Source organism: Neoarthrinium moseri (genome assembly GCF_022829205.1).
Source record: "Neoarthrinium moseri strain CBS 164.80 chromosome Unknown scaffold52_Wmoseri_CBS_16480, whole genome shotgun sequence".
In the NCBI taxonomy this organism is placed as follows: domain Eukaryota; kingdom Fungi; phylum Ascomycota; class Sordariomycetes; order Amphisphaeriales; family Apiosporaceae; genus Neoarthrinium; species Neoarthrinium moseri.
Genome location: NW_026055166.1, coordinates 1 through 136,120, shown reverse-complemented (window position 1 = coordinate 136,120; position 136,120 = coordinate 1). Strand labels below are relative to the sequence as shown.

General features: G+C 54.0%; 33 protein-coding genes across 33 annotated transcripts; 10 read left to right on the top strand and 23 right to left on the bottom strand.

The window, feature by feature from the left end:
• Nucleotides 1-427: 427 nt before the first annotated feature.
• On the top strand, nt 428-894 carry JN550_010294 (uncharacterized protein; the record flags this gene model as incomplete). The annotated part of the gene is made up of 2 exons (XM_049308532.1): nt 428-653; nt 782-894. 2 exons carry the CDS (start codon nt 428-430, stop codon nt 892-894), a joined length of 339 nt encoding a protein of 112 aa, XP_049167723.1.
• A 477-nt stretch (nt 895-1,371) lies between these two features.
• Nucleotides 1,372-2,179, top strand: JN550_010293 (uncharacterized protein; the record flags this gene model as incomplete). The annotated part of the gene is made up of 2 exons (XM_049308531.1): nt 1,372-1,780; nt 1,923-2,179. The coding sequence occupies 2 exons, from the start codon at nt 1,372-1,374 to the stop codon at nt 2,177-2,179; spliced, it is 666 nt and encodes a 221-aa protein (XP_049167722.1).
• Nucleotides 2,180-2,969: 790 nt separating this feature from the next.
• JN550_010292 (uncharacterized protein) lies at nt 2,970-4,574 on the bottom strand (the record flags this gene model as incomplete). Its single annotated transcript, XM_049308530.1, has 1 exon — nt 2,970-4,574. The coding sequence occupies one exon, from the start codon at nt 4,572-4,574 to the stop codon at nt 2,970-2,972; it is 1,605 nt and encodes a 534-aa protein (XP_049167721.1).
• A 1,111-nt stretch (nt 4,575-5,685) lies between these two features.
• Nucleotides 5,686-6,454, top strand: JN550_010291 (uncharacterized protein; the record flags this gene model as incomplete). Its single annotated transcript, XM_049308529.1, has 2 exons — nt 5,686-6,142; nt 6,213-6,454. The coding sequence occupies 2 exons, from the start codon at nt 5,686-5,688 to the stop codon at nt 6,452-6,454; spliced, it is 699 nt and encodes a 232-aa protein (XP_049167720.1).
• A 1,130-nt stretch (nt 6,455-7,584) lies between these two features.
• JN550_010290 (uncharacterized protein) lies at nt 7,585-11,217 on the bottom strand (the record flags this gene model as incomplete). Its single annotated transcript, XM_049308528.1, has 2 exons — nt 7,585-11,098; nt 11,156-11,217. 2 exons carry the CDS (start codon nt 11,215-11,217, stop codon nt 7,585-7,587), a joined length of 3,576 nt encoding a protein of 1,191 aa, XP_049167719.1.
• Nucleotides 11,218-14,439: 3,222 nt separating this feature from the next.
• On the top strand, nt 14,440-16,355 carry JN550_010289 (uncharacterized protein; the record flags this gene model as incomplete). The annotated part of the gene is made up of 6 exons (XM_049308527.1): nt 14,440-14,446; nt 14,549-15,062; nt 15,120-15,487; nt 15,539-15,562; nt 15,619-16,014; nt 16,087-16,355. The coding sequence occupies 6 exons, from the start codon at nt 14,440-14,442 to the stop codon at nt 16,353-16,355; spliced, it is 1,578 nt and encodes a 525-aa protein (XP_049167718.1).
• A 318-nt stretch (nt 16,356-16,673) lies between these two features.
• On the bottom strand, nt 16,674-17,930 carry JN550_010288 (uncharacterized protein; the record flags this gene model as incomplete). The annotated part of the gene is made up of 1 exon (XM_049308526.1): nt 16,674-17,930. The coding sequence occupies one exon, from the start codon at nt 17,928-17,930 to the stop codon at nt 16,674-16,676; it is 1,257 nt and encodes a 418-aa protein (XP_049167717.1).
• Nucleotides 17,931-19,441: 1,511 nt separating this feature from the next.
• Nucleotides 19,442-21,158, bottom strand: JN550_010287 (uncharacterized protein; the record flags this gene model as incomplete). The annotated part of the gene is made up of 3 exons (XM_049308525.1): nt 19,442-20,734; nt 20,786-21,024; nt 21,080-21,158. The coding sequence occupies 3 exons, from the start codon at nt 21,156-21,158 to the stop codon at nt 19,442-19,444; spliced, it is 1,611 nt and encodes a 536-aa protein (XP_049167716.1).
• Nucleotides 21,159-30,659: 9,501 nt separating this feature from the next.
• On the bottom strand, nt 30,660-34,250 carry JN550_010286 (uncharacterized protein; the record flags this gene model as incomplete). The annotated part of the gene is made up of 4 exons (XM_049308523.1): nt 30,660-31,066; nt 31,119-33,809; nt 33,876-34,043; nt 34,220-34,250. 4 exons carry the CDS (start codon nt 34,248-34,250, stop codon nt 30,660-30,662), a joined length of 3,297 nt encoding a protein of 1,098 aa, XP_049167715.1.
• Nucleotides 34,251-35,183: 933 nt separating this feature from the next.
• JN550_010285 (uncharacterized protein) lies at nt 35,184-36,290 on the bottom strand (the record flags this gene model as incomplete). The annotated part of the gene is made up of 1 exon (XM_049308522.1): nt 35,184-36,290. The coding sequence occupies one exon, from the start codon at nt 36,288-36,290 to the stop codon at nt 35,184-35,186; it is 1,107 nt and encodes a 368-aa protein (XP_049167714.1).
• Nucleotides 36,291-36,896: 606 nt separating this feature from the next.
• JN550_010284 (uncharacterized protein) lies at nt 36,897-38,533 on the bottom strand (the record flags this gene model as incomplete). Its single annotated transcript, XM_049308521.1, has 2 exons — nt 36,897-38,033; nt 38,090-38,533. The coding sequence occupies 2 exons, from the start codon at nt 38,531-38,533 to the stop codon at nt 36,897-36,899; spliced, it is 1,581 nt and encodes a 526-aa protein (XP_049167713.1).
• A 3,658-nt stretch (nt 38,534-42,191) lies between these two features.
• Nucleotides 42,192-43,991, bottom strand: JN550_010283 (uncharacterized protein; the record flags this gene model as incomplete). The annotated part of the gene is made up of 1 exon (XM_049308520.1): nt 42,192-43,991. One exon carries the CDS (start codon nt 43,989-43,991, stop codon nt 42,192-42,194), a length of 1,800 nt encoding a protein of 599 aa, XP_049167712.1.
• A 3,776-nt stretch (nt 43,992-47,767) lies between these two features.
• On the bottom strand, nt 47,768-50,748 carry JN550_010282 (uncharacterized protein; the record flags this gene model as incomplete). Its single annotated transcript, XM_049308519.1, has 2 exons — nt 47,768-49,929; nt 49,980-50,748. The coding sequence occupies 2 exons, from the start codon at nt 50,746-50,748 to the stop codon at nt 47,768-47,770; spliced, it is 2,931 nt and encodes a 976-aa protein (XP_049167711.1).
• Nucleotides 50,749-54,846: 4,098 nt separating this feature from the next.
• JN550_010281 (uncharacterized protein) lies at nt 54,847-56,025 on the bottom strand (the record flags this gene model as incomplete). Its single annotated transcript, XM_049308518.1, has 1 exon — nt 54,847-56,025. One exon carries the CDS (start codon nt 56,023-56,025, stop codon nt 54,847-54,849), a length of 1,179 nt encoding a protein of 392 aa, XP_049167710.1.
• A 3,701-nt stretch (nt 56,026-59,726) lies between these two features.
• JN550_010280 (uncharacterized protein) lies at nt 59,727-62,020 on the top strand (the record flags this gene model as incomplete). The annotated part of the gene is made up of 2 exons (XM_049308517.1): nt 59,727-59,940; nt 60,018-62,020. The coding sequence occupies 2 exons, from the start codon at nt 59,727-59,729 to the stop codon at nt 62,018-62,020; spliced, it is 2,217 nt and encodes a 738-aa protein (XP_049167709.1).
• Nucleotides 62,021-62,522: 502 nt separating this feature from the next.
• Nucleotides 62,523-64,516, bottom strand: JN550_010279 (uncharacterized protein; the record flags this gene model as incomplete). Its single annotated transcript, XM_049308516.1, has 2 exons — nt 62,523-64,393; nt 64,453-64,516. The coding sequence occupies 2 exons, from the start codon at nt 64,514-64,516 to the stop codon at nt 62,523-62,525; spliced, it is 1,935 nt and encodes a 644-aa protein (XP_049167708.1).
• Nucleotides 64,517-65,844: 1,328 nt separating this feature from the next.
• JN550_010278 (uncharacterized protein) lies at nt 65,845-67,402 on the bottom strand (the record flags this gene model as incomplete). The annotated part of the gene is made up of 4 exons (XM_049308515.1): nt 65,845-65,903; nt 65,980-66,888; nt 67,090-67,223; nt 67,290-67,402. The coding sequence occupies 4 exons, from the start codon at nt 67,400-67,402 to the stop codon at nt 65,845-65,847; spliced, it is 1,215 nt and encodes a 404-aa protein (XP_049167707.1).
• Nucleotides 67,403-68,098: 696 nt separating this feature from the next.
• Nucleotides 68,099-69,128, bottom strand: JN550_010277 (uncharacterized protein; the record flags this gene model as incomplete). The annotated part of the gene is made up of 4 exons (XM_049308514.1): nt 68,099-68,365; nt 68,449-68,694; nt 68,770-68,896; nt 69,013-69,128. The coding sequence occupies 4 exons, from the start codon at nt 69,126-69,128 to the stop codon at nt 68,099-68,101; spliced, it is 756 nt and encodes a 251-aa protein (XP_049167706.1).
• A 681-nt stretch (nt 69,129-69,809) lies between these two features.
• JN550_010276 (uncharacterized protein) lies at nt 69,810-71,733 on the bottom strand (the record flags this gene model as incomplete). The annotated part of the gene is made up of 3 exons (XM_049308512.1): nt 69,810-70,095; nt 70,166-71,396; nt 71,532-71,733. 3 exons carry the CDS (start codon nt 71,731-71,733, stop codon nt 69,810-69,812), a joined length of 1,719 nt encoding a protein of 572 aa, XP_049167705.1.
• Nucleotides 71,734-72,250: 517 nt separating this feature from the next.
• Nucleotides 72,251-73,748, bottom strand: JN550_010275 (uncharacterized protein; the record flags this gene model as incomplete). The annotated part of the gene is made up of 4 exons (XM_049308511.1): nt 72,251-72,338; nt 72,392-72,760; nt 72,869-73,366; nt 73,429-73,748. 4 exons carry the CDS (start codon nt 73,746-73,748, stop codon nt 72,251-72,253), a joined length of 1,275 nt encoding a protein of 424 aa, XP_049167704.1.
• Nucleotides 73,749-75,680: 1,932 nt separating this feature from the next.
• JN550_010274 (uncharacterized protein) lies at nt 75,681-76,639 on the top strand (the record flags this gene model as incomplete). The annotated part of the gene is made up of 2 exons (XM_049308510.1): nt 75,681-76,167; nt 76,224-76,639. 2 exons carry the CDS (start codon nt 75,681-75,683, stop codon nt 76,637-76,639), a joined length of 903 nt encoding a protein of 300 aa, XP_049167703.1.
• Nucleotides 76,640-80,325: 3,686 nt separating this feature from the next.
• JN550_010273 (uncharacterized protein) lies at nt 80,326-86,114 on the top strand (the record flags this gene model as incomplete). Its single annotated transcript, XM_049308509.1, has 2 exons — nt 80,326-80,811; nt 80,868-86,114. The coding sequence occupies 2 exons, from the start codon at nt 80,326-80,328 to the stop codon at nt 86,112-86,114; spliced, it is 5,733 nt and encodes a 1,910-aa protein (XP_049167702.1).
• Nucleotides 86,115-87,373: 1,259 nt separating this feature from the next.
• Nucleotides 87,374-88,303, top strand: JN550_010272 (uncharacterized protein; the record flags this gene model as incomplete). The annotated part of the gene is made up of 1 exon (XM_049308508.1): nt 87,374-88,303. One exon carries the CDS (start codon nt 87,374-87,376, stop codon nt 88,301-88,303), a length of 930 nt encoding a protein of 309 aa, XP_049167701.1.
• A 3,797-nt stretch (nt 88,304-92,100) lies between these two features.
• Nucleotides 92,101-92,565, bottom strand: JN550_010271 (uncharacterized protein; the record flags this gene model as incomplete). Its single annotated transcript, XM_049308507.1, has 1 exon — nt 92,101-92,565. One exon carries the CDS (start codon nt 92,563-92,565, stop codon nt 92,101-92,103), a length of 465 nt encoding a protein of 154 aa, XP_049167700.1.
• Nucleotides 92,566-95,211: 2,646 nt separating this feature from the next.
• On the bottom strand, nt 95,212-96,105 carry JN550_010270 (uncharacterized protein; the record flags this gene model as incomplete). The annotated part of the gene is made up of 1 exon (XM_049308506.1): nt 95,212-96,105. The coding sequence occupies one exon, from the start codon at nt 96,103-96,105 to the stop codon at nt 95,212-95,214; it is 894 nt and encodes a 297-aa protein (XP_049167699.1).
• Nucleotides 96,106-98,593: 2,488 nt separating this feature from the next.
• On the bottom strand, nt 98,594-100,183 carry JN550_010269 (uncharacterized protein; the record flags this gene model as incomplete). The annotated part of the gene is made up of 2 exons (XM_049308505.1): nt 98,594-99,619; nt 99,683-100,183. The coding sequence occupies 2 exons, from the start codon at nt 100,181-100,183 to the stop codon at nt 98,594-98,596; spliced, it is 1,527 nt and encodes a 508-aa protein (XP_049167698.1).
• Nucleotides 100,184-101,424: 1,241 nt separating this feature from the next.
• JN550_010268 (uncharacterized protein) lies at nt 101,425-101,996 on the bottom strand (the record flags this gene model as incomplete). Its single annotated transcript, XM_049308504.1, has 2 exons — nt 101,425-101,772; nt 101,826-101,996. 2 exons carry the CDS (start codon nt 101,994-101,996, stop codon nt 101,425-101,427), a joined length of 519 nt encoding a protein of 172 aa, XP_049167697.1.
• A 5,282-nt stretch (nt 101,997-107,278) lies between these two features.
• JN550_010267 (uncharacterized protein) lies at nt 107,279-108,649 on the bottom strand (the record flags this gene model as incomplete). Its single annotated transcript, XM_049308503.1, has 5 exons — nt 107,279-107,723; nt 107,779-107,948; nt 108,004-108,071; nt 108,159-108,356; nt 108,409-108,649. 5 exons carry the CDS (start codon nt 108,647-108,649, stop codon nt 107,279-107,281), a joined length of 1,122 nt encoding a protein of 373 aa, XP_049167696.1.
• Nucleotides 108,650-111,061: 2,412 nt separating this feature from the next.
• On the bottom strand, nt 111,062-113,910 carry JN550_010266 (uncharacterized protein; the record flags this gene model as incomplete). The annotated part of the gene is made up of 7 exons (XM_049308501.1): nt 111,062-111,168; nt 111,286-111,399; nt 111,592-111,634; nt 111,755-112,624; nt 112,760-113,325; nt 113,387-113,813; nt 113,908-113,910. The coding sequence occupies 7 exons, from the start codon at nt 113,908-113,910 to the stop codon at nt 111,062-111,064; spliced, it is 2,130 nt and encodes a 709-aa protein (XP_049167695.1).
• Nucleotides 113,911-119,473: 5,563 nt separating this feature from the next.
• JN550_010265 (uncharacterized protein) lies at nt 119,474-121,201 on the top strand (the record flags this gene model as incomplete). The annotated part of the gene is made up of 1 exon (XM_049308500.1): nt 119,474-121,201. One exon carries the CDS (start codon nt 119,474-119,476, stop codon nt 121,199-121,201), a length of 1,728 nt encoding a protein of 575 aa, XP_049167694.1.
• Nucleotides 121,202-121,885: 684 nt separating this feature from the next.
• On the bottom strand, nt 121,886-127,096 carry JN550_010264 (uncharacterized protein; the record flags this gene model as incomplete). Its single annotated transcript, XM_049308499.1, has 3 exons — nt 121,886-126,662; nt 126,717-126,782; nt 126,951-127,096. 3 exons carry the CDS (start codon nt 127,094-127,096, stop codon nt 121,886-121,888), a joined length of 4,989 nt encoding a protein of 1,662 aa, XP_049167693.1.
• Nucleotides 127,097-130,394: 3,298 nt separating this feature from the next.
• Nucleotides 130,395-131,927, bottom strand: JN550_010263 (uncharacterized protein; the record flags this gene model as incomplete). Its single annotated transcript, XM_049308498.1, has 1 exon — nt 130,395-131,927. One exon carries the CDS (start codon nt 131,925-131,927, stop codon nt 130,395-130,397), a length of 1,533 nt encoding a protein of 510 aa, XP_049167692.1.
• Nucleotides 131,928-133,085: 1,158 nt separating this feature from the next.
• JN550_010262 (uncharacterized protein) lies at nt 133,086-135,876 on the top strand (the record flags this gene model as incomplete). Its single annotated transcript, XM_049308497.1, has 5 exons — nt 133,086-133,128; nt 133,204-133,783; nt 133,854-134,468; nt 134,548-134,757; nt 134,814-135,876. 5 exons carry the CDS (start codon nt 133,086-133,088, stop codon nt 135,874-135,876), a joined length of 2,511 nt encoding a protein of 836 aa, XP_049167691.1.
• Between the last annotated feature and the right edge of the window lie 244 nt (nt 135,877-136,120).

Here is a 136,120-nt window from a genome sequence, read left to right as displayed (position 1 = left end):
AGAGAGCTGTGTATTTAAGCGAACCCGCCAGTGGGAGAGGAAAAAAAAAGCTGCTGGCTGGGAAGGCTGCAGAAAAACTCGAATCTGCCACTCGAAGCAACCGAAAGTGGGGTCCTGAAACTTTTAGGCGGTGAAGCGCTAGCGCCACCCGCCGATAAACGATAAGAGACACTCCACGGGTGGCCCGACCTGGCCCAACCTGGGCGACTGATTGCCTGAGATTCGAGGCCGCCGCCATTGGTCAGGCTGTCGAGCTGTGGCACCCCGTAGCTTGCAGCTGGTGGTCCGAGGACGAACCGCCGCCGCAGCAGCAGCAGCTCACCACCACGAACCCGGCCGCATTCCCACCACGACGACGTCGACAAGGCCCAATTGATCGGACCAGCCTCCTCTTCAGGTCTCCCCTCAGCCCGCCAACCCGCCCAACATGCCCACCCCCGAGTCCGAGGCTTTCCTGGCCAAGAAGCCCAAGGTCGCGCCCACCTTTGACGGCGTCGACTACGACGACAACAAGGCCCTCAAGGCCGCGCAGGACGCCGTCGTCCGCGAGCAGTGGGTGCAGGTCATGATGGGCCGCCTGGTGCGCGAGGAGCTCAGCAAATGCTACTACAAGGAGGGCGTCAACCACCTGGAGAAGTGCGGCCACTTAAGAGGTCAGTCAAGCCCCATGACGTCTGCCCCCCCGTGGGCGCTCTGAGGACGGCCGATGAGGGTCGAGTCTCTGGGTCCCCTATGGCGGCCTCTAAGATCAACTCCGAACATTTTCTAACTTTCTCTGCAGAAAAGTACCTTCAGCTGCTGGAGAAGAACCGCGTCCGGGGATACCTCTTTGAGCAACAGAACTACCTCGACTCGACGCAACTGGCAGCACCAAAGGCTGCGGAGAAGAAATAAACCCATCGCTACGGATCCGAAGTGTTCAATTGCTGGGAGAAGGGATCCCAGACGGCCGGATGCATCTTTAAAGATTGATGCAATGGCCTACGCCAGGTCTGGAGAGGGTTTATGGCATGCCGAGTGTTGCATGTGTAGAACTACGTGAGAGCCGGGATATCAAGATGCATAGCCCTTGTACATAGAGAATCAAGAGGGATCATTGACCGTGTCTTTTTATAAACCCAATTCAGTCCACATCCGCAATTGTGCTCGTCAAACACCGTTCTTGTCGGTGGCTTGCGTCGTGGTCATGTTCCATGACCCGTCCCGGCCGGCCGCTTTCTGCGCCAGGGGGTCGCTCCGGCCCGCCGTATAAAATTTCCAGGGAGCTAGCAGCAACACCAGACTTCCGCATCACAGCCCCCGGCCCAAAGCTCTCTCCCAGCTCTCCCCCCAGGCCGAAACAGCGCCAACCACCCGGAACACAGACGCACCATGATCTGCCGAAGCTGCCTGTCGCGCGCCTCGGTGCTGGCCCGGCCACTCGCCCAGTCCCTGGCCCAAAGGACACCCGCCGCGGTGTCGACGCCCTTCCTCCGTCCGCTGTCCACGACCCTCCGAGTGCGCAACGCTGCGGCAGCACCAGCAGCCACGCCAGCCGAGCCGTCAGACGCAGCACCCGCGCTCAGCACGCCGCTCGGGGACAGCGCCGCGGCCGAGGCCAAGCCCGTGCTGTCGTCGTGTCCCGAGGGCACCATCCTGACGGGACTCAACTACTTCAAGAACAAGACGGACCCCGTGGCGCTGGCCGACGACGCATACCCGACGTGGCTGTGGAGCTGTCTGGACGTGACGGTGAAGAAGACCGACGAGGGCGCCAACGACGACGCCGAGGCCGAGTTCTGTACGTCTCTTCCCCATCCCTCATACCCTTCCACCACATTCACCCTCGCCACGTGCCCCCCTTCCAACGCACCCTTCTGAACCTCGTCTGCTTTCCCTCCCTCTACCCGGGAGCCCCCATGCTAACATGCCCTTTCCTACAGCGAAATCCAAGAAGCAGCGCCGGCTGGCGGCCAAGCGGCAGCGCGCGCTCGAGGCGCGGCTGCTGGCCGAGGGCAACCTCGAGGCGCTGGCGCCCAAGATCCCGCTGCAGCAGCAGTCGATCAACCTGCCGGGCAACGACGAGGGCACGCCCGAGGGCGCGCGCGCGGCCGCCGAGGCCCGCGAGGAGCTGCGCCGGGCCATGCGCAAGGAGCGCCGGGCCAAGATCAAGGAGAGCAACTACCTCAAGAGCATGTAAAGAGAGCGAGGGGAGCAAGATCACATCGGAGCAGGGCGGGACAGGACAGATGGGGTTGTTGCTGTTGTTGTCGCATGTGCCGTGCGTGCATACCTGTGGACGGTTTCTTTTTATCTACCTTTCCTACGGGATGGAAGATGGAAGTTTTCCTCGTCGGAGGGAGGCACCCCTTCAGGTGCGAGAACCCGTGGGAAGGCAGGCGAACGCGGAGTTCACTATCAGCAGCTGGCATTCTGCCTCTGCCATGACATGGCCAGGCCGTCCGTGGTAAAGGGCTTGTGGCGTGTATTATATCATAGAGCCTGTAAACAATTTGTACACATAGACAACAGAACACGACCAGTGCCGTATCAAGCAGGACATTGCACATGCAAAGGAGGGTCCAGCGCAAGAGAGCCGCTCAGAACCGAATGGCTCGGGAACATTGATTCTCGGTATATACTGGTTGAGAGATACCACCGCTCTCCTATCACCTGGTCCTGGGCATGTGCTGGGTCAGTGGATAGTGGACTTTTATTTATGAGCTCCCTTGCTATGTCTATGAGAGCCACCGGGTATCATGCAAATGTGTTGGTGCTCGAATATCATTCCTGCTTCAGAGTTCTGCTAGCACAGATTGCCGTCCATATCGAATCACTACCAGCGCCAGAAAATCCCAAACGCCTCGATGCCGCGGATTCTTCCCTTCGCTGATCTGTCAAAGAGAACCGAGCGACGAGCTACCAAGTCCGTCAAGTCTCGTCTTGAGCGTCATCCTTTATTTTGCATGGCTCCAGCGAAAGAGCGGCTACTACTCGTCGTCCGTGATATTAAGCTGAGCCTTGCGTAATTCAATCTCCTTCTTGAGGTTTTGAATGTTGAGCTGCAGGCGATTGCGCATGATAGCATTGGTGGCAGACGCATGCTGCTGTTCCAGGTCGGCCACCTTCTTCCGAATGCCAAATAGCTCCTTCTTCATCTCTCTCGCCTGGGCTTGCCTGGCTGCCTCATCTTCGTCGAGTTCGTCGTCATCATCGTCATCCTCATCCTCGTCTGAGATCTCTTCTTCCTCTTCTTCGTCTTCTTCGCTGATGTCGCCCCCGGCAGCAGCCGGCGTGGCAGCCTCAAGTGTCATGGGCGTCTGAGCTTCCAGCTGTGTACCGGGCGTCTCGCCCTCCATCATCTCGGTTTCGAAGTCGCCGCCTGCAAACTCGGCCTCCAGCTCGGCTTCGAGGTCAATGTCCATGTCGTCCACTTCTTCATCGACAGGCTGACCCGCTGCTTGGTTGCCGAAGTAGTCATCTAGTTCTTCCTCTCCCTCCGCGTCTTCCTCGCCGGATTCGTAGAAGCCATCTTCCTCATCCTGGATGAATTCGTAGGTAGGAGGCTCAATGGCAAGCGCGTCTTCAGCGAGCAGTCTCTTGACCTGGGCAGCTGCGCTGACCAGTTGCTTTTCCGACGGCTGCTTCCTGAATCGTCGGTTGACGGCGTCGTGCATGGGAGGGGTCAAGCCGTGGGGCCATTTGTACTCCGAGTTTTGCACCATGGGAGGGAGCGCAATATACCGGGCATCCTGCTCGTTCTTGACCTCGGCGAAGCAGAGCAACATCTGGGTGATGTCCATGTTCTTCAAAAAGTTCTTGCGATCCCACGTCTTCATGGCCTCGATGATGGTAGGCAGATCGACAAGCACGGCGGCGTAATGCCGTCCGTCGACGGTCACCATGGCTCGGCGGTCTTTGGCATCGAGCCACTCGACTGAAAGGTCGGCACCGTTGCCGTTCGGGGGTTTGGGCTGGCCGATCCTGCCCTCCTCCAAAGCCTTGTTCAAGTATTCGGTGGCAGGACCGGGCAGGGTCCTCAGGATGACAGCGCTTTCGCGCACCAGGTCCGTCTCCCTATCGCTGGCCTCGGAGTCGTAGGCCTCACCCGGCACGTGCGGGATCTTCTCTCCCTTGGGCTTGAGGAAGACCTTGCCGGTTGGTGTGGGCAAGAGGAAGGGCTTGCGGCTGCCGGCGGCCGGGGGGTTCTTCATCTTGATGGTGTGGACCTTGCGATTGATCATGGGGGCGTTCTCGTCGTCGTCGTCGCTCTCGTAGGAGCGCTTCTTGGCCTCGATGATCTTCTCGGTGGGCTTGGAAGCTCGGCCGGCCTTGGTCTTGGTGATGGTAGGCACGGAAGGTGCGGGCGTGTTGGGCTGGCTGGAGTTGACCTTGATCTTGATCTTCTTCTCGGCCGAGGGTGTGCCAGTGTCGGCGCTGAAGGAGGACTGGCGCGAGGTGCTGAGCTTGAGAATCGGGCGCGGCTTCTCGGTGGAGGGCGTTGCCGTCGTCGTCGTGGGAGGCGGAGGCATCTCTTGACTGCTGAACTGGCCGGTCTCCAGCTTCAGAGCCGGTTTCGAGTCCGACGGCGCCATTTTGACGATGGGGAGCGCCGGCAGGAGCGCCGGAGAGGCCGAAGAGGATGGGGAAGAGTAGTGCAAGATGCAATACTGTGCGACGATGTCGTCGAGATGGGCGGTGTCGTGATGGCAAGAGGCCGACGAGAAGGGAGCAGGACCGGATGACGTCCAGTGAAAGTCGGCGAAGCTCTAGCAGTCCCATTCAATGGCGACCCGCTGTAACCCGCTAGCCGTGGAAACCCTCGCGCAGGCTGGCAGGCGCCAGACGCGTTCGGATCGCGGGGTATTACAGGGGGCCCTGCGCGGGTACCAGCGCACCAGCGCACCACTAGACGCAGGTTCTAGCGCGGGGCTGGACGGCCAAGCTCAGGGCCACAGGCGGCAAGCAAGGGACCGCTTCAGGGGCCTGTGCACCCACTATTAGCTGCTAGCTCCGGATTGGGGGAGCTGCAGGACTTCAGCGCTGGTGAGCTGCCGCCCGAATCATCTGTGATTTCGAGCTTCACCCTCCGTCCCCGTCCGCCCACCATCCTTCACCTACTCGCCCGCAGTCCCAACGCAGTCGAGCCGCCATCACTCACACCACCTCCCAGAATCGGCGCCGTCTCTCCTGCGACCATCAGACACCAGATCTCAACCTTCGCGACCTCGCCATCGTCACCACGGCTTCGACCTGTCCCGAGAGCTCCGCATCCGTCACCCCTTCGTGCGCACCGCGAGACACCAAGTCCAGCCTGCTATCCCCAGTCGTGAAGTGGGAGCCCTTCACCTACTCCACCAGGCATCCTCAAGCCGCCCTCGATACTCGTAGACGAGGGTCCACAGTCTCTGCCCGCTGGCCTAGGACAGACTGTCCCCCGGGATCTCCCAGACCGCGGCGTCGCTGAAACACGAGACTCTTGCGCCTCTGTCCGTGGAAGAACCTGTGTCACGTAAATAACCCCCGCTGTGTGCCCCTCTGTATCGCGCGCCCGCGTGCTAATCCTGGAGAGTTCAGTACGGCGCCTCTGCTGAAGACGACCCGTCCTGCCTCCATCTTCGTAGACGGCCTCGCCAAGCCAACGTACTTGCATAGCAAGCCACCCGCTGATACCTTCGACCCTCTCTCTCACATCAGATCGTTACGATGGAGCAGTCGAGCACCCCTTTGACAATGTCAAAATACTACCATGCCGTCTTTCGGCCCGTCATCATGCAAGTCTTGCGCGCTCAAGGCTTCTACAGCAGCCAACCCGGCGTCGTCGATTTCTTGACCGAGCTTGCTGCCCAGTACATGGTCAAGATGGGAGAGCAGACGCGGCTGAATGCTGAACACAACCACCCATGGACTCCAGACCCTTCTGTCACCGATGTGCGCCAGGCCATGGAGTTCGTTGGTGCGTTCGAGCGCATAGACTCCCTCGAGAAGGACGAGGGCGAGCTTGACTCAGAACTCAAGGGCATCGAGGCCTTCAGGCAATGGTTCGATGGACCCAAGGCCGAGAAGATCAACCGTGTGGCCGAGGCTTTCCAGCAGCTTGCCCAGACTCTAGAGCCCACGGACGGCATGAAGGTCGAGAAGCCTCCCCGGGATTACCTGAGCTGTAAGTTGACACTAGGCAACCATTCCCTTCGCGCTTCCGCGGTAGAATGCTGACACGCCGCCCCACGCAGTGCTCAAACTGAAGCATAGCAAGAATGACCAGGACTCGAAGTACGCTGGCACGGTTCTGGGCAAAAGTACCGATCACGGCGAGGTGGTAGTGGAGGGTGGACCATACGCAAGCGCTGCCGAATGGGCCAAGATGATGCATGAGCGGAATCAGCGTCCACCTTCACCTGACCTGGACTCGCGACCTCCCAGCTCCGGTCTGAGTTCGCTTGACGATGGCGACGTTGAGATGATGGAGCTCTGAGCGGGGCTCCATCACCAACAGCGTCAACGAGTAACCACTTGGCTACGAAGTGTCATCAGACAAACTTGTGTGGCGGAGAACACGGGCTCAGCGGTGTCCATCGACGAGGACATCCTTGCATAGCATGGTAATGCATGGCAACGGCGTATGGTGCAGGAGGAAAATATCGGTTAGGAAGGGACATAGGCATGTACGCGAAGCTCAGCGGCTCCAGGAATATAGGTAAACCGACGCGTCACCAAAGCGTTGGCTGCTCTGTGAGCTGGGCGTGTGAGCGTGGGGGCCTGGAATACTTTGATTTTGCTCTTTTTTTTTCGGCATGGCATAGCGTCGCGCGGCAACGGACTTTCAGGCACGATACCCCCTTTGTACAGGAGCCTTGGGATTCTCCATTTTCTCTCCATAGATCAATCATGTGTCTTGTGTAGAGGATCTTTGCCGGAATATCACACCAGAATTCGGACGACACAGGCTCGAGGCATGGGCCCTTGGCCTTGCCGTAAGTCGTCCCAGTGTCTATATCGTGTGAACCAAACTGCTCTGCATCTGTCAAGCTTGCCCAGTGAGTGACAAACGTGCACCGAGAAAGGAGCAGCCCAAGGAGTCATCATCAATCTAGTAACCTTGTATTCATCATCAGACAGATATGGTATCACTAATTTCCGTTTCTCGACTCGGCTCCCTCTACGTCTCTCACTGACCCAGGCCCAAATCCAACCAACAGTAACAAAAGAACAAACCAGACTCGGGTCTGCCCCGGCTCACCTCCACCTATGCCGAACGATGCGGACCGATGCTATTCGAGCGAGTGTATGCATGCAGATATTTTTCTGGAGATATGAGAATGACAAAAGAAAAACCCACCCGTCTCCTTCGTTTCCAGAGAAGAGGGGAACGCCAGCCCGGTTCATGCAGACAAATTATCTCGTGCTGTGGTCCAAGATATGGGACCGGTAAGAGGCCCCTCCATCCGACATTTCAGGGGCCGCATCCCACCCCGTGCATATCTGTACTTTATCGTATAGTGATGTTTCGTCTTTCGTGCTGTCTTGCCGATATATTCGCGTGTAAGTCGGTCTGGAGATGAAAGACACAAGTGGAGATGCGAGCTAGCTCGCGCGAACCAACGATTACATGACAACACACTTTCTCTCTTTGGAGGAACCGTCTTTCGGTGCTCTGGAGGCCCAGGTAACGTCGGTCCATGTGCTGCTCATGGCATCGGCGTTCTTGGCCTTCTTCTTGCGCCTGCCTGTCCACCCGCGGCTCTTGGCGTCTTGGACATTCTTGGCCGCGCTTCGCCTGGCACGGCTTTGGCGCCTCGTCAGACTCGTGTGGTGCCGGAGCGACGATACGGTCAACGGGGCGGAGGGCGGTGGAGGTGGGATGTGTACGGGATGTCCTTGGGCGTTGTGGAAATAGTTCTGGTGCTCATTGAGGCTCCCGTCGCCGGGACTGGTAACGCTGTAGATGGTCTCGAGGCGCTCCACTGTCGGCCTTGTATGGCCTGAGCTGCTCTGTGGTTGAGGATGGCGGGGGACAGGCGCATGCAGGATCGGCTCCGAGGGATTCCTCTGCGAGGTGGCGTGATCCGGAGGGTCAAATGCCCCAGAAACTCCTGTCGGAGTGCTGATGATCAGTGGTTGCTCCGGCCCGGAGGACGTGGACGCGAAGTCAATGACTTGACTGTTCCTCACCGACGGAGGCCGGCCCCGATCCTGCGAGTCGCGGCCAACAGGTACGCGGGAAATTTGAAACATCCCAGAGGCTCGCCTGGGTGCACCTGAATCCCGACGCTTGTGCAAGCTTGCCAGCTGATCTGGGGTCGGTGCTGGAGGTAATGCTGCGGCCACCGCTTCGGCATTACTTTCATCAATCACCGGTGCCGAATAGGGGTAGCCCATTGGAATGGCCGCTGATGATGAACCGGACTGAGTCCGTGGCCACGTTTGAGCATTTGGCAGCCGTCCAACTTGTGGGCTTGCACCAGGTTGCCGTTCACTCCACATTACATTGTTACGACCTGACGAGGGGACAGCAGCGGAATGTGTCGATGAGGCGGGCGTGAATTCGGAACCGGACGAAAGCGTTCCTGAGGATGGCGCATGGGGGCTGGTGTGCACACGACGCTCGCCATTGAGATTAGAATTATGTACGTGCAATGGCAATTGTGCCCCTTCAGATGGAGGCTCGATGGGGGACACATCATAGAGATCCTCCTCATCGTGAAGGCGACCGCTCGCTGGCTGTGCGGGCTGATGGGGGGTTGGACTTGACGATGGCCGCTGCAATTCACCGGGATGCGAACCGACAGAAACGGTTGAGCCACTCCCATTCTTCTTGTGTATTACGGGTTGCCACGATGCACGGGACTGTCTGTCTCGAACGGGCGATGTTTGAATCCGGGGCAACTCTGGACGGGTCTGAACACTGGTCGGCGGCTGTGGTGCCATACGAGTGGGCGGATGGAGTGACATCTGAGGAGGCGCCGAGGGTGGTGGGTGAATTGCTTGCGCAGACGCCAACGGCCTTCCACCTTGGTTTGTCGAGTCCGCACCCGCAATAGAAACGTGGCGGAGAAAAGCAGGCATGTCGCCAGGATCTTCTTTGGCATATGGTGGAGGCGGAGGAACCCAGTTATCGGCGTCACTTTCGTGAGGATGCTCGGCTCTACCGTCTGCCCGCCTGTACTCAATTCGCCCACCAGAAGCGGCTGATGGATGAAGGCGTCGGTTGACAGCAGCCGCGGTTGCGGCACGACGTAAAGTTGGGCCTGAACGCGGGCTGGCATGCGCATACGGTGCATCCAGCGCCTCCTGCACATCTTCCAAGGAAGCCTCTTCTGGTTCGTCTTGAGCTGCAGACCTCCGCTCTTGTGTCCGTGGTCCTGTCATACGACGAGGAAGTAGGGGATCCTCATCATTGTCCAGGGGAACACTGGGGACTGGTGGTCTGTTCAGTAATGACTCTGCTTGCCGCGAAGACAATGTCACAGCTCGCATAACACCTCCTTGTCGTCCGCCACGTTGTGCCACGGTTCGCCGCCTCACGATGGCGACCTCGGTAGCCATATCTCGGTGTTCCTCCTCCAGCGCCTCGGGTTCCTTGGTCCCCACCTCTATCGTGATTTCTGTAGTCTTTCCGTTCGTGAAACCGAAGTCAAAGTCCAACATAGTAACTCTACCACCGTCGACGAAATCAATTCCATCTTGCTCAGTAATTGGTTTCGGCGGTTGGACACCTCGGGCAGCAACGATGAGACGTTCTTGATAAGAGTGGCCCCCATGTCCAGCGACCCATTTGACAGTATTCACACCAGGCAATTCCGTTATCCTGTGGCCCCTGACAAAGGTATTCCGGTTCCTGTCGCAAAGTATCTGCCACTGCGGGACTCTGCCGCCGGAACTCTCCTGCGTTCGAGAAGATTGCGCCCGCAGTGACTGCGCTGCACTGTTCCGCCGGCTCAAATCAGGAGAGGCCAAGTCAGGTGCAGCTGGAGTTTCCGAAACAGCCTCCAGATCCTCGGGCACCCCATATAGCCATATGTCTTTTCCTTCGAACCCAGCAGAAACGAGCTCGCCACAGTAGGTTGCGGCAGGTAGCGTACAGGGGAGCAAGGTCGTTTGAGATGCTGAATGGGGTAGGGGCCCAGTGAAATATGTTGTACCATTGCGAAGGTCATCAATACGAACAGCACGGAAAGTCTCAAAGCTTCGATCGTATGTGAATGTCCAGCTAGCTTCCTGGGAGCTAGATTCTTGGATGAGGACGGCGTGGCTACAGTCGCGGCTGGTATTTGGGAACAGGATAGACGTAGTCCAAAGCGCGCTGATGCTGTCATCCCCCATTTGGGCCCCAGGGTCGTAGTAGGGTGCGGTGAGGATAACGGTGTTTGGCTGGTGGGCAACAGTCGTAGTTCCCAGTAGCTGCGTTCCATCAAACGAGAAGGCGAGGTGGTCAACTCCATCGCACTTGACAGCCCTCCTGTCCGTGGGCAGAGCCCCGTTACTGAGCGAGGAAACTTCGATGCCGCCCTCATATGCTGCGGCCAGGACGCTTCCACATGGTGAGAGAGCGATAGTCCGAGGTGTGTGGTCTAGGATCAAGGACTGGGTTCGCTTCGGTGGATGCTCCCGGAGGTCGTATAGATCGACCTGCATGTCAGTCGACAAAACAGCTAGTAGAGTACCATCGTCTACAATGCAGGTCGAGACCGGACGACGCAGTATCTTCAGCTCTCGCTTCACCTCCAACTCCGAGCCCCGAACATCTAGAACATAGATGCGGGATGAGTTGTACGCGAGTATATGATGGCCCCTGGGCGAGGGACTGAACTGCATTCCTTCGCCACCAGGCGCACAGGAGGAGCTGATCGAGTTGGACACCAGTTTGATAGTCGTCGCATGCGGCCGCAGGTAGACCTCAAAGAGGTTTCGCTTGATCTCCCGTGAGAAAAGACGACGGAGCCTCGGCAGGTCTTCATCTTTGACGGAGGCCGGCGACAGGCCACTGTGTGTTGCGGAATACGAGGGGCATCGCGAGAGGTGATGCGCGTAGAGATGGGCCTGCTGGGAGACGCGCCTCCACTTCGGGTTCAGCAGGATCAGAGAGGCAAATGAGTTCGGATCGGTCAGTTGAAGTATCCTGCGGTGGTGATATTATTAGCTCCGGCGCCCAGAGTCGGTGCAGGATATTACGTACTGCTGTATAATCTCTTCGGGCAGTCTTTCAAAGGCCGGCGAGGCCTGCGATCCGATTGCCATCTCCTAAGAATTGGTGTCTACCACCGGTATCGATAGCAGTCCCAAGGGCGCTATTGTCAAGATGACCGGGCCACGCAGAGACGAGAAGCGACACCGGTACGCAGGATGCGAGGAGGCCCAGGAACTACGGTCAGGACGTCGTGGGAGGCAGAAGCGCCATGGTGTTCGCGTTCTCGGATATTTCGTATACTGCGCGGACGGGACTGTCCGCAGCCGCTCGATGTTGCCAAGGGACAAATTGTCTGAGGCGAGACCGCACGGAAGGCTTTTGTTCTTTTTAGTCGAGGCTCAGTCTCGGTTGGTTGGGGGGGATCAATAGGGAGGAGGCGACAAAGCGAATGGTTGGACGTGTGACGCGGCAGATTCAGCAGGGTAAGACTATCGCATTCAGCGACAGGGAGTGTATTGAGGCGGAGCACTTGGTCGAAAGTCCGGTCAGCTCTCTTGTTGGAACCATGGCGACGACTACGATGTACATCCAGCCAGCCCAGCGGCCCGCGGAAACGGAGGGTTGCGCATCAACGTGATTGGCAAAGCCTAGCTGCGTCTACCTTGTTGAAACTTGTTGGGCTACCTAGGTGTCTTTTGGCATTGCTGCCCGCTACGTGCTCGCGATAAGTTACTTCCAAGGTTATGCTTATGCTGTAAGTATCCATGGCCCCCCGTGGTCTCCTACTGTGTCTCCAGGCCGGCGCCTATCAGCGTGCTTGTACGTATCATCGTACTATGTCACAGCTTAGTGCTTTTCATCGTGAACTCTGTCAGAGACTGGCTTGATATTTCCTCAGCGCAGCTTGCTCGTCCCCGCAGTGGCTCGACGCTACCTTAGCGATCGGCAACGGGTACTGCAGCCTGCGAGTAATCCATCCAACCTGGAATCCTCGCGATTTTGGAAATTCCTCCGATCACTAAAGATATCCATCGACCTTACCCTTGGCGCTCTCTGGTGATACTCCTTACAATGCCGAAATGGAGTTCTTGAGCAAGTGACAAGTACCGTATCCTGAACTCTGAATGGCGTATGAAAGGCAGGCTCCGCTGCAGCCATCTTTGCCAATTGGAATGATCGCCACAAGGGTCCAAAGATGGGGGTCCAGGTCGTTCCCAATAGGCCGCGTACCGCTAGACGAATCCTCGACATTTCTGTGTTGTACCTACGCAACCAGTCGACTTCAGGAGCTCGATGTGGCACGCGTGCATACCTGGGCTACGCAGCCTGGTCGTGCTGTCTACGTCTGTCTACATTTTACTGGATTGCTTCCATTCCTGAGGTGGTGAGAAACAAGCTATCATCATCATAATGTGACTGCTTGAGTTCCATCAAGTGCTGGGTTGGTCTGAACGGAAACCTATTGGCCCCCGCGTATTCCTGCAGAAGGGTCCTGTCGCACCCGCAAAGCTCAAACTTTCAGCCACTAATACGCCAACAATCCGTAGAACTCCATGTATGCTATTTTTGGTTCGGGCGACTCGCCGCAGCATCAGACCAGCCAGTGCCCATCATAACGGCAGCGTGCGTGAGATCTTGGATGAGCCTCGCCGCAGACCCGCCTGTTACCACCCGGCATACCTTACCTAGGTAGGCTCTGAAGTGATCTCATGCCAGCCCGAACCTCCCGCAGGAAGGATGCCGGCTTAAGCATGTCATCACGTCGTGTTACCCAGCATTCACGCACCCGACCCCATAAATCTGGCTGAGAGTAGCGGTGTACATATAGGAAAGGTGCTCATGTGAGGCTATGAACAGCATTCATAGGATAGCCTTGGGCACCCTGCTTCGTGGTTGTAAGTTACGTGATCAATTGAGGCTGTTGGATTTCGAGTATGAGCTCTCCGCCAGCCCTGGAAAGCTCGCCATTATTTAGTCAATTGTGGGGGTTTAGCGTAACAAGTTCACACGTATTTTACCTTGGCTCCTCGACGTCTCTATGATGTCAAATCATGATCCACGGTCAGCCCAGTGCAAGTCCCAGAAGTCCACTACGCAGCTATTGAGTTGTCTTCCAAAGGACCAAATTACCACAGCTCAACCTACCTAGGTTAACTTCCGTTGGACGTCAAAATACACTTTTGTCCCTTCCATATCTTCATAGGGTAATGAGTTTGTTATTGGTACCCGTAGTTCACAACTTATTCACTCAAGTGACCTTTGCTTACTCAGTACACCCAAGGACTGGGCATCGTGAAGTTAAAAGTCTAATGCTTTAGTTGGGAATCAGTCTAGCGAGCCTCCTCAAGCCACATCGTGTCAGACGACCTCCAACCTCCAAATTCTTGAAGGACTTACCAATACCACGCACATGTTCGTCAACGATAAACGTTGATTCATTCAGGCAACAATGTCGGGCTCTACCTGCGATACGTTGAACGTCTCGAAACGAGATGTCTCGGGGTACTTGCCCATCGAGAATTACGGGATGATCGGGAACATGCGCACGTGCGCTCTCGTCAGTATGGACGGTAGCGTTGGTGAGAATCCTATAAAATGTCCCTTCTGCTGTGGTTTCACTTGCTGATGGACATTGGGTAGACTTCATGTGCTGGTATGTCTTGATTCTGTTCGGAAGACAAGAGCCCCGAACCATGTGTCAGCACACCCTCAGACAAGGTCAAAGTTGGCCCAAAGTCTCCTGAGCCTTCATATTTGATGATGAGCTTCCAATGTCATCTCATGGAAGCCTTCATATTTGATGATGAGCTTCCAATGTCATCTCATGGAAGCCTTCAGCCCAATTTTCTGAACTGAAACCCATCTTATTCTATACACATATCCAACTGGACTTTGACGGTCACTCTTGGCCATGGTGTTTGCCCGGATTGATCTGGTTGGTCCTGCTGTGGCCTCCAAACCCGTTTCAAATGAGATCTCGTATCACCTGCTCAGAATGCCACTCGCCCCATCTCAGATGACTATCAGGTGAAAAATTTGGTGCTAATTAGAGACAATAGGCCTGACTTTGATTCGCCTTCCGTATTCTGTCGCTTGCTAGATAAGGACAAGGGAGGGTATTTCAGCATTGCCCCCACAAATGTGTCTTCATGCACGACAAAGCAGCAGTATCTACCGTCATCTGCCATACTTCAGACACGGTACATCCACGAAGACGGAGTAGTGGATCTAGTTGATTTCTTTCCACGACCCAAGACCACAAGCATACTCTCTCCAGGGTACAAACACAATGCGTACAGAGAGACCAGGGTCGTGCAAGGGGAGCTAAAGCAATGGCTGGTGAGGCGGATGGAGTGTATTCGTGGTCAACTGGAGCTGAGTACGAAATGAACCATCACCTGGGACAAGCCCGTGGAAGGTCAACAAGCTAACAAAAGACAGATGTTGATGTTTTCCCGGCTTTTGGATACGCAAAGGAGCCTCACAAAACCACACTGCTCCAGTCGGTTGTTGAGTCACAGAGTACCACAAGTAAGACAGTAACTTTCCACAGCAAAAATGAAAAATTGCAGCTCGATGTCGCAATCGACGGGGGCCAAGACGAGTCGGAGGACGGTCCCTCGGTCGTCTTCAGGAAGGAGAAGAGAGATGGTATGCTAGGGGACGGTGTGACGGCAAAAATCGTCCTGTCTGGGGGTCAGGCCGTGTCTTTCGTCCTTCGCGCTGATATCGAACGCCACGTCTCGAAGAACGTGACCACCCCTATGCTTGACCTCCATCAGAATGATACACAGATGTTTTGGTTTAATTGGCTTGCGAAGAGTCAGTACCGAGGGGCTTGGCGGGAGGTAGTGGCTCGAAGTCTCATGATTTTGAAAATGCTCACCTTCGAGCCGACGGGAGCAATCGTAGCGGCTCCAACTTTCTCCATACCCGAAGATGTGGGTGGTGTCAGGTATGTTCGTCACGGTGATGAGAGCTTCCAAGGACCATGCTGATCTTAGCCATCTAGAAATTGGGACTACCGCTTCAGCTGGGTTCGGGATAGTAGCTTTACCATCTACATCCTGCTCCGAATGGGGTTCACCGAGGAGGCGGATGCTTACATGGCGTTCATTAGCGACCGGTTCCAGAAATCCACCACCAAGGAAGGTGGACTTCCTATCATGTTCACCATCCGGGGAGAGACCGACATACCAGAGATAGAACTCGACCACCTGGACGGCTACAAGGGCAGCAAGCCTGTTCGAATCGGCAATGGTGCCGCATTCCATCAGCAGTTCGATATCTACGGAGAGTTGATGGACGCCATATACCTCTACAATAAGTACGGGAAGCCAATCTGTTGGGAAACTTGGGTTTCCGTGCGGAAGATGCTTGGTATGTCTGCCCTGAGTCTCATCTATCAGACGCATTACTGACACTATCTAGATTATGTTCTGACCCTTCTTGACAGTGAGTGACGTAACTCCCAGTTTGTCACTCAAACAGTCACTAAACTTTGTGTACAGAGCCCGATATGTCAATCTGGGAGGTTCGCAACAACAAGCAGCACTTCGTATACTCGAAGGTCATGCTGTGGGTAGCATTCGACCGCGGCCTTCGGCTTGCAGACAAACGATGCTTACCCTGCCCTAACCGAGCCAAGTGGATGGAAGCCCGAGACTCCCTCTACGAGGAGGTGATGGAAAAAGGGTACAACACGGAGATAGGCTGCTTCATACAAAGCTACGAGAACAACACCATGCTCGACTCGTCTATACTCATCGCCCCGCTCGTCTTCTTTATAGCGCCCAACGACCCGAGGTTCCTCAGGACGATGGACCGCATCCTGCTATCCCCTGAGAAGGGGGGTCTGACCAGCACTGGTCTAGTCTATCGTTACGACACCACGCTCTCCGAAGACGGTAAGTAATCCTTTGCACAATCCCTCACATTCACGGTCGACCGAGCGACATTCATTTAACTCCCGAGAACAGGTGTCGGCGGGCGCGAAGGCGCTTTCAGCATGTGCACCTTCTGGCTGGTCGAGGCCCTCACGCGTGCCAGCATTTACGAGCCCAAGTACCTTGTGCGGGCCATCAATCTCTTCGAGAACATGTTGAGCTTCTCGAACCACCTGAACATGTTCTCCGAGGAGATCGCCCGCTCGGGCGAGCAGCTTGGCAACACGCCGCAGGCATTCAGCCACCTCGCCCTCATCAGTGCCGCGTTCAACCTGAACCGAGCAAAAGATAGAAGCCGGTGAAGAGAAAACAGCTCTCGATCCGTGTACTGAGTCTCCGTTTCACAAAGAGTCTATGATAGGCAGGGGGCAAATGCATCATTTGGAACTAATTGCTATATGTCGTTTGAAGATTGACGCTCTCACTGCCACAGGCAACTCGTATTTGCTTCTTCATGTTTGTTCCAAAACCAGAACGCCGATGACCAGGTATCAGTGATGGTAATGCGTCTAAACCATGCTCCTCCGAGCCAGTGTATACAAGAATGCCCAATCATGTCCAATGATCTCTCCAACAGACTAGTAGCCATTCGCGTCTTTTAGTGTATACCCAAAATGCCGTTATAGATCTCCTATGTCTTCCCTCCCGTCTCCGGCGATGAGCTCCGTCATATCCCTCATCCTGTAATCCAAGATGGGGGTGATCCAGTTGTCCTCGACCAACGAGTACGACTCGGGGGCGTTGTCCTTGGGCTTCCGCGGGTTGATGGCCCAGTACCCAAAGTCGGCATCGATAGCCTTAAGGAAGCGTAGCAGGTTGCCCCAGTAGTTGGCGTCCCCGTTGCTCGGGTGATGCGGCGCGCCGAACTCGCCCACCCACACGGGGGCCACGTTGCCCTCGACCAGGTAGGCCCAGTTGCTGCGCATGGCGCGGATGAAGGAGGCGTAGCTGCGCTTCGAGTAGCGGCCCTCGGAGCTGCCCCAGCCGGACCAGGCGTAGACGTGCGCCGAGTAGACGAGGCGGTTGTCCACGTCGAGCTTGACGGGCCGCTGGGCCGCGCCTGTCAGGTCGTTGCCCGACTCGGTCCCGCCGACGATGATGAGCCAATCTCTCTTCATCTTGAGGAGCCGGTTCCCAGCCTTCTCCGCCGCCGTCGCCCAGCGATCCCACGGCATGGTGCCCCAGACGCCGCGCACCTCGTTCCTCAGGTCGGCGCCGATGACCCGCGGGTTGTCCACAAACCGCTCCATGATGGTCTCCCAATGCTGGATCCAGTCTTCCTCGCTCTGCGAGACCCTGCACAAGGGGCCCAGGTGGTCGTTCGCCCAGCCGGCGTCGCACGGGTCCGCGCCGCAGCACCACGTCGCCGTCGTGATGTGGTTGTTAACGATGACGGCGATGCCGGCGTCGGTCAATGCCGTGACGCAGGCCTCGAAGATGTCGAGGGCGCGCATGCCGACGAGGTCCGGGTTGGCCGTCAGCAGGTGGGGCAGTATATGGGGGTTGAGCATGACCATCTCGTCGGCGTAGGGCAGGCGCACGCTGTTGAAGCCGAGCATGCGGATGGACTGGGCGATGACGGACCGATGCTGGACATCGAGCCCGCCGGGGATGAAGAGCTCATCGCTAGCGCCGTACCAGTTGACGGAGGACAGCTTGAAGCGGCGGCCATGGGTGTCGACGATGTCGCGGCCCTTGGTCGACAGCGGCAGCGCATAACTCGCAATGCTGGCCTCCTCGGCCGGGGGTGGCAGCGAGCGCTGCGCAAAGAGCTGCGCGCCCGGGTCCGGGACCCAGGGCGTCCCGAGGGCGGCCTCGGCCTTCCACAGGTAGTGGAAGTAGCCGCCCATCAGTAGCACGCTGAGGAAGATCAACATGGCGGCCGGTCAACGGCGATGCCACGAGCTATGAAAGTAGCGGGTTGTAAAGGATGCGTTAATGCGATATGCGAATTGCAGCTGGCAGACAAACGCAACCCATCGTCGCCTCCGAAGTCTGCCTTGGGGGGAACGATACGGAGTTGATGATGATGACGAGGTTTGCGACGCCGATCCGTGTCGCCGGAACCAGCTGAAGGGCCCATTGGTGACGTTGAGCTTACCATAGCTTCTTCCCCCCATAGGATTGGAGCATGTGGGGTGTGGGGGCCGAGCGCCGCGGTGTTCTGACAGGGTTTACTATAGGTCCGAGGCATGCTCGCCCTAGTTCCCCCTAAGAGCTTAACTTGCTCTGTAAAGGGCACTTCAAGTCCTGGCCTGGTTAACCCCTCCCAAACCTGATGGACGGAATCTTTGTGATCCATGTAATGTTCTAGTAAAACCAGAAAATGACACCTACAAGAGCCGCACATGGTAGTGGTTGGTTACATGTATCAGGCGCGGGAGCATCCGAGGTGGCGTCAGCTCACTGGTTGCAAGACCACAACCTCAGTTGTTCTTCCCAGCCGGCAGCCAGCCCGATAGCAGTCAAAAGAGGCCCCTACAAGTGGGCTCAATTAAAAGTAGGAGCAGCTCGACCAGTTTGATAGTAACCACGGGGTTATATATTAGTCTAGCTTGTGGCGTTTCAAAAGCAGGCTTGAGCTCGTTCACCTAGGGAGAAGAGATGCCATACCAGCCTTCTACCCAGTGGCCAATGGACTTAGGAAAGAGCATAGAGCCACGCATAGTACCACGCATAGTCCCAATAATTTTGCTTATAACTATACTGCTAGCTTACACTAACACCAAGTCTAGTGCACCGCTCCTAAAAGCCACCGTGCCTATAAGCCGGAGCCCGGTCATACGCTCACTTCGCATCTCTTGTCTCACGGTACCCAAGTAGCCATAATCGTTGGAACCAATCTAATCGTCATATTTCTGAGAGAGAGGAGCCCGGATGGGGGCCAATGAGCTGTAAGAGTCGGCAGAGATCTGCCCTGGGTCATCATTCATCTTGACCTACACGGACGGACGCAGCTCTCAATTACCAAGAAAGTGACAGCCTCTCCATAGCGAGTATGTGGTATCTTATTTAGCCATGTCTCATAATATACTGCAATATATACTGGGGTAGTGATATTTTCAGGCCATGGCTTCATCCCAATGGCCGACGTCTTTCGTACAAGCTGGGTAGCGACAGCATGCCTTCATTCGACTGTGTTTAAAAAAAAAAGTGTATCCTCCAAGGTGCTCATTTTATCCAATACGCCGCGCTGACCCCTAGAAAGAAATCCTTTAATAGAAAGGAGTGACCATGCTGATCGCGATCCTGTACAAAAGTGCACGCTGACTAGCCCGGTGAACCAGTGCAGGAATGACACACGGAATACTGTTGCACGTGGGTGCATAAGTCTTGATATTAATTGTAGTGCATTCATCGGGCTTTCCCCGTCCCATTGCCTTTTTCTTCATATCCTGTTCATGCCCAACGGGTTCATGTCTTCATAGTCTGAGCCATCTGCCATACGGCGAGATTGCGGCTGAGGGGTGAAGGTCTGCGGCGGTGGCGTAAATGCTGGCTGTGTCTCCCACGTTACTTGTTGAGACTGAGGCGGCCGAGGTGAAGAAAAGGATCGCGAATGCGGCTGGTAGCGCGTGGCGGCTGGTCCGAAGTAATCGGGAGTCTGACGACCACTGCGTGGGCTGACGGGGGATTTGGTTGCGCTAATCGGCGTTAGTATGGATTCCGCTTTTCCGGAGTCGCGAGACAACATTTCATAAGATCTGGGGTCCTTCTTCAAGTCCAAACGTGCGTCTACCGACACGAATTCCTTCTTGGTGCGGTTGCCGCCGAATCCGAGCAAGTACTCCTTCCAGCCGTCGACCATGGACCAACGTCCAAGGAGGATAAGGAGCCAGATGCCATTCATCTTCAGCTGAGTTAGTACGCCCTCACCTCGCCCCTCTTCGAGAATAGGACTTACTGCAAGTAAAATAAGCATCGCAATTACTGTTGGTAAACTGACAGTGATGGCGCTGGCCTCTTTCAGGCACTTGTTCTTGTCGCCACGTGCGCCATAAAGGCAAATAATCCAAGCCTGGGCTTTCGCGTTGTTGGGGTCATTCTTGACGGTCTCGAGCGTGTTGTCCAAGAAGACGAAAGTAACGGCGAAGAAGATGACATCGCAGATAATAATCAGCACAATGACGATTCCACGCCACTGGAGCTGTATCACACGGCGAACTCTCCGGTAAGCTTGACGAGGCGTCATTGTTCGTATGCTGCTGGAGTACGCAGGCAGGCCCGAGTTCTCGGTTGAGGCAGTGCTGTCGGCCAAGGATGCGAGGTAGACTTTAATGCAGTAGCCGAACGTTGCAAACTGGATAATGACCGTCAGGCCAGCAAACACCAAGAGCGGAATCCAGAAGTCGGCCAAGCTGTTCTGGTGATTGATGTGACATGTCTGCCCAAATCGGAACGACACACCACTGAAGATGAGGAGGACGGTTAGCCCAATGACAGGAATACCCCATCCAAGCGCTTGCGACAGCCACATGAAACTGCGGCCAACAACCATTTGCCAGCAGATCTGGAGATGCAAAGACAGTGCTCTCAAAAAGATCCACATGACACCTCCCCATCCACCAAGAAGAAGGAATGATCCAGAGGCGGCGCATATAGGACTGGAAGCCATTCCATTGGGGGTGATCTCATCGTAACATTGGTCAGGTTTCCCAGCCAACGGGATGATGAAACCGAGCTGAGAGCCATCAGAAAGTGATTCTCCATCTTTGCCAGCGATATAACTTACATTCATTAGAACAACCGCAACCGTCAAGCAGATACTCAAATAGTGTCGATGGGTCTTTTCCACGGGCAGGACGATCCACGATATTAGTAGGAAAAGACAGCAAATCATGCCCACAACGTTGATCCAGCTGGCTATGGAGGTGAGTTGGCTGAAATTGTCTGGGTATGCCCAATCGGTCATGGGGCATGGCAGGCAACATCGCATTTGCCCAAGCGACTTGCATAGTCGACCAGTGGTATCTGCCTTACGGTTAGTCTCTGGCGCCATGCGGCCCAGGCTCGTCGTGTTACTTACATCCACCATCGCCAAAGCGGTCTTCTTGGTAGAAAGGCAGAGGGCAATTGCCCCGTAGCGTCGTGCTTGTGTTCGCCATGTTGAGTGTGCTATATGAGAACTGCTTGGGAGGTCTGACTAGACTGGGCGGTTGCGGGGCGCCACGAGCAGGTCGATATATACTGGGCGCGGCTGGATGGAATGAACGGATAGGATGGTCGCCTCCTTGGGCTGCCGAAACGTTTCGTGGGCGTTGATACGGCTTGAAAAATGTCCAGCAGATCGTATTTTTCCTCCCGGGTTTACGATATTCTCTTTCAAAGAGTTTCACCAATAAGCGAGATCCAGGAAAGTCGGGATGGTATCGGGCACGGGTGGTAGACCGAGAAAGCTATGACACTGCCGTGGGGGTGACCGTTGCAAGGAGTGTCAGCTAGCAGCTATTCATGGCTTCTGGACCCTATGCTGATGAGGCACTTCTCATACACGAGGCACCAGAGCATGAATGAAAGAACGGAGCCAAATCACCAAAAAGAAAGTGTACGACTGATCTCTTGCGAGATGGAGGGTGGGTGGGCACGTAATAAAGGGCTCCCAATATCTGGGGATGGACCGGCCGATTGTGGTGGCCACTCGACAAGACGCAGGCCGACAAGGATGGCAGCAGACATTTTCCCTCTTGCTCTTGTTGATCTAGTGGACCGCTAGCCCGCGCAGGGACCTAATGAGGGACTGCTCATGGGCCGTCCAGGTAAGATGAGCGGGCCTCTGGACCCCCCTGGAGCGTGTCTGCTGGGGTGCATACAGGGGGGAGCGGAGGAGGCACATCGCTCGCGTCCTGGCCGGGGACTGTGAATGGTGGGGAGCCAGGCCAGGGCAGGTCCCAACGCCGGCCAGTCCTCAGTGCATGACCTGCGAGAGGGTTCGTGTGGCCAAGCCTGCCGTGGAGGGTATCGCAACCGGGATTCGCGCATTATTTCTTGGGTCCTCGGCTTGGCCTTGGTCTGGCTCCATGGAGGGCCGCCATTCGTCAATGCGAGCGGCGCATGCATGCGACCTGGGGAACGGAGCGAAGGACGGGCAGCGCCCATGGCAGCACAGCACGGCACCGCGAGCGCGCGGGCAAGTTCCAAGTGTACGTACGAGAAACGGGGCACGGCTGGGTTTGGTGTGGAGCGAACTAAAGGCAGCAACTAAGTTACCTAGAGAGAGAGTGAGACCGTCAGGTTCTCCGACGGGTTGCGCAAGATGCGGACAGAGTGCTCTGACCCCTCCAGCTGGGCATGATGACAGCTCTGGCAGGAGATGGGCAACATGGGGCACCTGGGGCCCGGTGGCTTCCGCGAGAATAGCACACGCAGCAGGCAGTCTGGAAGGGGTGTGGTCTTGCATTCATTTGGGGCAAGGGTCAGACAACTGGGTCGGCCGCTAGGGATGCCCCTGCCAGGCCGAGCAGTCCCCTGAGCGAGGAGTGCACACAGGCAGCCAGGGCGCCCGACCGAATGGGGGCTAGAAGACTGCGCGAAGTCGTTCCAGGCGTGCCAAGCCTGCCCCTCTGGTGCCGGGCTGGAGGGCGACGCTGGTCTGCTTTGGGGAATAGAACGACATGGGCGGCTCCACGTTCAGCATCCGACTTGCGACCAGACACTTGCCGATGCAACGGTGCGATGGGATGCACACCTCACAGGTATTGGCACCCGTCTACTTCGGGCGATTGATCATCGCGACGGGCAGAAGTGGAGGACTGGATGGAGCGCCAGGGTTATATTCCCGCGATAAGCTTTGGCGACTCGAATCGATATTGTTGACCGATGCCGTATGGAGTAAATCCAGATCCACGTATGATTCGATGAGGCTACGGGTGTGCCTGTTGGGCCTGCGGATTCAGAGATCGACACCTGCAAGTAATCTGGGGACATTGATGAGCCGGATCGCGGTGGCTGACGCTTCCGCCGATGTCAGATCATAGATGTCAGCGTATACGGCGTGGACACTGGGTACCGCTGTCTCCCCGTTTCGAGTCCTTCGAATCAATCGAAGGATTAATTGACTTGGTTCGCTACTTGGGGGTGGGAGATGGCGTATAACCAACATCTATAGAGAAACCCCCTGACCATCGCAGGTGTAACTTTTGGGCTATATTTGCAAGTGAAAGTGTCTAACTAGGCCGCGCTTGCAATAACCATACAGAACAGGAATCTGAGTCGCTGATGCAACACGAAGTCCTAGGCGGCACAATGCCCGTACCAAGGTACCTACCTACATACACACTTCTCTTCGGGCCCTGTCCGCCACAAGGTCACATTTGTGCTACCGACGGCTGATCGTATCGCGTACCTGAAATCGGCCGCCTTCACATTTCGGCAGTACTCGAAGTCCCAAGTCTGTACGATAGCGAACAGCAGGCTCGAGCTGAAGGGATGGGTTTCAGCTAGTCTACACGGTGGACGGACTCCAGACCTAAGGTTGTGCCTGTGCGGGCTCTCCGTCGTGCTTGAGCTGTGACAACGGTGCCACGCTGCTAAGTCCACTCCACCTGACAAGCGGCTCCTCTGCCATCACTTGACTGGACCTGTGTTTGTCAGTCGTGATCTGGTGTTCTTCGAGTTACAGGCGGCCCTGCGCCCCAGACAATTATTGATGATCCAGGCACTTACTTGATTCACCGTACTCGGGAGTTCCGATACCTGTCGCAGTTCAGCAATACCAACAATGAGAGAAAAGCAGCCCATCAGGCTTTCCCGGAAACTTGGTGCGGCTAAAACTGTGACCAGAAGACCTCGAAGTCTGGTAGGAAAGGAAGACTTAAAAAGAACAACAGATGTCGGCCGGCTATTTTGACCAATGGCAGACAAAAGTTTACGCTGTGTGTCTCAGCCCTGCCAGGCCCATGCTGTATATACTAGAGGAACAATATAGGCTACGGTCTAGTCAAGGCCCGCCTCTTTGCAGTACCAGAGTGTAGAGGTGGCTGAATGAAGACTAGTTGCGCGAGAGGTGCGCATCCCAGTGCAAAGTGTAATTAAGAAGGCTCGCAAACAGGTTACTTATTGGTATTCAGCCCGGCGGGACTACACAATCGCTGCTTGGCTGCGCCTGTTCATGTCATCTTCAGTCAGCACGTTCTGCACCGCTACAGTGCAGCAACGGCTTCTCACTAACACAGATCCGATCTAAGACACTCGGGAGGCGTCCAGTAAGCTGCAAAGAAGACGAAGTTTCCCCGGCCAATTAGAAGGGTTCAATGGACATGTTGGTAGTGGAGGCGTGGAGCGGCAGCAGATTTCGGTAGCCTGTCAGCTTTCGAAGCACAGCCCTCGAATTCTCACTGGTCCGTCTGTCACGAGTTCTTCACCACTCAGAGCTTAAGGATGCTCCCGCAATGGCCGCGGAACCAGAATCCTACGACCGTTTAAAAGTGGTCTTTTCTTTTACAGCATCTTGGATCATGGATCATGGATCATAGGTCTTGAGCCACCAACAGGTGATATATAATATGGAGCTTACGCCGGACCATCGTCGTAAACCACGGCTGGATTTCTTTACGGTTTCCATCATATAGGCGATTGGCTACTCCAGCCCTTGCAGTATTCTATGGCCCCGTATTTCATGCGTCGGCGCGCTTGGGCCACGATCACGCCAAGCCGCATTCCCTAAATGACCATGTCATGTACATAAGCTGACATTCGGGAAGGCTTATGGTTCGGGATTGCGTCAGATCCAATTCGCTGTCGTTGCGGCACGAAATCGCTGCATATGAAGCTATGCGGAGTATTGGCGATGCTCATTTCCGCCGCGGTCGTTTAACGCGTAGAAACCGCGCTGTGTTAGTTGCCAACATCCCACTTTCTGCCCCTCATAGACCTGCTACAACACCAAGCCGTTGGCGCCAAAGTTCGTCGTCATCTCACTAGTCATAATAATCTAATCTCAGGCTCGGCACTGTCGTCAGATTTTGGCGCCTTGGTACCTGACTACAGAACCACCTGCCTGCCGCAAGGGCCGGCTAGTGTGAGATGAAGTGGACCACGCGCGACCGCCCCGAAGGAAAGCGGCGATGGCTTGGGGCAATGGGCACTTTGACACAGTAGACTGCCAACCGGCGAGATTCTGATTGACAGAGACATCGGTAGTTATCAGACATCGTACAACAGCGCCTCAGGTCGCTAAAGAAAATAGCTTCCCTGCGTTACGTTCAAGACTAGCTACCCTCCATTCCCCACATAAGCGAATCCCGCACGACTGTGGGTGCGTCTGTCGTTTCTGCTTGTAAGCTACTTGCTACTTGGTTGATAGTTAGGTGATACCGGAAATGCCGTGCACTCGGTTTAGCTCTGCAACTTCAGTGTCGGTACCAGAATTTGAAGCCATGTACCACGCAGCGGGTGCCCGCGACGGTTTCAGTTGTGGCAGCACAACCACTTGTGGCTTGCTGAGACCTATCAACAGGAGGGTGCTCTAAGATGGGCCGGCAGGTATGGAGCAGGCGTCGTAAGATCTGCAGCTATTGGCGGTTGGAGCGACGCTCGACTTGAGTTCTCGTGACTCTTTGACTCTCAACACTAAGCTCGGTGACTGACGTGGTATCTCTAACGGCCCAAGCCCCCGGTAGCGCGGCACTACCCATGCCCACCACGTTCGGTTCTCTGCTCGGGGTGCTACGTAGCTAGGGAATTTGCTGCTTCCATCGATGAAGATCCGTAACAAGCCCATCGTGGTTTCGGATCCATCCGATGCCTCGCAGGCCTCGTAACCTCAGGATACGTCACTTTGAATACCCTATCGCTAGAGTGATTACCAGCTGAAACTCCAGAGCTGGAACAAACACACAGCAAAGGCCCCCCTGATGGAGCGGAGCTCAGTTTTCCGTTCAGTCCTACGTACGACTGGTCGCTCTGGGCCGAGAAGTTTGTAAGTGCCGATTCTAGTGCGAAGTCGCATTGCTCATCGTTGCCAGATGCGAAGTCTATTTCGAGGGTTTAGCGCACGCGGTGGTGCTTAGTTTGGATCTCCAACCTAGTCCCCGAACTATCACGTAGTGAAACGACTATACCTGATACAAAAGTGAAAAAAATGATGGCCTGCGCGCCAAGACGCCAGGCTACGAAGCTGACTAGTTTCAAACACAGACAAGATCAGTGACGATCTGGGGCACTATGTTAGTCGTGGAACAAACATACTTCTCAGTGAAGGGAAACATTCTAGAAACGCATAACCAGTCGGTCGTCCTGAACACAGCATGCCTCTTCCGGAACTAAGCGTGGGTGTTGGTCTACCATAGCGCAGTAGCGGTCCGACTAAGTCGGGGACGGCATTATAGTGACATAATGGCCTTTCTATTAATGACCAAGCCCCAAGCCCCAAGCCCAATGTAACGACTTCGAGTCGACCTCGGGAAAATCCACCTAGGCATTAATTCATGTGAGGGGATGATAAGTGGACAACACGGGTCTTGATATTTTGTTGGGTCACAGGCGATGCTCGCCTGCTGACGGACTCCGACCATCCTGATGGAACGCATTTTCCATCGAGAGAATCTGAGACTCGAGTGGCTTTGTGTCGATGTAGTTCCGAAGTTCAGCCAAAGTTTACTTTTCTTCTAGAAGCGCCATAGATGTATGGTATCAGCACCCTATCGACCCGCAAGGGCGGTACCGACAAAATGCAGTTATTTCCGTCAACGCCGCCTAGTACCTGCAATGAATTTCAGGAAAAGATAAAGAAAATGCATGCAAGAGTCTCCTGATGCTCAACGTGTCCAGTGAACGAAGCCAAGAACGACAAAACCGGGGTATTGAACATGTAGCTTGCAGTTTGACCGCATGACGCAGTTTGGGAATAGTATGCAAGTCGCTGGATTCGACAGCTTCTGTAAGGGGCCAGCTCCCAGTAGCTCGGGACCAGCGAATCGTGGGCGTTAGTACACCTCCCTTTCGGCATTGTGATCAATGGTTGGGACGAATCTCTAACATGTGGCCGCAACGCCGAACTTTGACCTGTCAGAATGACTTTCTCATCTGTCTGGCTGCGGCGCAAGAGCCGCAACGTGCGTGAATCCGTTGATGCAAGCATCGTGGTTGATCTCGGCAGTTTTTCCTCGACCACAGACCCGTTCGATTCGACAAACCCAACACCCATGGTCCCTGAGAACCCACGACTCGTCGGTTCTCAGCGGGTTCAAACCATGCACTCGACGCGGCCGTTCAGGCACGCTGAGGGAAAAGCAATTGCAGCCGTAGGCCATTTCGGGCATCCCTGCAACACGACACGGCCCCGGGAGTGGCTAACGTCTTTCGGAACCCATCCCCGATCATGCAAGCCAATGCGCCGAGTGGGCCGCAACCCCGGTCGGAGCTGACAGGTCGCGGAGCAGAAAGGTACCCAGGGGGTTTTGTCTGCCTCTTTTCGCCCAGCTGCGGATGCAACGATGCAGGTCGGAGGTAGTGTACGGGTGCAGCCTCGACACGGGCTGTCACCCATCAGTTCTTGTCTGCATGTCGCATGGGACGATTCAGCCTGCGTCGAGCGGCTCTATTGGGTAATGGCCCACGCGTGCTGGTACGGAGCAGCAGTCTCGAACTTCCAAGATTAGATCCACGATCTGGAAGTGGACTTGTTTCCCAGACCACCGAAGCGGGGGCTTGCGACGTTGCCAATCTTTGCTTTTCAAAGGACGCGACTACAGCAAGGGTTCATGTGAGGCCCGAGTTCCCCAGGCTCGTCTACCACAGTGCAGTAAAGTTTAAGACACTTCGGCATCGCCCATCTGCAGGCGCGGATGGCGTAAACGGCCAACGTGGTCTGTAACGGTCAACGCAGTCATCGACGCTGTCAGCAGGGCTGTATTCAATGCGTAGCCTAGTCTTGCCGACCCCTTCTCTGCAGAATCAGTCACACATGGAAACCCCTTGAGGCTTCGGGCCCCGAGAACGCACGACATCGCTACCAGAGTAGATGGGCGTGGTGATGCTACCATTGGTTGTTGACCGAGCTTACAAGACCTCGATTACCACCTCGCTGGGCGCCTTTGGTGGTATTGTCAGTGGGAGATCATACAGTGGTGGATAACCTCAATGCCACCTCACGGCCTCGGGGAACCCTGGTCGTAGACGGACCTCCTTGGCAGTCACTGGGCAAGCCGATGCTTTGGACGAAGCCAAGTGCCATAAGGCTGCGCAGTTTGCCAGTTTGACGCTAGAAAATGGCTACTTTTAGCAGGGCTTCGGATGATTTGTTGCTCTCGATACATGATACAGGAGTATCTAATGTTTGATAACCATGCCATCGCTGCGAGCCACCTGTCAGCCTTGCACGATCGTAACCAAGCACCCGGGTGCTCACGCCGCTCGGTTAAGTTGACTCTCTCTTTCGTCACCGCATGAACCGCCTTCGTACGTCGTGAGCCATGGGCGTTGAAACTCTTCGTCAGGTTTGAACCACAATCTACGCAGACGTGGGACAATCCACTTCGGCATCGGCACCCTGTGCCAAGAGCCCACTTCGAAGACGTCGTACGAGCGAGAGATAGTCTGTCACTTAACGTTAAATCACCACCGTACAGGTCCAGATCAAAGACTCCTTGTCCCCTTGTTACCAACTCGAGATGTCAAATCTCCAAAGATCGACAATAGTTTGCTCCTTCCAGATCTCCACCTTCCCTAGCATGCATGGTTGCCAATGCCAGAAAGGCACAAGGCTGGCGGGCTCTCGCACCTTTTCGGGACCCTGGCGGCTTTTGCGAGCCAGCACGTTTTCTTCTGGTCTGCATTCCATGTTCCCGAATGTGACAGTCTTTATTTCCAAGGCGCTAGCCCAAGTTCATCACCTATTTTGGGGTTAGAAAACCCTCCTCGAGAGAGGCTCCATCGTGGGGCCCGTTCTAACTCACTATGAATCCGTGACCGAGGGGGACTATATAGCTCAAACAGTGAGGGACCCAGGATCGTCATATGAAGACATTTTCCTGGGATCAACATCCTTCTGACGTTTTCGTCTCCTTTGCGAGAGGCGAACCGACATCCAGCTGAACAGCGGTCCGAATAACCCCTGAGCATGCGCTCTTGGGAGACAGGGAGCCCGGTCACCCGGGTCAATCTGGGCCGCTCTGCTGCCCCTGGTGTTTGGAAACTGCGTGCAGTCCTGGAAGAATAGACGGCAGAAAAGGCAGCCTTGCTACCTTGCTGTGCCGCCAGCGAGATCGCCCAATGTCCCAAGGATTGGGCTCGAGTGCGGACGAAAAATTTCCGTGACACATCTCGCGGCCTGCCCAAGCGAGCACTTCGGCTTCTTGCCACAGGCAGCCGAGTGCTCGGGTACGGTTCCGTGAGAGGAAGCCGCGCAAAGGGTGGGCATGTCCGTCAAAGGGACCGCCAGGGCGTTGCAGCATGCGCCCCAGCGGCCCAGTTGCTGGCCCCATTTACCATTGCGTCGGGAGGCTCAAGTAAGGGCAAACACTGCAGTCCGCCGTTGCCCGACGGCCTGTGCCCTCCATCCACAGTATGTATGTAATAGTGGCAATGATATGATGTGCAGATGTGCAGAAGGCGAGAGAGTGGCAGTAGGTGAGCCCACATATGCACACGTGCAAATATACCCGTGGCCCTGTACATTGACTCAACTGTTAACTTCTTACCACAACCTTGTTGATACGGAGACTCCTGTTGTAATGGTTAGAAATAGCTCCAAAATTATGTGTTAGTCGTAAGAACACTCGCATTTACTTATGAGTTTACGGCCGTTGGCTATGAGAGCAATGGCGGTGGTAGTGAAGAACTTTCCTAATCTGGCTGTCGTGCAGCATCAAGTGGTTCAGCCTCATGATAGCAGCTTGTAGTTGACCCTATCTTGCTCTTCAGCTAAGCGACCATCATGCTATATATAATTCATGTTATGACTCTGCTTCATTGTTGTCTCGAGGAAGACAGCATGCTATTCTCCTGTTGGCGACACCGGAGACAAAGTACCGGATCAAGCCAAGCCAACTGCTGTATCATCGGTGACACTCTGATCGCATGAATGATGCATGGCCTCCTGACCGTCTGAGGTCTGATGGTGTTGTCCATGTAATTCGCTTAGCTACTGGAGCTAAAAGCAGAATGCAGTACGGGATGCAACAACCACGAGTACTATTTACATCTGTACCTGTAAGAACGTGGTGAACCATCCTTCTATAGACGTCGTGCAGGGCACGGGCACGGCATTCTGTTTCCTTCGTTGCCAAAACCACTACATTTGTTAACATACAGCTTGTTGCTTGTATGGCATCCTCAGAAGCCCTGCTGAGAAGACTTGTATCAAACAATGTGGCAATGATTATTATGATGATATAGTACCATGGTATTGCCCCATCCGCCAGCACCGTTCTACCGCGTGTAGTACATGTGTTCACTCAATTATAGCAGAGGGTGGTCTAATACAAATCAGATGTCATCATGGATGGTGACACCCCCTGGCGAAAGACGACTCTTCACACAACTGGCAAACACTCAATGACCTCGAGTTCTCGTGATTACGTCCCCCCTTTTATTTCTAGTCTACATGCGTTCTAGGAGTTCTAGAGCCAGCGCGCCAGATTGTTCTCCTTCTTCTCCTCATCCGTGCTCTACTCCAGCTTCAGACCCTCGAACTGCTTGATGGTACCCTCGAAGCCCTTGGCCTCGGACTCGAGATCGCCCAGCCGCTTGCGGTCGTTCTCCTGCAGGGCAGCGTCGGCCTTCTGCTGGTACGCCGGGTCGTTCAGCAGCTTCTCTGCCTTCTGGATGGCCGCGCGGGTCTTCTGCAGTTTCTTGGTCGCCTTGTCGATCTCGCCGTCAATGTCGACTCGGCCCTTGACGTGGAGGAAGACGGTTGCCGCGCTGGACACGGGGTAGGCGACGCAGCCGGCTGGCCGGGAGTCAGAGCCAGACAGGATTTCGATGCTAGTAACACCCTTTCCGCTAAGTGACTTGATTGACTGCACCTGCTCAACGGCAGTCTTGTGCGCTGTCTCGTCGTAGGTTTGGACATACACTAAAACATCATATTAGCATCGGCTCGTACAGTTCCCGATGGCGAAACTTACCCTTAGCCTCGTCCTTGAGGGCGTACTCCGCCATCAGCGATCGGATACCCTTCGATGAACCCAGGACAAGCTCGTATGCGGCCTCAGCAGCAGGGTTGTCCAGCTCCGGATCGTACACAGGGTACTTGGCAATCATGATTGAACGAGTCTCATCGCCAGTCCGGCGGGGAAGGCGCTGCCACAGCTCCTCAGTCAGGAATGGCATGAAAGGATGGATAAGTTTCAAAGCATTGTCAAGTGCAGTGTAGAGGGTGTTAACAGCGGAACGCTTCTCCTCCTCAGCACCCTCCTGGATGAGCGCCTTCGAGTTCTCGATGAAAACATCGCAGAGCTGATTATACCAGTAGGTGTAGATGATGTTCGTAGACACACTGAACTCCCGGTTGGGGATTGCCTCGTTGACCTGCTTCACAGCCTGGTTCATCTTGTGAAGAATCCACTGCTCAGCCAGAGACTCCTTTCCGGTGGGCTTGCCCGAGGCGGGCGGGACGTAGCCGCTCTCTAGCTTGCCCAAGACGAACTTCGTGGCCTGGTAGATCTTGTTACAGAACTTTCTGTAGGAGTGCATGACCTTGATGTCAAAGTTGATATCTCCACCTCCAGTTGTGTAATTGACCATGCAGAATCGAAGGGCATCAGCACCGCACTGGGGGATACCGTCGGGGAAAGCAGTCTTCTGGTATTTCTTTGCCTTCTCGACCTCGCTGTCTTTCAAGTTTCCAAGCAACAGCTGCTGGTTGAGGGCCTCCAGAGGGATACCCCGGATGACGTCCAAGGGGTCGATAACGTTTCCGAGCGATTTGCTCATCTTGCGACCCTCGCTGTCTCGGACCAGCGAATGGCAGTAGACCTCCTTGAAGGGGACATCTCCCACCATCTTTAGTCCCAGCATGATCATTCTGGCGATCCAGAAGAAGAGAATATCCCATCCAGTCTCGAGAACAGAAGTGGGGTACAGGTTGGCAAGGTCGGGGGTCTTCTTGGGCCAGCCTAATGTAGAGAAGGGCCAAAGACCAGAGCTGAACCATGTGTCAAGAACATCCTCATCTCTCTTAAGCGTGAACTTCTTGCCGGGTAAAGCCTTTTCGGCCTTGGCGCGAGCTTCTTCTTCGGTGCGGCCTGAGAACCACATTTTGCCATCAGATTCGTCGCCAGTCTCGCCCTCAACCTGGGCAAAGTAGACAGGACACTGGTGTCCCCACCACAGCTGGCGAGACAGACACCAGTCGTTGATGTTTTCCATCCACCTGTAGTAACTTCTCTCGGCAGTCTCAGGCTTAATCTTGATGCGACCATCCCTGACGACCTGAATGGCAGGCTCGGCCAGCTCCTTCATTCTCATCCACCACTGAGGCTTGAGCAGGGGCTCGATGACGTCTCCTGATCGTTCACAGATGGGGACCGACATGGGGTTGTCCTTCTTGTCAACGTAGAGTCCCTTTGCCTTAAGGTCTTCCTGGATCGAGTAGCGAACATCAAAGCGCTTCTGCCCCTGGTAAGGTCCGGCGTTCTCGTTCATCAGACCGTTGTCCGTGAGGATGTTGATGAACTTGAGGTTGTGCCTCTGGCCAAGGGCAAAATCGTTGGGGTCGTGCGCCGGGGTAATCTTGACGGCACCGGTACCGAACTCCTTGTCAACGTACGTGTCGGCGACAATGGGCATGAGTCTGCCCGGAATGAAGGGGTGGACCGCATTCTTTCCAACAAGGTGCTTGTATCTCACATCATCGGGGTGGACAGCAATACCGGTATCACCCAGCAGGGTCTCAGGACGAGTCGTGGCGACCTCGATGGTCTCCTCGCTTCCCTCGATGGGATACTTGAAGTGCACAATGATACCAAACTCAATCTTGCTCTTGTAACCCGGAACCTCGATCAAGGTGCGGCCAGGAAGCTCCTTGTTGATGACTTCGAGGTTTGACAGCGCAGTGGTGAGCTCAGTACTCCAGTTGACCAGGCGGTTTGCTCTGTAGATGATACCCTCCTCGTGGAGCTTGACGAAGGTCTCGGAGACGGCCGCGGAGAGGTTCTCGTCCATGGTGAAGGCCTCCCTGCTCCAGTCGGTCGATCCACCCATCTTGCGCTGGGCTCTGTTGATCTTGGTGTGATACTCGTCCTTCCACTTCCAGACGAGGTCGATGAAGTCTTTCCTGCCTAGGTCGTGGCGGCTCTTGTTCTCCGTCTTCTTGAGACGCTTCTCGACGACACTCTGCGTGGCGATACCAGCATGGTCGCAGCCAGGAAGCCAGAGGGTGGTCTTGCCGTGCATACGGTTCCATCTGATCATGACATCCTGCAACGAGTTGCCGAGGGCGTGGCCCATATGCAATGCGCCAGTCACGTTGGGGGGCGGGATGACGATGACGAACGAGCCCTCGTCCTTGACCTTGCCGTCGGGCTTGAACTCGGGCTTGAAGAAGCCCTCCTTCTCCCACCACTCGTACCAGGCGCTCTCGACGGCGATGGGGTTGTAGGCCTTGAACTGGGGGTCGTCGAGGGACTTGAGGCGCTTCTTCTCGCCGACGGGGGTGTCTTCGACGTACTCGGGCAGCGGCTCCTCGACGGGCTTGGGAGCCTTCTCCTTCTTGGGCTTGGCGGCAGCTTGGGCGGGCTGGGCTGCGGCGGCGGCCTTTGCCTTTTGCTTCTCAGCGAACTTGGCGTTCTTCTCGGCCTTCTTGCGCTCCCTCTCTACTGTTTCGCGACGGTTTAGCTTGGCGTCTTCCACGGCCGACTGGGGTCACGTATGGCAGAACGTACACTCCTTTGCCGTCTTGGGCTTGGCCTCGGCGGCGGCCATGGTCGAGTCCTGGCCGCCGGCATGGACAGGGTCCGTCGCCTGTCCAGCAGCCACGGCATTCTTGGTCTCGTTGGAAAGAGGCGGAGGGGCGCCCTCGCCGACCTTGCTGGGGCCTTCCTCAGCGCCGACTGTGAGGCAGGGGAGTCAGCACGAGGACGAACACAGACAGACATCCACACACACAAGCAAGCACAGCAGCAATAGACAAGAGCAGGTATCTGGGTCAGGCGGGGTAGGAGACTGGGACATGCAGCAGCTGGGTTCCCCCGGGGATGGAGGGGCAGGGCAGAGGGACGGGACGTACTGGGGTTACCACGACCACTGTTTGTAGCCATTGTAGCACGTGTGAAGTGAAGATTCGATCTGAATGGCGACCTGCGCACCCAGAGTGCACGGAGGAGTGGTCTAGACAACGTGACGGTATTTGCGGGTATGGAGGGGAAAACCTAAGGGATGGGGCCGGTCATTTGGGGTGCTGCAGTATATGTACTATAGTCGGGCCTCGTCTGCAGCTCGTCCGTTTGTGTGCGGTCCAGCGGTGCTGTCTGGCTGGCCGGCGGGCAACGAATTTTTGTCGAGTCACCACCACCCCAGTTGGTTAGCGGGCAGCGGGCAGCGGGCAGCGGGCGCCGGCGGGCGGCCTGCATTGACTCACCCGCCCCGAAGGAGGGGCACGTACTATTTTTCCCTGGCGACAACTGGCCTCCGACCCAGGAAGCGCCGCCAGCTGCCAGCCAGCCCGCATACAGAATCTATAGTGCTAACTTGGTGCATGTATACTCGACAGAGCATCTTCATCTTGCGATTTAAGGCGTACCATGGATTCCTTTGTCCTTAGACGCTTGGCATCGCATGTACAAAGACTTTCCGTACTCGCGCAGGTCTCAATAATGGGAACCGAATCTGCTCTCGGTATGACTATGACTATGACTATGACTTCGTGCAAAGGGGGCAGCTGTGAGTCAGCTTCAGATGTAACATCAGCGTCTATCATGTGAGAATGCCTGGCGTATACCTGCAGAGTACTACTCATCGGGCCTCTCCACCAAAGGCCGTTTGGGAATACACAACTATTCAAATTAGTGCTGGACTTGTGAACTCCAACCGCCCCCGTAGCCCGTCTCAAGTAAAAAAAGAAGTGCTGCACTGGTATCAATATATAGCCCCCCGAACAACGGAATTCAGCAGCATGTACTCCCTTCACAGACAAATCCATGATCACCAGGCCCTCTTTCTGGTAGAAAACAAGACGTGTGCCTTCTCTCTTATCAGGACACGCTGGAACCCTGCGGGACACTGCCGGCTGGCTCGGATACCGCAGGCGCCTTGTGAGTCTCCGTGGCCGTCGTGACCTCCGGTCTGCCCTCAACATCGGCCTTGGCGTCATCGCCCGTCGTGGCCTGCGGCGGCGGTGCTTGTTGTTCCCCTGCCCGCTTCCCCAGTGGGCCAACCTTTGCGACATCCTTGTGCTGCCTCTCCTTGGCGATCCAGCCGAGGAACAGCGGCACGTCCTTCCAGACCACGCCGGGCATGGCCATGTTCTGCACCCACATGGGCAGCACGCCGCCGGCGTCGCTTGCCGTCGCCATGAGCCACTCGATGCGGCCGTCGTCGAGCTTGCGGATGCGCTCCACGCTGACGTAGCTCGCGACCTGGGCGCCCTTCTCGCGGGCCAGGCGGCTGGCCTCGGCCGTGCCAAAGTCCGGGACCGGGATGCTGACGACGAGGAACTCGCTCTTGCCGCGGGCCGCGGCCGTCATCTGCAGCACGGGGAACGTGCGGTCCTTGAGGGGCTTGCCGATGCGGTGGCGCATCTCCTGGACCTTGAGCTGGAAGCCGGTCCAGGTCTCGCCCGCCTCGGCCGCCTCGACGCCGCCGCAGTCCCACACGAGCGCCGCGTGCGTCGCCGCCACGTTGGGCGTGAAGGCGTCCTCGGCCTCGGCGTGCTCGTCGCGGAAGCACCGCTCGAACTCGGCCCAGCTGGCCGTGCCCGGCGCCGCCCGGTCCTCGTGCACGCTGCGCCGGCACATCCAGGTCTCGTTGACCGGCTTCTTGTCGCCCAGTCCGCTGCGGCTGATGACTGTCTCCAACTCACCGGCGCCCACCACGCGCTCCGAGACCTCTACCTTGGCGGTCGAGTCCGGGGACGACTTGTCACCCTTGTGCTTCCATAGTTTGGTGCTTGGCGTAGAAGAGGAGGGCCCGGACGATTTGGGCGCTGCGCTGTCGATAAAAGGGACAGCTTCCTGAAGGACTGAGATCAGGAAGGGGGCGAGTTCATCGGCAGACTCGGTTGGCGAGGGCAACTGCGCCGTTGAGACTCCCCAGAGGCGAATGAGGGGCCCGAGAGAGGCCATTACATCTGCTGCCGACATGGCGATGTGTTGCCCGACCTCAATATGTGAGTATCAAGTACAAAGCGTTTTGAGCCACGAGTATCAGAAATATTGCTTGGCTTGCGAGGGCCCACCGGTTAAGTTGTAATTGTAAGCATATCAACAGGGCGCGGAAGTCATGCACAGCTATTTTGACGGAGGTCAAGCGGAAGAAGTCGCAGTATCAATACAGGGATTCCATCATCGATGGTGAATTCCAGAGCGGTAGGTCGCGAATTGGAGTCGCGATCCATGGGCTCCCGCATGTCCCATGCGTCATTCATGCAGGGGTTACCACCGCTAAGCTTTTGCGACAGTGCGCGTCTCCAACTCCCGTTGTTTCGGCACATTTGCCTTGTGCTTTAGGATGTGGGGAGAAACTGGCAAATAAGGTCTACGTAGATCTTCAATGTCTCACATCATTGATGGAAAGACCTTCGTAACTTGGAAAATCATTAGAATTATGTATGTAAAAGTCTAATCTGGCATCCGCATCTATCCTTGCATACCCTAGGCTAGCATCGAAGCGGCTCATATGCGTCGTCTCATGTGCTAAATGTATATACAGGAAGCGTGTAGTGTAGTCATTAAGTCTTCCCGGCCCCTCTACGGGTTTCTCTTCTCCCAGTAGATCTTGGCGGGCTCCAGAGGTCTGGAGAACAGCGAGGCATAGTCGGTACCGATGACGGTGTTGCTGCCGTCCGGGTTGCGGAACTTGAACATGCGAACCACCATGGCCACAATGGTCTGCAGCTGCACGTTTGCGAACTGCTCACCGATGCATCGATGCCTTCCGGCGCCGAATGGCAGGTAGGGCGACTGAGCACCCTTGCTGACCAAGCCGTATCCGTAGTCGATCTTCTCCTCCTCGTCTGCCTCGGACTTGGAAAGTCTTGGGGTAAGGGGGTGGTCCTTCTCCCATCGGTGCGGCTCCCACAAGTCGGGTTCGGGGAAGTACTGCGGGTCAGTCGCAGAGACACCAGCCGCTGCGAGGAGCACATGGTCGGTAGGGATAACGTATTTGGTACCAGGGACAGGCATGGGCTGCTTCACTGCGCGCATGATTGAGTGGATGGGGGCGTTGAGTCGCAGCGTCTCCTTGATGATAGCCTGGTTCAGGGGCAGCTTGGAGAGGTCCTCGTAGGTCAATGGCGGTAGGTCAGCTCCCAGGGCTTCGACCTGCTCGCGGTACAGATCTTCCATAATGTCAGGGCGGGATGCCAGGCGAAGCATGATCCAGGAGCTGGTAGAGGACGAAGAGTGCTGGCCGGCCATGAGCAGGGCAATCATCATATGGGCAATCTCGTGATCGGGAACCCTGACGCCACCCTTGTACTCCGAGTTCATCAGGTGCCACATCATATCCTGGCTGTCGCTCTTGCCCGCGGCACGTCGCTCCTTGATGGTGTCCATGTAGATCTTGGCAATAGTCTGTTGCGCATGATCACGCTTGTTGTTCCAGGGGAGGGGTGCCCAGTGAAGCATGAAGTTGATGGCGCTGAATCCCATGTCCAAGTCATGGTACAGATCGGCCAAGGACTCGTCAAACTTGTTGCGAATTTCCTTGCCCTGGAGAGAGTGCGAGGCCGTGAAAATGGTGAGCTGGGCCATCTTGGACGGGATGTCGACAATGCCCGAGTTGCCCTTGAAGTCGGCGTTCTTCTTGAAGTACGATGTGACCTCGTCGGCGATAATGGGAACGTAGGACTGGAAGGCCTGGGTGGTGAGGGCGATCTTCATGAACTGCGATGGGACTGGTTAGAAGTGATGGCGACGCAGGAGCATGACAGGCGACAAACCTTCTTCTGCTCCATCAGCTTGGAGTTGGGGCAGTCGTAAACCACGTCCTTGCCAAAGACCGGAGTTGTCAGGACAGAGTAGATGTCCTCGGCGCTGACGTCCTTGAGCTTTCCGTTCAGGATGAAGTCGTTGCCCTGGGTGCCGACGTAGACGGTGGTCTTCTTGCCGAGCAGGATGAAGGTGAAGATGTCGCCGTACTTGGCCCGGTTCTCCTGGAAGAAGCGCGGAGGGTCCATGCCGTAGGTGATGGTGCTGCCCACGACGGGGAACCAGGAGAAGACCATGGGGGGCTCATTCGGGTTCTTGAACAGGACCTGCTTTGCGATGTGTACAAAGATGGCGAGAAAGAGGAGGGAGCCCGCGATCACGCCGACTTGCGATGCGGTCGAGAGCTGAGACAGGCGCTGGGCGGCGGGCCCAGCGATCTCTTCGAAAAGACCCATGGCGGCGAGAGAAGACGGCAGAACCACAGGCGATAGGACTCGGCAGCGCGTGAACCCCGAAAATGAGCGTCGAAGGGTCGGGTCGGGTTGAGGTCGAGGAGGGGGTTTTAAATAATGGTCGCGGCGGAGGCGGTTTGCACGCTTGGGGGACGATTGGAAATTTGTTGATGGCGGCTTCTGATTGAACAATGCTAAAGAACAATAGGGGTCTCCCACGCCGGCCAATCAGGGGCCCGGCGTATTCGCATTCAGCCATCCCGAGCTCCACCCCTTGCACCTCATCGAACGTTTCGCGCCTTGATCTGGTCCTGCATCGTTCGACGAATGACGTTCGTTGCAGACAACTCGAGAGAGCGGCCCTGCAGCATTCTGCATCTGAGGATGCATCACGGCCGGTCTGGTGGACATGCTTCTCGATATGCCCGACGTCCGACTCTCAACGCCAAGTCCCCGCTTCTCCGGGTACTTGACACAGTACACAGTAGGACCTGGCAGTGGGCGCCACGAGACTAACTTCCAACAGCCCGGGTCCAGATATCGCTTATTAGTTGTCTTTGGCCGCATATTTGCTCACCACATGGCGCAGCAGTCGTCAGTCAGAAACCATATAGATGGTCTGCCTATGACGACTACTCAATAACTAGATGATGCAGTGCCTGGACCTGCAGGAGACATTCACAGGGGAAATTGACCTCGACGATGAATCGAATGCGAGACTAGTACATTGCCGTCGGCATGCAGTGGTGGTCATTTAGTATTTCACTTCTACCTTTCAGTGAGGCCCGTTCAAGGTAAGCTTTAGAATCAACTGGTCTCTCAATAATCCAAGACTGGGTGGCTTGGTTGCATATACCTATGTAACATGTGAATATATAGTTCGTAACAGCTACCAAGCCAGCTTGATAGCCACAACCAGATTATATACGACTTAACCCGATTTCGACCGGACATGGCCAGTTTTGCACGGCAAGGCTCAGTCCGTCTTAGTTCTCCTGGCTTTCCTGACATGGCCTTTTCTCCTCGCCAAACCGGTCGATTGTAGTAGGGATGGCTGGCTTTCTTCCCCATCACTGCCTCCATGATCAACTGTGAGCTTTCTTTTGGGGTCTCTAGCGACGGAACGTGGTGTTTTCTCTTCAGTTGTGTTGTCTCGGTCATCAGGTTCTCCATCACCGAGTGAGTTCAAGGCGTTCCTGGCTTGGTCCAGGCGATCTTTGCTTCCCCAGTCAAGAATGTTGAGAATCTGCTTTTGGAGTTTGATGAATTCCTCCGGTCGAAGCAAATTGAATCTCTCCACCTCCTGAACTCTCTATTCAGTCGGTCCTTCTTTCCACGCAACATGGAGCCTGGCATCCTCCTCGTTGGCAATCATCCCGTAGACGAATTCCTCCACCACTTGGGCTCGATTGCTGCTCTTGAGCATATCATTCAGACGTGCCACAGCATTCAACGACGCTCCAAGCGCTCCTACGCACTGATTCTTGGCCACATGTAGACTGTTCCCCCAGGTACACTTGAAATCTGCCAAAAGAAAAGGTAGTCGAGTATCTCTTGTAGTCGCAGCTGGCCCTTCCATGGCTCCTTCATAGCATTTTGCATGAGTTTCGACTTGTGCTTCTGAAAAAGCCTCCACCTCAGCGCCGAGCCCCGAGTAGCCGTAAAGCACATCAGGCCTTGGTTGCGCTATTACACCGGCACGAGGCTTTCCCGGAACATGATGAAGGGTCATGTGTGCCTCCTGTACTCTGTGCAAAACTGGCGAGCCTAAAGGAAGTAATGTCTTTCCTAGGAGCTCACGCACGAATGATTCAGCCCTAGTCTCTTCGCCGCGGGCGCAAAGCACTTGTAATTCCTCTGAGATGGCTTTGGCATCTGCCAACGCAATTCCAGAAGATCTACTCTGATCCCTAATCCGTTCCAAATGAGCGCTTATATCTGATGGCAGGTTTTCTTCGAATAAGGGAAATTTAAAACCGTTGCTGAATAGAGCTTTCTGGCGGTAGGTTGAAGAATGCACACTATTGGACTGTTGCCTAGATGGCCCCATCCTGCTTAGGCCCGTGTTGAGAGTCTGCTGTGAGCTGACCACACTCGATGGTGTGTGGCAAGAGGGAGCGAAGGCCTTGTCAATATCAACGGCTGGCTCCGGTATGGAGTGAAGCCAACTGGTAAACGTTTGACGAGCTTTGGACGTAACTACATCGGCTGGGGTTTTTCTTGCAATCAGGCGTTGTTACTATAGCATTAACCTCTTTTGTACGTCCGTTGTCGCCTCTCTGTCGTGATATAAGACTTCGTTTTCTCCTGTGTTCCCATGCGGTCTTCCCGGCCACTGTACGACCTGTTCGACGTGCCATAGTGCTTGGATCGCTAGGGTCTGTATTACGATCCCTCCCTTTTGTTCCATTGGGGATGTCACGAAATGCAAAGTGGTGAAATACAAAGTGAAGGATGTGTTATGGTCATCTTTGTTATGCTCGAACAAAGAAGGCGGTCCAGGCGAGGCAGGACCGTACTCTAGTGACACTGCTGGAACCTCCTTAATCTTGGAAGGCGTAACCTTTGTTTCGAGTGTTGCATTTGGAGACTACAGTAGAATCAAGAGCACCCGAACTGAGCGGATGCAACCATAATTTGACTGACTCAGCACTCCACGAGGACCTCTGTTCTACCCGCGACCTATTGCACATTCCCCATGACGCAACGGCCTTGGACATCAATCAAATCAGTCTTCAGGATTGCTGAGGCAACAAGGGTGTCAAGGCGGGCATATGCAATATTACTGATTACCCTACTTCATCCTCTGATTATCACCTGCTACAATGTTGCAGATTTCGTTTCTGTGATAATTATGAAGGTGAGTTATTCGAAGGCTTTTTTCTCCTTTCAAAACACAGTCTGTTACGTACTTCCCGAAACGATGCAGCTAGTTATCATATAGATCATGGAGAATAATCTCAAACGCAATGTTCTGCCTCTCAGTCTGTACGGAAGTGGTCACCCTCGGGTTCCACGCCGGTCAATTGAAGTTGTTCAGCCCGTGGAAGGGGTGAGAAGCCATTCCCGAAAGGGGCTGCCCAAACCCACATTTCCCGGTGTGCCGGGCCGCCCCGGTGTCGACCAAGAGCACCGGCTCCAGTTTTCTCTAAGATCGGTCCCTTCCAGATCGCAAAGGCTTAGACGGGATGCCCCGGACTGACGCATGCACTTCTCCTCTATCAGACCACTTGGTCTGCATTCTTGCGTAGGTATTCCGTGGACGTGGCCGGAGCAAAGGCTGATGTGATTTTCCGAGTTTAAGATTACTACTATGCGCTCATGCTCACGACAACGATATCGACTTGGAGCTGCAATGTAATGCTAGTTTCTATTACAACATCAATGTGCAGATTTGGACGTGTGGTAGTTGTTCATAGGAAAGAAATGGTATTGAGCCGGTCCGGCTAGTCTGGTGGTCATCCTCTGTGGATGCCTTTGGTACTCTTGATGCGATATAACCCAAGTACGCCTGTGGTAAGGTATCTAGCAGCCCCCATGTCGAAACAAAACCCGCCCCAACGCCTCGCGATCAAATGCTATGCTATGCCATGTCTTCTTTTTTTTTTCCTACTCCAGCCATATTCCACCCGATGCTGGGGTTTATTTAGTGCCCACACCTCTAATTAAGGGCCACGCCTGTCCACATGTAATTTCCATCGATGTTCATCCAGTTGCCCTTCTCCATGGCCTTCTCCCAGCCCATGATCACTCCTACCATGCGGCATCCTGCCGAGCTGACCGTGCAGATGACAACGTCAGCCCCCTGGCCCAAGACGGCCAGATCCATCATGTATGATCGGCCAATGAGACTCCTCAGCCGTGTGGTCTCGGCGGATGGAGCAAGCGACTCGGGGGTTTTGACTTCGGCGTTGTTGTTAGACGAACGACCTAGGTTCCAGAACATGCTACCGAAGAAGCCACCTTCCCATCCGAACGTCTCTTCTTTGAACTTGTGCATGTAATGAGGGTTTTGCTCCTCTGCCTTGGTGTGCGACACGCTAGCGAGTTTGATGCGTTCTTGGGCCCGGACGGCACCAGAAAACTCATCGGCCTCATACACATCAGGGTTGTCGGAAGCTAGAACCGTGAATGAGTGTTTCTTGGCCATGGTATCCTCGCCACCATTAGGCATACTCGTGTTATGCGCATCGTCGAGGACCTGCTGAATTGTCTCCACGTACCGCGTCAGAGGCATGTACGTCGCGCTGTACTGATACTCATAAGGATGCTGGTCCCCGTGCCGCACATGCACACCGACAATGGTGCCATCATTGTGACTACCATCCCCGACTTTGGCCTTGAGCTTCAACTCTGCGATTCGGTTGTTGACGTAACCCTTATCCTCATCGTTGAGGTGAAATAAGGCCTCATATCCGGCGCGGGCTAGATCATACATCGGTCTCTCGCGGTTGGCGTCCTGCTTCTCAACTTGCTCAAATTCGCTGTCGAAGCCGTTGCCAAATGTTTCCCGAGCTGTTGCTACCGAGACGACGAGGTGCCGAGCGTGGCGGGGACATGGGAGCATTTCATGTCTGGGCGGCGGCCTGCAGTCTGGTATGGGGGGAGCCTGGAAGATACCCGTATACTCTCCATAAGCCCATCTCGTATCGTCAATAAAGAATGCACGCTTCTCCTTCTGGGCTAATCCGTAAGCCATCCAGAGCATCATAAGCGTTGGCCCAATGCCGGCTTCCGGTGACTCGAGCACAAATATCATGGATGATTTGCAGACAGGAGCCTCCATGAAATTGCCGATACTCTCCCCAACAAGATGGCCTCCCTGTGAATGAGTAGCAACATGCCAAGCTTTGCTTTCGGCTCCAGGCAGGAGACCACGGTTCTCAGCTTCTAGAACATCCACGAAGTATGGATCCTGGTAGTAATAGTCCAGCTGGGCCTGCGGAGAAGGATATGTTTGCCCCTGCAACTCCCTGACATGCGCGGCCACCTCGTGGCATTTGGCACAAATGTCCGAGTACTCCTTCGTCGTCAAGGGAAAGTTGTATGTTGGTGGGATAGAAACGGTCCACTTTGATCTTCCATGGCGGTCTGTGACGGCAATGGGAGTTGGGAATTCGGGAAGATCGTACTGGCCGACCATCTCGAAATCTCCCGTCTTCTCCCAGCCCACGAGGTCAACACCACCGCCCCTCCGTACCAGGACCCTTGCGACATATAGAAAAACCACAAGCCCGGCAATCCAGCCCAAAACGCGGAAGACTCTGCTTGGTCGCGGTGTGTTGGAAACTTTCCGCGGGCGAGCTACCAATGCAGGAAGACCTGGTGATGGTGGCGGTGAGTATATGAGATGGTCTAGCTTGAAGCTTGACGAAGTAGCCGATAATGGAAGCTTCTCGATTGACACGCCAGTATAGGAGGCGGCCCTCCGCAAATTGAGTCTTGGTGTTGAGACAATCATCTTGGCGGATGTGTGTTGTAAGCCGTACCGGGAGACACCCGTATGTCCTCAAGAGTAGAATGAAGGGTAAGAACTGCTACGTTGTTGGGAGCAGTTGCAACGTACGCTGACCAAGTCGCTGCTGAATGTATGGGGAAATATTAAGGAATGACACGGCCAATATAAGCCGAAAATGATATGGTCCGAAGAATTCCTGTGACCAGGGAGAAAAGAAATCAAAGGGTTGGGGAGCAGTTCGTCTGCACCAACGATGGAACACGAGTCTGTATTCCCAACTGACTGCCGAACGACGAATAAGTCAGGTCACATACGTGAAGCAGCGTCAGGGAGGTGACCGATGGGGTTGTGGAACGCTGTACGGGTGTGTATCAGCGTCGATGCACAACACGCATCGGGTCTCAACCACTGGAGGTGGGAGGACGTTTGTCGATTTCCAAATGTGCGAGGACCCAATAAATTTAGAGTGCTGCCAACGGTTCCCTTTTGAGAATGACAGCGGACCGTCGTGGTTCTTGAGCCATCCGCGTGGGAAAAGGTGGAGAGCTCAGAAGTGGAGATGCTAATTCTTCGAGATGACGATCGCAACACTCAAGGCCAGACAATCCCGAAGTTTCGACTGTGGGGTGGTAGCTGAATGAGGTCACAGACCTGGAAGGTGCTCGCATGAAGATGTCTAATCCAACGCGTATCCCCGTGGTAGAGTGTGTAAGCTAACAAGGTAGCACAGACCGGCAACAGATTTAGATGAGACGAGCAGTGACGGTCTTGGGGACCGGTCGAGTCTGTTGGTCGACGTTCTAGACAAAGGCCAAACAAGCGGCCCCGAATCCTGACTGCCGGTAGAGAAATAGAAATAGAACGTTTTGTGGACACAAGAATCAAAGAAGAGCCAAGCAGAAGAAAAAGCAGCCGAATGTTTGAGGCGCGGAATAAAAGGTCGACGTTTGAAGGTCCGGCGATGAAGCCTCTGGTGTTTCCCACAGACGGGCAAAATGCATGGATGATATCCAGACGGCTGGATGGTTACTTTCGCCGAGGTACCAGGGCCGTATTCTCTTGAAAGAATGGACCTGGAAAGATGACAGCCGACGGGTGCACAACCGTATCCAGTGACTATGAGGTCCCGCCAGAATGATGTCAGAAGACCACGGCTGCGATGGTTGGGGAAATGTCGCGGTGTGTAACACGGTGGAAAATGAGGATGGGCAGAATGACCAGCATCAAAGGCGTTGACATGAACCAAATAGGGTCAAGCATCCCACCAAGATCTACCAAAGCATGGGCGAGAAGGGCAGAGAAAACTGACGATCCGGAGATCTACTGGGACCCGTCCATGCAATTGTCAGGATTGGCAGGGATATAAACTTCTTCGGCCAAAGCTATGCATGGGGCAGAACCCGCCGAGTCGGTCTAGCATGGGATTTTGCATGTGGCATTTTGCCCTTTCAGACCCAGGAGCAGCAGCCAGAGCTTATTGTGAGGATCAACATAGTCGTCGGCGTGTCTAAAAGGGTCATGGCCCCAGACGATGAGAGGCGTGAGGTAGATTGACGTTGCGTCGAATGATGTGAGGCTTACCATCTAGAGTCTAGCGAGCTGGGCATTCCGTCTGATCGGGCGCTGGTTTCTGAAGAAACGCACCTGTCGGATGCAATCAGGAGACCTTGTGGCGAGGCAGGGCCCAGAGGTACTTGCAAGCGATGGTTTCTGGAGGAAGAATTGCCGAGATCTCTAACACTTGCAAAGTTTCTTTTTCGGGGTGCCTGGAAACCTACGAATTGGGATCTTTCAGCTCATCCTATCAGCGGAAAGATCTCAATGCGCGGATCACTATTTTGCGGCCCCCCTAGTAGATTCTGAAACGGCGGAAGGTGGAGACTCAAATAGCAATGACCCAGCCAATCACGATGCACACAGCCGGCGGACCCCAGAGTCAGCTCTTCTTCTCCCTCACCCGAGATCCTGTTCGCTTGCTTGGGTTCGCTAGGGGCTGCTGACGAGATCGTCAACCTTTTTCATGCGCCACTGAAGCACATCGCGGCGGGCAGGTCGGGGGCTATATCGCTCAAACATTGCCTCATCGCCAGACATGTTAGCTGGACGGAGAGAGCGAGAGAGAAGTCTCCATCATCCGCCAGCGGGCGGCCCCTTTCATGCTGCTGTTGGTCTGCGTTCGCATAGCCAGGCCCACCAACCAGCCAACTAGGGGACCATTCCCGAACCACAGGATCACCAGGCGGGCTGGCGGGACAGAGGCATGTGAGAGAGCCTGTCAATCTCGCCAATCCCTGTTGCATCTGTCGCTGCAAATCCACAATCGGAAGAACAGGAACTCGTGTGATTCGCGGGCGGAACCTTCAGAGCCCGGCTTGTCTGCTGATCCCCTTATGGCAGGCAGAATGTTGGCTAGCAAGGGCAGGCCTGCCGCTCATCTTCGTAATCTGACATGCGTGAATACGTACGCCCGCCTCACCCCCAAACTGGTAGCGAGGACAGCGCAGATCGTGAAAAGAATGATTAGGGGCCCAGCTCATCTGCTATGTACCAGATATCCAGGCTCCTACCAGATCCTACTCGTATTGCTGCGGGCTGCTGCTTGAGCGCCGTCAGCGTTCCTATTCCTGCAAACGGCGCGAAAGTTTATTTCTAGTGTAGAGGAGGTAAATTTAAGAAACACGCCAAAAAAAACGCATGCTGAGTCGAAGAAATGAGTGTGCCGCAAAAACAGGGGACCAGCCTGGGCGGCCCGAATCCGTTAAACCTAAGTTTTTGGCCTCACCTAATCAACTCACCTCATCAATATATCCTATTGCAGCAGCGAATGTGCCGCCCCAATATAACTGGGCCGGGTAATCGAGACAGGAGGCTCACATCTTTAAATCAACTTCCCCTTGGTAGAGCCAACCAGCAACTTGTGAGGGTGAAATGCAGCCGAGGTTGCAACGCAGGGGCGTCATCTTTCCCGAATTAGAATCGCTTGTGCTTGTTGCTGCTTGTGCCTGGCAGTTTTATCGCTTGGTGGTGTCGTATGTGCCGACTTACTGCAGCCAATTCAGCCCGCGATGTTGCAGGAGAACCCCCAACTTTTCTGGCCCCAATATGGGCTCGGCTCCAAAAGTAGGTTCCTTTGAATGCAGGTAGAGGACGCCCAGTACAGGCAGCATGCAGGTGGATGGTTGAATTCCCGTATGCAGTTGCCCGAATCTCGCAGTCGGTGCTGGTAGTCGTCTACGGGGTGTCAATTACCGTGACTGTTCATGTGTTTGCATCATTCAAACACACATGGTGATGAGCCCATCAAAAGAAATACTTCCGTCAAGGGTCGGCTGGTCGGGTCATCGAGGCATGGCAAGAAACGATTGTTTTTTCCCCCCTTTGTTTCCCAAAAGTACTTGGCATCATGAGTTCATGTTCACCTTTTGCAGAGCATGATTCGGCTCTTCGTAATCTTAGGTCAGATAATATACAAGATCTAGCCTTCCTTCCCAGAGGCTAGCTATTATAATCTATGCATCGTTCAGTATAACGACGCCCCCTTTAACGAAAAGAAAATTTAACCCGTTGTCCATCGAATGGCATTCGTCAAGGCGTTCGCGTTCCACAGCCGCCCCGTAGCAAACATTGAAATATGATAGGGTATAAGACAAACGGAAGGCGCAGTACCAACCAAAACGCCATTCCAAAGACATTATCCCGCGAAGTTGGAACCCTGACCTAGCCGCTGATGATCAGTTCGCTCTCCCTCTCCCTTCCCTCCTTCCTAATGATAGCAAAATCTATGCCTGCAAAGACACTCCTTGCGACTCCGGAACTATCGGACTCTCTCTCAGCGTCTCGAGGTCAGTGGGGTGCTCGGCGAGGCCCTGAGGCTTGTGCGATTCACTGGCCAGGCGGACGCTGCCACGCACTCCCCGGACGACGTGTCCACTCTCAACCTTCTCTTGGATCATCTCGTCTAGAATGCGAGACATCTCGTCGACGCTCTTCGTTCTCTTTCGGCTAGGACCCGGTGACATGCTCTTGCTCTTGCGACCCAGGACGGGCGGATCTGGCAATGCACCCTGAGGAGGAGGGCTTGCTGCATGCTCATACAAAAGCGATGAGCGCACTTCGCGGACTTCTTGCTTCGACGTATCCACGCCTTCAGCCGCATCTCTGGAGCGAGCGGCACTACGTAGTGCTGCCATCATTCGATCTTTATCTTCGAGCCGCGCCCTCAGCTCGGCTATCTCTGCATCCTTCTCCCTCATCATTGCAGAAACGCTATGGTCCTCTCCTACCATGATCCCCTTGTTCGGGGTGGAGAACCCAACAGAGGCCCGCGAAGAACTGGCCCTTCTTGCCTGCAAAAGGCGCTTCTCCAACGTGGCAATATACCGATTCTTATCGGCAAGGTCAGATTGGAGAGCTTGATTTTGCGCGGCAAGCGATGCAACTCCATCACCGAATTCGCCCGTGCTGTCGTCCTCCTCAGTCGAGATCGGCTCTGCACCTCCTGAATGCCTCTGCCCGTTAGACCGACGCCCGATGGTAGAGGATGAAGACGTCATCGAAGCTGTGCGTTCCAAATGAGAGCGGGCGCCGATGGAGGTGGCAATCGATGTCCGGTTGGATGGAGCCAGAGAGACTTGCGAGAACCGGTGGTGTACTCCAAGTGAGCTGTATGAGCCACTTGTGTTTACACCAATCGACTTGGAGCTTAGAATGAGCTTATTCAAGTGGTCAATCCGTTCCTTCAAAGCTGTTCGTGCAAGTTGCATCTCCAACATCTGCTCTTCATGTCGGTCTTCGGCTTCCTTCTCCCGCTTACGCTCTTCATCCTCGTCCTTGACCTTCTCCTCCTCCTCGACCGAAGAAGCGTCTTTCGCATCCTTCTTGGCCTGCGTGTCCAATTGACGTCTTAGTTCGACGATTTCCATCCGGTATCTTTCTAGGAGCACACGAGCTCCGCCGTCTCCACCAGCACCGAGTGATTCTTCTGCTCGTTTGGCATGGCTGACAATGCTGTTCTTCGCGCGCGAGGCGAATTTCAAGGTGTTGATTGTCTCACTATTGTGGCTGTTGCCAGCTGCGGCACTTCCCGCCGATCCTATTTGGATGGTGCAGAGAATACTGACCAGCGAATTACCGGAAAGTGCACCCTGCAGCAACCGGGTCAACTTGCTGTCTCTGTAGGGCAGATGTTTGGCGTCCTTGTCTGGTTTCCCATCCTTGTCCTTCGCGTCGGAGAGCTTGGATATCACAGTACCCAGTGTCAGCAAGCTCTTGTTGATATGCGATCCTTCAGTACGGCGCTCTTTTGACTCTGCTGCTTTCTCGGATCCGGCAAGATCAATCAAGCTTAAAGTCGAGACTCGCACGCCGCCAGGGACCAAACCAGACCGCTTGTTTTCGCCTCCTTTTGTGTTTGGCAAACGCTCTCTGCTCTCAACAACAATCTGGACCACGGCGTGACTTCGGGAACTCCGGGCATTGAACTGTGTGCTGGCCGTCCGGCGGGCCTGGTCTCCTCGGGCAATCACCCTGAGAAGTTGGGTCGGACTTTGAACAATCTCCTCCTTCAAAGGAGTTGCGTACACGCCCCGCTTGCTGTCTTCACGCAACTTGATTTCTTCTTGCGCGCCAGACGCTCCAGTCCCGTTACCGGTGGGCATGCTAAGCAAGTCATGTATCCGTTCGTTGTAAATTTCCAGATAACTAACGCGCAGCAAGAACTCTCTTGCTGGAGTCTCGCGAATGTAAGAGAAAATGTCGGTGATTGCAAGTGGTATGACACCTGGCGAGGACGCCGTTCCCTGCATTGAGAACGTTTTACCCGTACCGGTCATACCATAGGCAAAAACCGTGCCGTGGTAGCCTTCCATCACCCTGCGAACTAGACGCTTGGCGATGTGATCATAAACTCTGCTGTTGTCGTCGTGCGTCGCGAAGACATTATCTGGGGGGATTGTCAGCAGAAGGTACCGCTATATCACAATGTAACCTTACCATAAACATAGTCGCCGCCTTCCTTGCCACGGTACGATACGAGCGACTTTCTTCCATCAACCATCCATTCGCCTCCCTCAACACGACCGTTGTCATTAGACCCAGCATCAGGTCGAACCCTGACACTGACAAGAACATTTCCCTTCCCGTCACCACCTTTGGAGGCGCGCTTCTCGCTAACCGAGCTAGTGCTTGCTTCAATAGGATCATCGTACGTTGTCGCGGATGTGGAGTATGAGTCTTGTGCTGAGGAGCTCCGGCTTTGAGTTGGGGAAGCAACGCTTATCAAGCCAGCCGAATTCCTTACATTGGCAGCGCTTAAAATAGATTTACTATCACCGCCACCATTCAGGAGACTCGGGGTTCCATGGGACATGCCCCCTATTCGAGGTGTCCCGGTGGGCGTACGAGACTTTCGAGGGGGTATACCTGCTGAAAGTCCAGAGGATAGCGGACTCGGCGGAAGACTGGTAATTCTAGAGTCGCCTTTTGGAGGTTGTGGAAAGGAGTTGATGCTTACGGCTTTCCGCAGAGTTTTGCCATTAGGGGTTTTTGGTGTAGGTAAAGCCGACGTTGGTGCAGGAGTCGGCGGAGGCAGGTGAGCTGTCGAAGGCGCTCGTAGGCCACTTCGTGGTGCGCTTGGGGACCTGCTTAGAGCGGCTGAGCTACTCGTGCTCTTCCGTGTTTTCGGGACAGGAAGTGCAGGTAGCGCGGAATTTGGAGGCCCAAGGGAAGGGCGCGATGGCCTCGGCAAAGCTCCAGTGGCCATCTTGTATGCGCTGATCCACCGTCAGTGATGACGGCTTGCAAATACGTTCTCTGCAGCTTATCGCCCCATCAACGGGTGTATTCAGGTGCTTGACTCCGGACCTGCGCAACAGGGAGCTCGATGATTCGCAGCGTTGCTTCAAAGCCCACGCCTTATTGGACTATGCCTGGCGGCTGGTAAACACCAGCTCGATTTATAGTTTCGCCCGCGCTTTCCGAGCCAAACTGTACGTGCGAGCCACAGAGTCCGTCGCTATCATATAGGGGACTGGTTTGATCTCAGACCTGATTTGGTTCGGTGAGAAGAACTTCAAGTCATAACCTTGGACTGTATAGCTTCTGGACCATTCCCGCAGAAGAACCGGTTTCGAGGTATCGTGGGGAAGAAAAGCCTGTATGTTTTCTCAGGGGTTCAAAGCAAGACGCTCGACGGGGAGTTGAATAATGCGAGCTCGGAACAAAGTCTACTAAGACCACGAGGCAGCTCCTTGCATATCTTGTCTAATTCTAAAGACAACGTCTCGGAACGCAGTATTGCTGTAGATCGGTCGAGGCGTTTGCGTGACCGACTGTCGGCGCGGAGAGTGGGGATGAGGCGTCTGATGCAGCAGTATTGCTTTTTTCCGTCCTTGCTATACACGTTGTGGCCGAGCCGTGCATAGGGCCGCAAGAAGGAATGAGAGGTAACGGGCCAGCGGATCGCAACGAGAGTCGACTTAGACTTGCTTGTAGCGTTAGGCAAGAGCGGCCCGGGACGAGAGGCGCAACGACTTGGGCGAGAGGGACTCGGTGGAAAGGCAAAGCTGCAGCTAATTTGGCCAGCAGTTCCCTGACTGTTCGAAGTCGCGAATGCGGGAGTTGGAAGGTTGTTTTCTGGGGACGGTAGGAAACCAGCAGGGAGTTGACTCGTGGGCTCGCGGGGGAGGAGAAAGACTGGACGGCCGTCTTCGTCAGGGCCCAACGCAGTCGCCCAATGGAAGCAGAGGAAACCGGTCCGACGGGGAATCTGCGAAACTGCAATGGGATGGTCCTGGATCGCGGCTGGCCTGGAACGGAACAAGGGCAGCAAGTTCTCACAGGAGAGACACGGTCTGGCATGCGAACAAACCACGAACACGGCGCAACTGGCACGAGGAAAAGAGATTTCTGCCGAGATGGAAACCGGGACAGTCTTGCCCAGGGCGCCTCTGGTGATGGACGGTCCAGCACTGCGCGCGTTCCCCTTTCTTACCGAGGGGCGCCGTTGACCAACCTATGCCGCTTCGGTGCAATCAATTTAGATAGCAGATGCAACCATGCTAATAACGGCGGGCACGGCACCCACCCCTGAGCGTCAGCGGCCCTGCAAGCTGCAAGGTGCAAGCAAGCATGCAAGCAAGCAAGCAACCTCGCTCGTTATATTACCATGAACCAAGATTTGAATATGCTTTCCCGCGGTAGCAGCGTGCTTTGCATGCCTGCTTGCTTTACTGTGTGTTTGTGTATTCTACTTTCCATTACCTCTGCGTTGGGAGGCGTCATGTACTACCTAGCGGGCTTGAGATGAGAGTCTCGGTGCTAGAGACCTGACGCTGCTGGCGCAATGTGCCACAGCTGTCGCAATTTGAGCACCGGTTCGCAGCAATGTACAGAGCCACCAAACGAAAGTACATGGTGACATCTTGCACTTCATCACAATGAGCAAAGCGTGGGGAGTTATAAGCTCCAGTGGGGGATTGACAGTAAGGTACTTTCTCCAGGTGGGTTCCATGTTGCTGGCTGACGCCTCTTTTTGCCACGGACTGGGAGAGCTGTCAGATCCCAGCTGAGGTCGGTAGCTTTCCCGGCTTTTCACGCGACACGGCACCTATCCGGCTGCACCTATCTCTTGCTGCAGCCTGAGCTGCGCGCCTGCTGCACGGACGGGACATGCAGTTGCAACGCTTCACTGGAAACAAAAGGAAAAAAAGAGTTCAACGGGCTTTCTGCAAGCCCATCGTCCAGTGTGATTAAAATGACAAGACGCAGTTCGTGTAAGTGGCACGAGTAGTGGGTTGTGATTCAACAGGGGTGCTCAAATACCCCTGTACAAGCTTCTGGGGGATCTAGCCAGGGGGTTAATAGTTCCCCAAGTGCCCGGGTGTGCTCTCCCACTCAGTTCTTCTTGTCGGTCACATTGGTTGCGGTCGCGTCCTCTGGTACGACGAGACTTGGTGCCGCTGAACACTTTCTCACTATTACTGGATGACTTCCAATTCTTCAATGTGCTGACTCGAAGCAGTGTCTGCGAATCGTCAGGGTCGCATCGCCCATAGGGCGATATCGAAAGCGCATGGTAATTTCCCTAGCACATCCCACTAAGCCCCATCGTTTCCTTATTGGTATGGCAACCGTGCGCCTATGGGCTGGGGGGTGCCGACACTATCATCCATCCGGATAGTCCACTCTGGCACCCTGGATGATACGCGAGATCCCATTGGATTCCGCAGTGAATGGACGAAAGCTACTGCAGAGTTGGAAATGCAGGCACCACTGCGCAGACATGGCTGTTCGGGATGGGAGACGGCAGCCCGGCGCTGGGGACACTTAGTCGCCCGCGCTCAACACGGGACATCTGGATGCCGTGTTCTTGAGACGACCCTGAAGGAGACTAATCCATCGCCGACCAGCGCCACCACTACCAAGATCTGCTGACTTCAGAACCCAATCGCATGGGGTGGGCTCTGCTTGTGCACACGCACTCATCGGGTCCTGGATGTCGCCATAGTAAACCTTCCTGCTCAGTCTTTCACATCGCTGTCAAATAAGTTGACTCATGTGACAGATCAAGCCGGACCGAGAGTGATCTGGTCCAGATACAATCCTGGTTCTGATCGAGACAATCCTCAATCCCGCCATGGCATCTGTAATACTTTGAGAGCACACCCTGGCCAAGCAATTGTTGAATAGCCGGCTTCAGCCTTGCGAGAGATATACACCATGATAGTCGAGATACGGCTAAATCTGACGATGGCGTTTGCCAACCCTTCTGCCGCAAATGCTGACATCAAAGCGCAAATTTCTTTTCTACTTTGCCGCTCTTTTGAAACTAGCCGCGAAAGATACCTGCGACCCAAGCGTCGCGATGATGCAGGTATCGTTCCTAGCTGAAGAGAAGCCACTCTAGATCTAACCTTATACCCACTTACCAGGCAGTAAGGAGGTGTAGACACGTCCGTGTTCGGACGACGTTGAGCTGTCTACGTTTGAGCAGTGTTCGAATAGTCCGCGAGTTATCAGTCCGGAATCCTCCAGAGGCTTGTGCAAAAGCAAACGTTGCCAGCAAACCCCAAAGTTTCGTAGTATGCGGTGCCCAGGTACCCCTGGCCGTCTATATTCATGCGTTTCTTTTGATCGCCCAAACGTCAACCTGTCAGATGGGTCACTGGACGGTTCGGGGAGGGACGAATGCCAAGCCTGCCCCAATGATTCCAGGAAGTCCGTAGCATGAAACAGGCTTCTTTTCCCTTTTGAGAGACGCAATTCCTGGTCGATGTTGAGATATCACTTTAAGTTATCGGCATTAGTATAAATACTTCATTGACTGATTGGTGCGTCCAAGGGGCCCCACACCAAATGCCCCTTCCCTAGTTCACTTGCATCATGGTTTCTTTTCCTGGTTGTGTTTGATACTCAAGCCAGGTTGATGTTGCAATCGACGATCAACCAGATAAGTCTTTGCGTTGGTTGTTCATCCGAGGAATATTCTATTTGCCACCTTCCTTGGTCCTGGGTGCGAGGAAGCCGTAAATCAATTGCGGCAGATTCTCATGCACACGCAACGGGCGATCAAACAACTTCCCCATTCCAAATTAGCATGTGTTGTGAGTAAACAATAGGAAACATTTTGAGACACCCAGGGATGTTAAATAACGTGGAGGTAATTTGCGGTGTATGCGATACATCTCCCAATGGGATATTTACAGTATGTAAAAGATGCCCAAGCTACTCAGCCATCATGCCGATGAACATTCGGTCATCTCCCATCTGTGACAAGCATGTACATAGTGTCTCACAACGTGACACTGTCTCTATCTGACGCAGGCTGCTCCCTTGTCGAACTCACATATCACAACAAAGGTCAAATGACTCGGACACCACGGCCGACAGTCCCGGTTTCAAACACCTCGACCAGCCCGGACCCGACAGCCTCCTGCAGGATCCAGTCGAACGAGAGGCCGCGAAACTGCTTCCACTTGCGCGTCTGACCAGGCAGGATGCCGGCAAACTCCCCCCTCAGCTTCTTCGCCGCATAGCGTGCTTCGTCCTTGGAGACCCCGCCATCCCACCGCTCTCGCAGCAGGCCCTCGGGCGCCTCCCGGAACCGCGTCTTGCTTAGGAGCGAGACCAGATGCTCCAGCGCCGCCGACACGAGCTTGAGGAAGGCGCCGTTTCCAGGAACAGCCAACCTCAGCTCCGTCACGCTTGCCGGGAGCGATGATGCCTGGGCTCCGCCTCCGCTACCGCCGGCATTGTGCACGGCGCCGGCGCCACCAACCGTCCCCAGCGAGCCCGTGGGTTGCCTCGAGACGTTCTCGATGGAGACGAGCGTCGTCTTGTCCGCCGGGCGCGAGTACAGATTCATGGTATGCGACAGAGCGCTGATGGCCGTATGCTGAGCCGTCAGGAATCCCGCCCGGAAGAGCTCGTCTATCTCGGTCGCCGACAAGGCTGTTCTAGGCACTATCTGCGCCGCGGGGTGCTCCTTGAGAAATGCCTTGAAATGCGCCCTGGTCTCCTCCGATAATTGCGCGGCCTCGTCCAGCAGCCTCTCCAGGTCGCTGGTCAGAATCAAAGTCTCCCCAATCTCGCCCCGCCGTGAGACCTCGATCTTTCGGATGAACCCAGTCCGCGCCAGTTCTGCAATCTCGCGCTCGACGGCGCTCGGCGAAGAGAGTAAGGTCTGTATATGCGACACCGTCACGATGGGCGGTAGGTGCTTCCGGAAATTCAGCACCTCGGCGATCCGTGTCGAGTTCATGCCGGCGCCCCGCTCCGGGATGGGCGAGAACATGCGCGCGCGTAGGTACTGGATCGCCTGCGCCGAGTCGCGGAGGCCTAGGTCGGTCGCGAGTGCCCTGACAAGCCCCAGGTCGTCGAGTTTGTCATCATCAAAGTAGTCTTCGTCCTCGCTGCCATTTTGGGCCTTGCCCACCGACCTCTTCCGAGGCGATGCGGACGGCCGCTTCGCTGGGGACGACCGCTTTGCGCTGGGCTTCCTAACTCGGCTGGAGCCGCCGAGAATGGACCTCAAGCTCATTTCTGCATATGTTGGAGATCAGACCGATGGCATGCGCCAATTTGTGGAAAGAGAAAATGAGTCAAGGGAGGCGACACAACAGTCAAAGGGTAAAGTAATATCGGCGTCAGCGCAGAGTGACTGTGGGCAGTCCGAGTGGCAACTTTATGGCCGCCACAATTGATAGTACAACGTTGGACTGGAATACACTCACTACCGCTGCCCTTGGAACATTATATGAAAGGAACAAATGAAGTCAACACCACTTCTGGGGCAGCGCAGCACCATATGTATACGTAGATATGTAGAGAACGACAATGCGCCCTTCTGGTGATCGGAATGTCAACGGTTTGAAGCTACCAGCCTGCCAGCCAGTGGCGACTAGGGCGATTAGGTGCCATGCGAGATTGGGCAGGATGCAGCTAAGCCCCACTAAGCCGAAGCCGTCGATCGTCCCTGAAATTGACTCCCTGTCCCCCTGACGTCGCATAGCACTGAACACTCTTTGGGGGGAAGTTTTCCAGATGCCTATCAAGTCTACCAGTGTCGAGTTCTACCAACGTTCACCATGTGCTGTGCCAGCGAAGTGATTGCCAGTGGATGCTCTATACTTACACAATGACCATGCACTCCACATGGTGAATCATCTGTAAGAGCCAGGCAAGAACTATTTCACTGGGCACGATCCGGTACCGGGCTACAGGAGTGCGGCACACATGCACATCCATTTCTGGATTAAAAATACATTCTTAGCACGCGACACCACTCGAGTATGCCTCCGCGAGTGATTCTAATACGGCATGGCCAAGCGCTGCATAGTAAGCGAACCCGAATCTAGTCCGAGGAGCCTTGTATGCTGACCAGTTCCAGATCTTAATGATAAGTCCTATTCAGCTCTGTACTTGACCTTTCAGTACCAGCGGCTAACTGTGACACACATGACTGGGAGATAGGAGACCCCTCATTAACTGAGAAAGGCCTGGCGCAATGCGTGCAGCTCGCCGAAGACTTAAAAAGCAAATACACGTTCGCAAAGGAGGAAACGCTCATCGTAGTGAGCCCCCTCAGGCGCACGCTTCAGTCCTTCCAGTTGGGCTTGGGCTGGCTGGTCCAAGAAGGAGTACCAGTAGAGCTTCGTGCTGAGTGGCAGGTGTGTACAGCAGATTTTCATCGTCACGGGCGTAGGCGTGTGCGTACAAGTTCTAAACCTGACCGTCCACAGGAAACCACAGGCCATCCATGTGACGTGGGAACCAAGATTTCGCTCATAGAACAGGAGTGGCCACACTTGGATTTCTCTCAGCTGGACCCCGTATATCCGGAAAAGACTGGCCTGTACGATCCCTCAGAAGAATCGCTACTCAAGCGAGCGGCGTTTGCGAGGGAATGGCTTTTTCATAGGCCCGAGAAGTTCATCATAGTCATGACACATTCGGGTTTTATTAGGCGCGTTGTGCCAGGACCGAGATATGCCAACGTCGAATTCAGGGAGTATGACTTTGCGGCTGAGGATGACGTGCCAACGAGGGAATTCCGACTGGTAGATGTATAATATTTTCTCGCTGGTCATCTGGGACAGCAATCTTATTCTAGGGACAGCTGGCTCACGAAAGCGAACCGCTCATAAAGGAACCTTGAGACCACACAAGCTTGGTGTGGTTGAGACCGCGCTTCAGATCCAGCGACTGATGGCTGATGCCATCTTATACTCTGCGGGTTTATGAGGCTGCTACACAAGTCACTGCGGCCTAAATAGCGCCGAGCGAGGCGAAGTTGTCCTCGCAGGTCACTGTCAAAAGGCATTACGGCACAAGGCTTCAGATCCAGAGTTCAAGTACTCAAAGCAGACAATCGGTCAAGCGAATCATTGGAATGTAGCCGAGATAAACCATAGGAAGCCGATACTTATAAAAAAATCGGATACCCTCAAACGAACGGCTTTAATCATCTTGCACATAGGATACCAAGCTGTGTAGAACGGGGTAGGTCTGCGAGCAAGAAATGAGATCGAATGTGCGTTTGAATGTGAAGAGGAGGAAGAGAAAATTTCGGCCGCCGCCCACGCTCTTGGATAAGCTGCTTGCCCAAAATTGTCAGTGCGGTGCAAAGGTGGGTCAGCCGCCTGCTTGTCGGAGCTGAGGGCGTTCTGGCCGATGCAGTTTTGCTACTCTCGACCACCTTGAATTATGCATGTAGTATAAGAACTCTACCGAAATATGAAGCATACCACAAGTCCGCACGGCTCAACTTCTATTTACTGATACAAGTTACAATCAGACAGCATTGTCCCATATGGCACTCGTGCATCATCCGCATAGCCACGCGGCCTTCGCAAATGGATCATCTATCCCGTGCTGGCGATTTGCAGGTGTTGATGTGACGTCATGCAGAGAAAGTCGCAGAGCACCAGCGTGATGTCTCCAGACCTTGAATATATCCCTACCCAGGATGTCCAGTGTGCCGGTACACGCAAGTTGCCGCCACAGCCTCCAAGTCGGAAAGGGTCACTAATGGCTGGAATCTACAGAGTGGCAGCCGTTGCCACGCCTCCTCCGTCTGTCTGTAAGCAGCGGACTACAGTAGGGGTTTGGCCACATGACACTCCGGCCAAAGATTTATTCAAATGCACCTTGAGGGACAAGACACCCACTTCTGTGTCCGTCCATACACAATACGATATGATGCAGGACCAAATGCAGACGATGGTGGCTCGGTATCCAAGCGTTGATACCGCTCCTGTTGTTGACCTGGTACCCAAGGAGTCATTCGAGAAGGTCATCCTGCTAAGAACGATCATCTAATTACAGTACGAGACCGAAGTGTCGCGTGTCTCGGTCGCCTTCGGGCTTACGGCAGCTGCCGCCACGAACTAAATAAAGAACTCAGCAAGATGCTCGAATCCGCATGGCATCTCAAAAGGTCGCGTGAGCATCTTTCCCCATGCACGGTATGGGAATGTCTGTCCCGTCTTACTAGTCATGTCGAAACTGTGTGTTGCAGGAGGACTACACGTGTAGATGAGGCCGTCTCTCATTTGTCGGAGCGCAGCTTTCAGCCCCCTTCGGGAAGGCTGTCTTGGCCAGGCGGGCACCCAGGACCCCGCGAAACCGCAGAAGGCCTGTGGCATTGCAGACGAATCCCGTCGCCAAAACGCCAGTGATCAGAGAACGTGCCCCGTGGTGTCAAAGGCTCTTTAGTGGGGGTGCATCCATGGATGGTTGGTGCTGTCCCCTCTTAAGCGCAACAGTCGTGTGCTTTTGCGGTCTTTGCAGTTCAGGATATCCATAACTACTTCTACTACTCTGCCTCTCGGACAACCTCTTGCCCGCAAGTGGGAACCGGCAGAAGAAAAAGAAAAAATCAGGGTCTGACCCAGAATCGCGGCATTGACGGCAGGTTTCGTCAAAAAGCCCTGCCTGACGTTAGCAGGTCCCCCTGCCCGACTTTTCAGCCAAGACGCAAGCCTAAAGATCAGCTAGGCTCCAGGCAGCCAGGGCTGTCGCCGGTGATCATCCCGTCACCTTGGACACTCGTTAGCCCGCTCTGGCCTGGGCTCTGGAGAAAACCAAGCTCACATAATTTCCTCATCACGACCTATCCTGCGAAACGGACTGCAAAACCAACCCGTCTCCCACTAGATAACCCCTTTGACCGATCTTTTGGACCCCGGACCCTATGTTCAACGCGACAAACCACATGCCTTGCAGGTAGACAGGCAGACCATGGAACTCCGCGACGTTCTGTTCCTTGCAGCAGGTCTCCTGCCGGCTGTCGTCATTGCCGCCCCAGCTGAACAAGCTCAGCGCGTCCTGAACCTACAGGCCGTCTCCCAGCCTGGAGCATCTGCGCCGACATCAGAACAGCCGCCCCAGCACCAGCACCAGCACCAGCACCAGCACCAGCGGAAGCTTCACGGCCGGTTTCTGCATATCACAGGTGCGTTTGGCGGCCACCCGCGGCCACCCATCTCGCTCCGCAGTTCACCCCAGCTAATTGCCTGTTCCGGCTTGCAGATTTCCACCCGGATTCCCACTACAAGACGCACACCTCCACCGCCGAGGGCGATGCATGCCACAGCGGCAAGGGCCCGGCCGGGTTCTACGGCGCTGAGACGTCGGATTGCGACACGCCGCATGCGCTCGTCAACGCGACTTTCGACTGGATAGAAACCCACCTCAAGGACTCGCTCGACTTTGTCATCTGGACTGGCGACTCGGCGAGGCACGACAGCGACGAATCTTTTGGCCGGAGCGAGAAGGAGGTCGTCAACAGCAATCGCTTGATCGCCGACAAGTTCGTCAGCACTTTGTCGGATAGAGGTGGACTATCCATCCCCGTCATACCGACCTTTGGCAACAATGATATCCTGCCGCACAACATCATGGTCGGCGGCCCGAACAAATGGCTGAAGTGGTACACCGATATATGGAAGTCTTTCATCCCCGAGGCGCAGATGCACACGTTTGAGCAGGGCGGCTGGTTCTTCACAGAGGTTGTACCCAACAAACTGGCCGTCTTCAGTTTGAACACGCTCTACTTTTTCGACCGCAATGCTGGCATCGAAGACTGCACGCATCCCTCGGAGCCGGGGTTCAAGCAGATGGAGTGGCTGCGAATCCAGTTGCAGTTCCTGCGAAACCGCGGCATGAAGGCTATCCTGATGGGCCACGTTCCTCCGGCCAGGACCGCTGGCAAGCAGAATTGGGATGAGACATGCTGGCAAAAGTACACACTGTGGCTCCAGCAGTTCCGTGATGTGATTGTTGGGGGCTTGTACGGCCACATGAACATTGATCACTTCTTCCTGCAGGACACCAGAGACATCAACCTGAATTACCTGGAGAAAGGCACCAAGGAGTACGAAAAGCATGTCAGGGACAAGAAAAAGAAACACAGGAAGAAGCACCGTAAGAACCAGGCCGCCAATATTCAACAGGATGGCTTTTCGATTTGGTCAGGCGCCGACTATCTCTCAGAGCTGCGAGACGATTGGGCAAAACTGCCCAAGGCAGCCGTCCGTACGATAAGTGGAAGCGACGTTGAGGCGGAGAAGAAGAAAAAGAAGAAAAAGAAGGATCCTCTTGGTGGGGAGTGGGCAGAGCGGTACCAGTTGTCCATGGTGAGCCCCAGCATAGTCCCCAATTATTTCCCGACGATCCGAGTCTTCGAATACAACATCACTGGTATGGAAGACTCGCCAACCTGGGCCGACGTCATTCGGGACAGCAAGCCGGGTAGACAGAGAGTGGGTGTCGAGGAAAACGGACAACAGCACCCCCTAGATGGCATTCTGGATGAAGACCCTGAGTTTGACATCGACAAGAAGAAGCACAAGAAGAAGGGCAAGAAGGGCAAGAAGGGCAAGAAACCCAAAGACCCATATTTGATCGTTCCGGAACCTCCTTCCAGCACTGCTGGACCTGGACCAGCCTATTCCCCTCAGCCCTTGACCTTGACGGGATATACGCAGTACTACGCGAACCTCACCTACCTCAATAACGACGCTCATGATTTTACCAAGAAACTCAAAGGCTTCGAGGAGGAATTATCTGCCGAGCGCTGGAACGAAGGCGTGCACAAGGGCAAGAAACCCGGCCATAAACCAAAGCCACGGCCCTTTGAGTTCCAGGTCGAGTACAGCACCTTTAACGACACACTCTACAAGGTCAAAGACTTGACTGTAGGCAGCTTTGTTGAGCTGGCATACCGAATTGGGCATGTGAAAACAAAGTCGAAAGCGATGACTGATCGTACTGAAGACACCGAGGTGGAAGAACCCCACGAGGACGACACGCTCGACGTGGATACAGACGAATCCGAGGATGATGATGTTGATGATAGCGACGATGACGATTCCGAACTTGAGACAGAGAAGCACGGCAACAAGAAAGGAAAGAAGGGAAAGAAAGGCAAGAAAAAGAAGAACAAGAAGAAGAAGCACAACGAGGTCTGGCTTCACTTCCTAGAGCATGCCTTCGTCTCCACTATGCCAAAGAAGGATCTGAAAAAGCTCTGATCTTGGGCATCATGAGCTGTCATGTTTTCTTGCGTTGCATGGCATTGCATTGCTTTACCCAAGTGTTATTGTGCTTCTGGCGCGCTTGACGCGCGTGTAGCGGATTAGAAAAGAGACATGGGGTTAGCATGCGTGGCGTTCCGGATTGGCGTATCGATTGAAGCTTCTGCGAGAATATCTTTCTCTCTGTTTAGTCGAAGATTTTTCTGCTCGGGGCTGCCAGCAGCAACAGAGGCGAGCAGGGCAGCCTCTCAATATTGGAAACAAGGGTTGGTTGCATAGTAGTATAATCTGTTTAGAGCATCGGATAGCTAGCATTCAAATTCAGCATTATATCACTCTTGTCGGTCGCTTTCTCATCGTTACCGCCTCCACAACATGTTTCACGCACCACGGTCGACGGGCATAAGTATTGAAAGTCTTCATGATTCGTAAAAGGTCTTCGCGTACATCTAAATGGCGATGCGCTCCATTGGCGTCACTTCAAGCACTATCCACCGCTCTAATCCGAGTCGCTGTCTTCGCTAGAACTCGAGAATCCATTCCACTCCTCCTCCGTATCCTCGGCGAGCAGCTTGGCGTTGGCGTCCTCTTCTGCCTCCTCGTCCTCGTCATCCTGCTCCTCGATCTCGTACGTGCCGCAGATGTCCCACCGGTCGCCGGGCGCCTTGCGGCTGACGTACTTGACGAACTTAAGAGTGCCGCTGTCGCGCAGGACGATGGTCAGCTTGTTCCACGCCGCGGCCTGGAAGAAGAGGATGTTGTCCTCGTCGCCGCTGGACTTGTAGACGGCGGCATCCTCGGCCGTGTCGTCGTCTCCGGCCATGTAGACCTCGTGGCCTCCGACCTCCTCGGGCACTTCCGGCTCTTCAGCCTTCTTCGCCTTGGCTTTGCCCTTGCCCTTTCCGTTGGTCTTGGGGGCCTCTTCTTCCTCTTCCTCCTCGGCTTCATCGTTGTCATCACCCCAACCCGAGGTTGGCGTAATGCCCAGGTTCAGCTCGAGGCGCGGCTTACCCTCGTGGCCGGTGGCCAGAGTGTAGTCCTTGCCCTTGCGGAAGCGCCGCGCTATAACGTCTTGGCTCTCGATCACGCTGCTTGTCGCCATCTGCAGCCAGCGACGGAACTGTGGGCTGGGCAAGAAGTCATCGAGAAGCTCCTGAATTGGCGAGGCTTCCTCCTTGGCCTTGCCCTTCTTGCCCTGCTTCGTCTTGGTTGGTTGCATGTACAGGTAGCGGTGCTTGTGTGGCGGCTTGGCCACTTTCCAGGACCCTTTCTCAATCTCGGCACTGTTCTCAGGTAGAGCTTTTTTGTCTTGTTCCGTGACGTATTCTTGTAACCGCTTGCCGAACTTCTTGTTCAGGAGATCTGGCAAGGTAATGCTGGACGCCTCGTCGAAGTGCTCCTGGACTTGCTCCAAGGTATCTGGCGTCAGATACGTAGGCGCCATGTACTTGAGCAAGAACTCGAGGTCGCCTTCATCGAAGGTTTCTTGGGAATCCGATTTCGGCTTTTCTACAGCGATGGGTGCGGGCTGGGGGGTGTCGTATTGGTCCGGATTCCCTTGAAGCTGCATCAAGCTGCTGTTCTTCGCGTTTTCTTCCTCCGCGCCCTTGACATAGCCTGCCTCGCCGATCTGCGGGATGTGGAACCACCCGCTAATGGCCATTCGTACTCTGCCGCCCTCTTTCTTGAGCTGCTTCTCGTTCTGGGCGTGGTAGACTTCCTCAACATCGTGAAAGCTCTCCCCTGGCTGCACGGCAAAGAAGCTGAGCTGGTTCCAAGCTGGCGGAATGACTTTAGACACATCTGCCTCAGGCGTCTTGGCCTTCTTCCCGTCCTTGCCCTCCCTGTCGCGCACAGGAAACAGTCTCAATGCGCCTCCCCATTCCGGCTTCCACGGTATTTCTGGGTCCGTGAGATACAGGATGTAGCTGACTTTCCTGCTGCCGATCACGTCGTCGTGGCAGAGGAGGTAGGAGCCCGGGGTGTAGACGTTGATTGCCATGTCCGTTTTTCTCCCGCTCAGGGGTCCGCAGCCTGTGATGTGGGCAACGTAGTCCCGGAACTTCTGCGAATACATGGCATCTCGGAGGGCGAGCAGCGAGGGCAGCTTGGACAGGGCCTCGTCGTCCAAACCATCAAGGTTGGCCAAGTCTCCGGACTGGTGTATCTTGTAGATGTCGGTCTCCTTGGGCGTGAAGGAGACATTGTCCTTGATCTCGTCGCGGACAGAGCGCAGCAGCTTGTCGTCGACCAATTGGTGGATAACGCAGTGCTTGTAGGGCGCGGACTCGGCGTATTCCTTTTCGTAGTTATCGGCATGGCTGAACAGGCCCTTCCGAAACCTGGAGGCCGCCTCTGTGTCGCTCAAGGCTGTTGGGTTGCGTGTCAGTTACTCTGCCGGGTATGCGATGCGCAGCTAGCCGACTTACAAGCCTTTGTCTTCTTCTTGCTGGCCTTCTGCCCTGCGGCCTGCGCTTCCGCCTTGCGCTTCATGATGTGGCTTCCAATTGTTTGAGAACAGTAGCTACTCAGTACAAGGGGCTGTCTGCAGCGAAAAGTTTGAGCAGCAATTGAAGCGAGTACACGAGGCTGCCCTGCCGATGGTCAGTCGATCTTTTTCAAATATTTTCGGATCGAACCATGGCAGAATCATCCCCCACTAAAAAGCTCCTGTGGGTCCTCACCGCCCGAAACTGTGGTGGACCACTCACGTCAAGCCGGTCCAGGGGTCTTCTTGCAAAAGCCCAGCGTCCAGACGTCCAAACCTACAGGAGGTGCGGGCTGAGTATCGAGCATAATGCATGAAGCGCCCATCGAATCGCCAGCGCACGCTTCGAGGGCCTCCGACTGGCCACGAGCGACGAGCGACTACGTCCAGCTTCTTCTTTTCAATGCGCCATGCATGATTGACGCCCATTGTTCATTTTCGTCGTCGGGGCCAAAAGCCAGTGCCAATGCCACTGGTGGGCTAGACATGTACCACATAGACGCAAGACCAACATGGGCGGCTATGCATTGATGATCCAAAGGGTGTCGTTCGCCGGGTACTCTAACACGAGTCCGCATTTTTCCATAGGGCGGCTCTGGTGTGGAACAAGCGCCCTTTCTCGCTTTTGCTACCCGTACGTTACACGCCTACATCGGCTACACATACTTGAGTGAGCACATCCGCCGGGTCATGGTCTACGGTACAAGGCCTGTTATGATCAGAAACACACGTAGAAGAGCGATACACAGATGATGAATATTCTCATTTCTTGGCTTACAAGCCCAGCATCCTAGCTCAGAGCCTTGCCGATACCTTAGTTTTGTGAGCTGACCCCGTTCCCTTTTTTTTTTTTTTTTTTTTGAATGACCGTGGGGCTGGGTGCCCAAAACAGCTCTCACAGCCAAAGTTGGTATAGGTTCAGGATGAAATATCTGCGAACTCCCACTCTGCAGGCTACAGAATATCTTTCAGTGAGGAAAAGTGAAGCACCTGCCTGAATGCTCTAGGAGGTAAAGCCATGTGTCTAGAGTATTCATGCAACTTGCTGTCCAATCTTGAGTAGCATTTTAGACTATTGTCACGCACTACGTAGTGACCGGAAATCCCATAACTATCTCTCAATAGGAGGCCTTTCAACATGTGCTATTTGAAATACACTTTCTCGGGTTCAGGTCTATATTTTACTGATAATTTTGCAACTATGGAGTGGACGATTGCAAGCCGAATTGGGAAGCACATGTATAAGATACAGATGAATGTATATTATACCTCAGTGAACTTCTCAAAAGGTCCATCACTGCATTTACTTCCATCTCTGCGAGTATCGTCACTTCTAGCCCCTGCTGGAGATTACCTTCTCAATAGCTGCGATAATCCCTTTGACCTCATCGACTATGACATTGTCAGTAATAGGACCACTTGGAAACCTTCGGAGTCTCGGACAGAGGAAGACATCGATTATACTCACTGGTGTTATAATGTACCATGCTGATCCTGACCACGCCGTCGCTCTCCAGGCCAAGTAGCTCGTATACCAGCCGGTTTGAGTAGAAGGCGCCCCAGCGGAACGCAAAGTTGGACTCGCGCTCGACGGCCTCGACCAGCTCCTGCGAGCTCCAGCCCTTGACGAGGAAGCTCACCGTCGGCACCCGCACCGCCGGGTCCGCGCTCGGCTCCCCGATGATGGTGACGTCCGGCCGCGCAATCAGGAAGTCCAGCAACGTCGCCTGCAGCCGCTGCTCGTGCGCCACGACACCGTCCCACGTCTCGGCCGCCGCCGCCGCGGGGCCCAGGTAGTCCAGCACGGCCGGGATGCTCTGCAGCAGCTCGTAGCTGCCGCCGGCGAGGCCGATCTTTTCCTCGAGCGTGGCGCCGGCCTTGAAGAAGTGGCCCAGCGAGCGCATCGACGAGTCCTGCGCGTGCTGCGAGGCGTACAGCATCGACACGTGCGGCCCGTACACCTTGTACCAGGAGAAGCAGTAGAAGTCGACGCCCAGGGCGGCTACATCCAGCCCCCGGTGCGGCGCGTACGCCACCCCGTCGACGCAGAGCCGCGCCTCCGGACCGGCCGCGTGGACGGCGTCGGCGATGGCCCTAACATTGGTGATGGTGCCCAGGATGTTGCTGGTGTGAGTGCAAGTGACGAGGCGGGTCCGGGACGAGAGCAAGGGTTTGAGATCGTCCACCAGCAACTTGGGGTTGGTGGACTTGGCGGGCGTCCACCACTTGAGAGTTAGCTTCTCCCGCGCCGCAAGGTCGACCCATGGCGCAATGTTGGCCTCGTGATCTATGCTCGAGACAACGATCTCATCTCCTTCCTTGAACTTTAAGGCGTACGAGAGATTGCGGAAGAGCTGTGTCGTCGAGGAACCGAATACTAGTGTGGGCGTGTTAGAGGAAAGTCGTAGTATTGATATAGCAAAGAGGAGGGACCGGGCAGTCGTAGCTGTAAGTGATCCCCCCTATCAGGTTTATCACGCAGGACTTCCGAGTCATGACAAAAGTCCAGTTGCTTTCTAATAACGCACTGTCTCCTCCCTTTACTGACACAATGTTCTCGATGAAGAAAAAGACTCACCAATTTCATCTTCCTTGGCGTTCACGTACTTGGCTGCAGCCGCAAAGCCTTCGGCATACTTCTGAGTGGACAGCTTGCCAACCCGGTATGTGGCGCCCAGTTGGACATTGTTGTTTGTCAAATAGTGGTATATTCTAGGTTGCTGGTGAGTTACCTGAACTAGAACTTCTGCTGCTGGATGAAAATCGGGGTACACTCACGAGTCAACGACCGTGCCGAGAGTTTGACTTCCACCCGCATTGTCAAAGTATACTTGATCCTGCTTCAGGGCTGGGAAGCCGGACCGCACGTTTGAGATGTCGAAGGGAGCCATACTAGACGAAGACTGTCTGCTTTTGCAAGGGCATAAGCTCTGGATGTTATCTTGACGCAGGAGGCCCAGACAGAGAGATGAAGTATAAAAGATCTTTAGTCTCCAGTGACTGAGAAGGTCCGGAGAAAAGGGACAGGAATATTTGTGCTATGAATTTCCGCTCGAGAGGACTTGCTGGCTCAATGAGTTTGGGCACTGAACGATTGACTTTCCGCTTCCAGTAGTCCGCTGTCGGTTTCCCCGCGCCGAACCTCTTGAGTGATGAAATGTATAAGTGGGGTTAAGTCGCCCGAAGCAGACTAATAACGGGATAGATACTCAGATAGGGAGAAGCTATTAGCTAAGACTTGCATGAGCTCACGGTGCATTGATATACTTGAGAAAGCATTGACAGAGGGTTCATAAGGGCCTGTATCACGACGAGCAATACCACAGCCGTCATACAACCTCCAATATAATAATTCCCTGAGCCACCACTTCGTAGATGGAGTGCACCCTCATCAGGTAGCGCTTAAGAAAACGACCTTCATGCTTTGACAACACATAAAACTGAAATTTGCTCTCTTCACGGGCGTCGAATTTGTAGTCGTCAGTCATGGCTTCTTTGGGCTTTTCTATAAACAATGCCCTGACATTCTCTAAGTCTACAATGCCCTGATCCCCTTAGTTGCAGCTAATACACTCTGCCTTTGTCGACTATAGCTTCCCGGCCTTCTGGTCAACTGTTTTCCTCAGCAATGCAATAACCTCCGACGGGTCCTTGGCCCCAAACACCGCACTGCCCGCAACAATGACGTTGGCACCCGCGTCCGCGGCCTGGTCGATCGTGCCCGGTCCCAGACCGCCGTCGACCTCGATGTTCAGCTCCGGGTACTTCTTCCTCAGCTCCTGCACCTTTGGAAGCTCCGAAGCCATGAACTTCTGCCCACCGAAGCCGGGCTCGACCGTCATAATGAGGACCATCTGTGCGACAACATCAGCGTCAGTATTCCGTACACGTTCCTGACACCCCTGCAAGCATGCAAGGTGGCTGTATCTGAACTTACGTCCGGTCTCTCCTTCTCGTCCGAGCTCTCCAGAATCTCGGTCAGGACCTCGACGCCCGTCGCGGGCTTGAGTGCGATGCCGGCCAGCATGCCCTGGTCGTGGATGTAGCGGATCAGCTCCTTGGGGTTTGTTTTGGCGTCGCTCTTGCCCTCGGGGCTCTCGGCGGCGCTGGAGAAGGCGGCCTCGTAGTGGAAGCAGTAGAGATCGCAGCCGACGTTCTTGAATTCCTTGACCCATTTCTTGGGCTGCAGCGGGAGGTTAGCCGCTGAACACTCGCCATCCCACGGGCGTTTCTAGCCGGCGGGTATTGCACCACGTACCTCGGCGATCATCATGTGGCAGTCAAAGGTCCCGCGCCCGTATTTCGCGCTCGGCTTGTCGACGTGCTTGCGGATCTTGGCCACGACCGGCGGGCCGAAGGTGAGGTTCGGTACGAAGTGACCGTCCCTAGTTTTGATTGTCCGTCAGCATGTGGTCGTTTCCAGCAATATACATAACTTAATCGCACCAGCATATTGCACTTCCACGTTTTCCCTCCCCCCAGGAGATATGTGTACACCTACATGATGTCGACATGGAGCCAATCAGCTCCCTGTTCCATGGTCCTCCTGCAGTCGGCACCAAGGTCCGCGAAGTCCGCCGAGAGGATGGAGGGCGCAATAATCGCTTTCGGAGCCATGTTGACGACGATAAGCAGCACGGGGGGTAAGTGAAATAGCTGTATGGTAACCGTAAACCGGCGCAACTGTTGCTTTAGAGGCAGATATACTTTTCTACAAAGCTCGAGACAGACGTCACACACGAAAATGTCGATCGCGGGGCAGTTGGATCATCGTGCCCGCCATAACTTAGGCCGTGAGGCACCCCTGTCAGAAGGCTGGCAAGGAGGGGTCCCGGGGCGGGGCGCCAACGGGAAGCCCCCCGGAGGAGGGCACTACATGGCTACCTTTGGTATGTATTAGAAGTCCGGCACAGGGCTGGGCTAGGTAGGGAATTAACTACTAACCATAAGGCGCTTGATGACTTGTGGTGTGCAGGTGGTCGTCGTCTCTATTATGCTCGTCGAAGACCGAAGTCAGCTCTAGCCAAAACCTACAGCACATTCTACCCTTCGATGGGAGACACCAGTCTCATCTCTGAGCACTATAGGCCGAGTGCTTGCTCGATCATGGAGTTGTATACGATTTCAGGCACGACAAGAAGTTCATATAGACATCGAGTGGTGGTAAATGCAGAATCCTCTATTGACCGACGCATCATTGCTTTTGCCCACTGACTACAAAGATAAAATACCGCCTCCTAGGTATACAATCACGCAAGGCGATCCTGATACGTAGGCACATTACTCTTGTGAAGGCACCTATTCCTCAGCAACCACCGGCTGAGCCACCGGCTCATCCTCATAGTCGTCGTCGAAGCTACCAGCGGGGACCTCGTACAGCCGCAGAATGGACTTGTTGGGGTCCTTGACGAGGATAAACTTGCCCTCCTCGCGCTTAAGACACATGTCGGCGATGGTGCGGACAATACCCCATCCGTTGTTCAGGGACAAGTTCATCTGGTTGGCGAAGTCCTTAGGCTTCCAGCCAACAACTCCCAGGATGACGTGCTTGTCGTTGGACTTGGGGTTGGCTCGGGACACGAAACTATAGTTGCAGTTAGCAAAAAGCACAGCACGGTTGCGGGGGTTAGTGGAACGGTAAATCGTGTACTTACCCAACCTTCATCACATCGGCCTTGGAGAGGATGCTCTGCACGGTCCAACGGGCCAGCTTGACGCTGTTGTTCTTCATCTCCGTCGCGACGACGGCACCACGCTGGCTGACAAGCTTCGTTCGCCAGTCCAAGGCTCCGCCACTACCCTGGGCCTTGTTGTCGAACTCGTTGAGCGCCTTGACGGTCACAAACTGGTCCTCGCCGCTGATGGCGTTCTTCTGGACGGCATCCAACTCAGTACGCACGACAATGTACATTGGCTCCTCCTCGTTGAGGGACAGATCGAACTTGCGGTACTTGTAGGCCTTGCTGGCAGGCGGCTCGGTCTCCTCGGAAGCATTGTAGAAGGGGTTCTCGTGGGCCATGTCGACCTTCTGGCTCTCCAGAACAACCTGGTTGGCAAAGTTGTGGTTGATGTAGGTGGCCTCCTCAGCGAGCGCCGGGGGTTGGTTGATACCATCCTTGCTGCCGTCAGTGCCCTCCTGCGGCGCATCGGCGGCGTTCTCGTTGACGGTCACCATGTCGAGCGCAGCGTTGTCACGCTTGTCCAGGAAGATCTTGTTGCCCTGTCGCACGATGACAATGTCCCAAGAGTAGACTGATCGGGGAGCACACATCAGCATGGACAGAATGCTGTCGGTGGCGAAAATGGTAGCCTCATCCTTCTCGGCCAACTCCTGGATGACAGGATCCGACGACGTAGTAACATTGTACGTGGCGCGGTCCACAGTTGTGAGTCTCTTCTCTCCGGTCTTGGCGGTGGTCTTGTCGTAGGCACGGTCGTAGTAGTATAGGAAACCGTAGCTCTCAACGTCCTCGCCCTCGTCGGTATCCAGGTTGAGCTTGGCCAGCCTGTTGAAGTCGATCTCCTCGAGGAGCTTCCAGTCTGCCTTGACGTTGATACTGGCGTCTCGGTTCCTTTGGGGCTTGTCGTAGTCCTTCCAGCCAAAGCGGCGACCTCCCCTTCCACCTCCTCTGCCTCCGCGGCTGTCGTAACCACCACCGTAACCGCCTTGCTGCCCGCCGCGTCCGCCGCGCTGGAGCTGGGTCCTGCCGCCCCTACCACCCTGCTGGACACCACCACGCTGGCCACGGCCGCCGCGAGTGAAGACGGCGCCGCGACCGAATCTGGTCTTCGTAGGTTCTCTGCTGACGATGGAGAAGGAGGATTCGTCCTCGGCCACTGGTGCGGCAAAGACGGGGGCGCTGCCGGCTCCGTAGATCTGCTGGTCTGGATCGTGCGAGTCAGTCTCTGAATACTCCCGTGGAAAACCATCGCAAAGTGGCCATCCCCCATGACAGGCCCGACCCGAACCGTCATGTCGTGATCCTCGCGAAATCGCCGCACGGGAACGCATTTACGTACCTCTGTAGTTGCGGTTGTACTGCTGTCTGCCACCGCGTTCTCTGTCCTTGCTGTCGGCCGTCCAGTCAGCCATGCGGCCGAGCTTGTCGCCCTTGGAGAAGGGCGCATAGGGAACACCGTTCAAGGTGGTCTCCTCGGTGGTGGGCGGGCCCCATCCATCCTCAGCGGGCAGGGCCGCGATGAGGTCGGCCAAAGAAGCCATTTTCGGTCTTTCTGTAGTTCGAATACGAAGCAGGGTATCTGCGTGCGATACCTGGACGTGCAAATAGGCGGGTTTCGAAGCGGACTGCCGGTTTCGCGATGCGGCCACAAATTCTTGTCGGTGCTTGAATTTGTGTCAATATTTCACCTTTGGTGGGGTAGTGGGGCTGAGACATCTGACTGGACCACTTATGGACACGGCACCGTGCACCGGACGCCGCTAAGCAGGCAAGAGGAACTTTGGCACACTGTGCGCGATACCCATCCTGCACTGATAGACTGGAAGACTGTATAATCTGAACGTCACGCCCCCGTCTATGTCTTTCATAGGGTACCATCCTTGAGGGCAAAACGGGATGCTTTTAAAGGTCATGCAGATTCGGTTGATATCGTTAAATATATATACTACTTCAAAGCCGTTCCACCGAGTGTCATGCCTTGCCAAACGCCATGCTGAACACCAGTGCTTCGAGTTGCGCCGTTATATCATATAGGGACATTGGTCAGTCCGCCGGCGCTCAAAATGCTATGTTCAGCTCTGGCTTGGTGGAAAACACCGCGTTCAGTGCATCACGCACTTCGAACTCCTCCATGACTGCACCAAAGCTGCCGAGCAGATGAGTACTAATGCTGACGCTGATGGATTTAGTTGGACTTACCCATAACATCGAACTTTGCCCCTTAGCTCATCCGTGAGCTTGTTAAAATCCTCATGTCTTAGCTCCGTCAGTCTTGGGTGCCCCTGGATCATGCCCCAGGCCATGACCGGCGTGATCTCGCCGTCCAGGTCGAGCTTCTTGCTGAGGTTGAGCAGTGTCGACAGCTCTCCCTTTGAGATCTCCCAAGTGCGCTGCCCCGACCTGTTCTGGTCTGGCTGCGCGTGGTTGTACCCAAACGGTATGTCGTTGTTCAGTTCGCTGAACGGTTCCGGCGGGCACGACGCCATGAGCGCATGGCCGCAGGGCTCACGAGTGTCGCTTGCCCTGTCGACCAGCCACGGCATGTGATCCATGCACGGCTTCTCGAGCCTAATGTCACCCCAAGGCGCTGCCGTTAGCTAGACTGTCTTCTCTAACGCGGCCTCATAGATTCACTTCAACACATGTGCAGTGGGTGCTCAAGCGGGCATTCAGAACGGGGGAGGTGACATATATGCCTTCGAGGGGTCATCGGGGTTCTCGTACGTTAAAACGAAGTCTATCCCTGCTTGTTCGTAATCAACACGACTTGCGAGCGACTGTTGTTGACTAACATTGCGCGAGTGCTGGCGCTGATGTGAATGTTGATGTTGCTGGATGCCCACCATGTGCGATGAGGCAGACAGCGACGGCGCAGTCGACTGAGAAGTCAAAGGCGGCGTGTAAGCCGTCGCAGCAGAGCCTGGCGCGTAGCTGTTCCCGGAGACGCTGGCGCTCGATGTGTAACCGAGACTAGGGCTCGGATTGCTGGGCAATTCGTCTCTAGCGCTAGGTGGCGCTGGAGACAGCCCATTCTGACCGAGGAGGCTCTTGAGTTGTCGGTTTTCTTCCGCAAGCTTAGCCTTGTCTTGTGAGACAGTGCTGTAGACCTCTTTCAGGCGGAGGACTTCATCTTCAAGAGCCTTGATGTACAGCTCCTTGCGCTCTCGATGAGTCCTGCAACAGCATTAGCATATGGTATGGCTACCGAGCACCTCGAGACCAAACGCTTCTTGTACCTTTGTGCCTGGCGATTCAATTCTTGTCGGCGTGTTAGAGCCGGCTTGCTGTCCGGTTTGGGACCTCGTCGCTTTACCGGCTGGCCATCTCTTGTAGTCCTCTTCTCAGTCAAGCCCTTGAGGAAGCCCAAGTTCAATGAATTTAGCCCCCCCTTATCGTGCCCGTTTCCTGGGGCGTGGCCCCCTACATGATTGTGCGGAGACGATGACGACGACATCGATTGGGTCTGCTCGTATAGAGATCCCAGGGACGGCCGACGGCCGGGTGAACAGTGGTGCGTCGGCGAAGGATAGGCGCCTGCTCCTCTAAAGTTAGTCATCTTCGCCATGGTATCCGAGTGTGAAGTTGAAGTTGAGCGACGGCAGACAGCAACGCAAGCATCCTGCAACCCGGTCCAGACGACTTCATCGGCAGCGCGACGGCTCCAGATCGGTGGATCTATAAGAGGTAAAGGACATAATACGCCGAGAGCTACGTACCGAAAGTTGCTTCCCGCTCGGCAGCTGCCGATTCTCCCAGATCAATGCCTTTCGCAGTCACAGCGACGATGTTCTGGTTCCGGGAGGGAGATCCAACGTGGAGAATGGGTTGTTAACAGGCGGTTTTGAGTTTTGATTCATGCGAGGACCGCAAGGCTATAGGACAGCAGGTGTATCTGATAAAATATGAAACGGCTCTGCTCGAGCGTGCACGCACTGGGGGCCCTGTTCCCCAGGACCCTTGACGTCGAGACGCAAACCCCGCGATGCGATGGGCCAGAGGTTCTGGATCGCGGTCGGTTTCAGAGATACCCGCCAAACACTTCTGGCGTCTCCCGCCCGCAAAGACAGGCTGGGCCTTGGCGGTAATATGTTAAGGAGGTACAAAGCGGAACCAACGGACTCGATGAGCTCAGAGATCGACTAACAAGCCTGAGCTAGTGAGGGCATCGCCTCGGGAAGAGCTGAGCTTATTTGGAATTTCACAACTGGGCTGTGCTCGAAGAGGTCGAGGTAAGGAACAGGGGAGATCCAGGCGCAGTGTCAAGTGTTTGTAAGTCGAACATTTTGCGACCTGCGGGCTCACGTTCAATTTATTGGCCAGAGGTCGTGGTGCGCTAGTCCATTGCAGATACTGATGTTGATAGGATTGCTGCGCTTGTTACTTACCTAAAGGACGTGCGAAATGCACAAGGTGTCCGAAGTGCATCAACCCATGGAGAAACGATTATTGCAGGCCGTTGAATTGGTAGTGCGGTCATATTTCTTGGTGCCGATAATCGAGAAGCTGCCAGAACCTCGAATCTTGCCTGGAAACATGTTGCTGCGAATGATGTCCCGCGGAAACGTGTGAATTCCATGTTGTCATCCTGTGAACATGCGTGTGAGAGATGACTTGCGCCCCAGCACACGCGTGTGGCGACGCTTACAGCGACGATCTCATTGGAAGGTCCACCGAAACGAGCTGATGTTTTGCTATCAGCCGAACCCCCGGGTGAGTAAGCACTTGTTGGTCATCCTAGCTGAATTCAGCGTGGAACTGGAATTCTTATGAGCGAGAAGCACCTGTGTCAGACGACCACGGGAGGGACCGAGGGGGAAGCCGTTGGGTGCATCTCCTACCTGCTAGCGGCCGCAACACAGAATGCTGGAATAGCATATAGGTCCGCTGGTGGAGCGCAGTGAACGAGCCAATAGAAGTTACAGCCAGACAAGAAAAGGTGTATAGGAACAACGCAATCTTGTCGAGCACACTATGGTCAAAGCAAAGCTATGTTGGGATCTAGCTCGCATGATGCCAAACAACGGAGAGCAGAGTGTGGAAGTGGGTCACTCATCGGAGCCGTTGAGTCTCGTGGTTCGGCATGTGCGCTTTGCAGATCCGGAAATCAGTGACCTCATCACAAGACGAGTTAAATTGAACCTCAGGGCCTCTGAAGTTAAAGGGTCGGTCGCGACTGTCCACCAAAGAAATAGTTTCAAGTTCCAGTACTAGCGGTTTCGTAGCGTTGTTTCATTTCCCGAGTCGCCCGATATAAGTGAGTTCAATCTGTCTCGACTGTTTACCTGCACGGCCAGTTGGCCAGCGCTGTAAGGCTGAAACATCAGGGTTTCGATTCACCATTCAGAAGTCCAGCCTTCACCAACCAACCCTTGAAGACCGCCCCGAATCCCTCTTGGAAGGTCGCTCTTGTCGTGGCTTTAGTCTTGGGGGTACGGTTGGGCATACACCAACTGCCGGATTCTTCTTGATCTCGCTCAATTTTCCCGCCATGGCTGGCGCGCTCCTCGGCAACTTGCGTGGTGCCTTTATCGTTGCTCCGTGGGTGGGTTACCTAGCCCTAGCAGATGTCGCTCTATCACTACTCCTGCCCGTGAAGCTCATTGCACCTAACTTGGTATACAATATCTCATCCGGGATCGCGTCCTCGGTTTGGAAATGGGTTCAGGTCATATTTGAGAGGGTCAACGGCGCCAATATCACTATCTCTGGCGACAAGCTGCCGAAGGGCGAGTCGGCCATCGTGATCGCCAATCATGTCACCTGGGCCGACTTCTACATGATCCAAGCGTTGGCGGTGCGAGCTGGCATGTTGGGACGCTGTCGTTGGTTCGCCAAGATCCAGCTGCGTGTGGTGCCTTTCCTCGGCTGGGGACTCTGGGCAATGGGTATGCCCATGGTTAGCCGAAACTGGATGCGGGATCAAAGGGAGCTGGATCGCGTCTTCAGTGGTATTGTTGGCAGGAAATGGCCGACATGTAAGTTGCAGAATGCAGAGCCGTAATATTACCATAACCGTTGACGATCCATGCAGGGCTCATAAGCTTCAGTGAAGCAACGCGCTTCACGCCGCAGAAGTACGAGGAGACAAAGGTGTGGTGTACACAGAACGACCGGCCTGTACCCAAACACCTTTTGTACCCTCGCACGAAGGGTTTCATCACAACGATCCAGCATCTGCGTAAAGCACCGCATGTCAAGGCTGTTTATGACCTCACAATCGCGTATCAACACGGCGACGAGTTTCACGAGGCTCCCAATATGTGGGAAACGCTGAAGCTTTCGGATATCAGCAGCCAGCATGGCTACAAATTTCATGTCCACGCACGCCGCTTTCCGTTGGAGGAGCTACCACACACTGACGAGGAGCTTGCCAAATGGCTTGAGTGCCGATGGGTGGAGAAAGGTGAGTGGTTGGACAGGAAGAAGAAAGAATGGTCTGCATGTTAGATCGACTGGCACAACCACCGCCACACAGACATGTCTAAGACTGGTCCTGCGATAACGTGCGTCCTGGGATCAAGCTGCACCCTGCATATCGTAGCAGACCGATCATGCAGGACATCCAGCCATATCGACATAGGGTATGCATTAAAGGTCCAGACCCTTCTGCCTAAACCCGGTTGTATTGAGACGTCAGGTGTTGTTGGTTCCATATCGCATGACTACCCTAGAACCGTATACATAATTGCCTATTCAAAGCGGCATCAAGTCCATTGCAGAGCTTAATGGTGGCGTAGGCCATGAGAGCAAACGATCAAATTGTGTAACACAGCAGTGCGCCAGCTTGCTCTGCAATGCCATAACCAGTCGAGAAGGTCACCACCGGAGCGTGTGGCATACCAAAATAAGAGGAATTGGTAATCGCGAGTAACATTCCTGTAATGGTAAGTTTCTCGCTCAAGTTACAGGTCTATACATTATAGCATCGCGTCACTGTACGTCAATCTTCCCGTATCGAGTGACAAAAGAAATCGGACGGGCTTCCTTTCGAGTAGAAGATGCAGAATCGAAGACAAACACTTGCATGAGCCGGTCAAGCGTCTCGGGACCAAGACTAGTCCGCATTGACAAGTCTACATCTCTCGCGGCGTGTTACCAATGAATCCTGAAGGATAAACGCTATCACCACCTGCCTCCAGATGGGACGTTGTCGCCCATATGAGGTGCGAATTCCATCGGCAAGGCCCCCTCTCTCATGCACTGGGGTCAGGGTTCGGGTGGTATTACTGGCCAATGGCTCACCAAATCCATGGCAGTTCGGGATGAACGTTAGTACGGGGAGGCCATTGGCTAGTGTTGTCAGGGGCTCAACAAGAACATCATGCGACTATCGTCTTCAGCGGATCGCGGCTTGCCTCCACCTAGCCGCTGCATCGACGAGTCAGCCAAACGCGCCATCAGAGTGGCACGGCGTGAGGTAGCCAGGATTTGGAGAAAATGTGGGCAATTACTGCCGCCTCAGTAGTTCCGCACACTCTCACAGGGTTGCGCAGGTACTCTATCCCATCAGGATGTGATGGAGTGACAATGGCGATCAAGTGCACTCAGGTGTGAATCGTGATATCCGCGATGATACACTTCAATACTGAGACATGCTTCCCCAACTTGACCTGCGTCATTGCTGGCCGTGACGTGCACCGCAATCCAGCCATGGTAGGTCTAAACGAAGCTGCCGGCGTCGATCGATTCTTGACCGACTTGGGCCCCAGCCGTAAAGGCACTCTATCCTGCAATCGTCATTGGCGCCTGAGGGAGTATTGCATGGTCACTATTGGAGAAGCCAGAGGGACGTTTGGAGATCTCCTCTGGGCTGATCAAGTCGAAACAACCATCAACCTGTGAGTGACAATCCTACCGAAAATGTTTCATTTGTGCCACGCTGATTTGTCCTGCCATGCGTGACAATGATCGTGGGCAAGTGGACATCACCCTCATAGTGCCGCTACTACCCTCGATGATGGTTATAGGCTATACCCCACATTTTGGTTTGCAGTCCAAGAAGAGTGCGTCTATCATGGAGGTCTCTCCTTGATGGTTGGCTAGTTAGAATGGCCAAAGTGTTGAATTTCATTACCGATATGATATGTGAGAATAATGCGTGGCAGTTTCAAAGAAATGTAGACATGCCTGGCACGTTGCCAGGCTCACGGGATGGACGGATTGGTTGACAACCCACCCATCAAAATATGACAAGCAGTGGAAAACCAAGCCGTCAGCTTCAACGGCAAAGATATTGTAGGAAGAACATGGAAGAAGCAAAAGGACACACACACACACAAAGGCCTCAGGGTCTGACGTGGGGGTGAGAACCATTCGTATCTGACTGCTTGCTACCAGGTTGCCCTTGCGAGGCTTTGCAACAACGCCAAAGTTTCCAAGAGGATTGCTGGCGTGTATAGATAACTAGGCACATTAGCCGGGGACTGCATGCATAATCGTGGTCAGAGATTCCTTCAGCAGCAGAGCAACCGGAAGAGGCGATGGCCATCCATCGGCCAACGGTGCTCCCAGACCACTGCGTTGACGGTGCGCTGCCGCCCCAGAATATGCTGCCAGGGATCAAGCAGGTCGTCAGGTCGTCAGCAACGGGTGCCGGGGCGCGCGTTGATGCTAAGAGAGGACCGAGAAAGAAAACCACAGCGCATGACAACGGGCAGTGATCCACTAGGCTTCATTTGCTCCTAGTGCCATGTGCACCTAGGAAGCAGCTGTCACTCCCATTGGCTTCCCGACGGCGCGCTTCCCCTCATCGTGCCACGGAGCTGCAGTGCGACAGTCACGTGTAAGACCGGTGGTATTGTGGCTGCGAGGAATGCAGGCCTTGGGTGTGTGAAGAGCGAAGGGCGGCTGCGACTATTGTCGTCTGTGAGCGAAGGACGAGGGGGACAAGGTTGGCTCCCTTGAGCGTTTCTGGACTAGCCACGGGCTTCTTCTCCCTTGCGACTGCAGCCCAGTTGTTCCAAGTGGAGGAGGGGAGGGAGTCGTCCAGGTGTGTGGTGAGGTGAGGTGAGCGATGCCATGCCATGCCATGCCCTGCTCCCCGTGCCACCAGCTCCCAAGCCAAAGCAGACCAAAAGAGGAACCGTCCATGCACTCTCTTGGTGGTGGTCTGGTGGGTGGTGTGGGCAAAACGTGCAGGTCCATGTCCAATGCCCACGGCCACGTCCCAATGTCGTCCCAATCGCACCGGTGTGGATCCCCCCATCTTTTTTAACCCAGTAAAAGTAAACGCATAATAGAGCACATCAACACAAGGGCGGCTCGGACTAGGACTGGGACTGGGACTGGGACTGGGACGGGGACTGGGACGGGACTGGATGCACAACACAGCACGACGAGCTGACGGGCGAGACGGACCAGAGCGGGAACAACGCAACTGATGCATCAACCTCCCCATGGTCCAAACACTCCTCTGAAGCCGTGAGTCTGAAAAAAAGAGACAAAAAGTCTGCCACCCTTTTTAGACTTTTGCCCATCCGTGATCAGACCTTACAAACCCCCAGCTGCACTCTCGCCCATTTCACGATTCCGCCTGTCAGTGTCAGCTTTGGCTTATCGCGCGCGTTCGTGCTTCTACATACTCTACCCTCTGTTCTAGTTGCCGCCCTAGACTGCTGCCCGCCCGACTAGTTGATCCTCACGGGTCTCATTCGCCAATTCCAACTTCTACCAACAGTCGCCGCGCTCCTGCTTTCGAGGTGTATCCTCCCTCACGCTCTCTGCCTCCCTCTGTGCCAGCTCGATCGTCGACAGCTCCCGTGCGAGCACAGACACCCACTCCCGCCTCGACCCGACCAGCCGGACACTCGACCGAGTCGGCCACAGCTATCCCCCGATAGCTCGAGCCGGTGACCTCGTCGGGTCCAGCTTGTCGACCTTGCCTGCGTCGACCACGACTCCAGTCATGTCTCTCGGCCTTGCAGGCTTCTAGCTCTGGCTCAGCGCCAGAATTTCTGGCTTCACAACGTCATCGTCGATATAACCGATTGGAACCCCGGTTCACGCCAACTTCGTTGGGCTCCCGACGCGCTTGCTGCCCTGCTACCCGCAGCAACTGCCACGCCGAACCGCATGGACGCGTACCCCCCGATGCTGCCATTGGAAGTGCAAACCCGTCCTACGTTCCCGCCATCATGGAGCAAGATCAGAACAGACTAGCACCGCCGGCAGTGAGCTCGCTACGGGCGCAGGCTGCCGGCAGTGCTATGGAGAGAACCCTCAGCGACAATATAAGGGAAGAGCGAGACGATCTGCGAGAAGCTGCAGAGCAGACACTGAACGTCATTGTGGACCTGAATCTTGACGGCTCAGTACGATGGGTGAGCCCATCGTGGGTCGATGTAATCGGCACCCAGCCAGGCGAGGTCGAGGCCAAGCCCATTGCCGACCTGATCGTTAGCGAAGACAAGGACGTCTTTGCCCATGCCATCGAATCTATGAAGCAGGACGATTCACGCAGCCATCGCATCCGTTTCACCCTGCACCTCGGCGCGCTATCTAAACTATTGCCTGTCGAAGAAATCAAAGAACCTGAGTCAGGCGAGAATGAGCCTACCACGCTCGAGCTGGAGGCCCAGGGCATCATGGTATATCATCGCACGGATGGAACCGAAAGTCATGTAAGTCTGTGGTATTCGATTCTATATAGCCCCTGTTACTGACCCTGGGAACCAAGACGATGTGGATGATCCGCCCATGGATCCCGCCCCGAGAAGTCAAGATCGACTTGCCTCCTTTGATAGTCGATTCCCTAGGATCAGGCGCTGAGGTTCTCGCGGGCTATTTAACATTATTGGCCGAGTCCGGCAACGACGACCCGGCTAACCATCCTCCTCCACTTCCTGTGCTCTGTCGCATATGCGAGCGCCAGATACCGCCTTGGTGGTTCGAAAAGCATACAGACCTGTGTCTCCAAGAACATCGCGCAGAGATGGATGTGCAAATGGCCCAAGAAAACCTCACTGAGCATCGGCACGCCATCGTCAAGGTTCTTGATTCTCTAGAGGCTCGGAAAAGTCGACCCATAGCTGGGGAGCCGACTGCCATTGCCACGGCTGAGTATAAAGGCATGGCGATAGGGCCTACATCAAGTTCCTCTTCTCCCGGAACAGCTTCTCCGTCGGCTTCTTCAAGGGACCGATCTTCTGGCTTTGGCCATTCACGATCGCGGTCTTTCGCTGTGCGCCGGCCACAAGGTCGTATCGTGGAGCTGCTACTAGATCTATGCGACACCGCCATCGAGATCAGCCAACCCGCAATCAAAGAAACTTCGTCCCAAGGGCCAGGCGAGTTCCGCACACAGTCACCTCAGTCCGAATCCAGGATCTCACAGGTACTTCAATGGCATTCCCCTGGCTCCAATACACTGGAACAGGAGCACGGTTTAGCGCTGCTTTGTACAGATACAGAGAAGGTTGCCAGGGAGAAGGTCGAGGCTGTGTTCCGATACCGCAGAATTTTGGAGTATTCCGAACGCATTAGAATGGAATTCTCCATCATCGTACAAGACTGTATCGATGAAGCCTTACGGAAGGCGGCTCGCATTGCTGCCGGTCGTCTTAGCGATTCGACCGAAGACGAAGAAGAACAAACAGAGGTGCAAGAAGTCGACGACGAAGAAGAAGAAGAAGACAGGGATGAGGAGGAAACGACGCCGGCTGCACAAGAAGAAACTATTTTCCCCGGCTCCTTCGATGCTCCATCTTCGTTAGCGATGGCTCTGAAGAACGTTGAGCTCAGCGATATAGAGAAGAGGCGGTCACTGTCTGCTGTCGGGTCTACTCGATCTAGTAGCCCGAAGGAGTGCCCTACCCCAAGGTCGCACCGCGGAGCCTTGAGCATCAGCGGGCAAACCCGGGAATCACGCCGGGAATCTCTAATGTTTGAGAGCGATGCTGGAGATAGCGATGGGAGCGTCAGGTCATCGTCGGTGGCCTCGCGGCCGGCTCCCCGCACCGATTCCCCCATATCAGAATTCGGTGACTTGCGGCGTGCTACCAGTTCGCGACAGCACCACAGGAAAAGTCTCATTCTCCCAGGAACATCTTCACCACACCGACAAGAATCTCCGAGCCGCGGGAACCAACCTTCGTCACCACTACGAATACTCAAGCCAAGAAATCTTCACTACTCTCAGGATGCCGTTGTGTCTCCGGAGGCTTCGCCCATGCTGCCCCATAGTGACTTCAGCTCGCCGGCTGCGGCCTCCCACCATCGAAGGCAGTCGTCGGCTGCATTCCCGGAGTTCACTGGACGGCCGCCTCCTTCTCCACGAATGCACGCGGTCAGTGCTACGCCGCTGGCTCGCGCTGTACCGCCTTCAATCAAAGACTTTGAAATCATCAAACCGATCAGCAAAGGTGCTTTTGGCAGTGTGTATCTGTCCAAGAAGAAATCGACAGGCGAATACTTCGCCATCAAGGTTCTGAAGAAAGCGGATATGGTTGCCAAGAACCAGGTCACAAATGTCAAGGCCGAAAGAGCCATCATGATGTGGCAAGGGGAGAGCGATTTTGTTGCGAAACTCTACTGGACTTTCTCTAGTAAAGACTACCTATACCTTGTCATGGAATACCTCAACGGAGGCGATTGCGCTGCACTCATCAAGATCCTCGGTGGGCTTCCTGAGGACTGGGTCAAGAAGTACCTCGGCGAAGTTATCCTTGGCGTAGAGCATCTTCACAGCCGCGGCATCATCCACCGAGATCTAAAACCAGACAACCTTCTCATTGACCAGAAAGGCCATCTCAAACTGACGGACTTCGGGCTTTCGAGAATGGGACTCATTGGACGTCAGAAGCGAGCTCTAAATAGCACAAACTCAGAGCAAACGCCTGATCTGCTGAAGTCTGGCCCGTTCGCTCGTTCCACCTCCGTCGCTTCCTCCAGGTCTACGTCGTTGGATCTTCATGGCGGCCATCACTCCCCATCCGGAACACCACAAATGACGCCGTCGGATGCGGCAGCGAATCTTGGTCAGCCATCGTACTTCAACCTGTCAGCCGTACATCAAGAGCCACGTCGCATTTCTGGCCAACGAAGTGATAGCGGCGGCAGCGAGTCGCTTGCACACATGATGGGCAACTTTTCTCTGAACGACCCCCAGCTGTCGCAGTCGAGGCAGTCACAAGCGAGCATCAGGTCTCCCCGAGATGACATTAGCGAAGCAGATAGTGCGGCGTCGCCGGACCTTCCTCAACTGCAACACTCTAGCACCCATGGTAGTGAAACGCACCGAAGCACTCCCCCACAGGCCAGCATGATGCCACCGCCGATGGCTCTCTTCGACCCCGAAGACACAAATAGGCGCTTTGTCGGTACGCCAGACTACTTGGCACCAGAGACTATCAAAGGCGAAAGGCAGGATGAGACCAGTGATTGGTGGTCTGTGGGTTGCATCATGTTCGAATTCCTGTACGGCTTCCCCCCATTCCATGCCAACGAGGCCGAGCATGTATTTGAAAATATCCTTGCTCGCAAAATAATGTGGCCCGATGACGCCGAATACGGTGTTTCGGCTGAGGCTAAGGACCTCATCAATAAGCTGCTTTGTATGGAGCCACAGCAAAGACTCGGGGCCAATCGTGAGGAGAAGTATGCCTCTGGAGGGGAGGAAATTCGAAATCACCCCTGGTTTGAGGGTATCGTCTGGGGCTCCTTGCTGCAGGATGAGGCACAATTTGTACCCAACCCGGAGAATCCTGAAGACACCGAGTACTTCGACGCCCGAGGCGCGACTCTTCAAGCTTTCACAGAAGAAATGGAGGACCAGATGTCACCTCCATCGGCGCCAACCCCCGACTATCCAGAAAGACCACACGATGCGCTATCTCGGGTCCGATCCCAAGTGCAAGTCAACCAAATCAAGCGTGGCCTGATGCCTCTACATATTCCACCTCACATTCGGGATCTCAAAAGTCGCCGGCTTAGTGAGCCTGTTGGTCCAGACGATTTCGGCTCATTCGCCTTCAAGAATCTCACAGTCCTCGATAAGGCCAACAAGGACGTCATTCAACAGCTGAAAGCTCAGGCGATAGCAGCGCAAAGCAGATCAGGGACGAGCCCCGGTGGGATGAATAGTGCCACCTCCCCAGCGCCGAATGCTGATGGCAGCAGCCCTGTGCTTTCAATGCCGGTGCAACGCACCTTGTCCAATGCCAAGGCATCCCAGCGTCCACAGTCTCCTTCTGCCGTGAGCCACACAAACTCATCTCCCAATCGCGCCTCTCAGCCATCTTCTCCGTTGCTTGTCTCTTTCGTTGCGGGGCAAGGCGGTGCGGAGGGCCGCCGAAAGCCATCCAGTACCTCATCGAGCTTGTCGCAGCAGTCAGTCGCCTCCTTGCAGCCAGGAAGCTTCTTCGATGTGCCACGCGTAACGCCAACTCTACAAAAATCAGCTACCTCTGTTGCAGCGTCACCGGTCAAGGGACGGGGCGCTCCTCCGCCGCTGGCGTTGTCTCCGCAGAAGGGACTAGCCACCCCGAGACAAGGCAGCGGCTCATCGACACGATCAAGGTCGCTGACGGTAGGATCTCAAGATGGGAGCCCGGTCGCTTCTGATTTATTGGCACACCGCAACCGTCGCAGTCAGGTTTTTGACATGTCCCCGTCGTCATCAGACAATGAAGGGGACAAGGTCAATGCGCTTCTCCGAGTCCAACGACGTCGCCAAAGCTCGCGGCGCATGTCTGCCATCAACCTCGAAAGCCCATCTTTCCGTTCACTTGACGTATTGATCTGCGAAGACCATCCCGTGTCGCGCATGGTCATGGAGAAACTATTGGAGAAGCTTCGTTGCCGAACAATCTCGGCAACAACAGGTGGAGAGGCCGTACGATACGCAATGAGCGAGATCAAGTTCGATATCATCTTCACGGAGTTCAAGTTACCAGAAGTGAGCGGCACCGATCTTGCTCGAATGGTTCGTGAGTTGAAGAATGTCAATGCTCACACACCTATCGTCGCAATCACGGCATATCTCAAGGAGCTGCAAGCACCACACTATTTTGATTCCCTCGTTGAAAAGCCAATCAGCTCTTCAAAGCTCATCGAGGTCCTGTCTAATCTCTGTCAGTGGAAGCCTCCATCTCCAACACAGAATAACTCAACAGCCATGAGCAACCCTATGGCGATACCTCATTCTAGCCTACGGTACGAAGGCGCCCGTCTGGAGGATAGTCCAACTTCAGGATCGTCGGGCTACGCTCCCCATGCTGGTGGCAGTTTCCGCGGTTCCAGCAGGGAGGACTCCATCAGCTCGAGTCTCTTTGGAGACTCAGAATCGGTGACGACTACTGACGAGCTGCCTGTGGTAATAAGTCGCAAAGCTACGGGCGAGTGGGATGAACTCGGAATCAGCCAAGAAGAAGTCCTACTGGGACCTGACGGCTCGCCGAAGGGTCCCGCTCATCTAGTGACGCAGCAATCGGCTCCTGCACAGATGGAGCCACCTAGAATACCGATTCCACGGCGCTCATTGGAAAAGCTCAAGTCACGGCGTGAAAACTTGGAGAAGCGCCGTGGTGAAGGCAGCGATTCTGCCGATGACGAAGACGAGGAGTTGGGTGCTTCGCGAGAGCGGACCATCCGTGCAAAGCGACCGAGTTCCAAGCTTGGTATCGAAATGATGAGGGCAAACAGCCATGACAGTGTTGCCGTAGCCTCCGACAGCACGCCCGAACCAACGACACAGGTCGTTACCCCTTCAAAAGATGGCGGTCTGTCCCCCATCCGAGCAACATCGCCTTTGAAATGCGTTCTCCAAACCCCACCCGAGGCTTCTCCTTCTCTACCCAGCCAAGGATTCGGCCAAGATCCTGACGAAACACCTCGACCGTCTGCAGAGCCAAAGCCTCTGGCCGCCGACGAACCGACCCCACGGCCTGGCATCAAGACATCCGATACGACGTTTCGGTTGGAGTAGACCTCAACGTGTCTATCCACACTGAGTACAGTTATCAATCCCCAACTTTACATTTTCGCGATCTTCACTTTCATGTTCTAGCGTGGCGTACAGGACGGGTTTTACGAATCTGCCTCTTTCCTTGCAATGATGCTTTTCATGGAGTTCAGGATTCAGCAGTGAAAGAGGCAACGCAGTCATGTATCATTTGGGCAGTAAAAGGGGTCAAGGGCACTGCATTTACACTGTCGGGAGTCCTTGTGGCACCAGAAAGCTGGCCATCTACTTGTTTACGCGTTTTCCTTTCGGGGAGCACGGGTCCACGTGAATTAGAAGCAATCAACCTCGTTCCTTTTCAATGAAGCATCGCGTGTACCGATATGACTCGCTGAAAGCGGTGATTTTGCGGACTTTATGTTGGCGTGGGTCATAGAAGCACGCTTTCGGCTTGCTTAGCAAGCCGAGCTAGATTACCTACCGGCACAGTGCGTTCAAGTCGCAAATTCAAGATACCCGCGAATAGTCTTACAGAAGCCGTACAAGAACACGGCGACAAATACACTGGATTACAGATTGCAACTCCCTTTCTTCACTGTTTGCGCTGAAACTTCGCGTGATGATCGCTCTTGCCCCCACAGTGTTGCCTCTAAAGTGTTATGATGAATTTTATCCTGAGCTTGGATATCATCTTACTGGCTTCCGTAGGTCCCTACGAACCGCAACTATGATGTAGACGACGCAGCGGCACGTGCGGTCAAATATACACCCCCGAATTTCGAATCACACGTCATGTCATTGGAGCTTTAGTACAGTACTTTTCTGCTCTGATGTCCCTGCCTCAAGTCGAACTTAGACCACTTATTGGACGTAGCATATCTAGTCACTACGGTGCCTATATTCGAAAGCTTCACATGGTTCTCCCGGAACTGCGGTATCTCAATGCAAATGGCGCAACTCTTGCCGCCTCGAGCCCGTTGAAGAACCCGTGAACTTGATGGTTTGAGAGAGCTCCTTCTACTTTTTATTGATTTGCGTATGTTGCGCTCTTGCTCTTATTATATATAAATATGATAGAGTTCAAGACCAGGATAAAATATAAGTCCTTTCCATAATCGGTATTCCTTGCAATCATTCTTCACCACTTCGGATTGCGATCCACCAACCTTCTCCCGCATCACAAGGTTTGTAACCACTTCACTCTCTCAACACATCACGAAACCAGCATATTTTATCAGGAACACACAGTTACACATTACACACAATCACACACTGCTCGAATCATGGAAACCATCCCTGCTGAAACCTTGGGCGTGGCCCGCTACGAGAGCAAGCGCACCATAATTGCCGACAATTCCAATGAGGACGTCAAAGCCTGGCTCACGAAGAACACATGCGGAAACAACCTCCCATGGGTGCTTCGCCTGGTGCCAGAGCACGCCAAAGAGATCAACGATGCCTACCCTCGTATGTTAAGCATGCTCACTGGCTCACGTAACGTAGGCTGTGTCTGGGGCACCGCCTTGATCGAGACCACCGTTGAGGTGACTACATGCGGCGGTGATGAAAGACCACGCATCATGTACCGCGCAATCCACGATAACTCTTCACTGGAAGCGAGACTCGGCACTGGCACCAATCCCCTCTTCATGCAGATCCATTGTCAGAAGCACCTCAGCTGGAGATGCCGGGAGCTGAGCCCGTTCGTTTCCGCCACTCCATTTTACAGAAAGGCTGTCAGATTGGCTGAGCTGTTCGAGGAGCGAAACTACACAGGCATTCAAATCGTCAAGTTCCGCACCGACGGCCCAGGCTGGGACCACAATACCCAGCGAATCTGGAAGGTTAGGGATCTCATCAACCGACTTGAGATCAAGCACGTCTGGGCGTTCACTACCGACGGCGAGTACCTGGTCGAGCATTCTATTCCCCAGGAGAGCGTCATCTCACGACAAATCTGGGGCGAGGTGAAGGAGAAAGCTGACCCCGACGGCAGCATCCGTGCCGAAGTCCGAGCAGAGGTCCAGAAGCACAAAGACAACTACAAGCGCAACAAGTCGGCCACTGGTAAGAGAAAGCGACAACAAGAGGAGAAGCACGGTGCGGAAGTCGGCGAAGACGAGGAGAGTCCCAAGGAGGCCGAGTCGTACAGAATTGCCAATGGCAAGCGAGTCAAGGTTGGCGACAAGCTAGGCCCCAGCGCGGCTACCTGAGCCCACGTCCGCTAGGTTACCAGTGGGTATAAGCCTCTAACAGTTACGACTTGATGGTACTGGCGTTGGTTTGCGAAGGCGATGACTAGAGTTCTGCTTTGGGCAATGTGCTCGGGATGGGCTGGAGCGATCATGGTTGGTGACCAAAACCACAAACCAGGACCAGATCAGCAAATTAGATATGTTCTATGCGGTAGAATCTCATGGACTCGATGACAAATCCACTTCTTCTTTCTTCACATGAGATGTGCAGCTAATGTGCATACCCCAATCGGCGAGGCGCATGATCGTGATTTCAACGTCCGCAACGTCATAGTAGTCCCGAGGGGATGGTCAGTGGAACCTGTCCAGCCTTGCAAGTGCAAAGCTACATCTTACGGGAGTAATGGTTAAGGTGACAGGGTTGACTATTGGTCGTCACCGCGCGGTAAGCGCGCTCCTTATCTTGTTGCTCGTAAATGCGTCCACCCATCCAATTTGCCGCGCGTCAGTTACAGACGGGAGTCAACCGCCCCTGGCTTGTCACTTCAAACTCGCCCCCAGGTACCTGGATGGACCTGATCTCCGAGGACTTCGAGCCAATTTGCGCGAGCCTTTGCCCTGTTTGTATGGCCCTTGGTGGTAATGAGAGCGCATTTGTGGGTAGGGTACCCGCGACTTTGCAACGGACCAAAAGCAGATCCCTGCCCGACCCGATAGCGTGGGCCGTCCTCTGTTGTTTGCGCTCGCCTACCGGTAGACTGGGTGGGCTATAAAACCCCCCCCTTTTGGCTCTCATATCCAGAAGTAGGCGGTGTGCTCAGCATCAGCCGGCCGCAAAGGTCACAAACATCTCAAGGCTAGATGTGGGTAATATGCAAGGTTTTTTTCTCCTGCGGCCGAAATCGCGGCCAGGGTTGTTGGGTCCAGGGGCTGGGTGGCGGCTGTTAGACGCGCAGAGACAACACTATATCCAGTTCCAGGGTGGGCCGCTTCTCGAGAGCCAATCACCACCACATGTCTGGAATGTCGATTTCTCGCCTGGGCGAGGCTACAGGTCTTAATTTGAGTTGTTGCAATGCTGGAGATCCATTGGACACCCGTGTTAGCCTCCGTTACACCGGGAATCTGCAACGAACGAGGGCTGGTTGAAACTTCTTCGCGAGTCCATGCGACTCAGCAACTATGAGATGACTCATATTGGCCGTGAACCGGCCGGTGTCGTGGCCAACTTCTCATGAGTATCGTGTTGTAGGTATGGGGCGCAGTCAGGCAAACATTCAACATTGTACCGTCCAAGCTTGTGTATGATATGCGTACGAAGTACATCGTCGTACCCTGTACGGCGGCTCTAGGCAACGTAGTATATACACAGGCGCTGTTGCAGATGTTGGTTTTTAGGAACGGAAGAACCATGTGAGGTATTTTTGCCTGGTCTTAAAGTTCACCAATGATAGCCCATAAGCCACCCAACCATATCTCCTGTGACCCGGGAGAGAGGTTCATAGACCAGGATGGGTCAGCCAGAGGCATGCTGCATTATGTCACATCCGCAGCCAGCGATTATTAGCAAGGCCTTGGTGAAACAAATCAGTATCCGATCTGTTTGTATCAAACCCTCTAAGCATACCAACTAAGCATACCAACTTGGAAAAAGTACAGCCATTGTTGGAATCTTTTGGGGCCCTTCCTGTAAGGGTAAGAAGCGACTTGCGGTGGAAGCCCAACTTGAATAGATGGCAAACAAAGCTATGACGCACCAAGCGGGGGTTCTGAAGACATGTCGCGTGTGTACTGCTCAACACATGTGGCGGGGAGTCAAGAATGGTGTTCTATAGTGAAAGAGCTAAAGAATGAGACTAGGCCGGCACCAATGAGCAACAAAGTATGCCTTATCACAGATGCTACTCTAATTTGAACTGTTCTTTCTTCACCGGCAAGGCCCGAAATTGGTACGGGTCGACCCATGTGGCCAATCAAGGGAGAGAAGGTCGCCCAAGTGACCCCCTGCTTGAACCCATAGCCTTTCGAGATCTACAAGGTCACCGTTTACAACATGCAAGTGAAAGCTTGGAGTCAGGGCTATGCTGTTGGATTGTGATGTCCAGGGTGTTAGTGACTTTGATATCCTGCATCCGTAACAGAGAACCTGGATGAGTGATAGCAGTGGACCCCGAGGGAGAGTGGCCGTCAACGCTCGACAGATATAAAAGCCATGATCTTCCCACACATTCTTCCCTGTGCCAGACAAACACACACTCTCGTCTGCCTGAGACTTCCTATTTCTTGTGAATATCTTCACAACTTGTGACTCCCATAAAGCAGCACGCACAACCATCTGCCAATATCAACCTGGCTCGTTTCTCCGAGCCAACAACAGTACGTACGCTTAACAGCCCTCGAAAATCCCATCCCAGGTGGTGTGACCAGAATCACTTACTTCCTCAGCCATCAACTGCTACAAGCCATTCAGGTATACAAGCAAACTAGGGAATCGTCACCCGCAAATCAGGTTGTGGTCTTTGCTGAGGCCCGCTCGTTTCTGCCTCTCAAACCAATAACAAACGCACGCAGAATCTACGGCTTCAAAACTGCTTGCTCTACTTGAGAAGATGGCAAACAAACGCTGCGATCATTACATCTACGGCTGTGGCAACACGACCGCCAGTGTCGACGGACTGTGTAGTTCCTGTACAGGCAACAAATGTGGCCACGCATCATCATAAGGCACATTACTTGTAAAAGTATGACACTAGCTCTTAACTGCAGGGTTGCACATCGAGCTCCTGTTGGGAACTTCTTGTTAGGAGTGTTGGGTATGGGATGGTAGATTGGACGCCTCTTGGCAGACTGGACTTGGTCAAGAACAATGTGACGAGTAGGGATACTGAATAGATACATCTGTATTGACACAGAAACATACCATTGTGCTGGAATCGACGCGTTTATGAATGAGATGATAAGTGACCAGGGACTCGCCCGTGGTTCAAGGGCCGAGATAGGACAGTCTCTTCTCTTTTCTAGACTAATGTGATGGTTGGAAAATCTCTTCCATGTTGGGCCTCCCATGTGTTTAGTGACTGATATGGCGCTATCCCCAGAGGGTTGTGGCAGGCAAACGGTAACAACACGACGTAAGCCACCAACCTGCAAGCCAACAACAAAAGAGCTGGTAGGCTATTTACTACGAAGGTTCGGTATGTGATAAAAGGGAACTGAACGGTGTTCGAAGAAAAATGGCGTACTACGTTATCTATGTTGCTTCACGTAAAGGCCAAGCCTGCCTGTTGTGTTCGACTTGCGTGACCTCTATAGTTAGTTTAAGCTGCAGTTTCGGACCAAGTGTTGGCGATAGCCATAGCTCACTTTGACCATAGAAGGAATGGAGAGACTGGATGGAAGAATAGTTTGATCAGTAAAGATGTATGCCATGGACCGTTTGCATTCTGGGCAAGTCGGTTGTCGTCCTAGTTAAAAGTGACGACAGCCATTCAAAGCCCCGAAGAGTCTAAGTACCGGGTGGTGACCACCAATATCTAACTTGAACATAGTAAAGCTCGCTCAAAAGTGTTTCATTCCGACAATGCCCGTAAGTCGTTATCCAACGTGCCGCGGTAATATTACCCCTAACGCCCGTCCCCGGTTTGAAAAATTATGGTATTAGAAGAGAAATGAACCAAGTGGTTCGGGTATATGGCCTGGCTGCCGCCGCTGAGCGCCATGATTGACTGCAGTCCGTCCTCGCGCGATTACGCCTCTCTCAACGCAACATCCTCCCATTCTCGCACACGCTCCCTCTCCGTCGCCTCGATGCGCACCTATGCCAAGAAAGCAACAGCAGCACCAAGGGCACCCATCAGGAGTCCAGACTTGGCCGAGGTCGAGATAGCACCGCCAGTGGCCGGGGCCGAAGTGGCACTAGTGGGCACAGGGTTGGTCTTGGTGGCGGCGGTAGTCTTGACGGAGGTCAAAGAAGTGGCCGGGTAGGAGTACGAGGCAGTAGCGTTGTGGTGGGATCCGGTGGTGGGATAGTAGGCGCTGGTGGTGTTGAAAGTCGGGTAAGAGAACGACGACGAGGTCGTAGGGATGACGCTCGAGGAGGTGGAGCTGGAGGTGGTGATGGGGGTAGAGCTAGTCGAAGGAGTATACAGCGGGCAAGCAGTGTTGGTAGGGTTGCACTTGGTAATGGTGACAGTGGCATACAAGGTCGACGTCGAGGTGCTGGTCTCGGCGGCGGCAGACATGACGCTGGCGGCCAGAACGAAGATGGAGGAGAAGCGCATTTTGACTGTGGTAGACCCGAGGTTTCTCGTCCCAAGAAAAATATCACGGTAGATCGGAATAGTAAGAATGCGATCGCACAAAGCTGGGGTTGAGGCCTTTTGTTTGACTGAGCAGTTTCCTTGTTGTGGTGGTCGTGGACTTGTACTTGGCTCCGGAGAGTATAGTAATAGTCTGTAGCAGCTGCGGCGTGATGATGTTCAAAAAGAGCGTGGTATGCAGAAATGCACGTTGGTAAAGAGTGACAACCGCTTGAAGCTTGACAGACGCACGAAGGGAGTGTGGAGGAGGGAGGGCGCGAAGGAGTGTTGGTTGGCAGCCAACGCCTTTTCAATGAGGGCTGATCCGGTGGATGTGGGTGGATAGCGAGCAGGGAAACAAGGCCGGGGGCCAAATGTGGATCAGCAAATTTCTACCAGGAATAGACAAGGATAATCGACAGTCGTCAACGATCCAGGATCCGCTGGTAAATTTCGGCTCTTTCGCCAGCCACGCACCTGGGCTTACCAGTTTTGGGACAAGTCACTGGACGATGTACAGCTGGACAACTGCGAGCGCAAAAGGGCCTCTGTTGGTTTCTCATGACTCGCCTCCGGTTGGGAAACGGTCACCAAGAGGGTATCAGGCTATCTGGCATAACTCAATCGCAATCGCCTTGTCTACCGGCTGAGACTCGCATGGCGCAGCACGGCTTGGGGACTATTCTCATTCTGACCTTTCACCGCTCGTCCATGGGGAATAGAGTAAGGGCACGGGCCGGAGTGAGAGACATTGAGAGGGGAGGAAAGTCATCCTATCCATCAATAGTCACGTGGCGCTCCAGGACACTCAACGGTTCCGCTCCTATGCGGCTGCGTACACGGAAAGTTACCTAAAAGGAAAAAATTCTGCTTCGGTCGCAGCGCGACGATGTTAGAAAGAAAAAAAAATTTCAGGCCCGGAAAGCATGGAGTGCTGTTGTGCTGGTTCTCTGCCGTTGGCCAGTCCACAGCACGAAGAACGGTGATCCCAGTTGTCAATGTGGTGGAGGGTGGCTTTCCGCCCCTATTGGCTTTCGACGTGCCTGGTTCCTGTCCATCATGGCTGTTCCTGCAGAACAGGTGGCGAAGGCCAACACTGGCGGCTCCTACGATTGGTCTTTTCTTAGAACGCGCCTTGGCTTGGGCGGCCCGGTCGCGAGAGGCTGTTCGCGTTGCCAACGAGCGCCAGCCAGCAACGCCCAGCAACGCCAGCCAAGGAGACGGTACCATAGTGCTTGCAGTCCGGCCAAGTTGGGCTTGCGCAGTAGAGGACCAGCCGCGCAAGAAGTTATCGCGCAATTAGGCCGACTCTGCGTCTCTCATCTCCCCCTGTCCATCCTATCGCGTGCTAACGTCGAAATGCGCAAGCTCGAGAGAGTAAGAGCCGGGACTCCTCACGATCCCGCGAAGGCCCGTCACCCTGACCAATGGGCTGCCTAGACGATAATCCCGACTGCTTTAGCCTTCCCGTGTGCCAAGCTTCGACCGATGCCTTCAGCCAAATTGCTGGTTACACGTATTGATGAGTCTTCTCTCAGCTCTCATGCCTCTCGGCGTTGGACACTGTCGGATGAACGAATGCTGGGTGCGTTGTCGAGGACGAAATCCTATCAGAGGCAGAGAGCGTTGCAATGGCCATCGAGTAGTACCACGTCTAGCGAAGGTTGTTGGCTAGTCTAAAAACCGGGCCCTCAGGTCCCAGCATCAACGCTGGAAAGTCACGCTCCTCTCGAAGTGGGAGACTGCTTCTAGTCACGTCATTTGATTTGCGCTGCCCACAACTCCCTCTCCCTCTCTCGATATGCTGTAAGGTATTGCTCCCCCCGGCTGAAGGCTAAGCAGAATGCGAGGCGAATGAGCGCGTGATAACATCTGCCTCTGAGAGGCCTTTCATGCTGTGAGTGGAACGAAGAAGGCTATCGGCTTGGCCCACCGCCGGGCGCAGAAAGCGCCTCGCAGGCCTGCTGGCTTGCCTTGGCCAATACGCGTCACCTGGAAATGCCCACCCCCATATATGTAGAGGCAGCATTCCATCCTATTCCAATGCTCATGCACTCACTACCGTTGAAAACAGTATCTGCAGTATGTTAAATGCGCATGTATAAAGGTGGACGTTATCTATCACGCTTAAGACACAATGCCTTCCTAATTAAACATGTAATCCACCGTCACCCAGAGCCTGGTCCCTGAAGCCTCCACTCTTTCCTTCAAGGGAAATGAGGACGACGCAATCAGATCAAAGCTTCGGAAGACTTCCAGGCTGCTAGACAGCCGCATTGAGATTTGAATATCTGGGGCAAGCAGAGACCAGAGCAAATGACGATACGTACATGGCCTCGAACCGTTGCAGCCTGCCGATGTCGATCCCCACCCAAACCACAGAACTCGGCGGGGAGTGATGTCCATTTCTGGAACCGCAATTGCGTCCAATGCTCCCCTACAAAGAACCATAGATAGACGGATGCCAATGGTAGAGTATTTGCCGTCCGAGGTATTTGCTAGGGGATGCTAGGGCAGCCTGAGCTTGCTCACTTGGCGCAGGCCATCCGACTTTGTTTAGGAAATTGGCTCTCGACAGAACGATGACTTGCTAACGCTGTCGAGGCTGGTGGTCCTTGTCACGGCTCATCAATAGTTCCAGGGGTAATCTGGTCGTGGCCCAGAGCCGCGTAACATCGTGCGGCGTCGTTCTCTCCGGCTAGTCGGGTGGTACATTGGGAACTCTTCCTCGATCGTCTCCTCCATCCACGGCGACATGCTCTCCGTATCTGCGTGCTCAGCATAGCGGAATGCAGGTGCTCGACGGTGAGGTGCGTGCCTGTACCAATAAGGTCTACGCTCACGGTCAAAGGCTGGCTCGCGATCCGAACCATGGCGCTCTTGCCAGAGGCTCTCTGCAAGCCGCCGGATTCTCTCTTCCTCGGCCTTCTGGCGCTTGTCGAATCTTTCCTGGTCATCTTCTTCAAGCCGACGGTGGTTGCGTACTGCTTGTTCCACTGCCTCCTTCTCGGCTTTCTGCTGCGATTCGAATGTCTTCTTCTTCAGCTTCTCCTGCCTTTCGGCCTCCCACTCAGCTCGTAGTTGGCGAAGCTCACTTGCATGATCCTCATCCTTCTGCTTCTTCTGTGACAAGGCTGCCTTTTCCTGCTCGGAACTTTTCCCTGCCTCGTACGACTCTGCTAGCTGCCGCTTGAGCCACTTGGCTTGCTTCTCGTCATTTCTCTTCTTTGCCTCGGCTTGGACGTATTCGTAGACTTTCTGTACCTCTGCGAGGCACTCGTCCTGCTTCTTGGCGTGGTCGGATTGCGCATCTTTGAGGTCACCCACGGAGTCTTGCAGCTTGGTAACCTTCTCATCCACCTTCTTGGTCTGCTGGCAAGTGCTGTCAAGGATCTCCTGGTATGCAGTCCACTCGTCCCAAGCCAATATGTGCCTACGTATGCGCCAGTAGTCAGCTGCAGCAGATGGCTTCCAGGAGCCATCTCGCATCAAGTAGGCGTACACTTCGGGGTGCTTTCCCATGTTGTAGACTGACTTTCGGGACTTGGTGGCCCTGGTATTGGATGATTTGGCTCCAGACCTAAGATTTCTCGATTTGGGCGGCGGGCCAAAACAGGAGAACATCATTACAGTTTCATTACAGTTGATGCAACCTGTTCATCAAGAACTAAAATTTGAACTTGTATGTTTGCTCTTCGGCTGTGAAAGCAAGACGTACGTAGTGCATGGTTATATCCAGCTGGGTGACCTGTTTTGTGCGACATTCTTTACATGGACTGAACCAGACTTGCACAAATTCGGAACTGTCGCAGAATAATCCCCCTTCTGCACAATATGTTCACGTTCTTCCAGTGGCCTTTCTTTCCGTGGACCATTGTCTTTACCTGGACTATGCCTACCTCACCGACAACCTTGAGTTCGTGTGTATTTGACCAACCGTGAGGTGATGTCTGTACCACGCAATCCTTTGTCGGTTCACTTCCAAACATGCCCCAGCTGATTGGCCTGTCATCTCAAGAAAAAATCATTGTCCGTTGCTCCCTACCAACTGAGACACATGAATGTTGATGGCTCAAATGCGGTAAATGCGGTGAGCTTATCCACCGTGATAAGATCAAATGTCTTGAAAAGTGACCGCAAGTCTGAGACACATAATACTCGGACAGAACCTCATCCTGTCACTGCCAGACAGCTGTTCCATAGTACTTGTAGACGACGACATCTCTTGACAACATACCCGTCAGACCGCTTTGAGGACATATGGCTCCTTCTGTAACACGCTTGGTTGCAATCATACAAAACAGACATATCGGCAACCAAACCCGCATGACATTGCCCAAGTTTTCAGGAATATGCTCCCAATGTGGAAAACCAGCGTTTCCGGCATACCAGCAATCAAAGGTGTATGCAGATTGAAAGTTTGCTGTCCAGTTCCATGAACTGTTCGGTCATCATAATGCATAGTCAACGGTCATTGAAAAGATTACCAGAACCTGCCTCATAAAATGAAAGATAGAAAGCTGAAAAATGAGCACAAGGCGGTACAGATCATGCCCCATATCGCGAGGTTTTCCAGGTCGAATGCATTCCGCAGCGTTAACGGGCGTAGAGAACAGTCTGCCTTAGATATTACAGGGATCAAGACCACAATGCAAACCTCGCTTTGACATTTTGTGCAATTCAACACGTAACTCATAGATCAAACTTAGATGAGTTAATGCAGAATCACCAAAATGGGGAGTAAATTCATAGTATAACCTATGTGTAGGAGACCTTTTAGTGACTTTGTCATGTAACTCACGCGCCAATCATCGACAATAAGTCAGATACGAAATCCTTCACCATCAGGAAAAGCTGTGAAAGTCTTGATACTCAACGATTATTATGATTTACATCTGCAGAGGACATCACCAGGTTCACCAACTGTTTTTCGAGACTGTAGTGCGGCTTTCATAGAACATATTGTGACTGCTCTAGGAAGCTGACTGCATCGCAGTGGACGATGCCTTTTAGGAGGAGAATGTGCTGATCGTCGAGAGGAAGGTCTACGATGGAAGTGAGCCAAGTCAAGCCCACGCCTTTGAGTGCCTGAGACGGCCAGTCTTCGGGATCAAGGCATGAAACTGCATCCGTAGCGTCAGCATCGCCGGGGCGACGACCTTGAGGCCCTCCCTGGTTGTTCAGCCATTAAATTTGTTCGCATATATTGCTCTGTCTATGAACAGGCTCCAAAAATCACCGCGAGCCTCGATGAATATCGCTTCAAGAGCATTAGCTAATGAAGCTGAAGCTGAACAACTCGACGTTCCGATGCACACTGAGAAGTGCTGTTCTGTCACAAGGACAGGCGACAATACCGCTGTTGAGCTCCTGGTTCTTTGTGATAGTTCAAGAATGGCCCGGTCCTACAGCCAAGTCAAAGAAAAGATGCCCGAAACAGCATCCTCGATACTTGAGTTTTGCTGATTGCAACTGATGTCCAAGGGGCCTACGCCACTGCAAGCCATCAAATCCGACCGAACGATCATTTCCTGGCAATGATGCGTATATACGGCTCTAGTATCGTCCTTGAGAATCCTTTCCGCAAAACATTCAGACCATCCAGAAGGGAATGAACAAAAGAGATGGGTCTTTCAAGACCATCACACTCACGAAACAGGGTAACATACAGCGCGAACGACCGATATCCATTCACGATGTGCGTGTAACAGCGCATGCGACGACGAACCCCACAATCTTCCAGAAGCCGGTCCTTCACAGTGGAAAATCAAGCGGACATTTTCTTCTTTCTTCTCCCGTTCACCGTTTCCTTCAGCCTCCAAACGAACGAAACAAAGCAGGAACCAACGCAGACCACAGAAGCTTACCCGACACATCTCAAGCAGACGAAAAGGTGAACCGAATCAACGCCATTGAGTATCGTAAGGCGTTCGCGCGCGCAAGATCACACGACTCTGCCGGTGCAACAAATCGCTCGCCCCGGTGAGCAAAAATCCGCGGGCTGACATGCTCAGAACCTGACTCCAGCAGCGAAGAGCGAAATGACGACAACACCAGCAGCCAGCAGAAAGACAATGCCGGCCAAGACCCAGCAGCGACACCCACACCGGCCGTCCTGCTTCCCTGAAAGGCGAACGTGACCGCGGCGGTGCTCGGCCCCGGTACCATGACTGGGCATACGGAAGGCCTCGACGCTGTGATCGTCGTCGTCGTCGTAGTCGTCGTCAGGCTGCCCTGCTTCGAGGTCCCGCTCGTGATGAGTGAGGCGGGTGACATACGTGTCGCCGAATCCGCGCTTGATGAAACGACGACCTGTCTCCGTTTCATGCTGCGCGAAGTGAGCAGCTGGCAGCGCAGTCACCACTGGAGTGTTGGTGTCGTAATGAATGATGGTGCCGGAGTCACTGGCGATGCGAACCCCGTGCTTCTCGTGCCACTTGGCCAGTATGGACTGGGCATGGTGCGTACCCCATCTGGCATCATAGACACAGGGGCAGTGGTTGCGAACGCAGTGATCACAGAAGCCCTCGGTCTTTATGATGCTGGTATCCCGGGTCATGCGAAGGCGCCACAAAGGCTCACCCTCGGCGTCGTCGTACAGACATCGGTTCTTGTGGCAGTGGCTGCATGGTCCATCGTATATGACGTGTTCCATAGCCGTGGTCACCATAATGGGACGCTCATCGAGATCTTTAAGAGACATAAGATGGCGTATCGATGGTGATCGTGGGTTGGCCAAGCGCTGGGTTCTGAGCCGGGCCGGCTTCGGTCTTCGCAGCTCTGTCTGTGACAGAGGCTTGCGGATGAATCGGGGCGCCTCCTGTCGACGAGCAGGGGGAACAGAGTCACCGTGGGTGGCAAAAGGGTCACTTTGGCCGTAATTGCGGTACCCGGTGCCGGGGCCGACGTCCGGACCAGGTTCGCCGATGAACATACTGTCTCCGAAGGGGATCAAACGGGACAGATAGTCCGGATCAAGCTCGTCAAGTTCAATGTCATTCGCGCCTGCGATGGTGTTGCTCCGTTTGTACTCACGCTGCATGCCATGGTCCCCAGTCTGCGTGGACGTGTGCGACGCCTAGTCGACACGACCGCATACCTCCGGAGGGGTTGGTTTTGTCATGACCCTATTTGGCCCACCTTGAACTGGAGAACCGGAGCCATTTACATCCATCGCGAAATCCAAGACTCCATGCTGGTTGGCAATGGTCTGCACGTGGTCGCAGTTGAGGGATTTGGGATCCATGATCTCCCAGCTTTCACCTGGGTTACCACGGAAAGGGCCGTCAGAAGCACCATTCATGTCGTGATGGAAGTGGCTAGCATCGAGCTCAGCACCACGAACGTTGACTTCCTGCGAGGTAGTTCCGGCAGCATCCGCCTGATGGTCAGCCGTGCCGACTGCGGATAGGTGGTCAAGGCCATCCTTAGATGACTTTCCGATCTTGGTGTCCTCGCTCGACCATGAAGCACCGTTTCGAGCTCCATCATGGGACAGTTCGTTCTTGGGACCTCCATCATTAGCCGGCATGGGATCACCGGCCCCGTGGCATGACGAGTGATAGCAGTTGGTTAAAGCCATGGCTTTGGCGTGATCCATCCTTGCTTCTGACAAGTGAGAGGTCAGCCTTGTCATCACTTATCATCATTGAAGCATCGATGAAACCCCCGGGATGGAGGAATGCCGTGGGGTAAGGAATTATTCGCCGGGGCGGACTTGGGATGATGAGGTTCGGGGAGTCCACAAAATTCTTAACTTACCAACTCAATGGACGAACAATCTCAAGCAGATATTCTTCTCGTCCAGAATTACGTCGGACTTGCAGAGCCGCTGCGCTGCTTGTCTGTTGTCATCTCACGGTCAGCTCGATCACTGCCCAGAGAGGTTTTGTCCACTAGTTTCGATTGCTCGATACCAACGACAGGAGACCTCGAAAGCGGATAGGCAGGAGGTGTAAAAACGTGCAGAAAAATTCGACTCACAATTCGGTCGTGTCGGTACTGGAGACACTCGACCGCTGGTGGTGAAGACCAAGATCACCGAAGCACGTGGTGAACGTGGTGCTGAAGATTGCGCACTAGCACTCAATCGTTGCGCAAGAAGCTTGGAGGTCCGTTCGTCAGACAGTGGCCTCATGGAAGAACGTAGGGTCAACGACATCGTGGACGTTTGCCCGGGCTTACCTGAGAGTGTGCGAGGAGCTTCCGAGGAGGTGGAATCCCTCTGGTAGCGCTTGAGGGCGTTCGTCAAGGGCGAAATTCAGTGCTCTAGCCAGCCTCGTATGGTTGAAGATCAAGTTCAGGTCGCCTTAATCGAAGCCAGCTGGAGTGCGATCAGAGCTCAAAGTGTCCTCGGATCAGGGCCGATGGAATGCTTTTCAAAGCTCAAATCGAGGGGCGTTGTTGACAGAGCTGCCGCAGAAGTTGAGGGGGGGAGTGACGAGTCGGCTTCTGGTGGAAGCAGCAGACATGAAGATGAAATTTCAAACCGGCCGTGGTTGCGAAGGGTTTAAGAAAATCAGGGTTCAGTCCAAGGTCGTGCTGCAACGATCGTAGGCGCACAGTCTACGGGATGTCTTCGAAAAGTGAAACGGAGAAACAAAGTTGTGGCAGCCTGAATGTGCATCGACGGGAACCAGTGGGTACGGATTAGGGCTGAAGACGACGAACAGTTCAAAGGGTTGACGACGTTGCTGGGCGTCAACAATAATATTAACATATGGATATCACTAGTGGTATACGGCCACGCAAGTATCGCTACAGCGACCACAGCACTCCTTTGACAACACGACCGACATTCAAATCCCAATAAGCTCCTCGTTGCTGACCTCCCGCTTCCACTTAGTTGTCGGGCTTCACATCTCCAGTGAAGGTAACGCCCTGGCTGGTCTGGCCAGCTGCCTTCTTGTCCGTGGCGATGTTGTTGTTCAGCTTGGTCTGCTCCTGGTCAATCTTGTCCTGGTTGTCGGCTCCCTGAGCCTGCTGGATCTGGAGAGCTGTCGTCTCCAGGAAAAGCTTCAGGACCTTGTTCTTGATCTTTCCATTCTGAAGTGCTGTAGCAGCATCGCCACTGGCGGCCTTGATCTCAGTATTGAAGGCGTCGGTCTCCGCAGCTTCAGCTGTCTCCCTGGCAGCCTGGATAATCGCCAGGTCACTCGCGGACACGCCGGCGAGATCACTTGTATCAATCTACTGGGAGCGTTAGATATTTCCAAACGATATTTATACCCCGTGAAACTAACCGGGAATGCGGCCTGCGCCTCAGCTAGAGCGTTGCCGGCAATGCCGTCAGAGATCTGGAAATCGGCGTATTTCTTCTGAGTCAAGGCGCGCTTTTGCATAGGAGAGGCGGTGGGCGCGGCAAGAGCCGAAGCAGCCAGAGAAAGAACAACAGCGATCTTGGTGAAATACATCTTGTGTGTCTTTGGTGATGAGGGTATAAGTTACGGTAATATGCTTAGAGAGTGTAACGAAACGAAGGTGGCCAGCAGCGAATGGGATAAGACAGCACAGCTGTAGATCAAGAGGAAACAGACGGAACCGTAGATGCTAGAAAGTAGGCAGAGATGGAGATCGGATCAAACAACACCAAGAGATTTGCGGAAGATCTTATACCTGTCGCCCAAGACATCATGGAGACATGTCAGGGGCGACCAGGCCTTGCGGTCAATGGCGCTAAGTAAAGCTTGATACAGGAACTCGCTCTCATGCAAGCATATGGTCGACTGCCATTGACGAAGTGAGTAGGCAAGAGATTGGTGGAATGATTCTCTTCGTCTGAATCACGTATCAAGTGGCCCCTACATGACCATAGCAGGTTGCAAGGGTCCTGGTCACGATGTTCTTGAACTCCACTAGCGTCTGTCTGCCAGAGTTTGGGACGACACCCAATAGGGCTCGGCACATCCGATCATCGTGGCCGTTCAATAGAACGCTCGTGGTGACCAGGTTAGCTTCAGGCAAGGGCGGCAAAGAGGCGCAAAGCAGAACGATGCGGCTCTTCAGGAGCCGCATCGTTCACGTCTCGGGTTGTGAGGCTCCTGCCTCAGACCCCAGTGATTACAGCGGGGACCCACCATACTAAGCTACTAGAAGCTTATTTGACTGGCACACGGGCCCACAAACGGCTGTAGCTCACGTACGGTTGACAAGGGAATGGTTTGATGTGCTCTGAGCCTCACTATCACGTATCACTTCGCCCCGTACGATTCCCCTAGTCGCGACGAATCACACCCCTTTATTCTCCATTGGGGGGAGTCTGGCGATCTCCATCCAATGTTTCCATCGTTGGATCAAGCATGCTTGTCATTGCTTAATCACCAGGCAAGCTTTCTCCAAGAAATGATCTCGTCGATCTCTTGTGTTTTCAGGACCAGGTTCATTGGTCGGATGGCTCCAAGTGCGTCCTAGGGTTCAGCAAGGGGCGATATTCGCAGGATCGTCATACCAAGCGCCAAACAGCTCTACTCAAACAATAGCGAACTGGGTCTGCTTGCCCGGCTGTTGCTGGTCTACCCACCATGGCCTTCCTCAATCAAAACTTGCCGGCCTCCGCGAGTTGATCTCCACCACAGCGCAATTCTCTTGGCACTGTTAGAGGACCATGTGCTTTTGCGACGTGCTTCATGTTTGTGCGATGGCGGCTCATTGACCACTGGACCCCAACTTTGCTGATACTGGCTCATGAGCTATTTGTGGACTCTTTGACCTTACGCCCATGATTGTGTTGGTTTGGCGCCAAAAGCATTGCCAGCTTGTACGAGCAGCGAGGAAAAGGCGCTTCGCGGTCCCTGTGAACAGAAAGATGGACCATTATGCCTATCGTCTAGTTTGTTACGAGGGAGGTAGAGATTAAAGAGCACATTAAAAGTGAGGAAGTCTGCCGTCGACTCTGAATTCGTCGTTTTTTTCCGCGACATCAAATAGCCGACCGCAGAAATTACTCCCAGAAAGCCGCAGAGACTGAAGTTGAGACTGTAGGCCATTCCTGACCTTGTTATTTCAGGCCTCTGCTATCTTTAGAACATAATCACCGCACCCAATTTGAATAAGGCCATATGAACTGATCTGCAGCAAGCGAGGTCTCGAGACTTCACGACAATAGCATTTGGTCATCGTCCAAACCTGTTCATCCATCCCACCTGCGTCTTTGAATCGTTGTGTGGTACGCCGGAGTGCGACCAGTCAATGGACCACCAGTTCCATCATGTAGTCCCTTTTTGACCTAATAATTGTTCTCTGAACCGGACAGCATCTTACTGGTGAAGACGCACAGCGATTGAGGGGACGAAGTCTGCCACGCGATGCATAAATGCCTGACCCTCAACGTTTTAGTCCATCCGTATGAGCGCTGCATAAGATTTTGACGTTGATTCAACGGTTTGGGAGAACGGACTGACTACATTAAATCAATAGGATATTCCGTATGGGATATGAGGGATTCTAGATGGCGGGTCAACAGTCGACATCAATTCATGGGAGTCAGTCGGGGCGGCTATCTTTGACCGGCACATAACCCTCCTCCATGTGAACAGAACGACATAACTATGGGCCATGGCAACCGGTCTACTGAGACTTCGTCTGGAACTAAGTCGCGGAAGGCATGTTCGAGAGGAAAGGTTTTACGTAGCTGGGGGTCTTCACTTCTACGAGACCGTGGGCATCGTGTCTATCAACGATGCCTGCCTAAAGTCTTGAATAAGTGATGGTACTTACGTTTACGTAGTTTCTTCGTTATCCTGATTCATCTAAACTCATGTTCTCTGCCATTTCGTGCAGCGCAATTGTCCAGCAAAGGAATACTCGAGAGTAACTCTGATATATGAGGTTCGTTGGAATCTCGTTTCCAGCAGTCCAAGATATAGTTTACGAAAGCATAAGACTTTGTACAAGCTGGAAGCTTTGATGACTGCAGTTGCCCTTGGTATGCGAGTAAGATCATCGGAACTCTTCGTAGGTCAAGTCCAAAAGGTGAGCGTACGTAGAGAGTCTTCCACAGGTGCGTTGGTCCTGTCACTCAGATCACACCGTCTCCAAGCGCATACTTCTCATATCGGACATCCGACATGAATATTCAGAGACTAGGGAGCCACTGTCAGGAACATAGTCTGACCCGAATTGTTCTGCTCGTGGAAAGTACCGTCTCAGAGCACAACTGATGTCGCGAGCCTGTGGGTAGTAAGTATGTCCTTGGGCTATACTTCCGCGGAAGGTATCATGTACTAGTAGAATGAACTGCTTACACCAAAGGAGCGAATACGAGGTATATGTTGTTGCTTAGTTTTCATCTTGGCACTGCATACAAGTCTTCACTACGTACTGCTATTCTCATTTCGATGGCGCGAGCCCGGCTACTCACTGTGCCACCTCGTCCGTGAGAACGAGGCGGCGGCTTATACATGATGGCGCCCGCGTTTCAGAACCCGCCGTCATTTCCTCATGCATAGCTGCCACAGCTAGCTGCATGGTTGCACACAGAACCGATCGCCCGCTGAAGAAAAAATAAAACCCCGGGAGGTAAGATGGACCCGAGAACCAGGAAACCACCGTGGCTGGGGCCACTCGCAGGAGATCTGCGCGAGTGGATCTCGCGGCTCCCAGCATGGCACGCACGTAATACGTACGTCCTCCCACCGCTTGGCGAGACGCTGCAATCCTTCCCGTTCGCATGCATGGTCGCGATGGGCGTTGCCGCCACGGCGGGCAGCAGATCGGGTTCTGAATTGCACTTGCCATGGGTACAGCCGCGTCGAAGGAGTTCGACATGCAAATTCCCAGAACCGGTGAGAGGATGAGCGGCTGCAGTGGCCGTCGGAAAGCAATATAGGCATGCTCGTTACTCCCCGAACGGTATGTGATTTGCTCATGCCCAGGATTTGGGCTTCCGTGCCCCCGACCTTTATCTACCGCATGGCAATGTAGCGGAGACCAGGGTGGGTGAACAGCGGGAGCAGGGTGTACCGCACCTAAGAAGCACGTGGACGAGATGCTGTGGACTCTGAGTATAGACTGAATTCCGCATATCCACATGCAGCACTCCTACCGGGTCCGTGAGAGTACTAGTGAGTTTATAATACTTCACCGCAACTCGACCATACTCTAACCAGATGTGGAGTGAATAGCGAGCGTCGAAACCTAGCAGCAAGCTTTGATCTATAGCACTTCTTCTTCTTCTTGCTCTGTATTTTGCTAATCTGCCGATGGTAGTTAGATGATGTGAGTGGTAGTGGTCCGTGTAACTTTTTACATATACCTTCTGACATATAACGAAACCTGCGCGGGGGATATGTATTGGAGACTACTGTCCTGAGTGCACTAGTAGCGGAAAGGTAGGGGTATGGAGATTGCGGATCCTGTTTGCTCATTCTGATAGCCAATACGTACTCCCACATATTTTCCCCAACGCTATGCTTACCCCATCTGTCAGAACTACTCGCAGGGAAGAAGTAAAAAAGCGAAGAGAAAAAGAAAGGGCGAAGAAAACCAAAAGGTAGACCTGCAGACGAAGCAGGGACTCTGCATGCCTTTGCAGTGGTCGGACCCACGGAGACTGACAGCAACACATCATAGCAGTAGAAGGGATTATGCTTCCCACGTCGACGGAGCGTCGCGTAATCATCGCAATTGTCAGAAGCAGCGGCTGGTTGCAGCGCCGTCAACAATCGCATTCGTGGAGGACAAAAGCAACCGCACCATGAGCTACGCGATGGTAGCCAAGCCTCCATAGTAAGCCATCCACCGTGCCGAGGGGCCTAGTCAGTAGTTTCGTTGTGAGCTGTGTGTCGGGATCTCATGCGAGAATCTCCACCAAACCAAACCACCATCTCACCCCTGGTTCCTTGCTGCCACGATAGCACTCACCCAATTCGCTTAGTGGAGACCCGCGCCGCGATCCACAGATCTGGAGTGCTTGTCGAAGCCGGATCCTGGTCACCGGCTGCAGAGGTCTCAAAGAGGCGGCCTTCTGCATGGCCTAGCGGCCTCCCTCCCCACGACACCAGTTCGTGGTTTCGTCGACAACATTCGTAGCGAATGGCCCGGGGGCGGGGCGGGATAGGCCTTTGGCGTAGTCTTGCAGCCACGCAGCGCGCCTCGAAGCACTTGACTCCGATTGCTCCCGGTCGATTTGAGGATCTGCAGGCTGAGCGGCGTCGGCATGCTTCACATCTGCATGGCTCTACTATAGGAGAACTATGCCCTGGATACTACCCCACGGAAGTACGCCATTCGCTGTCAAGATTCTAGGTCGTACGAGGCAAATAGGCAAATTTTTGCCTTGCATAGTCAGATCGTTGGGGACACACTCAACAGCACACTGATTGGTCCAAGTCCTTCCGATACTTTCTTCTTGCATTCGAATAATGACACGCCAGCGCGGATATTGCAGAGGAAAGTTTGATGTAAGAAAAGACTACCTAGGAAATAGTGAGGAGAGGAGAAGAAGAAGAAGAAGAAGAAGAAGGAAAGAAAACAAGACCGGAATAAAACTCTTCACCGTCCTTGGTAGTCCGCAGCAATGCACACACCATCCGGCCCAGAATAACGTTCAACCACTTTTGTTTGCCCAAGCTCCGAGTGATGCAGGATAGAGTCCTGAACGCCGCCTTTTGGTTCCTCCAACGTCCGATGAGTGGTCATGGAGAAAGGAAAAAGAAACAGTCCTAACGCCATGCATTGGGTACTTGTGCGGCCGGGATCAGTTTGTGTACTTGCGGAGCGGAAATGCATCGCCAGGCATGGGCTCCAAGTGCCAAGTCTTGACTAAGTCCTCCTCGAAGGCGTCCTCCCATTCCTTCTGTAGTTCAGGAGGGATATTCCATCCCAAATTGGAGCTTCGAAGCCGCATACGCACGAGATGTCTCTTGGCTTGCTTTGACTGCCCGTCTACAAATCCTTCGCGCCGGTGCAGGACGGCCAAGTTGTTGATGAAATGCATGTCCCCTGGCTGGGTTCTAATCTCCAACTGAGTAGCTTGGGCAATAGCCTCGATGATGTCTAGCGCCTCTCGCTGCTTCTCGCTGGTCTTGGGCAGGTGCTCTGGCCGTGGATGAGTGGCATTGCCTAATAGTGGGGTCCGCGTGAAATTCGTGATCAGTTTTCCATCTTCGTAAAAAATGATGGGACGACAGTGAAACCGAGGGCTTGAGGAATGTCAGCTGTGTCACTTGACGGCAAAGGTTTCTGAAGGCCTCTTACATAGCAAAAGGCCAATCGGCCTTCGCCAGGGTGCGAATGATGTCCGGCCGGTGCCTGGCGAGGATATTGTAAACATTGTACGCAGAGGCGATGATGCACTGGCCGCCGGAAGCTGCAGTGCTCCTCGTCAGCCATGCAGTAATATCACCGGCCTCTTCAGTGTGGAAGGTCTGCATTCCAAGTCAGTGCATGGTTCTCAAGGGTCCGAATGGCTTGATCACCCACGATAGCACTTGTTGAGTGGCGATGGTGACCGATTTTCTCATCAGACGTGTTGTCGGCCACGATGTGGACTGGTCATTGTGTTAGACAACATTATAATGCTGCAAAAGTCTTAGGGTACTTGCCCAACATGTTGCCTTTGTGATCCTGGCGGCCACGTTGATCGGCGATGTATGCCTGGATCCCTAACCAAACCATAGTGAGATCCTCCACAGAGTAATTCTGGGGCTGGATCCCTCGCAGGACGAAGAAACCACGGCCATTGTATAGAACGGCACCGAGGTCCACCAGCTTGGGCCCCAATGTTGGTAAAGGGAAGTTGTCGATGTTGATTAGATCTCCGTCTAATCCGAGGGCTGCAAAATTTGTAAGCATGCACGGCGAGTCATTGGAACCTGAGTGACATACCCTTGAACCTAGCCAAGGCAGCATCTACCTCAGCGATCTCGGTATCTAGTAGCGAGTAGATGTACTGAGCTTCATCTTGGAACTGTGGACCAGTCCACGCGAGTTCCTGACTTAGAACTGCCGGGAACTTGAGGGGCAGACCGAGCGGCTCGTCGATGTGGTGGCCTGTATGTGGTGGTGTTTCTCGCAAACTCCTGACGTTTGGAGGAGCAAGAACGGACCCAACACCTGCATAGGCCATCGCAAGATCCTGTCTAGCTCGTTAGTCGCATAGGTCCGGGTGGTTCTAGTGGGGATACATGCTGGTCCCTACTTGTCAAAGGTATATATCGATGGGGGGTGGAATCAGGTTGGCGGGCACAGGATGTCCAGCCAAGCAGATGCTCAAGTCTCTACTTGAGGATAGGTGTAGCGGAGCGGATGTCAACTTGAATTGCTCAGTATTTACACGTCTTGAGATGGTGCGCCAGACGTTGGAGACAAAGCAATATTTCAGCAATGGTACTAGCAAGAGGAGATGCAAGTCTCATAAATAAGAAGAAGCAAAGTAGACCTTGCGAGGATGCCTACTTTGCAATTCAGAGCAGCGGCCATAGATCAAGAAGGCACGAATAAGGGCGAGAAGGCTATTACTGTACGGTGCAGCCACCCTTGGTCTCGAGATTGTGTATCTTGTGGTACAGCTGGGAGAATTGGGGCAGTGACGGATAGCGGTGGGATACGTGCATGAGCATTATCTCAAAAGACGAGGAGGGCGCGTTTTCAAATGAAGCGATGCCCTGCTCCTGCTGCTGGTGATCTTGTCGTCGTTGTTGCTGCCACTACCGCTGCTGTTGTAATTGGTGAAACTCGAGAGCGCAATGGCGGTTGGCGAAACGCAGATTCGCACAGAGCGAGAAGACACGCCTTCCGCAAGGTCCCGTGAGGCCACCCGAGACCGTCGTGGTACAATGTCGTGCATAGGTCCTGCTGTCCTACCTAAAAGCGCAGCTGAGAGGAGATGGTCATAAAGTGATCGATATGGGCCCATCGACAAGCCCGGCAAGTTCCATAGAATTGACAGCATATCATCCTGGCTGAACAGCCGCAGCGGGGGGTTGATGAAGAAATGGCTTGGGCCAGGTCATTGGCCGACGGACAGGAGCCTCACAAGAACGGGGAACTAACAGCGGTCCAACTCCAAGGCAAAATTCAAGACAGACAGAAAAAAATCAACGAAATAAAAATAAAAAAGAAGGGCTGGCGGGCTCGCTGTCACTCAGTGCAGTGTATCCTGGCAGAGTGGGATCGGCACATCCTGGGTGAAGTGCTGTCCAGCGAAGCTCCTCACCGGCCTGCAGGAGGAATGGATAACTTAGAAAGGTTGTCCGTCCATGGTGGGGTAAGCGTCTGCTAGTCAAGCCGATGGACCTGTTACATGGCAGAGGTGTGAGTAGGCAGGTAGGCATTGGATGTCACTGTACGGAGTATGCCATGAGGTTTGGATGTATTCGCAACGACAATGCGCATGGCTGCTAGGATTGATACTAGGCATGTACCATAGCAGGCAGGCTAGGGTGTTCGGTGCTGCTGTGTAAGGTAGGTCCAGTAGGTACCCAGGCAAAGGCAGCCAGGTAGTCCCGGTCCCGGCCCTAACTGGTCCCCAGCGCCCCCCAATTAACAGGGCGCCAACTTCTCGGTGGATATTTACTGCAGTTACAGTTCTTGTACCTCCGTCAAGGCAACCAAATCAACGGTACATACTTCGTACCTAACGCACAGTTACAGAAGCTTGCACCTGTACGGATCCTGCCCTCCCCATTATGCCATATCAGTTCAGAAAGGGCCCCGGCATCCGTGTGAACGATGGCTGGACCAAGCCGAGCCAGAGTCATGTATGTACAATGGCGACCGACGTAAACGCAGCTGCGGGCTTGTCAGATTGAATCTGCTGGTGGTGGTACGAAACACTGCGCAAGACTCCGCAGGTATGTATCCGACTAGCCGCTGGTTTATTGAAGACAATCAACGTGGCGGTCCCGAATTTCCGCTTTCTCGTGGAGGCAGCAAAGTCTGGTGTAGGTCTTCTGGCATGAGAGCCACTACCCCGCCTCCGTCCCGACCAATGTCAGCTAGTCACCCTAGCTGTTGTGTAAGCCTGAAGAAAGTTCGGGGTCCCCAAAAAGGCCCGGCCCGCGTTGATGGGATGACACCGTTACACGGCGTGAAAGTCTGTGAAAGCCAGAATGGCGAGACGGCAAGGAGCTTCCCTGTCCGAAAAAGACCAAAACTACTGCATTGGTGGTTGCAAACCGAGAAGTATCGGGACGCGCGAGTACGAACTTTGACAGATAATGGGGGCGCCCTGGGATGTGAGATTGACATTGGTCTTATTTGCCATAGGCGGATTAGATATCCTGGGTGATCGGACAGTTCATTCCGGCAGGATTGCAGTTGCCACTACCTACCTCCCTTAGTGGGCACATTAAGCCCATCATCATGCCCCGTCCATGCCCTTTCATGCTCTGATGTACATTGATGATGTACAGTGTCTGTGTGCGACTGCTTCCTGCAGGCTGCAGCCACACGTCCATTCTTCTTTTATGTATTTCCTGCCCTGGCCGAGTCCCGATCGTTCATCATCCTACGCTGTAATAACTCGCTTTGGTTCCCTTCAGACCATCGGCGGTTGGGGTGCCCAGTTTTCTTCGTAAAGCTGGCTGATGAAGTACAAGTCATGCTCATAATCATTGCTCTGGCGAGTCTTCTGCCAATGTTTGCCTGTTACGAATGCGGGTCAGCGACCAGCCTTGCCCATAATCTTCCCCCCACACAGGTGACGAGGCACGATACAGCACCTCAACATCCTCAGTGATAGGTAAGGTGATTAGTGCTCACGTTGTTCTTCCACAATTGCCCTTGTCCGCTGGACAAATTTGATCTTGGTCGCATCCAGTTTCGCTAGCGTGCTGAGATCTTGATCCTTGCACTCCACAGAGAAAGGATATATGCCTGTTCACGGTTAGTTAGGTCCGATCGCCTTGCACTCGATGGCGGGGCTAGTCACCTTTGTTGCAGTAGTGGAAATATGCAAGCAGAATATTGGCACCTGCAGGCGGAGACGACGGAGTTTAGCAATGATGGGGGCACGCTGGCTGGCTGGCTGGCTTAATCCATCCGGGCGACCCGGTTTATTGCACTTACCAAGTTGATACTCCCTGACCATATCCTCTCGTGCGAAACGAGCCTACAGCTTGAGTTAGCCAGTACGATGTAAGGAGTAGCGTGCCATCGTGGGCTGCAAGTTCCTCCGATGCCGCATGCAGGTGGCTCGAATATAAAAAGGAGGAGGGGTATTGTGACCAACCTTGATGCCGTGCTTTCGAGCATATCCCGCGTCGTGCTGGCATAGAAGCGATACGTTATGCAGCAGTATAAATGTAACGAGGTAAATCGTCAGCCACGTCGAGTGGTTATTTGATTGCGTCATGACCTGTAACCCGTCGAGCATTTCTCTCCTCCATTTCGACTGCAGCTGATGTATGAGAACAAGCTCGATTTGTGCCCCCATAACTGGTGGCAGCGGGATGTGTCCCTGTAGTGGACTTGTCTCGTCCATGATGTCTGGAGCCATATCGAGACGCTCATCGCCAACGATGAACGTCGACTTGGTGGTCATGCGAATCGCCATCCACAACCGAAACGCCTTCCTCAAGAGGTCGGCCGCCTTAGGGTCGGTCGATTCGTCCATCATGACGCTCAAGGCCAATCCATAAGTTCCTCCGATGAGCTTGTCCTTGGTCGTTACGACCCGCCGACAACACTCTTTCAGCCCTGCGCCGATATGGTCCGTATACGTCGACTTGGCCTCGTCGAGATTTACAATTGCGTATGGGGGAACTTCGACACTTCTCCTGACCCCATTGTGCACCCAGCTTCGCTCCAGCGCATCTCCCTCTTGCGGGATGAATTTACGAACTCGCAGTCGGACTGGCCGTTGCGTGTAACCTTCCGTCACACACACCATTCTCGTCTCGGACGATGCCCATTGGGAGATATCATCTGCGATCCCCTCCGTCCACCTTCGAGTCCATTCATGTCCCTTGACCTGACCTGGTTTGAATAATCTCACGTCCGTGATTTTGTAACGGAGACAAGGCAACCGCCAAACCTTTGCATTTGAAACCTTGGTGCAAGTTAGGCATGTGCCCGCCTTGTCATCTGGGTTTATCTCACACTATCAAGTTTTCAGTGTGAGCAACTGCCATGGAAGAAGAAGAGGGGGGGAAAAATTCAATAAAAAAGCAATAATGAGAATAGAAAAAACCAGAATCGAGTCTGTCAGCTCTGTAGGGGCGTATCCAAAACTTACACGAATTCTCTGCATTCTGCAACGGATGCACGAGCCGATTCTGCGTGTCTCGGCCGTTCTTTCTCGATCTGAGTTGTTCTTGAAAGGTCCCCTCTTAGCTGGGGGAGGGCGCTGGTTGTTTGAGACAATGTCTAGATTACCATGAGACTGTTGTACTGCATGGGATCCGTCTTCCTCCAATGGCAAGAAACGTGTGCCTTGACCATATTGAGACACAGAATCCCCGTGATTCATGTAAGTTCGCTGGCGATAATTCATATCATGTGTGGCCATCACATGATCATTTGCTCGCTGCTCTCCTTGACGGTCAGGGCGGCCAGCGTGCTTTTGAACAGGTGAAGCCATTTGATATGTCATCTCTTCTCTTCTAGTGCTTGGCTGTGCTTGTGTGGGCTGCAGCACAGGATATTCAGGCAATAGCTGAGAATGCGGAGATCCATCGTAGGCAAAAGTAGCGACCTGTGCCGGTGGAAGAGTCCATGGTTGGGGCGAAGATACAGACGCACGCTCTCCTACATGATGCTTGGGTTCATGGTCATAAGACGTAGACGGAATTCCGGTATAAGCTGGTGTCAAGTCAGCGACTGGTCGAACACACAAGAAATTGGAACTCGCCTTGAGGTTCACAACTGGTGCATGGTAGACAGAAGGAGACGCTGGCAAAATGGGATGCAAGCCTGGAGCCTCTAATGCCAAGAGAGAAGCTGGCACCATCAGTGTCGCCTCTTGAGAGACATTCCTGGCTGTGACGGCGAGGTGGGCCTGTCGATGAGTTCTCCTGGACAGACATAGGTGGTATATCGGTGTTGAGGCGAAGCCTCTTGGTGGTTGGGTGGGCTATAGACTGACGATGGTACTTATCTAGGTCGAGAAGCTGAGACACGGAGCAGTCAAGAATTGAGGCGGCATCGCGGAGTATTTGTAACTCACGCTCGGTGAAGTATACCGGAGGCGAGTACGCGGCAGATGCAGTAGATGAAGGATCCTGGGTGACTACCACAGGGGCATCCTCGTGGCCGGAGAGCCGGCGCTTCTTGGGATTATTATGACTATTCTAGACGCAAATCAATGAGCGTACATTGACATCGGATATGCAATAAGCCGCCCCAAGGACAGGCCCGGCAGGGACATGACGAAGAAGATCTTACCATTGTATTTGCACAATCTAAGGGTGTGTTGGACAGACATGTACTCGGGCGTTCGCCTCAATGTGCACAATACATAAACAAGCAATAGATAAAAACACACTTGCGCCTCACCCGCCTCGCTCCGGGAGGGGGTGGGGTCAGAGACAGACTCGGTCTGGCTGGAGGCTCCCCCAAGTCAACGTCTCACAAGTGAGGCCCCCTTGCGGGCTCTGCGGGGATGAGCGAACGCGCGCACTGCTCTGCTAGGAGCGACGGCCTGAGGGAGTCAAGATAGAAGTGGAGGAGCAGCAGCGGTAGTAGCAGCACCAGCGGCACCAGCAGCGAGGTCGCCGCGGGACCGGGGCTGAACGGCGAGGGGAGAGGGCTAGCAAGAAAGCGGGAAGCCAAGAGGGGAGATCAAAAGAAACGACCTTCGTGCTGCTCCTGTCGCTGCAAAGTTGATGTGATTGGTAAGGGAAGAGGGATGTCGAGGCTTTCGGTGAGAAATTTCCTGGGAGGCCCGTCGAACCGGGAGCTCACCGGTTAGAGTAGGGGATAGACCAGCTCCGCCTTGTGCGACGCTGGCGAGTTGCACCACCTTGATGAATAAAGAGAGACGAAGGATATCTTGGACGCCGTCCGGGTAGCTTGGACGACCGCACGCCTACATGTATAATTCATCTGTTAAATCGCTAGCCAGCGTTACGGTAATATTGCCAACCGGCCCTGTAACTCGCTAAGACCGTGTCAACCACACAACAGCAGCGACTGGGTGCGCCACCTCGAGAGGGCCCTGTCAGAGTCGCACCCACGCAAAGGACCTGGCACCCTCGGGCAAATCACGAAGCCCCTGGGCCGTCAACTGACCGCCTGCGAGAATGGGGCCGAGAGATCCATACGTACCGTCCCGTGCTTCTCTGGGGTTCCCGAGCGGCGAGCAGCGCTCTCTCGTTTCCGCCGCGATGGATCCAGGCATGCGGGGCAGCATCTTCGCAGCTACCCGTCTGACGGCCCAACACACACGTACATCCATTTTTGCTTTCTTCGCGCAGCACTGCACCCACTGCACCACGTTGGGGGCTTGTGAAACCAAGGCTAGCTTGAAGAAGATGGCGCCGTCTGACACACTTCACTCCATCATGATCTGAGCTGACTTCAGACTGACCGCTCGAGGCCCGAGGGACTCATCTACGATCTTATGATACTTGGTCCGTGTGTCTGGTCAAGTCTGCAGACAGTCGTCTGTCGCTGCGCACTGACGATAGGCCTTGTCAGTTCCTGTCGGGCAACTGGGCGCCCCTCATGTTGGTGGAGTTTATTCATGCCTTCGCAGGAAACTGACTTGCCGACTCAAGGACCCAGGCACTTTGTCAAGGCGCAGAACCCCTGGGATCGACGACGTCGTGACATCGCTGGGGGGCCGTGGAAGTGCCCTATGGATTACCGAGCGCGCCAACCTGAAGCACGCCCGAGGTCCAAGCCTGTCATTTGCGTGCACATGCCTGACATGCTCATCTCACCCGTATGTATGTAAGCATGCGATTATGTGAGGGTCGATCTGCGAGTTGGCATCTCGCTGGAGGAGCAAAGACACGAGCCTGAAGCCTCGCCCTAGTTCGCGCACCGCCGACTCCCCGACCGGGGATAATATTGGATAGCTCGGCGATTGCGTGCAGTATAGGAATGGGTGGACGCAAGGTAAGCAATACAGCTGCAGTTGTCTCACGCCAGTTGCTACCCGGACCAGTCATGAGCGAGTTCAACACTAAACCATACTAAGGATTTCAAGAATGCTTCCCAAGCTCGAAATCAAAGTCGCGGCCTTCGGCGTGACATTCACGTCTGCAAAATAGAATCGTCTTGTGAACTTACGACGTGAGGGTCAGCGGCCAAGGCGCGCAGCCAGCAGCAAATTCTCGTTTGGGCACACAACGTTTGAATATCCCAGGGGTCAATTCGTAAATCGGATCCGACGGAAGTGAAGCCGGCCTATCAACATCTAAGCGAGTTACGCACATTTGGCTGGCAAACAACATGGCGACAGGGTTATCTGCACGACTGCCTACTATGGTACTCTGCACGACGCTCATGCGTCTCGACTCTCGAGACCACCATTGGGTGGACCCAGGGGTGCGCAATCACGAGGATCGCCGTCAGCCCGCCGGCTAGGGCTAGGCTATTTCAGAGTGACCCCATACTGTAGTATATTGGCTCCCAAGGTCTGCGTCGGCTCTATACTAACGTGGCCGAGTCCGGGGGGGTCTACTATTCCAGTTACACAGCTCGCGTCTGTCACTGTATGGGGTAGGGATAGCCAACTTCGACCCGGCATGTTCTCCCGGCTGCAGGGAGATTTATGGACATAGGCAAGGAGAATTTCGACAAACTGTCTAGACCTTCTGGAAAACACGGAGTCGAACAATTTCCGCGCCTAGCTAACTGAGTTTTGCTAGTCTCCGTGCGTGTCAAAGTTGCTAATCCTGGCCTGCCCGTTAGCATTTAGCTCCCGCATTCAGGGCCCACTTACACATGGATATATGTATGTCCTTGCAAAACGTCCCCACTACTTGAGCGCAGGGCCTGTAAGTTGGCAAGGTGATGCCATTAGCACCTTGTGTGATCACAGTCCTCCTCTCGGCGGCTTCAATCGACTCAAAACGAATCTAGGCCTTGCGAGTGACTGATCCGCATGGCTCGGCCCTCGGGCTGCACTGCCTAGGGTGCCGTCTGTAACCAAGATAGCCTGCTTCAAAAACCACGCCTTGGCCATGCGCTGGTCTGCAGATCGCGTTGATGGAGCGATGGCGGCCACGTCGCATACAATACTATGAATAAGGGGCCAGATATAGTCTGGAGAATACACAGAACCCAGCCCTGCATACTTGTCGCTTGTGGCCAGGGTGTTCTAATATCATCCAGCATCTCAGAGGTGACCGCCTTTCCACATGCAGGCCAACCCCGATGTGCCACGACGCTGCCCAAGTAGACCTGTAACTGACATTCTGATATGCCCGATCTATGGTGACCTAGGCACGAGACGGCGTTTGAGTTCAAGCTGCAGCCGGTGTGAAGACGCTAAATACTGCGACTCGTCGTACGCACCTCGATCTGTCGGCCCATTTGATGGGAACAAGAGCATTTAGGAGAAACCTTGTCATGCACTCGATCTGCACTTATACCTCGGGGAGACGGGTTCTGGGCTGCAGACTCAACGAGAGCGGACATGGCGGAGCGGCATTACACATACGCCTCATATGAGGCTACTAGTCACAACTGCACAATTACACGTCCATCTGCAGAAATTCGTTTGGCTGCGTATTTCGATCCTGCAGGTGCCGACTGTCACTCCGATCGACCTGAGAAGCTCGCTGTGCAAGGGATGTGACTGGATGGTACGTTTTTCGTCCAATGTCCGGTGGCATCGAATGAACATATCCCGACATGCCCATTCTTTGCTGGAGTCGGCTAATTACTGACATTCCGGAGTGCACTTGCTATCCAGATCTCATACCCATTCCCAAATGCTTTTCTGCGTTCGCGAAATCCTGACCAGCCACTATCGCTCGTACACGCTATTTTTACTGTTCGAGAACCCCCTCCTCCCCGGGGGCGGAGGAAATTCTACAGCGTGGCTGCATGCGTGCATGCACAAACACCTCGTACCGGGCCTGCCGTATACATGCTTGCCACGCTATACGTAGATCAGAGCATTTCGACGTCAATTTTGTAATCCCTGAGCATCCCCCACGTCCACTCCAGCCAGCTGGGCATTTCCCCGGTTCGTCCTTGCCTCATGCATCATGCAGTGTCCACTTGTTGTCCCCTAAGACTTTGTGCAGAAGTTCAAGGATGCGCATGGGCGGATATGCGCACAACAACCCTCGGTCTATGGAATGCAGAGCCCTAGATCAGGGCTATTATCTTTTCCAGAGAATGACGAGTCATATATTGTTTCGGCACGACCCGAGTGGCTTGATGGATGCCCTTCATGACCCCTGCCGCGTATGCATGAAGATATCTGCAGTAATCATGATGATTTGATTACGGCGTATGATGCGGCTAACTAATTGGATATGAACAAGACGACACACGAGCGAGCCACTCCTTTCGAAGTTGCTCGTCCCTGCAATTCCTCTCTCTTCCTCCTCTTGTGAACCTAGAACTGAATAGATTGGCAGCCTGCGAGCGTATACAAGGTTCCCCTCTTGCGATTTTCGCCTCGAACTTTCGATTATCGGGCCCTGGTCTTGTCGCTATAGGATCAAGCCACTGTATTCCGTGAGTTTGCCTTGCCAAAGGTATGTAGTGAGGACTCTGTTTGATCCCCTGGGTTCTGCGCCCCCATATCCTCCGCTACCGTTACATTTCATGCACACCAGTCATTGTACCGACTCTGAGCTCTTCACCGGTCGGAAACGTGCAAGGCGGTATGGCATCATGTACAGGATACAAGACAAACTTCACCATACGCCCAGAGGAAGATCACTCACATTAGCTGCTGCAATGATTGCCGGAGGAGCCTCCCCGTCAACCACGACAGCTTATTGATCGTTGAACAAAACGCACAACCGCAGCTCACAACTCTACATGATGCGGCTTCGCGTTGCTATGACTAGGCAACTCACCATTAGTTATCGACTGACCACTCCTCTTCCCGTCTGGCGGCTTTCGAACGAGTTCACTGACACTCCACGACGGCTAGGCACCGTTGGCTGAGACAGCCTCTGAGGCGACTCTATCAGCATTGTCACTGGTCGTGAAGCACTGCAGTCGACACTAGCACCTGAAGCTTCCTTTGCTTGTGGTCATCGGATTGATTGACGTCGTCCGAGGTTTGCGTGTCTTGGCGGGGAGAGTTGTGCAAGATCCCGCCTGCCAAGAGCAAACCAGTCAAAAGCGCTGCTTGCATTCGTGTCCCAAACGGCCCGTGGTGCAGTCTTGGCCCATTTGGATCGAAACCTGATGCTTGAGTCGAAGCACAGCTGTGCAATTTGGAGCGGGCGAGTTGTGCTTGAATACTTCACATACCCTAGGTGCCTGAGCCAATCAGCCATGTCTAGGCCCTAGCTCGGGACGTTACTGCAATGCAGTCGGCCGCAATCGTGCAGGCAAATGGCCACATTTGGACTGTACAATACAATATGGACAGTAGCACCGAGACGCGACCGCCTCTTCAGCCACCTGGGCATCAGGTCACAGCAGGCGCAACAGACTCGCGGGCATCTCAGCAGGCAACTCCGACAGCTCAGACTAGAAGCAAGCTGGGCGAGCCAGTACTATGTATTCTTCGTTAGCTGCATACCAGCCTGCCGAATACTTGCTTGTTTGAAGCTGCACTTGCGACAAGCAAATTCCGTGAACAATTTCCCCCGCCTGTGAGCCCTAGAAAGAGGCCTGTCGAAGCTGATTCCCTGCGGAGGTAGTTGGTCCGGCTGGTGGATCGCAGTGGAGGTAACGGCTCGCCCCGCGACGACGTGAGCAACAAGTGCCTCCTCGCTAGGAACATCACCGTCACTACGACCATCTCCCGGTCGATATAAGTTCGCCCAGACATCGGGCTACCAAGCCGTGCCGCTCAGGGCTGGCTATGGAGCTGTCGGGGAGGGCAATACAACATGTCATTCATCCGACGGCCGCATGCTCGTCAACCGACGATTTCGATCCGCAGGAGCCGCCTTCGACACCATCTTCGACCACATCGTGGGACGAGTCTTTGCTGAACCCAAAGAATAGGATTGATAGTCTTGAGCTCCCCAGGTATCCCTTGTTTCGAGTCGACGGTTGTACTGGCCTTGGCACTCAGTTCTATATCGTGCCACTCTTCTTCCCTGCTGTGCCCCCGGTGCGAGCCGATGTATTCATCCCTGAGACTCAACCCGCCATTTTACGCGAACAACTAGATCTGGATGTGGCCTTTCACACCAAAGACGCGGCTCGACTCTCTCATCTAGGTATTTCTAGATACGTCGTTCGAGCTCTGCACTACTGGGTCAAGGCGGAGTTCGAGGACCTCGCTGCATTTGAAAAATACTACAGGACCATCCCTTTCGGATCACGTCTCGTTATTGATAACCTGTCGTTCGACATGCAAAAATCCACAATCAGGGTCTTCACGAACCACAATCTGGAACGTCAGCTACTGTCTTTGACTGCATTGACGCAGCTTTGGGGCGCTGACTTCCCATTCCCTCAAGCTATCGACTTTTACGAGGTCGAGGTTATCAAGATTCTTCATGATAGCGTCTGTCTCGCACGGATACGTGGAGATCTTTTCATCTTCAAAGCGTTGACAAGCGGAGCCAAGTACTTGTATCATGAACTGAAAACGCTCTGCACGCTGGGCTCCCACCCCAACGTCATTGCCCGGCCGATTCATGTCGTGACGAAAATGTGCAGTTTCGGGGGCAAGAGAGCCGTCACTGGTTTCACCACGTTTTTCCACCCCAACGGTAGCTTACGAGACATTTTGCCACTGCTACGTATTCATAATCAGCTTGAACGAGCACAGCAGTTCAAGTGGGCCATTCAATTGACTGCGGCCCTGGAGCACCTGCGTTTTACTTCTCGGACATATTATCCTGACCTACGCCTCGACAACATTGTACTGTCTGAATCATGGGAGATCGTGATGGTGGACTTTGAGCAGAGAGGCGTCTGGTGCGAGTTTGCAGCTCCGGAGGTGAACGCGCTCGAGTACATCTACCTTGTCGCAACAGAAGAGGATGCCGACCCAGAGATACGTGAGAGATACACCGACATTCTGAAACAGTTCGTGCCCAATTTTGAGGCACTCGAGAAGATGGAATACACCAACCCGCCCGACGGATACAACGTACCCTGGCTGGCGCTCAGTTGTGAGGAACAGGAAGCTGCGGAAGTCTACATGCTAGGCAGGGTTTTGTGGTGCATATTTGAAGGAGTAAGTGGGCCCCAGCGAGCGGCTGTATGGCAATCGTATCCCTGGGAATCGCATCTGGAATTCCCGCAGTTTTCTAGAACCCCTCCTGAGATGCGAGGCTTGATCGAGCGTTGCACACATGGGAGGCGAGATACCCTCAGCAGCATAGTTACCAGATCTGGAAGCCGTCTTGTTATCAAAGGCCTTGATCCGCAGACCTATGGGCCCAGAGAAGTCCGTGAGGCAGCACAAAACTTCTGGGAGAAGGAGTTGGAGGCTGCCCGAGAGTTCCTAGCCATGCGAGCAGAGCGCAAGCAGCAAGGGACATGGGAAGGAAATCACTATGGACGTCCAAGCCTAAAGGACGTATTGGCTGAGTTAAAGAAGTATCAGGGACTGACGTCGCGGGACACATGACCCTCGGACTACATACAGTCTATTAGACTTTTGTCACGAGGGGTTAATGGTGCTTAGCGATTATGGTGCAGTGGAATGAGCTTGTGAGTTGCGGATGAAAATCAGGGAATTCCGAACCTCGTGTCTGTTGACTAGGACTGTCTGCCACCAAGGTATCTCTACGAGAAGGTGTATCGAGATGTAGCACGTAATGACTTTAGCTAGATTTAGTTCTATGCACAATACCAATGTATATGTGAAAATAACCATCTTCATCAAGGCTGAGCTGTGTCGGTTTGTACCTTTCCATTTGTGCCGTGAGTCTAGCAGAGGTCTGGCTAATTTGCACCACTCACACGCGCTAGTATAGCAGGTTGCTAGATGTGCTCTGGAGTCTATTTTCGCTACTGCTAAACTGTCCCGGAGACCTGTCAGACTCTGACCAGAACGTCCCATAACGAACTCGAGGCACACCGTTTCCGAAGTTGGGCAGCAAGCGGTTCCAAGATAGCCTGTTCGTACCAAGCAATTCCCTTAACTGCAAACAGTCATTGCGACGTACTCAGAAATCTATGACACATGATCGACATTAATTACAAGTATTTATATACTATATACACATTAAACATGTAACGTACTCATTACGCGCCGTTTTTTGATCTCACTCTGCTGCATAGTGAGAAACTTGCAGTCGGGCTTACTTTCTTAAGCGTGTTTGTGAGAGTGTCCGTGAGTGTGCCGAGCTTTCTTCGTAGCTTTGGTAGAAGTACTCGTAGCCTTGGTGGAGGTTTTCGTAACCTTGGTAGAAGTGCTCGTAGCCTTGGTAGAAGTGCTCGTAGCCTTGGTAGAAGTGCTCGTGGCCTTGGTAGAAGTGCTCGTGGCCTTGGTAGAAGTGCTCGTGGCCTTGGTAGAAGTGCTCGTTGCCTTGCTCGACGAGGTCGTGCCGGATTTGCTAGAGACACTTTGCGTGGATGCACTCATGCTCGAGCTGGCTACGGTTTTCGCAACCACGGTACTATTCACCGAAGCGCCAATCCCATAGTATGCGCAATTCAAACTCAAGGTCGGGTTGCCAGAGCTGAAAGATTCAAGGACAATAGCATACAGGGCGCTCAGCTTGATGGCGCTGTTCTGCGAGGTATACGCTGACAGCGGTATAGCGAGGACCACGGAGCTGCCTGTCATCGTACCGTAGCTTATGCTCTTGACGGAGGCTGATTGGATCTGGCTCGCGTCTGCGCAGGCGTTGCTGCTACTCTGTAACCTCACGCTGAACGAGGAGCCCGCGGAGGCGGTGACGTTGATGTAGAGGGTGTCGTACGAGGAGACGTCCATGCAGTTCATGAGCGAGTACCAGTAAGAATCGCTTGCTGCCGGCTTCAAAAGTAGCGCACCATTCGAGATGGCAGGGGTAGACCTCATAGTGCCGTCATCACTCTGTACGCCGCCTTGGGCATTTTTGCTTGCGGATCCAGAGGCGCAGTAGTTGAGCCATGCCGTAGTCGGGCAGCTGCTACAGGCAGCCGAGTCATCGACGGTAGCGGTGAACGTCGCAAGACTGACGCAACCCACACGCACAGCAACACCCGAAGGGCTGAAGCCAGAGATAGCGATGCTGTTCAGTCTGCCGACGTTGATGCCTGAGAATGCAGTGAAGGGGATCTGGGCGAGTTGGTATCTTGAGCTCGTAGCGTTACCAGTGAAAGAAACATAGGTTGTGATGGGAACTGTGGACGCCGACGAGACGGTTGTGCATGCTGCGTTGGTCATCCAACGGAGAGCTACTAGGAAAGTGGTGTTTGCAGGAGCTGCAACGGAGAGCTGGATACCCGTTGCGTTGGTAGCGTTGTAGCAGCCATTGGTACCGAACACGGAATACCAATAGGCATCGGAGTTGGTGCCAAGAGAAAGGCCATAGTCGCTGGCGACAGAGTAAGAGGTGAGAGACCCCTCGTCGCTAATCTCGCCAGACAGCAGGTTGGTTCGCGGAACCGTTGATACGAATGTGCAGGTATCGACGATTGTATCTGAGCAAAGCGCGCAGCCCGGGACAGTGTCTGCTCCAATGAAGACCAAAGAGTGAATGTGATAGACGGCGCCGGGAGTGTTGAAGTTGGTCATAATGAACGACTGGAGATACTGTGTATTGAACGGGGATGGGAAACGGGAGAAAGGTATAGTGAGCTGCGTCGGTGCTGTATTGAAAGTAATGGAGATGAAGTCACTTCGTTGGTTCAACTTGCATCCCGTACCGCCGTGTCTGAACCCAATGTCGGCGGTGGCACCCTGGGGCCCGGAGACAGTGAGGAGAATTCCTGTGTTGGTGGAATCGAGAGTCGCGCAAGCAGTCGTATTGAATAGCGAGTAGAAGTACGACGTTGAGTCTTTGGCGACAAGATTGATACGTCCCTTGGTAGTCTGGTTGTAGTACTGCATCGTGTTGTCGTCTGAGAAAGGAGCGCCCAGGGCATTGGTTTGTGTTTTGAACTCCATGGTGTTACAGAAGTCTAGCACTACATAGCCGTTGGCAGACTGGCAGCGATCATCTGCGTCAACCACGCTGGGCCCGCCCAGGAGTGAGATCCATCTCACGGTGAATGTGTTGCTAGCGGCAGAGCCACCATTGGGCGTGAAATTCCGCAGCGTGATCTTACTGACGGAGTCGGAATTGAGTCCGCTGAACGACGACAAGGGAATTGTGACGTTCACAAAGCTGGAGGAGCTGAAAGTGGCGACGGTAGCTGTATTGACGGTGGAGTTGCTGTTTCCAGAGCCAGAAGTCACAACCACATCGAACGAGCCACCGGAGGGGCCGCGCACATTGAGAGAGACTGAGTCGTAGCCCGTAGCATTGAGGTTGACTCCATCCGTGACAGTGCTCGTGTAAAAGTACGAGCCCGCATTAGCTGGGACCAGCTGCATCTTCCCCAGCTCCGCGAGTTTGGCGGAAGCCATGGAATTGTCGTGGTCGGTTTGGCCGAAAATGTTGTTGATGCCGGTAATCCATCGATCCACGTTCTGGAAAGATTCGATGGCGAGCCCGTCCGTCATGTCATCTCCCGGCGCGGTGGTACATCGCTTCTGGAGCTTGATGTTGTCGATGTAGACTGGGGTGTTAGCTGGCGAAATATTCACGATTTTAATGCCTCGAACATTGAGGAAATCTTGTCCGACAAAATCGCTCAACTGGATCTGCACAGTATGGTTGGTCCCATCGAAGTCGGCGTAATCACTGACATCCAAGTAAGTCTCGCTCGGCTGCTCTGTGTTGCATCCAGAGTCATACGAAACCAGCTGAACGGAGAAGCTACTTCCAACTGGAGCAACCATATCGAAGAACATATGGGTGTAGACTGAGGCATTGAAGCAGAAGCGTGAAATCTCGGTATAGTAGCTGTTGACTCCAGAGTTGGTGTCCGCACTGAGCTGGAGCGTGCCGTCCACAATGTTGGATACCAGACCGGTTTCGACAGTTTCTAAAAGGAGGAGATTTATGCCTTTGTTGTAAAAGTAAGGCTCCAAGAAGTCGTCAATGGCGACATCCCAGGCAACGCATTCCGTAGCCGGTTGGACAGTAAAATCCGGACAGGTAGATGCTGTGGATGTGCTCTTGTTGATGGAGAAAGTGAGTGTATATGTCCCCTGCGCTGTGTTGCGAAGGACGATGGCATTAGTAAATGTATCGTATGACGGTTGCTGGCAGACCGAGAGCGACCCCGTCGCGGATTGAAAGACATAACTCTTTGGTACGTTCAACGTCAGGCCTTCTGCAGGACCATCAAGACGAACCGTCATGGTGACCGATGAGTTGCTAGTCGAAGTGAGGTCCACGAACGCTCGGTCTCGATTGGTCCACCAGTTCGCAATTCCGGTTTGGTTGAAGTAGGCTGCGAACGGGCGCACAGCGTCATGAAGCGCTCGCTGAATTTGGATCTTGTCAAACAACGCATCCGAGGGATGGATCAGAATATTATAGTGACCACCATAGCGTGCCATCTTCTTGATATCAGTCATTTGGTTCCGGAAGTCAGAGCCAGGAAAGTCAGCACTGCTCATGTTTCCATCGCCGTCTGACCATTGAAGCGGAAATTCATAGTAGGGAAGTTCCTGGTACGGCTCGCGGTTGTGCCCGACTTGAAATGGGAGGTGTGTAAGATGACTGTTGCCTGAGCAAGAAGATCCACCAATGAACCCGTTGGCGACGCAGAGAGAGGACTGATACTTGTTCCAAGCAAGGTTGCCAGGGCGATAGGTGGTAAGATTGTAGTTCGTCTTGAAAACGTCGTTCAGGAGATACCGGATCAGAAACGCGCTCACACGGACTTCTCCAGAAGCAGACGCGCCAGAGGTCCAAAAAGAAAGCCCACTGGTTCCTCCTTTTATGCAGGTCTCCCCATTGTCAGGCGTCCCGTCCGAAAGACCTGTCCCGCACTGGTGAATCGCGGGCGAGTAGCCCGAGGTTGATCCAAGAACATATTGCTCGGAAAGGGTTCCATAAGGAAATTGAGCCGCATTAGGCGAGTGACTGACTGTGTGGCTGCCGAAATCTATGTATGGGTAGCCGTCAGGCGCCGTTCGGAAACCAGTGATCTGATAGATATACGGGACACCGTATTGGAAATACGCGTTCTCATAGCTGTCCGAGATGTATTTGACGTGGAGGTTGAGGTTTCCAGCAGCGCCCCTGTCCTGAGCTGCAGCTGCAATGCCCTGTCCGTGCGGATACGAAATGTAGGTATCGATATCCCACGTGGTGGTGAATGCGATACCCATATTATTGGGGACGCTCCACAAGCTCACGAAGTGGTCGCTGGAAGACAAGATATTCTTTATGATCCGAGTTCCAATATCGTAGCCGGGGTAATAGTACCCATCGTAATTCTCCGAGTAGCCACCCTGTTCGTTTTGGGCTGAGATGTAGAGATATCCAAGGTCTATTCCGAAGCTGTACACATATCCGCTCGCACCCGAAGGTTGGTACTTGACGATTGCGGCGCTCGTAGCAGACGTGTCTGCACTATCCACCGCGGCGCTGTTTACGTAGCTTCGAACGAGGTATTTGGCCAAAGTCTGCGACCCGCTGACGGGCGTATAGCCAACATTTTTGAGACCCGTTTGTGTATAGTTCTCATAAAATGGCATGCTGATATCGTAGTAGTCTGCAAAATCAAAACCTTGGAGGGCCTGTACGGTGGTCTCCGTGTTGGTCAATTGCATAATGGACCTCGTGCCTGCTGTGTTCACTTTTGCCGCCGAAACGCCAGCAAGTGCATGCAGAGCCGTGGGGACCTGGCTCATAAAGATAAGCCTGCCCCCGTTGCTGACAAAGGACGTGAGATTGGCGATCTCTGCCGTGCTTGGCGTGTAGACCACATCATGAGAGGTGTAGACGAGGAGAGTCCTGCAGTGGGAAGAGATATCGAGGTTCTGGGTAACCTTGACTTGTATACCAACCGTCTTGAGGGAATCGACCAACGGGAGCCTATGAAACAGTCAATCAATGCAGTTACTCTTGCGTGGCATAAGTGGCTCTTACCAATTAGGGTCTTGGGTATAATCAGGCAAGAAGATATTCAAGCCCGAGGCCGGTCCGGTAGCGTGTCTGTAAAAATGTAAGTAGACGAATAAGACATTATGGTGGGACGAAAGCCATGCAAATAGTACGAGGGTTCACAATGTCCCGAACGCATTCTTACACAGGCAATATACCATGGCCGTGATGTGCGGTTTGGGCTGAATAGAGAGCGCTTCGTCCAAAGTATTTTCTTACCTCGACTGACTTGGGACGGTGGCCGGCTGGCTGTTCACCCCTGGATCCGGACTCGATCCCGCAGGCTGTGTAATCGAGTATATATCAGGCGACGTGAACGCCTGACATGTCTTCAGGAAGACGAAGGCAAGCAAAGAGAAACGCATCTTCGCTACCCGATTCAACTGAATCAAGAGAACTAAAAGGAATGACAAGCCGGACAGGTGCTTGGAAGCGGGTGAACAGAACCCTTAATAAAGAAGGAAATCAACAGGGCAGAGGCGCACAGGCGCAAAGGAGGCTCGGCTTACTTGCCTTGCACTAAAGTAGTTAGCATCCGTCTCCAGCTACGATGTAACTAGCGCAATCTCGAATCTGTACGGATGTTGCTACCGAAAGTCTTCAGCCGCCGATTGACAGGGGCTTTTTGGTCGGCTGCGTCCCAGCTGGCCGCGAAGCACGGCATGGCCCGCAGCAGATGGCTCTTGATGTTCGCAGCTGTTTCCCGAGGCTGGTAGGCTGCGGCTGGATTGTCCCTCAGCTGGCCAAGGAATCCCTGTAAGTCTTGGCGGCTGAAGAGTTTTGGTAGCAACACTCGTAAATGAACCACCGCTGAGGCGTTCGACTAAGGAGATTCTTCGCGTGCGTGACTCGCCGGTGCAAATAAGCGGCGACTATGGGCGCATGCCATGACCAACGCGCCCAGAAGCACGTCATCTGGAAACCCTATCAGAGACAGTTGATTTTCCCCAAAGATCGAGTCTCCCTTCATGAGCCTCACCACGCAGTCATTCTGCAAGTACCATCCAGGGCGGACTCGCTCTTGGGCGCGAAGAGTGAATTGCTAGGGACTTGCGAGTTAAGCATAACAAAATATACCCAATACGAGATGCTGAACAAGCAAAGCAATAGTCAAAAACCAAAATGGGGTTTCTTTTAGTCACAAAAGCAGGCCCAGACCAATGCAGGCCCCGACCAAAAAGGAGCCGGACACTGCTTTCTGGCTTTAAAAAAAATGGGTTCTGGCGTGGGCGAGTGGATCTCATACGCGTCGATCCTGCTTGATGCTTTGAGCTAGACGGATAACAGGCAAGTTCAGGGCAAGTCAGCCTTGCTGCATCCGAACTTTGTTGCCGCGATGATTGATGCAAGCAAAATCTACCACCTCAATGGTTCGTGACTCGATACAGCTGGTTGCCATGTTAAATGTTTCTCTTCACGCAAGCAAGACACACTTGGACTGTTGGCTTTGCCAATCATGAATCTTTCTCGTTTGCATTACGACTTGCATACAAAGCACAAAGTATGAGAAGACACTAGAGAGTTCTGTGAGAACCGCTCCAGGCCGGTCAACATATAATGTCTTGGGCCTCAGAGGATTAAGCTTGTCGGAAGCCTACTATATTTCCAGGAACGAAAAGCTTGTCGTGCCCTTAAGACAAGGTCACTAGATTATAGACCTGGACCAAGTCGGTCTTGCAGCTCTGAGCCAGTTCCCAGTCGCCGTCAGCCCTCTTCATCTTGTACCCGTCTCTTACATTCGAAAACTACACGTGCATCCCTTATATCCTCTGTACTGGATTTCTGGTAGTGGCAGTCCGGTATCTGCAGCGCTCCTCTCGCGCAGCCGCATTGGTTATGAATGCTCAACTATTCTTTTTACGAGATCCATGCAGCCATACGCAGACCCTTGATCCCGGCACCATGACCTTGAATCTCTCTCATATGGTCTCAGGACAAATGCGAAGGCATGGTCGGCTGTGCTGCCGTTGTCGACAATTGATGCGCAGCACGACTCTCCTGAAATAATTTCGCCCGCTCACACGCATTCGAGTAGAGCATGATGAGCTGGGGCTTCTCTCCGCGGATGAGTCCAGCGTGATGATCAAACTAGTGCCATCTTCACCAAAAAGCTGGCAGGATACTTCACAGCTTGCGCATCAAGCAGAAAAGCTTCCTAATATCCCGTAGCGAGTGAGCACCTGTGATCGTCGTTGGATGTATTACTGTTGCGCAACCATGCACATACGTACCAGCCGTTTCGATCTATCACCGGGGCAATGACGACCGCTGGCTGCCACGAGCAGCAGGATTAGCCCAAGGGGATGACAGGAGAGCCCGTAAGGGTCGCTGGCTGGATACTTGTAACTGTAGTATCTATTTCTTCGAGCTAAGTTTGGCAACCTCGCAAGATGGAGTTCTTCTGTGAAAGTGGGCCGCAACCCTGAAACCACACAGCCGGGATCGATCTTGCCGAGTTACTCCGGGCAGTCCACGCATGCAGAGTAGAAATCAAGCAGCTCAAATCGTAGGGCACAGTATAAGCTCAGGGGTTAAAGGTTTTCTTGTGACGAGCTGCTAAGCGATGTCCACGCAGAATATATTTCACTGAGGCTGAGGAGTGTTTTGATTCGTCCTTGGCGGTGGAGGATACCACTGTTGAGTAAGAGTCCTCGATGTCTCGACATTGCAAGGATTCTAAAGAAGCACCCCAGTTCAATAGCATGGACAGAGGCCGATATCTCGGAGTTCCGAGAGTGCTGCACCTCGTATGCTCACTTGAGACTGATGGCCACTGGGAAATTTTTTTTTTTACAGTGTATATCTACTGCGGTAGCAAGTAGCCATGAACCTGCGATGTGAGCTGATTCGAAAAACTTCACGAACATATCCTGACCAAGACTACATATTCGTACAACAAACTGCACCGCGGCCGCGGCACGCGTCATTGTTGGTCTGTCTTGACGCCTCCATCCTCGCCAGGCTTACCCTCAGCAATCGGATCCTTCGAGTCCTTGTTCAGCTTGCGCGTCTCTCTCAGTGCCGGCGCTCACTGGCCTTCGTGCGTGCAGCCTTCCTTTTCAAGTACCCGGGAGCATATTGATACAAGGGGATCCTCCCATTCAGACTGGGATGGAGGTCTGACTGTTACAGCGAGGGCTCCTGGCTCCTGGCTTGGTACCGCTGCATTTGCACTATGGTCTTTGCGGCTACTTCTGGCCCGAAGGTTGTCCGCAGGTCGATAGGTTTGGAGGTCGGATCGTATTTCGCCGGTAAACCCTTGGCAACCGTGACGTGGTGGGCCTCTTGATTTGTAGTCTGATTGGGCTCCACTTCGTACACACTGCGGCTGTCGCTCCGGCTTCGTGCTGCTGGCCAGAACAGCACGCAAATGGAGCTCCCACACGCTAGAATCTTGAGCGGGTCAGCTCCGGCGCGATGGATCTTGTGTGCGCTTGGTCCCTTCTAGACGTAGATGGTAAAGTGCCCGGCTTAGTTGCGGATCACGCGAATTGTGAAGCTGAAAGTCTTAGGCCACTCAGCTTCTGGCCTCGCTATGTAGACCTTGCTACATTGCGACTCCTCTTTCAGCCGGCGATGCCGTAAGGGACTTGAGTCACTCGACTCTTGAGCTTTATGGGCACTTTCCAAAACTGGTGAGAGCAAGCAACTCGCATTTCCTATTTAATCTGCCGTGGATGGCCTAGTCTCGTCACTGCCAGTGGTGCTGACAGCATCTTCAGTCACCGAAGTATCGGTGCCATCTTCAAAGTCAATCCCAAGGCCTTCGACGTCCGATGAACAACAGCTCTCCACGTCGCCAAGGTCTCCGTATTCTTGTTCGTCCAACCCTTCCTCTTCTCTGCCAACCTCGGATGTCTTGCCGGCGGGTCTTGTAGGGCCAGCTGCCGAATGCTGTAACAAAGCCGGTTTTCGAATGCCGTCCGCCGCCCAGTTAAGGGCGTTGAGAAAAACCGGATGGTCCAAATCAGACGTTTCCACTAAGACCCAACCTACCATGAATGCAAACAGAAAGACAGGATATAAACGGGGAAAGGCTAGGACAGCGATGATGAAGCTCTGAATGAGCGAAACTGCTAACCACCTCCACCTCCATATCTTCTTGAATGCTTCCTTGGAATCGTACCAGAGCACTTCGCACCTCGTAGGATTCATGAAGCGTCGCCATCGATCCGCTCGCTCTGGATGGTCAATCTTTGTCCCTGAATCCCCGTACGTGTTGAACTGCCTCAGCCTGTGCTCCCAAAACGATCGAAGTTTCCCGTCTTCATCATAGGGCTCTCTTTTGCAAAACTCTCTCCAACGCTGGACAACCTCGAGAGCAACGGACTTGTCGACGTTGAAATACTCTCTGTGGGATTTCACCTTGCACTGGCACTTGAACGAATGTCTAAAGTCCTCCAACTCCCTGTGCATCAGCTGCTCCGCACGAACGTAGAGTCGGATTGGCATGTGCTCTGGGTCGTTTTGTTCCTCAATCAGCAGGTGTCGACACCCCTTGGCAATATTGTCGAATCGTGCCTGTTCCGCTCCTCTTGTGACGCCAATCTTGACGATCTTGTCGCTTGACTGCTCCGCGGTGGTGGTCTCGAATATATAATTATTACCGACACCTTTGAACTTATTTTGGCGATCAGGTAGAGGTTTGCGCAGGCAGGCTTGAATTCTCTTGTCTATTTTGGTCGGAGTCGTCTTCGGCCGCGTCGAAGGCTCACTCTTGGTTTGACGTTGCAGACTAGGGCGAGTAGGCGTTGTATCGCTAATGCTAACACGCCGAGCTGGACGTACTGGCGATGCTACTCGAGTTTCAACTGGGACATGTGGTTCGGCCGGTGGATCATTTGATTGAGAAGATTCGTCGTCTGTCACGAGGTTGATGAAGATCCGATTTGGCTGAGGAGACTCGTATTCCGAGACAAGATTGATGATTTCCCTTATAGTCTTATCCGCGACACCTGCGGATGGTTCCCTCTTAGGCGTAGTTGTCGTCTCTGATCTTGAAATCGGCGACGAACCCGTTGATAGACAACGCCGTGTCCTGACCGAAGGTGATATATCACCTTGTGGCTCCGTCTGATCAGAGCGTCGCTTGTAGGGCTCGCCAGCAGATCGAGCTGCCGGCCGGTGATTTGGCCGGGTTCTCTGCTTCAGCGGCGTAGAGACTTGCCTGTGTTGATTCGGAGAAGGGGAATCCATAATGAGTCAGAATTGGTTTATTCTTGGGTACGCAAAATGCTTGCTATAATCCGCATTGGCAAGAAATTGACGACAGACTGGCTCAATAAGAACTCACACGAGCTCCCTCCTCTACCTTCGGGCCGTGACCAGGGCCTTAAGCGCCGGCCAACACTACAGGCCTGCTGCATGCACCGCCGAGGCAGTCGGGGCACCCAGCCACCATTGAAAGAGTAAAATCTCTATCCGGATGTAGAGCTGAAGATGGTGAAACTTCATCATGCATGGGACGGCCCGGGTTCTTGACCCCAGCCGCCGGCTGGCAAGGCGCAGCGGCGTTCGTGCGCAGCGTGGGGTTTACTTGGGAACCAAAGGCCTAACCACTCTGGGCCTTGTAGTGACGAGAAGATAACGACAGTGTGCTTGGATGTCATTCAGATTTACTGAATGTACCTGAATTGGTTGTGACTTGTGATGTGAAATTGTTGTCTTAGAATCAACGTAATGGCCGGTGGTGCAAACTGCCATGTTATCACCTTTGGCTCAATCTTTCACGCGCTTGGCAGGATGGTTGTGTTCCATTCGATATTCCATGCATACACAATAGGCATCGATGAAGAAACAGAAATCATGATTCTTGTTCTCTTGCTTATTTCCACAAGTCTGTAAAAGCCTCTCAAAGATGTTCGGTATTAAAGCCTACGATGCCTTTACAAGAGGTGTTACTGGACTGGACAGAGTTGCAGCGTGAACTCTAGGCATTGTCTCAATAATTGCTAGAGTATCTACAGTCAAGTTGAATTATCTCATACGCAGCATTTGATTCCTTGTCTAACGTCTTGCCGGCTTGACTGTTTTTGCTGTTCCAGAATATGAAATGCCCCATAACGATGTGTGTAAGCTGTTATGCTTTGGGCCGGGTTGGGGCTGTGACTATCCCAAATCCCTTATACCTACAAAGCATCCCAGTTATTATAGTTGAGCTTAGCGGGTCCAGAGTCCTGTGGATAGCACTAACTTATCTATCAAAGCGCAGGGTATTCCATCTGACAACTTAGTGCTTTAGGTTTGATCCCAACTGTTATGCTACGCTGGGGCTGAGCTGAAGATATCAATTCAGACCTGACACAAGTCCTCGACCAGGCTCTGCATCTTGCAGTATTTTCACGTGAATAGGCGATGCCTGTGACGCTCAGGGACCGACGAGCCAGCGAACTGGGTCGTACGACTTTGGCCCACCCCCACGCGAGCTGGCTGGAACGATCGACGGGCCTCCGGGGCTGATGGGCTGGCGCAGGTGTGGGATGCGAGATCCTTGTCGGCGTGGGCCTACCGCGAGACAGCAACACACGCAACCAACCGCCGTCCGCGGGGACTGAAGCGAGCGACCTGGCTGGGTATCACCTATCTCGGGGCCCTACGGCGAATGCGGCAACTGGTGCGCAGCCCATGATAAGCCCTCGTCTTGTCTGGTCTCGTCCAGCCGTCCAGCCCCTTCCTCTCGCCTGTTTCAATGTCGCAATCCAAAACGTCGACGTGCGAGTCTTCCCCTCGGGCGAGGCCATCAACATTGCTATTGCGACGACGACTGCAGCCGAGCAGCGATTGACAGCGAAACTAGTCCGCCAACGGGTCGCCGCACACCGACCACACGCCGACCCCTCAGAACAGCGACTGATCGGGGTGCTTAGGCACACGACTGAACCACGTCCGCAATTGCGAGTTGGCGCCGAGAACTGCGCAAGACTCGGTCTCCTCGAAACGCCGAAGACGTTGTCGTGTCAGAAGCTGCCGCGCCTGCGCAAGCATGCCTTTTCGCGCGACGATTCTCCCACGGCCCACGTTAGTATAGCGAGAGAATCGCCCGACCCAGCTCAGTCCACTGGCGAGTACCGATTGTTATAACACAGTACACCACCTACACCGCGTATCGCCTGTTGCGGGCAGGATTAGCAGCGCCGGCGGCTCCGTCGCCGCTGAATCGACGACTGCCACGATGCCATCGAGCCGGGACATTGAGCTGAAGCTGTATCCGCTGAAGGAGGACTCGTTCGCGCACGGCACCAACTACAGCATGCGGGAGCCCATGTACGAGGACCCGCAGCCCCAGGGCATGCTTGCGCGATGGATGGACGGCTTTCGACGGGACACGGGCTACACTATCACGCCCAAGGACCCCTTCGACGAGATCCTCGCCACCGAGGTGGGCTCCATACATCCCCCGCCGCTGGAACAGAATGGCGGCTCCCACTACTACGACATGCGCCTCGCGACGCTGAGGACCGCCCAGTCTAGTCTCGCCCGGAAGTTGAAGGGGAGACATCTGCAGATGATTGCCATCGGTGGCTCGATCGGTACCGGTCTGTTCGTGGCTTCCGGTAGAGCCCTTCAGACGGGAGGGCCCGCGGCCGTGTTAATAGCATACACCTTGGTTGGTGCTATGCTCTATTTCACATGCCAGGCACTTGGAGAACTCGCTGTGGCTTTCCCCGTCGCCGGTTCGTTTTCGGCTTTCTCAACACGTTTCCTTGATCCCTCGTGGGGTTTCGCAATGGGATGGAAGTAAGTCAAATGCCCTAATCTTGCTGGACACTTCCGTGGACAGTTCCGTGGAGCTGCCTCGCTAACAACAGGTTTCCAGTTATATTTTGCAATGGATCGTGGTACTTCCACTCGAGATCATTGCCGCGGCTATAACTATATCTTACTGGAATCCTCATCTCCCCAGGGCCATATTTGTGACGATATTTCTTCTCACCGTCGTCGTTATCAACCTTTTCGGCGTCAAGGGCTATGGTGAAGCTGAGTTCATTATGGCAATCGTCAAGGTTACTGCCGTCATCGGTTTTATGTAAGTCGAACTCTGTCATGAAAATTTCCCCGTTGTACTCCTTCTAACTCGAGCAGATTACTGGGCATAGTCCTCAACATTGGTGGGACTCCGGATGGCGGTTACATTGGCGGGCAATATTGGCAGACTCCTGGTGCCTTCCACAACGGCTTCAAGGGGCTGTGCAGCGTCTTCGTCATGGCGGCTTTCGCATTCGCCGGTACAGAGCTTGTCGGCCTTGCTGCCGCAGAAACGATTAACCCGCGCAAGTCGTTGCCCACTGCCATCAAGCAGGTCTTCTGGCGCATCACCCTGTTCTACATCGTAGCGCTGACACTTATCGGGCTGCTCGTACCCTATAACGACGAACGACTGCTGGCGGATGACACCCGCCCAAACACAGGGGCCTCCCCATTTGTGATTGCCATTGAAAACGCGGGCATCGAGATTTTACCATCTGTCATGAACGTGGTCATCCTGATTGCCGTGCTTTCGGTTGGTAACTCGTCCGTTTTCGGCTCATCCCGTACGTTGGCGGCTCTCGCAGACCAGGGACAGGCGCCGCGAATACTCTCCTACATCGACCGACGAGGACGGCCTCTGGTCGCCATCCTTGTGTCGTTGTCCGTGGGCCTGCTCGCCTATCTTGCTGATACCGCATCCCAATCGACCGTGTTTGATTGGCTTCTGGCCATTGCCGGTCTCTCCTCCATCTTCACGTGGGCCTCCATCTGCCTGGCGCACATCCGGTTCCGCAAGGCGTGGGCGGCCAAGGGCCACAGCCTGCGCGAGCTCGCCTTCAAGGCCCAGTGCGGCGTCTGGGGCTCGTGGGTCGGCTTCGTGCTTAACGTGCTGGTGCTCATCGCTCAGTTCTGGGTTGGCGCGTGGCCGGTTGACTACGATACCATGTCCAGCCGGGACCTGGCCGAGAACTTCTTCCTCCAGTACATGGCCGCCCCGATCGTCATCCTGTTCTACCTCGCCCACCGGCTCTACTTCCGCACCAGCTTGGTGCACATCGAGGATATGGACATCGACACCGGCCGGAGGGATTTCAATCTGCCGATCCTGGTCGCGCAGGAGTCCGAGGAGAGGAGGACTTGGCCCAAGTGGAAGAGGCTGTACAAGTATCTTTGTTAATGATGTTTTATGTTCGCGTGGTTGGAATTTTACGGATGATGCAGCTGGCTTGGAATGTCTTTTCTCTCCGTAGTGATTGTTGGGCAAGCAGGGCGTCTGGGGCGAATTTTGGGTAGAGGGATGAGTGTTGTTGATGAAACACAAGCGTATATCCCTTGGGCTGCCCAACGATTGAGCAGCTAGGCGTTATTCAGGAATATTTTTGGTCGGTGATGTTCTCCCCGGGATGTTGATTTTCAAAAAA